General features: G+C 54.6%; 4 protein-coding genes and 1 long non-coding RNA gene across 5 annotated transcripts; 3 read left to right on the top strand and 2 right to left on the bottom strand.

Annotated features, from left to right (window-relative positions):
* The first annotated feature begins 250 nt into the window (after nt 1-250).
* On the top strand, nt 251-6056 carry FAM181A (family with sequence similarity 181 member A). The gene is given in 4 exon segments (XM_058567899.1): nt 251-415; nt 4052-4231; nt 5037-5064; nt 5067-6056. Coding segments are annotated over 4 exon segments (1308 nt in total). The 3' UTR covers nt 6002-6056.
* Nucleotides 6057-11008: 4952 nt separating this feature from the next.
* Nucleotides 11009-41700, bottom strand: ASB2 (ankyrin repeat and SOCS box containing 2). Its single transcript, XM_058567951.1, has 9 exons — nt 41495-41700; nt 33298-33396; nt 29941-30107; nt 28913-29068; nt 26319-26564; nt 23172-23343; nt 14690-15254; nt 13648-13801; nt 11009-11392 (listed from the first exon to the last, which is right to left on the bottom strand). The coding sequence occupies exons 1-9, from the start codon at nt 41698-41700 to the stop codon at nt 11256-11258; spliced, it is 1902 nt and encodes a 633-aa protein (XP_058423934.1). The 3' UTR covers nt 11009-11255.
* Nucleotides 41701-69048: 27348 nt separating this feature from the next.
* On the bottom strand, nt 69049-71943 carry LOC131421277 (uncharacterized). The gene is made up of 3 exons (XR_009223787.1): nt 71874-71943; nt 71257-71379; nt 69049-69155 (listed from the first exon to the last, which is right to left on the bottom strand). It is a non-coding gene; the product is annotated as an uncharacterized LOC131421277 (long non-coding RNA).
* Nucleotides 71944-77901: 5958 nt separating this feature from the next.
* Nucleotides 77902-87877, top strand: CCDC197 (coiled-coil domain containing 197). The gene is given in 11 exon segments (XM_058567900.1): nt 77902-78038; nt 78041-78068; nt 79383-79498; nt 80591-80676; nt 81024-81177; nt 81393-81571; nt 83084-83183; nt 84289-84402; nt 84405-84436; nt 87673-87831; nt 87833-87877. Coding segments are annotated over 11 exon segments (1089 nt in total). The 5' UTR covers nt 77902-77962.
* Nucleotides 87878-103760: 15883 nt separating this feature from the next.
* OTUB2 (OTU deubiquitinase, ubiquitin aldehyde binding 2) lies at nt 103761-125551 on the top strand. Its single transcript, XM_058567608.1, has 6 exons — nt 103761-103944; nt 114871-114966; nt 116345-116463; nt 120700-120784; nt 121387-121581; nt 122513-125551. The coding sequence occupies exons 1-6, from the start codon at nt 103942-103944 to the stop codon at nt 122717-122719; spliced, it is 705 nt and encodes a 234-aa protein (XP_058423591.1). The 5' UTR covers nt 103761-103941; the 3' UTR covers nt 122720-125551.
* Nucleotides 125552-126962: the final 1411 nt, after the last annotated feature.

Consider the following 126962-nt stretch of genomic DNA (forward strand, 5'->3'; position numbering starts at 1 on the left):
TTCTCTGCATAAAAGCGACTTGAAAGCCCACCACCCCGGATGACCTCCCGCTGCCCTCCGGCTGGGCCTGTGCCTGGCATTGTCCACGGCCTCCTCTCGCCGTCAGTTTCAGCCTGCGCCTGTGTTGCCTAAACCCTAGAAGTGGGTTATGCCAGACGGCGTCCGGAGATGCTGGATGGGTGGCTGCTCGTGGTTTGGGACATTAAGCAAGGTAGGGTGTCCTTCTCCCTCACTGAGGGGTGGGCGGAAGATGGCTGTTTCGTTGTCAAGACGAAGTCGACCTCCCCTCCGACAAGTTGCCTTGGGAACAGTGGAGCAAGCCCAGGAAGCCCGGCTCCGCCCCCTGTGGTCCCCGGCAAACGGCAGGTGCCGAACAGCGGTGACAGGAAGCTGGGAGCCCCTGACGCTGAACGGTGTGAGTGGACCTGAGGTCGGCTGAGCACGGCTGGAGTGTCGGCGATCCCCGGCAGCCACGGGAGAAGGTTGGGAAGGGACCCTCAAGTTCAGGTCAACACAGCTCCCTTGCCCTTACCAGAGCTTCTTAGAACCCCTGCTCTGGCGCAGGGGGGTGCAATTGTGAAACGGTGCTTCCTGCTTTCGAGGCATGAAGTCCTGAAGGAGTACAGACACTTCAGCATCAGGTACAACCATCGCAACCACAAGGGTCCTTCATGGAGGCCTGTGCTGTGCCAAGGCCGTTCTCGTCACTGGAGATGCAGAGGAGAACCAGCAGATGAGTTCTCTGCTCTCATGCTGCTCCTGCACGTGGAGCTGGGTGGGTGGGACAAACAACAAACAAAACAACAAGACAGGAAGCAGCTGTTTCCAGTCCACAGGAAGAATTGTATTCAGTGGAATGGGCAAAGTATTTAATTCATGAAACATTTAGTGAGAAGCGACTGTAGGGGTCAGATTACAAAGGGCCTTCTGTGTGAAGCTAAGGAGGTTAGACTTCATCTTTGAATCTATAAGCATAGGGATGGGAGAGGGTGTCATACACAATGCTGGGAGTTGGTGGAAGTCTCCCTGGGTGTTTGAGCTGGGCCTTGAAGAATGCCGAGAGGAGAGAGTTGGCTGAGCAGCCCTGAGTTGGGCCCAAAAAATCAGAGGTTTGAGGCTTGTCTTTGAGTGTGTCACTAACTGTAAACAAGGAAAACAATTCCCTCCCTGCCCAGATGCAGGACTACCTGAGAGAATGACGGTGACAGAGCTCTCTAGAGTGAGGCACGATTATTATTGGTGATGTTTCTCCACCTGTCTATACAGCATATCAGAAAAACATGCAGGAGCCTTCCCCAGCAAGGGTCAAAGGCAGCCCCCAGAGGCCAGGCTTGAGGCTGGGGTGTGGCCAGGTCAGCATGGGGCCCTGGTCCGGTTCCCAGGTCCCAGTCCTTCAAGCCACAGCTGCCTCCTCTCCCTCGACCGCTCTCCCGCAGCTTCAGCTCCTATGTTCCTGAGCCGGAAGCTGGAGTCCTGTCCTGACGGAGGGACTGAAGAGCTGAAGCCATATTTCTGTAGAGAAACTGGTCTGGGAGGTCCTCCACCCGGCCGGAGCTCACGGAAGCAATGTGGGTGGTGGGACCCACACGGGCCGCACGCAGACAGGCCAGCTCCAAGTTCAAGTTCTGCCAGGCATTAGCTGCGAGGCTGTGGGAGAGAACGCGCCCTCCTGGGCCTCATCTGTAAACGCAGCCGTGGCCCCCTCACAGAGCTGTCACGGGATCACCGAGCGCGGCTCCTGGCACACGTCAGGTGTCCAACAGGCATCAGTCTTATTCCTTCCACTGTGTGCTTCCCTTTCTTCCTCTCTTCCTCTTTTCTTTCTTCTTTCCTCGAAAAGTGGGAGGAACACATGGGAAGAACAGCCCATGGTAAGAGCTATGGATGATGTTTTAAGATACGGATTCGACCCCCACGGAGCTCGCCCACCTGTTGGGGGTCATTATTGGCTGAGAAGCTGGAGGATGACGTCATAAGCAGGCAATGCCAGGCCGGGCTGAAACGACTTCAGGTGCCGTGGAACCTCAGAGGAAGCTGAGATCCAGGCGGAGTGGCTCAAGAATGTCTCGACGCTCTTAGAAAGGAGAGGGTATCCCAGAGAGAGGGGCCAGCACAAGCAGACACGGCCTGCGGGAGGCCAGGGTGGAAACGGAGCCGGGATGGTTTGGGCCAGTCTCCCGGCAGAGAATAATGGAGAAGGCGGGAAGTGGGTCCGCGCCGGGTTAGGGAGGGATTCGAACCCACCTGCGGCTGTGCACCCTGGCCCCAGGCAGGAGGCAGCAGGAAGCCGTGACGGGAGTGGTGCAGGAGCCTAACCTGGTGACCTTGGGCATTTTCTCCAGCTGTGTGTGCAGGGTGGTTGAAGCAGAAAGGGCGTTTCCTGCCTGTACCAGTTAGGGTGTGCTGGGTTATGCGGTAGAAACAAATAACCCCCAAATCTCATGGGTTTAAAATGATGATGGTTTAGCTCTCATTTATGCAAAGGCTACTGCAGATAGGGGCCACCCTCCAGGCCATGTGATGGCCAATGATCCAGGATGCTCCAGGCCAAGGTCACCTCCATCTCAGGCCACACTTCCCCGACCCCCTCCGCAGTGGAAGGGGGCACGGAGAACACTGCACCCGCTCCTAAATGCCTAACTTGAGTCACAGCTGGTCCGTGCTGGGCCATCTCCTCCAAACCCTTCGTTTGGCCTGTAGGGACCCTCAGGCCGGGAGGGAGGTGGCTTGGAGCCAGGCCACCGTGGGCAGGTGCCTTGTGCCCGCAGCAGCTGCCTATTGGCCAGCAGGAGGGGGTGGGACCGTCACTCCTGGGTGAGGCCGCCTGCCCAGCCAGTGCTCCCATTTGGGCAGCGAGACCTCAGAGAGGAGTCCTTGGCGTTTCAGATTGTGGTGCAAAGATGTGGGTTGGTGAATAGACCACCAGCCATTTGACCGACGGGGGGACAGGAGGAAAAGGTGGAGAGGAAAGGGGAGACAGCTAGGAAGGAGAAGGAGAGGAGGAGGGCAAAGAAGAGGCAGAGCGTGAGGAGAAAGGCTGGAGGCAGAGGGGCCCCCCGTGCTGGCTGGCACAGGGGCCTCGCCCATCAGCATTTCCCAGGCAGCTGCCCTCCGCCCGTGGCCTCACCTTCCCTCTGGCCAGTCGGTGGGCAGGGCCAACGGCCTGCTCGGGGCTCCCTTGCTCGCTCAGAGCGGCCCTGCTTGCGGCCCTGCCGGCGTTGGCACGGTGACAGTAGCCAAGTGTGCAAACTTGTGCCATTGTCCCCAGGCCAGGGGGAGCCATGGAGACTGGCTAATATGACACAGGAAAATGTTTGCTGATGGCAATTCTATGGGCTTTGTCCACCTCTTTCTCCATCATGACGACTCGATTTAAGTCCCTAACTGTTTGACTACAAATGCAAGGGGACCGTGCACCGCCAACCTTTTGTCCGGCCGTGCTGAATGGGCAATTCAGGCTTTGTGCAGCTCAATTGAGGAAGCAAACATAAAGACAAGATTCCTGAGAGCTCCGGCTCCCTTCCCATGGATATGCCGGCACCTCGTTAGAGTCCTTCCTCCTCCACCTCTCCCGACATCAGTGTGCCGCCCGCCCCCACAGGCCCACCAGGGCCCGGTGCCCCGGGACGGGGGAATGGGGAGACAGAGAGGGAGAGGAGAGCACCACTCAACACTCAAGGACAGCGGGGAAAGCAGCCCGCCCCAGCTTACCCCGTCCGATTGTCTGTCTGCACTGGAGCATGGCAGCTGTAGGCCTGGCGTCTTTGGGGGAGGTTTGCAAGCCCATCTCTTCTGGGCCCAGCCCCTCCTCAATCCTGGACTTTTTAAACACACACACACACACACACACACACACAGACACACACACACATGCACACACGCATACACACTGCCCCCTCCAGAAACCAGGGAACTGAGGTCAAGGGGCGGAGGGGCATGGAGGCTGAGGGAGAGAGTGGGGCTGAAGGGTAGAAATTTACCGGGAAATGATTGCATTTGGGAGCTGTCTTTTTTGTGATGGTCCCCATGGTGACAATTTGTGACGGCAAAGAATGTGGGAACGGGGCGCTGCCGCCTGATTGGGATGCTTTGTATCTGGAGAGGCGCTCCTGATTGGCCTGAGGGGCCCCCCAGCTCCGGGGACTCAGTCTCCATTCAGCCCACTCGAGGGCTGCACCACCGCTTCCAGCCGGACGCACGGAGCTCGCCGGCCGCGCCGGGCCTGGCCCAGGTCTGCGGCAGGGAACCTGCCGGGCCACGTTGGTGGGGCCCGGGGCCCGGGGCCCGCACCCTCGGTCAGTGTGGAGGCCTGAGCGGCTCAGCCTGATGGGTGGGGGTGTGGGGCAGGCTGGGGCCTGGGGGAGGGGCGAGGTGCTGCGGGTGGTGGCGGAGGAGGCATGAAATTGCTGCAGATGCTTCTACAGGGGAGTCCCTGCTGCCCACAGCCTGAGATCAGCCCGCCAGGCAGGCCTGGGCTTGAGTGCCAGACAGGGGTCCTGCCTGTCCTGCGTGAGAGCTGGGGGTGGAGCGTGGGGACCGAGGAGGGGGGTAATGCTAGCAGGGCTGGGGGCGGGGGTGGAGGAGGAGGGCACCACCAGGGAGAGAGGGGGCTTGGCCTTGCTTGAAAGTGGAGCAGTCACTTCAGCTCAGAAAATAAAAACCTTGCTGGCAAGCTGTGCATGTTAGCAGCGTGGCGTGCGGGAGACGGGTGGGCTGGGAGCGCGGGGACTCGCGCGCCAGCCCCAGCAATGACACTTGTAGCTGGGTCACCTTGGGCAAGTCGCGTGACCTCTCTGAGCTTCAGCTGCAAGTGGAGGGCATCAGACCCAAGAAAACTAAAGGAGGTTCTATTGGCGGCTGTCCCATCACAGACGCTCAGGACATGCTTAGCGGCTTGGATGGGAATCCCACTACCCAGGACTCTGTTTAGGGCTGAGGGGTCTGGGGCTGGGGCCACCGTCTGCAGCCATGTGGCCTTTGGGGAGGGCTGGGTGTGGCTTCTCGAAGAGACTTCAACGGCCTGTGTGTCTCCCCAGGTCCGCTCTGTGTCCTTCTCTGGAGCAGCCAGACCCCGCAGAACCCACCCTCTTCATGGAAAGCCCCGTGCAGTGGTCCCCTTGCGATGGCGTCCGACAGTGACGTGAAGATGCTGCTGAACTTTGTGAACCTGGCGTCCAGTGACATCAAGGCGGCCCTGGACAAGTCCGCGCCCTGCCGCCGCTCCGTGGACCACCGCAAGTACCTGCAGAAGCAGCTCAAACGCTTCTCCCAGAAGTACTCCCGGCTCCCGCGGGGCCTCCCCGGCAGAGGGGCCGAGCCTCACCTGAGAAGGGGGCCCGAGGACCGGCCCGGGAGGCTGCCCCTTGATTCTGGCCAGGATTCCAGCCCCAGCGGGGGTGGGGGCTGCAAGGAGAAGGCTCTGGGGAACCCCTACAGGGAAGAATGTCTCTCTAAGGAGCAGAGCCTCCAGGGGCAGAATCCAGAAGCTGCCAGGCCTGGCCAGGTGCCCATGAGGAAAAGACAGCTGCCCGCTTCCTTCTGGGAAGAGCCACGGCCCACCCACAGCTACCCCCTGGGGCTGGAGGGGGGACTGGGCCCCAGGGAGGGAGCTCCCTATGAGGGTAAGAAACCCTGCAAGGGTTTGGAGCCTGTGGGGCCCGAGTTGGCCCCAGTGCCCACGTCCCCAAGGGCACCCGCTGAAAAGGAGCCACTCAAGATGCCTGGGGTCACCCTGGTGGGCCGTGTCAATGCCTGGAACTACTGCCCCCTCCAGTACCACGGACAGCCCATCTACCCGGGCCCTCCAGCCGCCTTGCCTCAGAGCTCGGTCCCCAGCCTGGGCCTGTGGAGGAAAAGCCCGGCTTCCCCGGGGGAGCTGGCCCACTTCTGCAAGGATGTGGACAGCCCAGGGCAGAAGGTGTACAGACCCGTGGTTCTGAAGCCTATCCCCACCAAGCCAGCCATGCCCCCACCCATCTTTAACGTCTTTGGCTACCTCTAGCCGGGCTAGGAGGGCCTTGGCTCCCACCTCCGGCCTGCAGGCGTGTTGGGGGCCCCGGGAGCTCTCCTTGTGTGGAGTGGGCTGGGCGGTGGTGTGGCCTCTTGGGAAGCCTCCCTTTGTGTGTATATGGGAGGTGGAGGGCGGGACTGGGGCAGGGGCTTCTCAGGCAGTCTCCGGGTCAGCCCTTGCAGCCTTGGGAGCTGCGGGACGGGCGCGGCTGGCCCCTCCCCAGCCAGGCCAGGCCCTGACAGATCATCCCTCCATCCCTGCGCAGACCTTGGGCCATAGGGCTTTGCTACCAGCCACCCCAGAAGCCAGAGTTCCTCATCTGTTCATCTGCCACCCACCGTGTAAGCCAATCTCAGTACTGTTTTGTTCTTTGTAAATATAAAGGTTAAAAGAATAAAGATGTTTCTTTTGCAGTTTCCACATCTTGGGTGTCATGAAGTTGAATGGTCCCAGGCCTAAGAAATGCTGGTTGTGCCCAGGCGGAGGGCTGCTTATGGAGGGCACTGGCTGTGGGGGAGACCAGGAGTGGCTCACCGACCTCTGAGCTGTCTGGGAATGGGCACTGGGGGCCAACAGCTAAATTCAAAGGAAGGAGAGTGAGGGTAAGCCGCCAGGGAAGGATGCTCTTGTTCCCCGTGTCAGAGGGCAGAGGCTGGGGGAGGCCTGGATCCCCAGAGAGTCCAAACTGCTCTGGAGAACAGGGAGGCTGGCACCAGGGGAGGTGCAGCTGCAATTCTGGCTCTGCCCTGGGACATGGGACTGGACCTTTCCTCTAGGAGCCTCCTTGCCCCACCTGCAGGATGACGGGTGGAATGAGAATGGTCCCCTCTGTGGTGCCTTCCACTCCAATTATGGCCTCAGAGCAGAGGCTGTGCCAAGGTGGGCACGCCTGACCCTGGTCAGAGGGAAAATCAGGTCAAAGAGGAGCTGAGCCCCTTCTGGACAAAATAACAGGTCGTTGGACCAAATTATTTCTCTTTTAAACACGGTATTTGTTTCTATATCCCTGGCCAAAAAAAAAAGGGGGGAGGAGCAGTAATCCTAGCTAATTCAGGTTCCTGGGTTACCCGCTGCTGGCTCTCTTCCTGGGCCTGGTACAGCGCCTGGCATACACTAGGCGCCCCGTCAAGGGAAGATGAAGGCCTCTGCCTGCGACAGGACACAGAGCGGGCACTGGAGGCAGGGAGAGGCCCTGGGTTTTGCCCTGATAGTGCCCAACTAAGCAAAGCCGCTGGAGGGGCCTCCACCTGCAACCTGGCCCAGGATCTGCTCCGCTGCCTGCGATGTGGCTGCATGGCTGAGAGAGCGCGTGCCTGTCAGGGGTGCTGAGCCACTCACGCCATCAAAGCGCAGTTCTCACAGCTGAGACCGGTGTAGGCGCAGCCCTGGCTGGGGACTATGGTACCCTGATCAGAAGCATGATGTTGAGCAAGTTAATCCCCCCCGTGCCTCAGTTTCCTCCTCTGTAGAGTAGGGGACTAGGTCAAGGTTAGAGACAGATGCACCTTCCACTTCTGCACCCAAGGCAGGTATCATCTCCTGGTCACAGACTCTCCTTTAGGGCCCAGGTATGGCCTCAGAATCCTTCCTAACACAAGGCTCCAGGATCAGCAATTGCTAGGGGCCCTTCCCACCCTGCCCGTTTTTACTCCAGGCCTTCTCTGGAGTGGGGCGTCCACATGGAGGGGCACTCGCTCTCTGGGAAGCTGGTGAGTTTCTGGTGGTTTATGTCTGACGGTCTTGGAGAACTTCAGAGCCACGAAGGCCGCTTGACACAGCCAGAGTTGTTCTGAGTAATTATGCAGCATGTGGGATAGGGAGTCCTCAGCCGGGACCCCTGCCTCAGGCTGCTCTAGTCTTAATGAGCAGGGAGGGGACCAGGAGGAGGTGTGTGCCCTTCTCTCCCTTCAAACCCTGAACATCATCACCAAGGCCCTTCTGGATCCATTCTGATGGGGCTCAGCCCCTCCACACTATACAGCAGGGAGTTAAAAGCTCTAATCCAGGCCCTGCCCTCTACCAGCTGTGTGATCTTGAGCAAGTTACTTGATCTCTCTGTGCCGAAATTTCCTCATCTGAAAAACGTGATTGAAAATAGACCTGCCCCGTGGGTAGTTGTGGGAATGACCTGAGCGCCTGGCACTCTAGTACCACACAAGTGACGAAAAGCTGCACCGACCAGGAGTCACCTCTAATTATCTGGTGGTGTCTGGAGGTCCTGCCACTCCAATATTTCAATGACGGTTATGGACAGGGCAGCCCATGGGAACGGGCGCCTGGGCCATCCAACCACCTGCCCTCCCTGGAGAAGGAGCTGAGCTCCGCGAGGCGTGTTTTTTCGGGGTGCTGCCTTCTTGGGCTCAGCTTTTCCCAGGGGAGACCTGGCAAAGCCTTGAACGCAAAAGCAGGGAGGCTTCGTCTGGAAGCAGAAACCTTCACTGATGCGGCTCAACAGAAGCTCACGGCACCATGACTCCCCGCGTGGAAACAAGTAAGTTGGGGGAAAACACATCCAAGAAAGCTTTAGTATTGAAAAAAAAATCCGCCACAGTAGAGCAGCAGATGGTCCCCTGACCACAAAGTGACTGGTGTCGGTTCAGAGTGAAGCCAGGACCTCACCCACCGCTCCAGCCTCCAATCCCCAGCACCAGGTCAAACGTGCTCCTGCTCACAAAACGGAACCTCTTTCAGGATCTTAAGGGTTTGGTGATGCTGTGCAGACACCTCTGAGGCTGAAATCCTCCCGGAGGCTGGGTGAGCGTGGGGGTTGGCGGGGGGCGGGGGATGAGAGGGTGGCTTCTGCAGAGGGTAAAGGCTGTCAAGTCCTCCTGACAGAAGTGATGGTCAAAAATGTGACAACCCGCATGGCCTGAGCACCGACCAGTCAGAACCGGCCCCTGGGAGCAGCCAGGCATTAACCCTTGAGTGGCTAGGTGGTGGGGAGGTGGGGACCTGAGAAGGTCAAGGCTGGGCGAGGCTCTTGGTGGGGAGGGGCCCTGATCAGCGGCTGTGACCAACTGGCACGGACATACATCAATATTCTAATGCAGCACAGGTGCATCCCAGGCCCCACATCCCACAAATAAATGGTGCTGATGCTGAATGCAGTGACCGAGGCCTCCTTCCCTACATCTCCCACCTCCCGCCTCAGCCTCACCTCCTCCAGAGGGCGCCTCCCTCAGACCAGCATCCCCACCTGCCCAGTTCCTGTGGTCACTGCCTGTTGGGACACTCTAGGACATAAGGTGACCTGAGAAATGCTGTAGTTTAAGAGTTCTCCTGATACCCAGCCCCACCCCAGATGCACCGAACAACATCTCTCTGCTCTGTCCCATCACTGACTGCCACTCCCTATCTGAGATTAAAGTCCATCCCTCTGGCTGCCAGGTCAGCAAAGGCGTTTTTAAGTCAGGGTTTTCCCTGACGATGCACTGAACCCTCCTTGGCCACTTCCCCTGGGCCCCTCTCCTGCCGGCTTCCAGTTGAACATCCCCAGTCGAAGGACACAGGTTTCCTTTGGGATTTCTTCATGATCTCTGCAGCAAGGTAGAATAGACCCCTGGGCAAGTACTGTTGGGCTGGCACCCCGGGGACTTGCTGTGTATGTCCAAGCAAGTCCCTTCCCTCTCTGGGCCTGTTTTCCCATCTGTAGCCAGAGGGAGTGGGCAAGGCATGGCTGAGTCCCCTCTGACCCACGGTCGGAAAGTGCTGCTTGGTGGACTTTTCCTCTTCAGGCAGACACTGGGACTTACTGGTCCCATGGAAACCCAGTGTGTCAGAGCCAGCAAGGCCACCAGGGGCCACAACGATGAGGAACCCGGGGCCTCAGAGAGCGAGCCTGGAATCAGTGCTCCCCCACCGGCCCAGACGCTCACTTTCCAAAGGCCAGAAACTGCGTTTGACCTTGCATAAGACTCTTCCAGGTCCTGGGGCGCGACCCGGGGCATGCTCTGAGCGAGGTGACCTGCTCTGGTGGCCTGCAGAGTGGCCCACGCACCACTGGCTTTAACCACACTTTTGAAGAGACCACTGCAGCTTCAGTGGAAACAGGGTGTGCCAGTGGTCTCAGCGCATGGGACTCAGACCAGGAGAAAGGGCTATGACTGTGCCAAACCTCAGCTCTCTCACCTGTGCCACCCGAAAACGGGTTGGCAGCTCCCGCCCGGCTCAACCACAGAGGCACATGGGGACCGAAGGAGGCAACGGAGGGGACAGGGCTTCACGCCTCTTAAGTCTGGTGCCTTTGCCAGGGTTGACAACAGCCATGACTCCAGCACCTTCATTCAGAGTAGCCAGTATTCAGATTTTTGTTTCCCCTAGTATCTCAACTTTTGTAGCAAAATAGGGGTGAGCAGAACGGGAAGACGGAGCACCAGGGAACACGTGTGTGTAAGACATCCCGGGTATCGGGGGACTTGTAGGCACCGAGACCCTGCCTGTGGTGAAGCTCCTGTTTCCATGGTGACTGAAGGCAGAGAGAAAAGCTACCCCATCACAGGGCAGAAAGCTGCCCCCTCCCCTCGCGCCCTCAGGTCTCTTCCAGTGATTGAAGGACACACTCTCTTGGGTCTTTCAGACGCCCAAACCAAGGTGACACGCTCAGGGGTCTGTGTGCCCTGTCCCCAGCCCTTGCCCCACCCCCACCAAGTGCAGGGCTGAGGACTTCAGGCCCTGGGGAGGGTCTGGTGAGAGGGACTTCACTGGGCAAGGTGTCATCTGTGCAACATTTACTGTACTGGAGGAAGCCCTCTGGGACCAAGGGTCTCCCACCCCCCACCCGGCCACACCTTCGGGAGAAGGCTCAGAAGTCAAGTGGAGAGTTTCACAGAGCGAAGGGGATGGGGCATGTGGACAGCTCTGCAGTGAGGTCGTCCAGGAAAGGCGGACATTCCTGAAAGTTCTGCAGCTGCAGCTTCTCTGCTGGCCGTGCCTTCCCCAGACCACCCCAAGTTCTGCCCTGCCCCCCTCTCCCGGCCCCAGGAATGGAGGTTTCTGCCAATCCCGATGGCAGAGAAGGTCTGGATCTACTCAGTTTGAAAACAAACACGGTTTTTCTCCTGCTTGACACATTCTGTCCTCTGCTCTGGGCAAAGCTCCGGCCCAGAGACCTGGCGAGGTCACGGTGGCTGCCCCAGCAGAGAGGGAGACCGCCCACAGCCTCATCTGTCGCCAGGTCCCCTTGGATTTGGGGACACCACTGTCCTGAGACTTAGTGAAACAGTCTGAGGAGTCACTCCTGCACTGGCTACTGGCTGTAGTCATATTTCAGGTACCGAATCAGCCTGCCCGGGAGCGGCAACGTATCCAGGAGTTTTATACGGTATTTCCCGATGGCCTTTCGAACTTGCAGCCGGCAAAGGTGAGCCAGAGGTCTTGGAAGTTCTGGAAAAAGGAGAGAAAGAGAGATCCTGATTGGTTCTTTGCAACCAGCAAAGGGTTTGCATCCATGAACCCTGAAATGTGAGGGGTGCCCAACCACTGTGTCTGGGTAAGAGAGTGGGGGATGTGTGGACTCCTCCATGCTTTGCAACCCCAGTCCCTGCTGAAAAGGGAAGTGTTTGTTGAATCAAAGAATGCCATTCATTCATTCATTCACTCAGCAGACACACGCTGACCCATCTGCTGTGCCTGGCCCCATGCTCGAGCCAGAGATGCAGAGGTGCCCACCCAGGAGTGCTGGGGAAGGCTTCCACACCAGAGGCCGCATCTGAGCAGGGTGTTGATGGGTGGGTAGGACTTTGCCAGGTGAGGCAGGGGCATAACAAGCCAGGGAAACAGTGGTGTCAAGCCAAGGAGGCCTGGCCACCCAGGTGAGATCCGCCCAGGGAGATGGGCATGCAGACGGAATGTGGGGGGAGGGCAGAGAGGCCAGGCGGCTGTGCGCTGCCTCCCGAGGCGGCCCATCGCTGCATTTCTGACACCTCCCCTTTCTCAGCTGACTGAAGACTGAGCTTGTGGGGAGGAAGGCAAAAGCCCACTGGGGGGCAGAGGACACAGGACCACCAGGGCTGGGCTGGCGTCCTGGCTGGCTTCGGAGTCTTATCGTGGCACCTCTCAGCCTCTGTCTGCCCTCCTCCAGGAATAATGATGTCACCATCACAGCATTAAATGAAAAGCACATGGAGGGTGTTTTGCAGATGCAGCGTGGGCTTTAAAGTTACCAAAATAGGTATTGGTTAAGAACCATTTATTCTACCTGTCAACAAATGTTTAGAACACACTGATGGGTTCTGCAGGTTTTCCCCGGGACATGGGTCTAGTTGTCTGGGATTGCTTTCTCTAGGGAGGGCAGGAGGAAGGGATGGCGAGGAATGGGGCCGACATCCAAGCAAGGACTGCTCCACCCTCTAGTGGCTGAGGATCATGGTGACAGCAACCAATTATTCATGAACTCCAGGAATGTTCATGGTGCATTTAGAGCTGTGCCCCCAGTGAGTGGGCAAGTCAATGCCACCCTCCCCCCGACACTGCCCCACTAACTTTATCAAGGACCCCAGTTCCAGTGCTTCCCTGGCATCTGTGCAAATGAAAAACCCTACAGTAGGTTTGGGTTCAATGGGGCATGGAACACCTGCACAGTCAGTGGGCAGGCAACGAGGCAGCACAGTCTCATCCGGGGACAGCAGCAGCAGCGGTGGGATAATGATGACTTGCTGTTGATTGACACACACTTGGCCAGAGAAGGGACTGGACCCCTCTGAGCCAGGGAAAGCCGTGGGGTAGCGAGAACTCCTCTGGGCCAGCGGCCATTTCTCAGTATCAGTTGCAGCACCCAGTTTGAGTGCTTCTGACGCCTCACCTGCCCAGGTGAGCCCCATAATGCCTAAGCCGGATGCTTGGCCTGACTTAGCCAGGCTGCCCCATCTGCACTGCACACGGCAGGTGGGTCGTGGCCAAACCCCACTTCACTGTGCCAGGCACTCCCACCCGCAAACACTTGTGGCAGGCAGAGCTGGAGGGGCTGGACAAGGAGCCAGCCCACCCTCCTCCATTCAGATGGGGATGCTGAGGCCCAGAGCAGGGACCTTCCCACGGCCACCCAGCAAGCCCCTGGCTCCAGGGCTCCAGGGGTCTGCCTCCTAGACCAGCGGCTGCAGGTGTGGTCTGTGGACTGGCAGCACTTGCACCACCTGGGAAAGTGCTGAAATGCAGACTCTCAGGCCCTGCCCCAGACCCGCTGAGTTAGAATTTGCATTTTTAACAAGGTGCCCAGGTGCTTCGTATGCACTTTACAGTCAGAGACGCCCTAGACCATCATTCTCTCCTCTACGCCACCACACTGCCTCTCAGTGGCGCAAAACATGGGCAGCTTACTCCAAAGGCCCTGATCCCCTTCAGAGGGCTGGAACTGTTTAAAATATCCTGCAAAGATTTAGAGGAGGGACTTCAGTGTTGGCCAAACCTGAGTTTGAATCCAAGCTCTGCCACTAACTGGCAGTGAGAACTTGGCCCAGGTGGCATCACCTCTCTGAAGTTCTGTCTCCTCATTTACAAAGTCATGGAGACACTGTAGGTGACACCCAGCACAGAGCCTGGCATGGAGTAGGTGCCCAATGAATATTACTGACAGTCACAAGCCCCGAGTCCTGGGCCTGAGCCAGGGAGGGGGACCTGCCAGCAGCAGTGACAGCCCCTACCTGCCTTCTCCTTGATGCCGGCCCAGTCCTCGTAGCTGTCGATGTGCTCCTTCAGCCGTGAGCAGAGCTGCACGTTGCCCACATAGTCCAGGAGGACGTCAATGATGGGTCCCGCCCAGCGGCTCACCTCCGGGGCTGACAGGAACTCGCAGAACTGAAAGAGAGCACACACCAGCGCTGGGACGCCTAGCACCAAGGGCTCACCCTCAGCGAGCTCACCTTCAGGAGGGAACCTGAGGCTGGTGAGGGCAGGGCCGTGTCCTAGGAGACAGTGGGCACAGCTAGGCTAGGATGCAGTTGTCTTCTCATCGACACAAGCCTCTGCTGCAAAAAGTGGGAGGTGAGCCACTTGGGCCAGGTGCATCATTAAGCCTCAACCTCCTTGTCCAGAAAATGGGTATACGACACCAGCTTCAAGGGTTTTTTATGAGAGTTAAGGTAATATGAACATAAACTTCTTTGCACACAGTAAGTGGCCCATAAATGATGGCCATTAGCCATTATAATTCTCTCCAGGAGGAGTGTGTTTCTAACTTGGCTTTCATTGTAAGTTCTGACTTGTTAAGTCATCACCATGGACAGGTCCTGCCTCTGGGTCTCTGACTTTCTGCAGCTCACCTGTCCTTATACCAGCCTGCTCGCACCTCCATCCCGATCCTGGTCATTCAGCATCACATTCCAGGTGTAGGTTTGCTGCGGGCGATGAACCCGTCAGTTTTGCCGAGTTCCCCGCCCATCTCCTGCTCCACTGTTGGTTCCTTAAGTTCCCCAGGACAGCAAACCAAAAGGATTTCACTGTTCATGTGAACCACTAAGTTCTGCTGCCTCTAAAACATGCTAACCACGGGTTCCGCTGCCTCCAAAGTGTGCTAAGCACTAGTTTACACGCCCTCCAAAGCGCATTAACCATTAGTCCACAGTGCCTCCAAAGCCCGTTAACCGCTATGCTCTGCTGCCTCCAAAGTGAATGGACCACTAGTCCACACTGCCTCCGAAGCGCGCTGGCCTGGCGGCACTCCGCTCCCCCGGCGCGCCCCCCTACCTGGACCACGCCTGGCGCCTTGTCGGTGGCGGGCGCGTCGTTGAACCTGTTGGAGGGCGGCGGGGGGGGCGGGTGCGGGCCATTGCCGTACAGGCACGAGAAGCAGGGCTCGCCGTCGCAGCCGAGGTCCATGAGGAACTTGAGCACCGACAGGTACTTCATGGCGAACATGATGGTGGCGGGGAAGGCGGTGGGGTGCGTGGCGATGTAGGCGTCGATGTTGGCGCCGTGGTCCAGCAGCAGCTGCATGGTGCGCATGCAGCCTTGGCGGATGGCCACGAGCAGGGGGCTGATGATGTCGCGGTTGGGGTCGGCGCCGGCGAGCAGCAGCAGCTCGGTGGCGTACACGTTGTTGTTGACCACGGCGAAGTAGAGCGCCGAGCTGCGGCGGTCCTCGTAGAGGCGCGCGCGCTCGGGCGCCAGCGGCGCGTTCACGTCGAAGCGCGCGCCCAGCAGCGCCTCGAGCACCGCGTCGTGGTTGCGCTCGGCCGCCAGGTGCAGCGGGCTGATGCCGCTCCGGCGCAGGCGCGTGCGGCTGGTCACCGGCAGCAGCATCTGCACGATCCTGCGGGCGGGGCGGGCATGCGCGGGTCACGGGGCGGCCGGCACGTCGGGGCTCCGCCAGCAGGGGGCGCTGAGGGGCCAGGCCCAGCCACTCACAACTACCGTGCGGGGAGGCACGGGCCCACCAGCAGGGGGTGCTGTGCATCCAGCCATTCTCACAATTACCACTTTGGGGAGGGGGGGGGTCTACGCTGCTCTCCTGACTTTACCGATAAGGAAACAGACTCAGAGAGCTTCGCCCACCTTCCCAAAGCCACACAGCCAATAAGAGGTGGAGCTGGGCTTCAAACCCAGAATCCCTGATCTCCAAAATCTGAGTTCTTAGAAACCTCAGCCAGACTGGACTGTGGTTTCAAGAATCTCTCCCTGCCTTATTTCAGGCTAAGGAGCGTTGCCCATTTCCTCCTCAGTTATCTGGAGGAATTGACTGGAAAGCCCCCAAACCCCGCAAATGTCCAAGCTACTCCCTGCAGGGGGCAGTAGAGCCTAGTGGTGAAGTTTGAAGCCGGACCCTGCCCTGCCTAGGTGGGGTGGGGTTGGGGGGTCACGGACAGTCGTATCCACATAGAGGGCTCACTATGTGCTGAGGGACATCTGAAGGCTTTACAAACACTTCTTGGTTTAATCTTTACAACAACCCGCAAAGTATGTCTCATCATTTCCACGTTGCAGATGAGAAAAATCAAGGCTCAGAGAGGCTGAGGGACTTGTCCAGGACACATCAGGAGAGGCAAACCAGGATTTGTGCCCTCCTCTGACTTCAGGGCTGAGCTGTCCTGCATCCCTGTCTTGCTGCCCTGGGGCCCTGGTGGAGCCGCCTGGCCCTGGGGGACAGGTAGGGACAAATGTGTCTGGCCCCAACCCCTCCTGCCCCAGGTCCCAGGCAGCCCTCAGTGACCATGAGGTCACGTGCTCCCCTCTCTTGTGAGTCTCAGGGCCTCTTCCCCTGAAGGCGGACTCTAGCCTCTCCGGGGCTCTCTGCCCTGCCTGTGGCCTGGAGAGGGTGGATCAGCTGCTGCTGAGGCTGGCGATTCCTTCGAGCCCTGACTCCTCTCTCTCCCGCTGAATCCGGCACCGCTCTCAGCACGTAACCTGCATTAATCTATTACAGTCACGCGTCGCCTAACGACGGGGACACGTTCTGAGAAATGCATTGTCAGGCGATTTTGTCGTTGTTCGAACATCATGGCGTGTACTTACTAACACACACCTAGATAGTACCGGCTACTATACACCTAGGCTGTATGGTACTAATCTTATGGGACCACCGGCGTATATGTGGTCCGTCGCTAGCCAAAACGTCATTATGCACGCGTGACTGTATATCCTCCCAATAGCCCTGTGAGGCGGGTACTGGTGTTACCCTCATTTACAGATGAGGAAACGGAAGCCCAGAAAGGGTATGTGACTTGCCCAAGGACACACAGCCAGTAAGTGATGGACCAGGATTTGAACACAGGCAGTCTGATTCCCCCCCGCCCACATCGTAACCACTGCCCTCTTCTTGTGTAGCAGTCAAGGACACAGCTGAGATGTCATGGAGTTTTGCATTCTTCATCATGCATTAACTTGCCTGCCCCATTTTACCTTCACTGCGGCCCTGTGGGGTAGCCAGAGCAAGTCTGTGGCCTCCCTTTCACAGATGCGGCTGAGAGAGAGGAAGTGACTAATGGAAGGTCCTAAAGCAGGTGGGGGGCTCAGCCCCAGGACTCTTGACCCCTTATCTTTGCTCTCTTCCCCCAGCCTCTGCCACCTGCAAGAACAAGCTCCGGCCACCGTCGTAATTCTACACCCTAATCCATCCAATCCTTGCTGACAGGTGACCTCACGGCCCCGTGAGGGCTCCAAGGAGGTGACCGTGGCTGGGCAAACAGGTGCCACCAGGCCTGTTCCCACGCGTCTCTGCTTCCTGGCACGCTGGCTTCCCGGCTTCCTGGAAATCTGATGCCAGTGACTTCCCGCTAGTATCTCAGTGGAAAGTAGTATTATTGTAAGTGATACTGTGTTTGCCTAAAATCTGCCTCTAAAACCTCAAAAGGAAATTCACACACCCAGGGGGGCTAATTGCCTCCTAATTTCTATTTGTGCAGGCACGGGAGGCCTGACCTTGCTCTGCAGAGGTGCTGGTCAAAGGCAGGGCTGGGGCCTCACCCTGGACCACGGCCATCGCCAACAAATGCTCCCTAACAGCCGTAACATGCCGAGGCACGGGAAAGAACAGCGAGAGGCAGTGAGGCACGGGAAAGAACAGCGAGAGGCACTGCCGGCGCCGCCGGCCAGATGGGGCTGGTGTCTCCAGCGGGTCACAGCTGGTCTCCAGCAATCCCCTGCCGAACCAAGGGAAAGTGGTAGAAATGTGAGGAAGTGACTGGATGCTGCCTAGAGTCCCAGAAGCATCGTCTTAATAACGCAGTAGAATCATCTTGTTGTCATACGCTGCTGTAGGACTCCACCAGTCAGAAAGTGTACAGAGCTGGAGATTCGTGTGTCCAGCCCTCTGTTTCACAGAGGGCGACAGTGAGGCCCGGGCGTGGGGTGGGCAAGAGAGTGAGGTTGGACTAGAGGTGATGGCAAAGCCAGGGCAGAATGTAGGTGACCACATTGCCCAGGGCCAGGCCTTTCCATGATGCCCCAGAACCCCAGCCCTGGGAGTGCTGGCGGCTCCATTGCATATCATTATTTCTCTTCTCCAGCCCATTTTGTGGCACGGAAGACAGGAGGATAAGGGGGCGACCCCAGCAGACAGGCTGGGGCTCTCCCACTTCTCCTGGGACCACAGGTGCTCAAAGCGCACCTTATGAAGATGAACAAGGTGCCCACTGCCGAATAGAAACTTCGCTGTCTGGGAGGCCTGGTTTCCTGCCTCTGCCTTCTCTTTCTCCAGTGTGGGGGCCGCACCTACCAGCTCAGGCCCTGAGACCAGAGCTGACCCAGCCCAGGGCTCTTCCAAGCAGGCCCAGAGTAGCAGCTCAGCAGGTGACCTTGGATCCCAGTCCTGATGACTGAGCCCCTGTCTTGTTCCTGGGACCCACCAGTAACTGAATCCCACTCTCCCTGTCCCAGGCAGCCCCACTCTCCTTGCTCCAGGCCCTGGATCCCCACCCAGGATGCTAGTTTCCTCAAGGCTTCTGTCCTGCCACACTGCCTGTCTCCGGCTCTGGTATCCTGCCTCAACCCCAGCCCAGCAGCAGGGGACAGAGCAGAGAGCTTTGTGCCAAAGCAGGCTGTCCTTAGCAGTGTGGGGTCCCACATAGGGCAGTGGACCTGGGTGCCACACCTGCTCTGCCTCTCAGTGCTGGGCCATCTCAGGCATGTCACTTAACCTCTCTGAACCACATCTATAACAGAGGGGTAATTAATCATAACAACAGAGATGCTGAGGAGGATGCTGAGGTAAAGTGCTTGTGAGCACTTTACCCTCCTAAATAATAATCACCATGATATTGCGGACCACTGCTGTGTGCTTCACACCTGTAGCTCATCCAATCCTGGCAATGACCCTGTGAGCTCATTTACTCTTCCTAACAACCCAGCAAGCTGCAATTGCTATGCCCAGGTTACAAAACACAAGTTAATGATATCTTTCACAGAGGCTGCTTTAGGGGATCAAGTGAGATGTTACACATTAAGCTGATTGGCGTGCAGTAGGCCCTCAGTAAATGGTGGCTGTTGGCGTCTTGGCCACCATGGTGATTGCAGCGCACGGCCCTGCTACACCAAACACGGAGATGTTCCAGGTCACCGGGTCACAGTGGTGTGACCTTCGTCAGTGTTCAGTATAAAACTTGAGGGTGGACTTGACTTTCATAAGGGAACCAGCCGCCCACAGATGCTCCGCTGCAAATACCACTGAGCTGCACTGTCACCTCTGGCGCGTGTGTGTGCGCTTGTGCGTGTGTGTGTTGGGGGGATTACCTCTTCTCTGAGCCCGTGTGTTGCTCATGCTGGGGCCAGAAAAGGCTACACCAGGGGAGAATCTGCCTGAGGGTGTTCCCCAGGGCACAGCGGGACTCCTGCCCCCGCGGGATCCTTCCCGGGGAAAGTCTGCGGCTTTTTCAGGAGATGCCGGGGGCTGGAGCCGGGGAGCAGTTCCTCCGTGAAGGAGGAAGCACAGGCACACAGCAGCTCCTGCAGCCGGCTGCAGTGAATGAGCAGGTCTGGAGGTTTCTGGATCTTCAGAGAGAGAATAGCGCTTGCAGAGGATGCAAACTGCCAGTTCTCAATCATAGTGCAACTCAGAATTGCTCAGGGAATCACTAAAAATGCAGATTCCTGGGCCCCATCCAGGGGCTGATGCCGCAGGTCTGGGGAGGGGCCTAGGAGTCAGATGCAGGTGGCCCATGCACCAGGTCTTGAGAAACTTGGATGCAAACCTTCATCATTTTTCTCCAGAAGACACGGGCAGCAAAGCAGTGTCCTGCAGTGGATGGGGGTGGGCAAAGGGCCCTGTGCCTGAGATCTCCCCTTTTATTTTCCAACAGGCCTTGAGCTCTGAGCCTCAGTTTCCCTTCTAATTAATGGGGATACTAACTTGCTTGTGAATATGCTTTTTAAACTGCATTTTAATTTAATGTATTAACAGTTCTCTATTCTGCCTTATTCCAGAAACAGTTTTAAGTGGCTTGCAAAGGGAGTATAAATTAGAAGTAAAGGAGAAAGAATACTTAAAAATGAAGGAGTCAGAAATGAGGCCCAAAATACAAGTATCTGTTACACACCTGCCACAAAGTAGACTCCATGATCCTGTTTCTCTACTGGGCTGCACCGTGAAATTAGCCAGGCAGCTTTTAGAAATCCCGCAGCCCAGCCGCAGCCCAGACGGCTCATGTTGAAATCTCTGAGGGTGGGGCCCCAGCATCAGGGTTTTTAAAGCACCCCCCACCCGGAGCTTCCAATGTGTAGCCAAGGCTGAGAAATGCTGGTTTTGGTGCTATTCTGCATTCATTTTAAAGGAAACTTGGGGCATCTTGTCTAATACAAACAGTTTCTTAATAAATCTACCTTTGGGGTGGAACTTTCATCTTATAAGGTGCCTTTGCTAAACTGGAAATGAAAAATAAGAAGTGTGCCTTGGAGGTGACTAAGACTTTGGGATCTTGGGGGCTCCTCTCTCAGCCATGCCTGAATGTTGCACCCTCCAGTTAAGTGTGCAGAAGAGAAGGCACCATCTGGCGGACACTGAGACCAGCTGCTGGGAGCTGCTTTCCAGGCTACAGACGGGCAGGGGGTGTTGGCAGGTGGCTGAGTGTGGAACGCCTAAGGAATGTCACATCAAATCCCCGAGCGGCCTATGGGAAGTCAGCGTGGAGCGGACCATTAATGCCACATGCTCAGGGAGTGGCAGAAGCTGCTGGGAACCTGGCTTTAACCCTTTGTTGGGCAGCCCTCAAAAAATGGCCTGGCCCCTCTCAGTCTTGGAGGCAGAAGGAAATGGGGCCTGAGAATAGAGGGTGAGTAACCAGGGGGTTTGCTTTGGGGGCCAGCATGAATCCAAAGCAGGAGTCTTTGGGGGAACATAAACCATTCATGCAGGTGGTTCCAGAGAGGACCGGCCTGGCTCCCTGGCCACCCTTAGGCACACCCAAGGCTCCTTCAAACTGCCCCCCCAGCTGGGGCCAGACTGCCGACATCTGGCTCCAGTAGACGGCATCCGGGTGTGATTGACGGATGCCATGCTACAGTCCCAGCTCTGCCTCTCTCTGGCAAGCCACTTCCCACCTCTGGCCTGGGTTCCCTCCTCTGCAGAATCAGGAGTTGGATTAGATCAGTGGTCCCCCTGAAGGCGTGGCTGGGCTGTATCTGGCTGGCTCAGGGTGTTTTGCAAAGACAGGCTCCTTCTGTCCTGGAGGTTCAGTTGTTCTGTGTCATTTAAAAAACTGCGCAGGGCGCCTATGCTGTACGGGCAAGCATGGGAAGCCAGAGGGCGGGAGATTTCCGAGGGCCAGCCCCTTCCCTCCCTTTCACCCGGATCTCTCTGGGGTCAGGCTAAGATAAACCATGTCAGTTGACTGATGCGGCGTCTTTCCAGAGCGGAAGAGAAAGATGCCGTCTTGCCCATCACCACTGCCCGCCTTGTTGCTTTCTTCCCTCCATTGGCTTAACTGAAAAATGATGGGATGTACTCTCCCTACGTCAGAGAGTGAGTGCAGCCCCACTGAACACCTACTATGCACCGGGCGCTCTGCTGAGTGCTTTATTTCCATTCTGTATCTGCATATGTCCACGTCACCAGTCTCCACAACAGCCCCGAGAGGCAGGTGTAACTACTTCCCATTTTACAGAAGGGGAAACTGAGGCTCAGAATGGTTAAGCGACTTGCCCAATGGCCTCAGCAGAGATTCAAACCCAGGTCTATCTGCCTTGAGAAGGCTGGGTCTCCTCTGTGCATGGATTGCAGGTGGGGCGGGAGGGCATCTTTGGTTGGTCATTTGTGCGGGCAGCCTGCAGAGCAGGAACTGGGGCTCCTTGTGTCTCCATTTTGTTCTCTAGGATGTCACTCTCACCCCCATTTCCCTCTGCCTTAGCAAAGACAGCCAATACCCGCCAACAGGCCCCATCTATATCTCTCCCTCTTCTCCCTGCTGAGGACAGGGCTGAGTTTCCCAAAGTGTGTCATCTGGGGTACACAGATGGGATTTTAGGTGAGAAGTTTTTTTTATTAATTGTAAATTAGTAATTTCAACAAAATAATAGTGTGATAAATGTTTAGTAATTTTAACAAAATGATAGTGTGATAAACATTTCCTTTTAAAAACAAATTCATTTTAAGTAAAAATGTCTTTAAAGGAAAATACTAAGCAATGAGAATATAGATGTTTAAAATTAGGAAGAAAGTCTGTGAACTGTCAAAGTTTGGGGAATGCTGGTCAGGTGGAAATTACTGGGCCCTGTCATCCTTCCCAGGCAGCTAGAGTTCAGCCCCCGGGCGAGTCTTCTCTGACCCCTCCAGCTAGTGGTGGTGCTGGTAGATGTTTAACAACTGACTCTCCAGGGGGAAAAGGGGGCCCTGATTTATATCATTCACCAATTTCCGTGGTGTAAATACTCTCACCAAGGCCAATTTCAGCTATTGATGTGAATAATCGGCTCACGTGAGCTGGTGAGAGGCAGCTCTAGCACAATCCGGCTCTAGCATGAGCCAGCTCTAGCACATCTCTGCTTCCAGCCCACGCCAGTCTGTCTCCTCTAGGACCACCACGGAGCTTACCTTTCATACTCTTTCATTATGCCATGAATTGCTGTGTGTGTGCGCGTGTGTGTGCGGGCGCGTGTGCGTGGGCATCTTCCCTCCTGTCAGATTGCCCCCTGGGAATTGAAGCTTCTCTCATCTCGCTCTAAGTCCCCAGCACATGGTAAGTGCTCAGTAAAGGCTAGCTGTCATCACTGGCACTATTTGTATTATCGTATATATCCCCTGCGTGCTTGCTAATTGCCTGAGAGGTTGGTTATCTTTGCCCCTCCAACAGAAATATCCACTACTCCAGACTCATATCTGGTCCCCTGAGTGGAATTCCTATAGATGTGACATTTGGAGCAGGTGAGTTCCTGCTATCTACAAGCTGTGTGACCTTGGGCAAGTCGCCCAACCTCTCTGCATCTTAGCTTTCTCATTTGAAAAACAAAGATAATCATATCTACCTCAGTAGATTTGTTAAAAGAATTGTGGAAAGTAGAGTTGTTGAAAGGATTAAATAAGTTTATAATGTGAAGTGATGAGCAGGGCTACGTGAGTGTGTGCTATTCTCATTTCTGTTGCTGCTGTTGTAGGCATTCCCTCTAGCTTGCTGACTGTTGAATGGTTTTCCTCTTTTCCACTAGACCTCTCCTGGGCCTTCCTAATCCTGTGGGCTGGGCCTGGGAGCCCCGCTCCGAGTGCGGGCGGGGGAGAGCCGCGTGGGGGGTGGCGGGCGGGGCTGACCTGTAGCTGCCCTTCTTGGAGGCGATGTGCAGTGGGAGCATGCCGTCCTTGTTAGCCTTGTTGGCGTCGGCGCCCTGCGACAGCAGGAACTCCACCACCTCCTCGTGCACGTTCTTGCAGGCCTCGTAGAGGGCGGACGCGTTGTCGCTGGCCTGCGTGTTGATGTCAGCGCCTGGGGGCGGAGAGGCGGTGAGTGATGGGGCGATCACTGTCCTTGATGTGACACCCAGCTGGCGGCCCCTGTGCTAACCACCGTGACACATGGGATCATTTAACAACGACCCTAAGAAAGAAGGGGTCCACCCGGAGGACCCCCTGCTCCCTTCTGCAACATCGAGACCCTGGGGCCTGCCGGCCAGAGCAGAGGCCTCCTAGAGGCTGAAAGCTGCTGCCGTGATGCTGACATTTACTGAGCAGTTACTGTGTGCTGGGCTCTGTGCTTTTCATGAGCTGTCTGAGCGCTGAAGCACAGAGAGCCTAGGCACCTGCCCCAGACCACCCAGCCCGTAAGCGAAGAGTCAACGCTTGAACTCAGGTGGTCTGACAGCAGAGGCCCTGGCCGATGGTCTGATGGCAGAGGCCATGCTCTTAACCCTCACTCCATGTAAAAGGATCCAGACCCTGCCCCGAGGAAGGCCCTCACAGCTGTAGGAGAGTACAGAGCCCCCAGTAAAGAAAACCCCGATAACTTTTTTAATTGGGATTTGTTCTTCTTGCCTTCCATTTCAAGGAATAAGAGAGGAATTACTTCCTGGCTCCTCTGAAGAAAACACTACCCCATGCTGATGAGAAGGAGATTCAAGCCTGGGGACAGTCTCCCTTCAGCCCAATTTCCTACATCTTCTCCATCTCCTGGTGGCAATGGAGAGAACTCATGGGTTTCTCTGCAAAGAGAGGTGCAGCCTGATCACCAGGCGCTCCTTATTCTGGAGGGAAATACAGCTGAGCCAGCAGTGAACTGTCAGTAAGGCTGAAATCAAAAGCATCTGTTAACCACGGCTACTCGCTCTCTGGGCATTCTGCTCATCTCAGGCTTCCTGGTAATTTTTTATTTTTGATGACTGATTTGTGGTCTACAGGAAAGAGCACAGGCTTTTGTGACAGCCAAGAACCAGCTGAAATTTCTGGCTCATGGCTGACAAGCTCTGGGGCCCCGGGCAGCCTTTAGGAGCCTCCTTTTTCTCATCTGTGACCAGGAATCATAGTACCTAATAATCAGGGAGGAGTAAATGAGATCATGTAAGTAAATGTCTGCTATGGACTGAATGTCTGTGTCCCCCAAACTCATATGTTGAAACCTAATCCCCATGTGTATTAGGAGGTAGGGCATTTGGGAGGTGATTCGGTCATGAGGGTGAAGCCCCCAGCAATGGGATTAGTGCCCTAAAGAAAGAGACCCCAGAGAGCTCCCCACCCCTTCCACCACGTGAGGACACAGTAGGAAGATGGCTGTCTGTCAACAGGAACAGGCTCTCACCAGACACCGAATCTGCCACCACCTTGATCTTGGACTTCCCAGCGCCCGACTGTGAGAAATAAACCCCTGCTGTCTATCAGCTCCCCCTGTCTGTGGTGTTCTGTCATGGCAGCCTGAGTGCACTGAGACAGTCTCTTGCACAATGCTTGGCACGGAGAAGGGGCTCAGCAAATGCCGGTTCTCCAGAACCGAGGGGCCGGGCACAGAGGCCTCCACCCCCGAGGGATAGTCGGCGAGCAGCGCTAACCCTGCCGAGCTCTCGGAGTCAGGGCCCCTGGAAGCCCGGACCCCGCCAGCAAAGCCACCTGCTCACACAAGAAAAATATTTGGATTTGAAAATGGACTTGGCTCACAAAGGGAGCAGACCCTGACTCAGAGTGTCGGCAGGAGAGCCGGGCGGAGGTTCAGAGTCAGCCGTTCCCCTCGCCCGCTGAGCACCCTCCCTCCGCCCAGCCTCCTGGCCTGGGCTCCCGGGACCCTGCCTGGGCCTCTTTGTTCTCAAGCTGTCAGTCCAGACCTGTCCCCGGCTGCAAGGAGGTGCCTTGGGTCTATTTTCCCAACGGCTCAGGCACATGCTGAGTAAGTGGATGCTTATCTGGGTGAAGCCCCATGGTGGTAACTCTCGAGGCCTGGGGTGGTGTGGCCGAGCGCAAAGAGCATGCAGTTGAGTCAGATGGACACGGTCAGAATCCAGGCTCCAACTGCGACCAGTCGTTTAACCTCTCTGAACCTCAGTCTCCTCATCTACAAAATGGGATGAGGGCACCACCGACCTTCTACGACTATGGAGAAAACCCCATTGGCCTATTCTGTGTTCATGCTTAGCACAGTGTCTGTCACATAGCAGGTCCTCAACAAATTATTCCAACTCAGCCCCAAGGTCTGGCTTACCTCTGGCCTCCTTGTTGCTAGAGATGGAGGGTCACTTCCGCGGAGAGAGAGAGGAAATCAAAAGTGTTCTTGGGGGAGATCAGAATATAATGCTCTTTAACCAAAAGAACATCTGCCATTGTCTCGGGGTCTTCCGTTACTGGGACATCGTAATGTAGGCAAATCTTTGTCCCGTTAAGAGAACAAAGATTTTTCACAGGCAAAGAGTGCACAGACCAGGGTTCAAATGCCAGCCCTGCCACTAATTTTCTTTGTGACCTTAGACAAACCACTTTCCCATCCTGGTCCTTGGTTTCATCACCTGCAAAATGAGGAGGTGACCCAAACATTGTCTGAGGTTCCTTCTGGCCCTAAAGTGTGACATGATGGGAAGAGAAGTGGTTGGGGTGTCAAGAGACCAAGATCTGGCTAGTTCTACCGCTAATGTGCTATGTGACTATAAATAAGTCACTTCCACTTTCTGGGCCTCAGATTCCTCATTTGTAAAACAAGGATGTTGGGCTAGATTAGAGACGGCAAATATGTGGCACATGTGCCACTCCCCCCAGGTTTGTGCCTAACTGCAGGCATCACTTGTAGATCTCAGCATGTTTCCCACTGAGCCTAGACACAGCCTCAGAATCCTTCTCAACACAGTACTCCAGCAAGATACTATTAACTCAATCAGAGCATGTCCACAAGATGACACCTAAACTTGCCTTCCCTTAGAGCTGATCTCTGAGGTCCTTCCCAGCTGAGCCCCTTGGGGGCTCCAGGACCCAGGGACCCTAAGCACTCACCATGCTTGGCCAGGAACCTCAGGGCCTCCAGCTGCCCACTCTGGGCAGCCACGAACAAAGGGGTGATGCCGTAGGCGTTCTTGGATTCCACCTTGGCGCCTCCGCTCACCAGGATCTCCACGACCGCCAGGTCGTTGCGAGAAACGGACTCGTGCAGCGCCGTCCAGCCTCGGTTGCAGCGGTGGTTGGTGTCCGCTTTGTACTGCACCAGAATCCTCACGGCATCCACGTTCTTGTGCTCGCAGGCTGTGCCCGGGGAGAAGCAAGACGGTCAGCGGGGCCCCTGGCAGGACCCGGCCAGCCAAGACTTCATTGGTCCATTCACCCATTTGTTCATCAGCCATTCATTCAACAAATACCCACTGGGTCTGTACTAAGCTCCAGTCCCTGCATTAAACCTCGGATATATGCTAAAAGGAATAGTAATACCCATATTCACATGCTGTTTGCTGATGTGTATATAGCACTGGTCCTGTGCCGGAGACTCTGTTCTAAGCCCTGTACAGGATTAACTAATTTAATTCTCCCAACTACCCTTAAAGGATGGTGTGTTAGGCACAGAGAAGTTAAGTGACTTGCCCAAGGTCACACAGAAGTAAGTGGCAGAACTGGGATTCAAGCCCAGGTAGTCAGGTCCAGAGTCTCTGTCCCTGGAATGTTCCAGGATGCCCCTAACTCGTCTTCCTTTCCAGTGTTGCCTGCTTCAGTCCTCCCCATTGCCAGGGCTGGAAGAGGAGGACAGGGTCATATTCCCCCTCAACCTCCCTCCTCAAGGCTGCTCCCTTAAATTGGGGTAGAATTTATCTTCTGAGTACAGCTCGTCAAGTCTTTCTCAATCTGCTCAAAGCTTGCTTTTTTTTTTTTTTGTGAGGAAGATCAGCCCTGAGCTAACATCCGTGATAATCCTCCTCTTTTTTTGCTGAGGAAGACGGAATCTGAGCTAACATCTATTGCCAATCCTCCTCCTTTTTCCTTTCCCAAAGCCCCGGTAGATAGCTGTATGTCATAGCTGCACATCCTTCTAGTTGCTGTATGTGGGACGCGGCCTCAGCATGGCCAGAGAAGCGGCGCGTCAGTGTGCGCCTGGGGTTCCGAACCCGGGCCACCAGTAGCGGAGCGCGCGCTCTTAACCGCTAAGCCATGGGGCCGGCCCTCAAACCTCGCTTTTAAGCCTCCTCTCTCTAGACCCTAAATGCACCCTTGGCTCTGGCCAGAGTTTTCACCAGGGAGGCTGGGCACTTGTCCAAATTAATCACCCCTGGAAGCTTCTCCGAGCCAGTTGGGGGCGGGGGGGGTGAGAAGGAAGAGGGGGCTGCCTGTAGGGTTTCAAATAGGACCCCAGGTGAAGCGCCCCACCTCTTGAAGACTTGGTTGCCTAGCCTGTGAAATGGGGGTAATGAAACCCTCCTGAGAGGATACCGTGGGAGGAGAGTGAGGTAGTGCATGGAAGGCTCCAGCACAGGGCTTAGCACACAGTAGGAGCACATACAGGTCCAGGGCCCACGCTTTGGCTGTGAGGCACCCAGCATCCTGGGAACTCTCTCTGGGACAGCCGAGGCTCCAGGTGACGGCTCTGGTGCCCAGGTGGACATGGGTTCTGGGAGACACTTCCACCGTGAGCCTGCAGTGGACCTAGTTACCAGCTACCTGGTTCCTGCTTCCCACGGAATGTTCCAGGTGCTGCATACAGACACATGGGAAATCGGGGATTTCTGTTGTTTTTCATAGTGTAAAGCCCTATCATTTTTGCAAGACCCAAGGCTGGTTGCTTAAGCATGTGGGCATGAACTAGACGCTTTATAATGTGGTGGTCAGAGTGTGGTGCTGGCATCCGGCCACCCCAGAGTTTAAATCCCATCTCTGTCCCTGGCTGGGTGTGTGATCCTGGTACCTCATTCAGTCTCTGTGCCTCAGGCCCTCATCAGTAAAATGGGGGTACTAGCAGGCCTACCTCACATGTAGATGGATATGGGGGTAAACAAAAGAGCAGAGCCTGGCACAGAGTAAGCGCTCAACAAATGCTGTTGTAATTATTCAGATTGTGACTCTGGGCACTGCTAGTGTGGCCAGGGTATGTCCTTGATGACGTATTGAGTAAGCCAGGCATTTTTATTTTTCTTAAACATCCCAGAAGTGCAAATTCTCTCTCATGCCTCTTTGCCTTTGCCTGTGCTGTTCCCCTTGCTTGTCCAGCTGGTAAATTCCTCCTGTTCAGGCTCAGCTCAGGCACCCCATCCTATGGGTACCCTCCCCTACGTCAGGGCCCCTCCGCTGTGCTCCCAGGTGCCTTGGGCCAACCACGAGCTGACTGTCACGTTGTCTGTGAGTTGATGCCCACCGCACTGGGAAAGCACGTGGGCCGGGAACGTATCTTTTCATGTCTGAGTCCCCAGTGCTCCTCAGCATGCCAGGCCCATGGCAGGATTTGGAGGATGTTGACTGAATATGTGCACAAATGAATGATTCAATTACATAAGATACACATTCAAAGAAGGTCGCCCTCTTCAAAGTAGACCCCTTCAGGGTTATGCCCTATGGGAGCAATGCTCCTGATTGCCCACCTAGTTCCCGGACCCCCCCAGCAGGGGCCTCACCTTTGTAGAGCGGTGTCTCTCTAGACTTGTTAGAGATATCGGGCTCAGCCCCAGCCTCAAGCAGGGATTGAAGGCAGTCCAGGTGTCCCCTGCACGTTGCCAGGTAAAGGGCCGTCTCCTCCTGCAGGGTGCGCTGGTCGATGACTGCTGGGTATGCTGGGGAGAACAGACCAGGAAATTCACGAAGGATGAAGATACCCATCTCCCCTCGCAACACAGTGGGGGTCCCCATTTCCTCCCCATCCCAAGGACAGACATGTGTGGCATCCTCCTAAATTTACCATCCAGACTACCTTCATCCTCTTGGCCCTGGACTCAGTCACTTTTACAGGGCTGGTTCAGCTTCCTGGTCATATTAATCCAGCTCAGATGTCACCTCCTCTGGGAAGCCCTCCCTGGATGAGCCCCCTCCTTCTCTGAATGACCCTGTCCTTCTCTTACACTCCCACCAGCCGCTGCTGGGAGCTCAGTGTCATGCAGCTGTGTCTGTCCTGGAGTGATGGTGGGCTGTCTGCGGTCCATGCTGCTTGAGGGCAGAGGTAACTCCTGCCTGTAGGTGGTACCCATCCACTTATGGCTTGGGGGAAAGCCGAGACTCAGAGAGGAAGCGCGATTCGCCCAGGGTCCCACAGCTGTGAGGGATGGCCTTGGCGGGGCACAGGCACAGCTGCAGTATTTTCCACACCAAATCAGCCCCTGGAACATTCTGGAACAAGCTGGCAGTGGCTCTCCCAAAAGTCAGCCCACCCTCATTCCTTTTCTAGGAATTAGGCTCTCCTGTCCTGGGAGGCCTGGAGAGGAGGCAGCAGGGGATGGGGGGTCGGGGTGGGGGTGTTGGGGGTGGGATGGGGACAAGTAATTTCTCCTCTCCCAACTTGGTGACTGTAACGCTGCAAGGAGGGTGACCCCCTCGCCTTGCCCCCTCGCCCAGGTTGTTGTGGGGCGAAGAACATGAAGCTGTAGAAGGAAGGAGCCCTTGCCCCTGAGTCCCGTCCCCACTCTGGCCGCCCCCAGAGCCCGCCCCTCACCTCGCTGCAGGAGCTTCAGACAGCCCAGCTGGCCGTAGTAGGCCGCCTCGTGCAGCGGCAGCCAGCCGTCCTTGTTGGGCTCTGCGAGGTTCTTCCCCTCCTTGATCATAGCCTTCAAGGCCTCGTCATCGCCATCCTTGATGGCCTTCAGCACGGGGTCCACGGGCCTGTGAGAGCAAGGGCCGGGTCAGTCCCCAGGCAGGGCAGAGGCAGAGAGGCAGAGCCCTGCAGCCTCTCTCCCAGAGGGAATGAATTCAGGGCCTGCCCGGGGCCAGGAGAGGGGCGGGCTGTGGGCTCGCTCGGTCCTGCTCGTCCCTGCTGGTCTGGGGCCGGTGCTCAGCCCCTGCAGCCGGCGTCCTCCTCAACCAGGAGAATAATCCTTCCTAACCCTCATGGGGGTGCCCGGGAACTCTGCCCCAACCTCAGCCCTGACCTTGGCCCCCCCAGCTCCCAGCTCCATCATGGCTTCCTCAGCCTGCCTGCCCAGGTCAGCCTCTCCCTGCCTCCGGCCACACGCCCTCACACAACCACAGCCCTTTATGTCTTTGGATGATTATTTCACCCTCTCTGTCTCCCCCACCGGACTAGGAGCTCCAAGAAGACGGGACGGTGTCTTTTTTGCCCCTCATGATTTGATTCCCAGGGCCCAGCTCAGTGGCTGGTCCATAATAGGTGCTTAATAAATATTTACTGCATGAAAGAAAGAGAGAGAGAGAGAAAGAAAGGGAGGGAGAGGGAGGAAGGAAGGAGGAAAGGAAGGAAGGAAGGAGGGAGGGAGGAAGGAAAGAAGGACTCAGAACCGAGGAACCCCAACAATTATTTCACTCCTTTATCTCTTCTATTTACAAAAGACAGCCTCTTCCCTATAAGAATTTTGCTTGTTCCTTTGGGAATTTTATCTATATGTTGTTCGAAACACTCTTTGCAATGGCCTCCTTTGAGCGTTTGGAGCATGTATTGGCCCATAAGGTAAGTGTAGGGGCTCTGGATCAAGCCTTGCCAGTGCTCCACCCCCCTGTGAGCCCCCCGGACCTGGGGCATTTCCACGTCTTTATCCCCAAGTCCAGCACCATGTAGGGAAACTCGACAAGAAACAGGTTGAAACATGGCAAGCTCATTCACTTCCGTAGGTGGAAACTGAGGGTCTCTTTTAGACAGAGCTTCTTGGTGGCTGAAAGAGAATTAGAGGACCCCTCCATCCCTGTGGCGTTCAGTGGCTGCATCAAATGTTACACCAAGACCATTTCTACCAAGAGGAGTCGGGCATACAGTGCCAGCCTCCGAAGGGATGGATAACCAACCCATGGGAGGTTTCAGCGATAATTAACACCTTCCCTGAGCACGGTGCCCCCAGCATTTACAAAGTCCTCCACCCTCGGGCCCTCTGGCACTTCGGGCAGCTCTGAGACGAAGGCACAGACCTCAGAGGGGACTCTTTACAGTGAGCATCTCTCTGGGCTCCTCCCAACCCCCATCCTTGCTCCTGACCCTTGTCCTCACCCCCAGAACTTTTAGCTGCTGAAAGACTGAAGTACTTGAAGGACTAATAAATTTGAAGCCATTACAATTTAAAACTTCTGAATTTCAAAAAGACTTCAGGGCTAATGGGAATGCTAACCTCTTCTCCTGGCTCATTAAAGCCATTCCTTTGCTCATTCATTCATTCATTCATTCCCTGAGCCCTCTTCCCTCCATCCCTGGAGAGTCAGTGAGGACCAGGACTGCTGTGACTCCAGATCCACTCCTGGGGATGGTTCTGCGTAAATGGTCCCATTTCCCAGATGGAGAAGGTGGGACTGGAGGCAGGCCTTGTCCCCAGGGCCCTCACCTGTGTCAGGGGCCAGGATAGGCCCTGAGGGTGTACAGAGCCAGCCCCTTTACCCTCCTGCTGCTTCCTCCAGCGTGAGCGGCACTTCCTCCTGACTTGCAGCCTCCCTGGTTATTAATAGCTGCAGAGTGCAAATGCCGGTTAAGTTAACAGACCCGGCAAGCACGATGGGTAACTGACCAGATAAGCCCTGAGGTGCCCATCAACGCCATCACTGCCACCTGATGCGTTCCTCTTATGAGCGGCCAGAGCAGCCCCCATTGGCGTCAGGAAAAGCCCCAGCGGGGTATGTGTCCCGTCTTTCCTGGAAGGTCTCCCGCGGGGCCCCAGCTGAAGTGGAAGGGAGGAGGGCTTGGGGGAGAAACACAGGGAGGGCTCCTGTGGCCGTGGGGGGTGGGCAGTGTCATGAGAACACTCGCAGGACCCGCCGCCCAGCGTGGGTCTCATCCAGCTGCAGCGTAAAGACCCTGGGGCTCTCAGGCGCACACTCTGACGGCTTCTTCAGGGGCTCAGCCAAAGTCCCCACCCCGAGGGTAGGGGAGGTTGCTAGGGGTGTCAGGCCATCGGAGACTAAGGAGCTGGACAGGACCCTGGAAGCCACTCTGTTTTCTCTCCAACCTCCTCTCACAGAGAAGGGAGACTCAGAGAGGGACAGCGACTCACAAGCAGTCACACAGGAAGAGGCAGTGGTGCCCAGACCAGAACCTGGGGCTTTCTTTTCCAGGCTGTCAAAAGCCCCCCCCACAGCACCAAGGAAATGAGGGCAGCAGGGTCTGAAAAGGGCTGGAGGGAGAAACAAAACGTTGCCCAGTTGCCTCCTCCCCTCTCTGCCACATAACTGAGCAAGGAATAGGGGTTCCAGCGATGGGGCCCCTCTTTTGCCTTTAGCTGCTTCTAGGGTCAGTACAGTGGAGCAGAGAAGAGAACAGCATAGAGCAATTTTCCAAGGACGCACCCATCCCAGCACCCTGGTGCCAGGCAAACAGAACCCCCCCTGCCACTCGGATTATTTCAGGATTTAGCACCTGGCACTGAACAAATAAAGGCAACAAAGCAAAACGAAACCTGTGGGTGTGGGCGGTGTGGATGTGCTCAGATATACCCCCGGTGATGGCGTGGGGGAAACTGAGACAAACAGAGGTGTGGCTGAGTCCTCGGCTTTGGCTCTGAGCCCCTCGGGGCTTCTGAGGTCTTAGGGCTGTCTCCCCGATCTCCCTCTTGCTGGGTCCCCAGATTCTGAGCCCCTCGGGGATCCTCCAGCACACAGCATTCTGGGGGCATTGACGGGTTAATCGCCAGCACAGCCTGGCTGGTAGTTCCTTGGGGACCAGAGTCTGTGACCACCAAGCCCAGTTCAGCAGGAGCGGCTGGGCTCAGGGAGACACACCTGAGAGGGGCGTGCCTGGGAGGTCCCTCCAGAGTGTCCTCCCTCCTGGGGGCTGTGGGTCTGCTTCCCACTCCCCACCCCCACCAACCAGTTGGGAAAGTGAGCTTGGATGGTCTCAGGGGCCAGGCTGGGGGTCACTTACGCCAGCTGGGAGGCCTTGCCGCGGTTGTATTTCTTCATGACCTCTTGGAACAGGCCCCTGGGGGCCGAGGCCGGCGGGCTCTCCGGCGGCACAGTGGACCTGGAGGGTGCAGGGCAGGAGTGAAAGAGGGAAAAATACTCTGCATATGAGAAGCGGGTCATGGCCAGAGGCAGAAAAGAGGATGGAGGGAGAGCCAGAGGGCGAGACTGACAGACAGACACAGGGCTCTGAACCAAAGCAGATGGCTGGGTCCTCTCTGTGTGCTGGACACAGCTGCTGTGTCTCCGGATTATTTTTGGCCCTTGGAGGAAGCCCTGGGAGATTTAAATGACCATATAAGACAACAATGAGGTTAACCTCACCCCCACTCCTGCGGGCCCCCGTCCCCAGCCAACCACGCGGGAGGCAGATATGAAGCAAGGTGACATTCTTCACCCAGGAGGATGTGAGAAGTGGTCAGGTTCCAGGATGAAAGGGGTTCATTCTCGGGGCTCCCACAGGGATGGAGAAGAGATTCGTGGGGGTGGGGGGACAGGGCAGCACAGCTGGGAAGCCAAGCCAGGTCTGTGCCCCCACCCCCACCTCGCTGGCTCCTCATTAGAGAGTCCTTCCACCCCAGGGTCAAAGAGTATAGAGTTTACAGCAAAAGGATGCGTGAGGAAGGTCGCTGGGGCCAGGGCTTGGAGTTAGACCGACGCGGGTTCAAATCCAGGCTCAGACACTTCCTGGCTGTGTGACCTTGGGTAGGTTGAACTTCTCTGGGCTTTAGTTTTCCGAACAGCCCAGTATCAGAGGGCTGGTGAGGCCTGAGTGAGTGAACGGTGTGAAATGCTTAGTGGAGGGCCAGGCACAGGGAGGGCTTGACACGTGTCCACCGTTTATTTTACCACTATTCCGCCTCTCTGAGCCTCAGTTTCCCTACCTCGTTGGGCTGTTATGAGGATGAGAGGGGTGAAAGGGGGTGTAGTGGCCACTCCACAAGTCTGGATTGGTTGGGGTCGTAGTGAGAGCGGGACATGGGGTTCATGCCAGCCCCACAGGTCAGGCCCTGGTGCCATGGACACCCCAGCAGGCCAGGTCTGGTCTCCTGTGCCCCTCTGGGGCGTGCCCAGCGGGATTGGGGAGGACATTGCTACTGATTCCCAGCACCCCGTGGGGCATGGAAGTGATGGAACTGTGACCCTGGGAAGGACCCACCCTCTCCAGGACAGGCCAGAAGCTACAGGTCCGTAGATACCCGCAGCAAGGCCAGGGCCTGGTGGGAGGGGCAAGTGGGCAGAGAGAGAAGGGAAGGACAGCTGACATCTCGAGGGGGCTCCAGGCCAGCCCCCTTCCTCCTTCTCTTCTTTGTCAGCATCTTCCACCTTCCTTCGCTCCCTCCCACTTGTCACTGCCTACCTTCTGAGCGCCCACTAGGTCGAGCTCGGCGCCACAACAAGCCCCATTCGTCAGTCCTCATTCATTAACCCTAGAGCGGGTGTCTACATTGCTGGGTTTTAGAGACGAGGACACTGAGGCTCTGAGAGGTGGCTCACTGCCCCCGGGTCACACGTGGCCGCGGCAGGTAAGCGAGCGGAGCAGAGTCGGACTCGGTCTGTCTGCGGAGCTCCTGACAGGCACTCCCTCCTCCAGAGGCTTGGTCTCCTCCCGCATCTTCATCCTCTCCCCAGCTCCAAGGCCTCCATCCTGACAGGTCCTGCCGCTTCCAAGAAGCCCCTGCCCCTCCTTGTGCCTCAGTTTCCTCATTTGCAGCGTGAGCAGGCAGGACCAGAGGGGGATTTCCTCACTGCTGCTGTAGCCGTGGGGCCTCCGCTGAAGTGAACTCACGTGGAGACTCAGCGTGTCAAGCAGACCTGAGAGACCACATCCTGGGAGGAGGGCAGAGCCTGGCCCTGCCAAGGCCCCTCTCCTCGGCCCGGACAGCTGCTGGTTCAGTGTCATTATCTGCGCTTGCTCCTGGCCCTGGAAAGGGGAGAGTGCTGGGCAGGGTGGGCAGCAGCCTGGGGCCTCGGCGGTCCACTGCCCTGGGGTCTTGACAAAGCCTTGGGCTTCTGTCTCCCCACGGTCCTGGGGTCCTGGGCACCCTCATCATTGGTCCATATGCGACCTCTCATCGCTTACTGTTGTTAGAATGTTTTTAGCGAGGTAATAAGCGCCGGTAAAATCCCACACACCACCCTAAAACTAGGACCTGTCTCTGATGGCATAATCATACCAGCGACAAGGGGACAGTGGGGCTGGTGGGGTGGCAGCGAGATGGCGACGATGACATCCCCTCACAACTGTGCAGGGCATTGCTCATGTCCATCCTCCCCGCCACCTGGATGGAGGCAGGGGATGTGTGGTTCGCACTTTGCAGAGGACGAAACAGACAGACGAGTTCCACGCAACGAGAACTTCCCAGCTCCTGCTCGCTGCCGCACCCTGAACGAGAGCCTGGGGATGCGGATCAGTAGGACACTTCTCTTTGTTGATCCTCAAGATGTTCAGAGGCCAACGGGGTGGGAGACAAGGACACACACAACCACAGAGCCGCAGGGGAGAGGCTGAAAGAGAGGCGGGAGGACTCGTTCTGGGAGCCCCGAAATCGGGTGTGTTATCTTGGTTTTAGGGGCGGGCAGGGTGGGTGCTCAGAGCTGCGGGGTTGTGAGTCTCAAGCTGGAGGGGGAGCCAGGCCCCTGCCTGGATTCTGTGCTCTTGCGATCAGGCTGTAGGCCCCACTTCCCCTCGGGCCCAGAGCGGGGGAATTACCAGCAGAGAAAACCGCCAGGCCTGAGTCATCAGAAGTGAGAGGAGCCTGGCGGGATGTGGGCGCAGGTCATGCCCTGGAGGAGGCCCAGGTAGGGCCCCTGTCCTTTGTGTGGGCGGGCAGGTGGGGGTCAGGAGAGCATCCTTGTCACCCAGCTCCCGACAGCCCTCTCCTGGAGTCCAGCTGGTCCTGGCTTCAGACACGGGTCAGGCTGGGTGAGAGCGGGGAGCAGGGCTATGATGACAATACCTCCTAACTTCTCGGTGAGGCCTGTCTGAGTTAATAAGAAGCCCGGGCCAGCCCCAGGAAGGGTGTTAAATTGGGCTGGACCTGGCTGAACGCAGGTGGCAAGCGGACATCTTACTAGGGGAGGGAGCTAACAAATCAAGAGGCTCCCCCATGCCCACTGCCGGGCCTGGGTCCTGTATGTGCTCTCTCGTCTGGTCCTCACACCAACCCCACGTCAAGCACAGGTGTCATGAGTACAGGGCCTGGCACACAGTAGGCGCTGGGTAAATTTAAATGAATGAAACAAATGAAACAAAACAAAACAAACAAATGAAGGAGTGATATCCCGTATGGTATTCTTGGTGTTGTGTGGTTTCACACCAAGACCTCAGATTCCTGGAGAACCAGCCCCCTCCCTCTTGGGTGGAGAGAGGAGGGGCTCATACGGTACAGCCACCCCCACCCTCGTTCCCGCGGGGCTCCGGAGTCAGCCTCCCGCCCTGCGAGCTCTGTGTCTCCCTCACCCGCTGGCCAGTCCATCCTTTCTGGGCTGGCCAGAGAGGAATCACACGTGGAGGAGAACACGAACTCCAAGCTGCAGCAACTTCTGCCTTCTCCTCCATCGCTGAGAAGTGTTGGGCGCCAGCTATGTGCCAAGACTTGTGTTAGGCACGTGGCACAAAGCATCTCATCTCAGCCTCTAGTCCACTTTGTGAAGGAGATGTAATCAGCTCCCTTTTGCAGATGAGGAAACTGCAAAGAGGTTCGCTTCCTCTAGCCTGCTTGGTGAACTCCTATTCATCCTGCAAAGCCCACTCCTTGACTAAGTAAATCGATACTTTTTGTGTCCCTCTGAAACTAAGCAGGTCTCTTTGCTGTGCCCTTCCTATTGGGCCATTATGTACCTGGGCCTTTACCCACATTAGACTTCGAGCTTGGGGAGAGCAAAGACCAGGCCTGATTGACATCATAAATGCACAGTAAGTGTGGGTAGGTTGATTTGAATTGTTTGCTGCTGTGCACACATCGGCCCAAGCAAGTTCCTGCTTCATGCTTTCTTCCTTTGTCTTCTTAGAAATGTAACCTTAAATAGAATGCAGAAGTTCAAAGACTGTGAAGACCCAGCTTCCTGGATCCACTCCAGCTGGCCATCACATAACCTTGGGGCCCCTGTTGCATGAGTGCATGGACGCTACTTCTCCGTGGGCCGGGAAGTTGGATCTGCGTTTTAGGGAGCCCTCAGTGGGCCAACGCTTGGCAGAGGATCCTCAGGCATGTTTCAAACATCATCCCTTACGTTGTGGTGGGAGAGAAGCCAATGGGAAAATGGCTTTAAGAGGGAACACTATCTTTTCTGTGGGATGCTGATCTGGCTTTCGTTTCGAGGATCCCAAAGACTCAATTGACCTGTATGTCCACAGTCACCATTTTGGTCACAAGATGATAACAATAAATTATGTTCCTAGAGAATGTTATTGGTTTTGAAGTGCATTTATTTGCCTAAAAACATTCGCTGGGCACCTACAATTGCCGGGCCCTGAGGATACAAAGGTGAGCAATATCTGCTCCCTGACCCCAAGGAGGTCACACAGTGCAGTTGGGGACTCTCTCAGGAGGCCAGGTAATGCCTTTCTAGGGTGACAAGACAGCTTGGCTATGAGGCAGAGGCAGTCGTGACGTGGGCACTCAGGGAGGAGGTGGGGGAGGTCAATTCACGCTGCAGGATGTGGGTGGGGAAGGCTCCAACACCTACCTCATCTCATCTGCTTTTCATAAGAACACCGCACGGTGGGCTGGGCACGTTTCTGTTATTGCCATTTTAGGGATAAGGCTCTTGGGGCTCAGAAAGGTTAAGTAACTTGCCTAAGGTCACACAGCCAGTAAGTGACAGAGGAAGGATTCGAACCTCCAAACCCACTTCTCTTTCCACTCTCCTCTGCTGCCTCTTCGCTCATTCCTTTATTCACCCATTCATTCGCTCACAGACAGCTACTGGGTGTTGCCATGGGTCAGGCACTGTGTGCTAGACACGAGGCTTCACAGGAGGGAAGATGGTGAGGCCCCTGCCCTCAAGGAGGTCACAGGTTAATGGCAGAAACAAATACATAGAAATTGTAAGTCGTAGTCAGGGTGGTGAAGCAAACAGCCCAGAGAGGGATAAGAGGGGCGACCTACTTGACCTGGGAGGGTGGTCAGGCAGGGTTTGCTGCAGAGGTGACAGTTCATCTGAGACCTGAAGGATGAGAAGGAGCCAACCATGTGGGACCTCTGGGGACATGTGTGACATCCTGTTCCTACACCTGCTCTGAGTCTATTTGGATGGAAACTGTGACATTCAGGGATAGAAGCAAACAAGGACTCTGTCGGGTCCTGCACGTACTGTGATGCCCTGTCTGGTGTCAGGCACAAGCCTGTGTGTCTCATGTCTCTGGGGACCCTGAGTCTCTGTGGGTGGGAGGCGGGTGTAGTGAGACCGACCCCACTTCAAGGTGGAGGAGGGAGAGGAAACAGAAGAGGCTTTTGCAGAATCGGCAGAGCTGGTGACACGTCTGAACTTCAGATCAGGCCAGACTGTGGTTCAGTTCCTGGTCCTACTGTGCGCATGTTTTGTCATATGTAAAGCGGGCACAGAAATATCCAGCTTGTGTGGCTTTCGTAAGGATCACTGAATGGCTGTGTGCCAGGCACGTGGGAAGCACTCAGTGTGCATTCAGGGCAGGAGGAGGAGAATTACGTTAAAAGTCAGAGTAATGGGGGCCCGCCCGGTGGTGCACCGGTTAAGTGTGTGCACTCTGCTTTGGAGGCCCGGGGTTCGCAGGTTTGGATCCCAGGTGCGCACCAACGCACCACCTGTCAAGCCATGCTGTGGCGGCGTCTCACATAAAGTAGAGGAAGATGGGCACAGGTGTTAGCCCAGGGCCAATCTTCCTCAGCAAAAAGAGGAGGACTGGCATCAGATGTTAGCTCAGGGCTAGTCCTCCTCACACAAGCACACACAAAAATCAGAGTAAAGGGATTTACTTCCCCAGCAGGGCCCAAGCCCAGCCTCCTTCCAGAGACAAAGGGGCAGAACCAAACCTAGGAGGTTTGAGGTCACATCAAGGGTGAGATGAAGGCCGAATCCTTCTCCCCTACATTACTTGTGCCTGGATCTTAGGTGAGGGCCACTTGACCTTGGCTAAGTCATTTCACTTCTCTGTGAGAGGTTTTTTTCCTCCCCAAAGCCCCTAGTACATAGTTGTATATCCTAGTTGTACGTCCTTCTAGTTCTTCTATGTGGGACACCGCCTCAGCCTGGCTCGATGAGCGGTGAGTAGGCCCACACCCAGGATCTGAACCCGCAAGCCCCAGGCCACCAAAGCGGAAAGTGTGAACTTAACCGCTGCGCCACCGGGCCAGCCCCTCTGTGAGAGCTTTTTTTTTAGGAGACTGGGTGAACGTTTATGTCCCACAGTGGGTCTCTGCTTCCCTACCCTCTAGAGGAAGGAGGGGGTCAGGACCCAACCTCAAGAGCCCCTTCAGTTCTAAGGATGTTAAGTGTCCCTGGGACACCTGGGTGGGGCCCCCATGCTGGGGAGAAGGCTGCAGACGCCCCGGGACGTGCCGGCTTGTGCTGCAGGCCCAGTAGGTGGGAGGGTGCTCTCTCTCTATCTGATGCCCTACTGAGAAAGGGGAACCTGTGGTCTGACTCTGGCTGAACTGGCCAGAACAGGAACCAAGGCCTCCGAGAGCACCCCCATGAGGAGTCCTCGGCTCTGGGCTCCTGTTTTTCTGGTTGGGTCGCAGAATGGGGCGTCCTCTGGGGCAGCTCAGTAACCTGGAGCCTCACACTCCCTCCAGCTGCCCGAGGAGGCTGCCTGCCTTCCCCTTTAGAAGGAGCTCCTCAGGGCTGGGCCTCCCAGGCCTTTGCCCAGCCTGCCCGGCAGAGGTGGTCCAGCCTCAGTAAGGGCCAAAGTCACCTGGGAAGCGCCCTGGTAGGTTTCATCAGGGCTGAGACGGACTGTCACCCACCTTCATCCCTGTCAACTGGGACTGGACATTGGAAAAAGTCTATTTATTGTTGCTGCTGTTGTTACTATTATTATTATTAGAGAAGGAAGCTGAGATTCAGAGAGGTTAAGTGACTTGCCCAAGGTCACACAGGGAGTCAGCTGGCTGCTGGAGACAATGAGATTTGAGGCCCATGCCCCAAGGTAACACCAACACAACTGTCACAGCAATTCCCAAGCCCCTTCCACCAACCCCAAAATACACACTTGACTTGGACTCACTGGTGAGCAGAAACATTTTTAAAATGTGTATATTTCTTTTCTAAAAGCATTTTAAGATCCAAGACCTAATTACCTCTCTGGCTCCACCTCCTACAGAGAAGGTGTCCTCTAGGTCTGTGCTGTCCAGTACGGCAGCCACTGGCCACATATGGCTAGTGAGCCCTTGAGATGTGGCTAGTCTGAATGGAGAGGCGCTGTGAGTGCAAAATACACAGTGGATTCCAAAGCCTTGACATGTAAAAAAGAATGTGAAAATCTCCTTCACAATTTTTATATCGGTGATGTGTGGAAATGATAATATTTTAGACACAAATTAATTTCCCCTCTTCCTCTTTACTTTGTAATGTGGCTACTAGGATGTTCACAGCTGCATAAGTGTCGCCGCAGTTGTGGCTCACGCCGTATTTCTATTGGCGCGACGTGGTGCTGCTCTAGATGGTCCTGCATCTGGGATGGTCATGCTGAGATGGGGGAGCCAGAACAAGGAGGCAGGATGGCTCTGCTGGGTAGCTGTCGTTTGCTTCTCAGATGTGTTGTCCCAGAGAGGCTGCATAGACGGGGTTGGAAGCTCTGGTCAGACTCAGAACATTGGTTTTACTGTATTCAAACATTGAGTCAGCTGTGCAGGCCAAGCCACGGGCTTTGGACCCAGATAGTTCCAATCTCTGCAACACCATCTACTAGCTGTGTGACCTTGAACTAGTTACTCAGCCCTGAGCTTCAGTTTCCTCATCTGTAAAATGGGAATATAGCATAGAGCCTCCTAGAAGGTCCTTAACAGGATTAGCACACAGCACTTGGCACCATCAGAGCTCAGTACGTTCAGATAACAAATGTAAGTCATTAAGGTGTTAAAGTGCAGCCTAGAGATCACGATAATTTGGCCTTGGATTAACAGTGTTTGGGATCTGCACCTGATGGATGACCCAGCTGGTTTCTCCTCGCTCACCTGGTCCATGGGTAGAAATGGGCAGGTTGGCGATTGGCACGTGTGGACACAGTGGCTTCAGCAGTGGCAGGGCCCCGAGTCTTGTCATCCAGGCTCTGCTCGATGGCCATCTGGACCAGCTCATCCTCACTCAGGCTGCTGTACAGGCTGTACTCCTCGTGCCCAATGGTACGCTGTCCGCCCCGAGCACGGATCTCAGTGGCCATCCTCCTCCACTTCTCAGCCCAGCCTCCAGGAGAGACACTCAGAGGGGAGGAGGAAACTGCAAATCAGAAAACCCTGTGAGGAGACCAAAACCATCCTGGTCACTAACAGTTTTGCAACATAGCTATGTTTACCCACGGGGAAGGCTGTGCTCTCTTCTGGCAATCACGCAATCATTTTTTATCCATTTATTTTGTCATATGATCAAGTCAACCACCCATTCATCTACATATCCATCCACCCATCCACTCATCTATTCACCAGTCCACCCACCTATCTAACCATCCATCCAACCAGCCACCCATCTGTCCATTTATTCATCCTCCCATGCATCCGTCTGTCTATCCAGCCACTCATATATCCATCCACCCTCCCATCTGTCCACTTATCCATCCATTTATCCAACTATCTAATCATCCATCCATTCAACCATCCACGCTCCTAGCCAGCCACTCACGTATCTATCATCTAACCATCCACCCATTCCTCCATTATCCATCCTCTGATCTATCTGCCCATCTATGCTTCCATTTATCCACCCATCCTCCCATCCATCCATCTATACATTTATCTATCCAACAAACCATCCACAATTCATTTTTCCAATCCACACGGCCTATCTATACGTGTATGCATGCATCATTAAATGAGAGATTATTTATTGAGCACCTATTTTGTGTCAGGCACTCTTCCAAGCGCTATGATACAACAATGATCCCAACAGACAAAAATCTCTGCCCTCCTGGAGCTTACACAATGGTGCTTACATTCCTCCCTTCTAATTATCCGACAACATCCCATCTGTCCCGGCACTTCTCCATTTCTCTGCACTGTCCTAGGGCTGAGAATACTAGAGATGAATCGGACACAGGCCCGCTACTTAAGATTGCATGACCTAGTTAAAATCAATTATTAAAATAATTTGCCATGTTAATTCCAGGGACTCTCTTCTGGAAAAAAAAAAAAAATGCCTCAAGGAGAAACGGACTTTGGTTGAATCAACTGCTCTTAGGAAATCAACTAAGCCTGATTTTCTTTTCCTCAACTAAGCTGACACATGATGTGACTATAGGTCAATGGTTCTTAGCCCTGGCTGAACATTACAATCATATGAGGTCTTTTTAAAAATATCCAAAATGTGGGTCTGGCCCAGTGGTGTAGTGGTCAAGTTTGCATGCTCCACTTTGGTGGCCCAGGGTTTGCAGGTTCGGATCCTGGGTGCGGACCTATGCACCACTCATCAAGCCATGCTGTGGCGGCGTCCCATATACAGTAGAGGAAGATGGGCACGGATGTTAGCCCAGGGTCAGTCTTCCTCAGCAAAAAGAGGAGGATTGGCAACAGATGTTAGCTTAGGGCTAATCTTCCTCACCAAAAAATATATATATATATCCAAAATGTCAGTGCTATAATTTGGTTTGTTCGGCAAATATTCACCCCTTCCCCCTGGAGGCAGAGTGCCCCGCCCCCTTACTCACTGAGATTAGACTTGGCCTTGTGACTTGCTCCGGCCGGTAACTGTTGGTGGACATGACAAAGCAGCCACTTGACATGGGCTTGTGCAGTGGGGCTGGCTTTCCCGTCATCGCCAGAGCAGAGCTCCTCCTGCAGCCACTGCCCTTTAGCTGCACCCCGGAGTAAACCCCCCTGGGGCAGTTCACAGAGTCCAGCTTGCACAGAGGAGCCCCACCCGGCAGGGCCTGCAGCCCGAAGCTGAGCAGAGCAGCCTGGGCTGGCCTCGATTAGCCTGTCTGCAGTCTTGCAGACCCAAAGCACAAGAGTAGATGGTTATTTGGGGTGCTTTTTATGTAGCATTCCTGTGGCTCTAGTTAACTGATACCCCAAAGATTCGGCCAAGTACTTCACAAAGAGGACATCCAAATGGCCAATAACCAAATGGAAGGGCGCTTAACTTCGTAAGTGTCCGGGGGAAATTCAAATTAAGACCCCCACGCAATACCACTATACACCCACCAGAACGGCTCAAGTGAAAAAGACGGGAACTAGAAAGAGCTGGGGAGGATGCGAGCGATCAGACTGCTCAGCACCGTTGGTAGGAGTGTGAAACGGTAAAACCGCTTTGGAAAATGAATGGCATTCGCTAAAGCTAACATGCACATGCCCTGTGACCCAAGCGCCCACCCTTAGCTCTACGCCCAAAAGAATTGTGTACATATGCTCACCAAAGGGTAAGTTCAAGAATCATAACGGCGCCATTCATGGTAAACCCAAACGGACACTCCTCAATGTCTCTCGTGGATGACTACGTTGTGGTGTATTCACGGGATGATTAGCATGCTCTAGTGAAAGTGACAAACAGCCACTACACACAACAGGATGCATGTCACCAACCACAGTGAGCAGGTCAGATAATGAGGAACATGTATACTCAATTCCATTTATACAAAGTTCAAGAACAGGCAAAACTAAACTGTGCTGATAGAAGTCAGAACAGTGGTTCCCTTTGAGGGGAGACAGGAGGGAGATTCCAGGGAGCCGGTCATGCTGTGCTTCTCTTTTTGGTGAGGAAGCTTGGCCCTGAGCTAACATCCGTTGCCAATCTTCCTCTTTTTGCTCAGCAAGATTGGTCCTGAGCTAACATCTGTGCCCACCTTCCTCTATTTTGTATATGGGATGCCTCCACAGCGTGGCTTGATAAGCAGTGCGTCGGTCTGTGCCCAGGATCCGAACCGGCAAACCCTGGGCCAGCAAAGCGGAGCATGCGATCTTAACCGCCACACCACTGGGCTGGTCCCCATGCTGTGTTTCTTGAACTAAGTCGTTACACGGCTGGTTGGTTCCCTTTGTGAGACTCCCAGGAGCTGCTCAAGTTTGGCTTGTAGACTTCTCTGTGAGCACCTATACTGCAAACATAGCTACTTAAAAAGTGTATAAAATCAGCTCTAAACAGTATCAGTGTTTGGGCCCCACCTCTGACCAATTAAGTCAGGATCTCTGGGAGTGGGGCCGGTATCATACTTCTCTGAAGAGCCCCCCAGGTGGTCGGGAACCACCACTTTGGAGAATGACCAGCCATAAAGTACAAATAGAGGCGGGACAGCCATGGGGGGAGGGGATGAGGGGTGGCACCTGACACCGAGCTCTTGGTAGATATTCTTTTTTCCAATTCCTGTTACCACCCTAAGAGTAACAACTGTTGCTCTATGAAGCCCTAGCAAATAGCAAAGGAGAGTTGTTACCATTAAACAAATGTGTATGTTTTCCTTTAGCAAATACCATCAATTTACCAAATACCACAGTGGTTTTGCCCTTCGAAATCTAGTCTTCGCCCTCCCTTCACCCTCTTCCTTTACACACCTGACTTCCAGGTAAGGCGGGGACACACGTTTCCCCCAACCCGCCTGCGGTTCCCACTCCAGTGCCCTTGCTTGGGCTGTGCCTGACACATCTCCCTCCCTCCTGCACTCTTAGAACTCCTTCTCATCCCTCAAGGCCCAGAGCAAGTGCTTCCTCTTCCGGGAAGCCTACCCAGATTCTTCTAAGAAGTGTTTCGATGCTAGAACTTCTCCCTCTGGGCTGTGGTCAGTAGTCCATGTGTGGACATGACCCAAGATCCTCTTCACCAAGGCCAGTGTCTTATGCAAAGAGAATGCCCAGTTAAAGTCAACTGCACTGGTGGCCAAATGTCTCCATATGGTAGGGTGTGGCAGACCCTCTTGATGGCCCACCCAACAGCCATTTCCCCCATCTTCTCTGCCAGCAGAACCTGGCTTTGTTCAGGCAACAGTGTGCTCTCTCCCATGGTCAGTTGGGACAATCTTATCCCTTGGCCAGTGACTAGTTTAGGAGTGGACATATAGCGTAGTTTTGTCCGAAGAGACATAAAGGAAATTCTGCTGGGGTCTCCTAAGAAGGACTTTCCCTTTCCTAATAAAAGAGAAAGCAGTGAAGAAGTGACTCTGTGCCCACACTCCTGCTTTGTGCTTGGAGGACTTGATGCTTGGAGCAGCAGCAGCCATCTTGTAACCATGAGGGGGACAGTGTTGATACAATGAGTTTGACAGAGTGAATGATAGGTCTTCTGGGTCCTTCATTATATTGTTGAGCGGCCGAACCAATGCTGGGTCTGCCCACCAGGGCCTGCTTGTTAAGTAAAGACTGAAGATCCTTATGGTTTGAGTCATTGTTAGTGGGGTTTTCTGTTATATGCAGTCAAAATCATATTAACACATGGTTCTCAGGCCTGGCAGAGAGTCTTGAAAACATGTCCCCCCAAGACCATGAGCTCACAGTCTCCAGGGGTGAGGCCCAGGCACTGCTGTGTTGAAGGCTTCCCCGGCGATGTGAGTGTGTAGCCGGGTTGAGAACCACTGCCCTAGATCAGTACTCTGGCGGCTGCTCTGTGTTCCACTTTAGGGAGGGGAAAGGGGCACTGTGACCTCAAAGTCATTTTGTGCCTGATGTTTGGGGTGTTATCATTATTATTATTTTTGCAGCAGCAGCAGTAGCACCAACCTCAGTTTTGTTTATTATGAAAAGAGCCCAAGGCTGGAAATCAAGAGACTTGGGTTCATGTCCCAACTCAGCCACAGCACCTCTTCTCCTCTCTTGGGCCCTGGGTTTTCCATCTGTTAAATGGCAGGATGGTCTAGAGCCCATCCCCTGGCCCTCCCGTCCTGGCAGGGGGTGCTGTGCAGCCGGTTGGTCCCCACCCAGCTGGCCCAGCCTGGCTTCCTGCCCCGTCCCTGCTTCCCTGTGGCTGAGGTCCCTGCAGGGTCTGGTGGGCCCAGGTCGGCCTTCGGGAGTGTGGGGGAAGGGCTCTGCCCAGTGAGGAGTGACCCCCTCCGCTTCTCCAGGGCCAAGATCTGACTCTACCCCCAACCTGGCACAAGGCAGGGCTCAGTGTATGTGGTGCTACGCTGACCGGAGTGCTGGTGCCCAGTGCCTGGCCCAGCATCGAGCTGCTGCTGTTTGAGGGCATCTGCTCCAGGCCAGCGGGTAAGGGGGAAGAGCACTGGACTGAGAGTCAGAGACCTGGATTATAGTCTCCATGCTGATGCTAGAGTGCTGTGTGACCTCAGCCAAGTCCCTATCCCTCTCTGCGCCTTAGTTTTCCCATTGCAAAAGGAGAGTTTTGGCTAGAAGATTTCCAAGGCTCTTTCAGTTCTAAAGCTTCCACAGCTCAATGAGACGTTTGATTTAGCTCTGTGCTATTGAAACTCAAACTCTCTGTCCCTGGGGGTCCCCTATGGCCACCTCAACAGGTCAGCCATATGTAAAAAGCTTAGCATTGGTCACAGGGGAATAGGGAACCAGGTGAAGTGGAAGGATCTCAGATCCGGATGTCAGGAACTCGAGGGTCTAATTTCAATTCTGCAACTTACTAGCTGTGTGACCTTGGTCAAGTCACTTCCCCTTCTGGGGCCTCGGTTCCTTTATCAGTAAAAATAGGAAGGAGACAACCCACTTCAACATTTGTAGGAGCAACACACTAGCTGGGGCACGTGTGGGCGGCTTGTAAGGGGTGGAGTAAGCTTTTGACGGGGATCCCTCCAGCCCCTCACCCCAAGGCAGCTGTTGGCCCCGCAGCCTGGCACGGGCGATCAGAGACGTGTGGACAGCTCCTGGCCACTGTGCCCCTTCCCTGCCCAGGCGCCTATGGGAGGCGAGGGCAGCCAGGTGACGGTTGCCTGGAACTGCCCCTCTCCTGCGGCTAACTCCACTCACCAGCCCTTCCCCACAGCTTGGACAGTGTCCAGAGACTTTTCCATTTGTCCCTTATGTCATGGCATTGCCCTGACAACCGCCCTCGAAGGTCAGAATGTTTTTTGTTGAATTAACTTATTAATTCTTCAACACCCTTGCTCCTTTGAAAAGGGCTTGATGCCCCTACGTGATTCTCCCATTTCACAGATGAGAAAGTTAGGGTTCAGGGAGGGAAAGGGGAGGGTTTGCTTCACACTCATGGGTTCTGAGCAGGCAGGGGCAATATTGCCGTCCCTGTCCAGCCCGGGCACCTGGCCAGCCCCTGCGCAGTGGGCACCACACCAGGCCCTAGGCCCACGCAGAGGAGGGTACACACAGATGGGCGAGGTGGGGGTTGACCTGGAAGGGACCTTGAGGGAGAGGGTCCCTGCCTTTGAGAGGGCGAGCTCCCACCACACACTGTGAGCCCGGACATCTCTTGCTTTTCCCACTGAGATCCACAGCCTTGGAGGGTCCTTGGGTAAGTTACTTGGCTCTAGAATCCTCACGTGAAAAATGGAGACTCTAGTAAGTACTGTTATTAAGGGCGTGGTGGTGGAATCGAGAGGGCTCAAGCGTGGACACCTCAGCACTGGGCCTGGCCGTTAGCAAGCGTGTGATCCCGGGCTGCCTCAGGAAAGGGTTCTCTGTCCCGGGGCCTAGGCAGTTATAGGCTGGGATGCCTGCCGGGACACTGGGGGCGTCTCCCCGGGGGCGGTCGGGGCTGCTCAGCCGTAGTGTAGGGGGCAGTTACGAAGAAGCCAGTGGGGTTGGCTTGACCAGGTTCAAACCACAGCTTTGCCAGCTGTTAGCTGTGTGACTTCCTAGAATCTCAATTTCTCCACCTATAAAACGGACAGAAAATGAATACGTATTTCATGGCAGAGTGAGGGTGGGGTTGGGGGGAGATTCTGGGCGATGCCCTGCCCCCTTTTCACTTCGGTTTCCCCTCATCGTCCTGCCGCCCAGTTTGATTTCTGAGGCCTCTGCCTGGGGCTGGGCCACCTCCCAGGCCTGAGTCCTGGAGAAAGGCCAGCAGTCTCCAGGGACCCTCTGGGAGGCTGATTGGGACAAAACATAGCCCTTTCCCAGGGAAGGTGGGAGTGCAGTGGGCCTTGCCTGGTCAAGCCAGGGGCCTGCAGAGGGAGCGGTGTTCGAGGGTGGCCAAGCCAAGGCCAGCTTGGAATAGGGGAGACAGGGCCACCCCTGGGGCCTCCAGGGGCTCCTCTTTTGCCTCCTTTGCAGTGCCCCAAATATTGGCTCCAGGGGAGCCGCCACCTCTCCCAGGCAGCATCTGTGAAATGCGGGTAACTGGCTGTGACATGGTTCCTTGAGTTAACACACGCAAAGCACTGAGAACAGTGCCTGGCCCACCATAGCCAGTGTTCTTCTAAAGTGGGCCTCAGTTTCTACATCTGTGAAATGGGCACAGAAACGTGGGCCCTTGCAGGCCTGTGGTGAGGATTAAATAACAGCATTTGGAAAGTGGTCCTTCTTCCTCCCGGTTCTTTCCCCTCCCCACAAATCCAGGCTCTCTGACAGCTAGGGTCTGCCTGGGAGCCAGCAGTGGGGGCGGGCTCCTGTGGATGGGGGAGATCTCTGAGGCTGTTCGGGGGGCTGAGGTCGGGGGGGGGTGGCTCCCTGATTGTCTTATCAGAAAACCAGGAGTGGGGGGGCAGGGCTGGGAAGGTCGGGGGCAAGAAGGAGGACTGGCAGCTGGCCTCCAGCACACCAGGCTCCCTTCAGCCGGGGACTTGGGTGGGGAGTGTGAGCCTGGACAAGCCGCTTCATCCTCCGATGAGTCAACACGGCCGCTCATCTGCCTTGCCTTCTCTGCCCCGTCACCTGGCTACTCATCCTTCCAGACACCGTTCATGCGTCTCCTCTACCGGGAAGCCTGCTGATCTGATGGCTGCAGCATCCTGAGCTGCCTCCAACGGCACCCCTCATCTCCCGTTGCTCTGACTGCCTGCTGTGGGCCTGTCTCCCTGTACAGTGCGGAAACTTCTGAAGAGCAGGACTGTGTCTTAACCCCAGGATAAACCCGAGGCCCGGTACACAGTAGATGTTTAACAAGTGCTGGATGGACAGGTGAATGAATGATAGGGTCAAACCTTGGAAGCACAGCTGTTACTGAGAAGATAACTGTGCGTGGTAGGTGGCGCAGCCGCTGGTCTCCGGCTGCCTGGGTTCAACCCCGGCTCTGCCACCTGCTGGCCGTGTGATGGGGAGCAGGCTACTGCCGCCCTTGGTGCCTCACTGCCCATCTGTAAAATGGAGGTAACAACGGCATCAGGCCCGTGGAGGTGCTGGCTGATGAAATGAGGTTATGCATATAAACGTGGAGAGGGCACCCGGCACATAGCCAGTGGCCCGTGAAAATCTGCTCACATTGTTCTATGGCCCCCAAGGTGCTGCAGTTCTCTGCTCTGACCCATTCCTGCCAGGACGCTGTGCACCTCGACCTTGTCCCCACTTGGTGGTTTCCAGGGAGCCCAGTCCGAGGGATGTGGATCCTCCCACACTCTCCTCCATTTAAAAAGAGCGAGTGTGGGGCCGGCCCCGTGGCTTAGTGGTTAAGTGAGCGTGCTCCACTGCTGGCGACCCGGGTTCGGATCCCGGGCTCGCACCGACACGCTGCTTCTCTGGCCATGCTGAGGCCGCATCCCACATACAGCAACTAGAAGGATGTGCAGCTATGACACACAACTATCTACTGGGGCTTTGGGGGGAAAAATAAATAAATAAAATCTTTAAAAAAAAAAAGAGCGAGTGTGAAAGTGACAGTGAGCTGGCCTGGTCTGGACAGCTGTGGTCAAGAGGTGAGGCTGTGCCATCAGCAGCCCAGAGGCCCCGTGGAGCTTCATGGGACCCTACGGAGCCCCATTGGTCGGGCCCATGGGTCGGTCATGGGGCCACAGCTTGGGAAGGAAGAAGATCTCCACGCCCTCCCCCAACCCAGCCTGGTGCAGGATGCGTTCTGCCCACTCATCCTCAATCCTCCATCCCCAGGGCCCCTCCTGCCCCCTCCTCCTCTCCTGTTCACACGACCTGCTGTCCTGGTGGTGTTGGATGGACCCACAGCCCATTCCACTGCACTCCTCTTACTCCTGGGTCTGAATTTATGTAGACTACATAAATGACAATGACAACCGTGGATGTTCAGTGAGCACTCGGTTCATTTAACAGTGCCGGGCACGTAGTGAGTGCCATATAAGTGTTCCAGCTAAGGTCTACTTGTGTCTTTTAGGTGTGACCGTGGAGCATGGACTGTTTAATTTAGCTGTGATGCAGAGCGCTACGGGTCAGGTCCCCCTGTCACTCAGGTCACTACAACAGGTGCTCGGAGAACCACCACCATGACATCCCCCTTTGCAGTTAATGCACGCTCTCACACACCTTGTCACTTTGAGCTACACGATAAATCCATGATAAGGTATTGTTATTCCCATTCTACAGATGAGGAAACTGAGGCACATGGGGAGAACCCAACGTGGAAGAGACTGGAGGCTGCATCTTCTGACTTCACACCTAGTCCTCATCCCATGTAACCAGCAGCAGCCTCCAGCCGTTTGTAAGCTTTGAGTAAAGGCCCGAGTTAAACTGAAGACTGTACGTGTATATGTAAAAAGACTACGTATATGTGTGTATATATGTACCTATATTATATACGTATATCTGTACGTATATAATACACTCTCTACCTCTCTGTTTCAGAAGTTTCAGGTTCTCCCAAATGTCACATGACCCTTCGCCTGAGGTCACGGCTACTTGGGCTAGACTGGGGCCATGCAAGGAAGTAGGGAATTGACCTGGGCTGTTCCTTGGCCCCCAGGGTCCTCAACCCCATTCCTTGCAATGCCCGATAAGTTTATGTCAAAGCTTATCTTTCTGATCTGCCATTCCTCCTGGATGCATATGGGTCCCGGGAAATCTGAGGAAGCACTTCCAGCTGGAGGGCTCGTGGCTGTGAACCACTGGAATGTTCTCTCCCCTTCTTGGGTCCTGTTGCTTTCAAACCTAACCATAAAAACAGCTGGAGCTTGTGGGTCCCTGTCCTGTCTCCCAGCTGCATTCATGCGCTGAGCCTTTCGACCTTCTCAATACCCGGGGGGAGTAGGATTGTCCCCATTGTGCAGACGGGGAGACTGAGGCTCAGATTGTAACTTGCAGAGGGGACTGGGACCAGGCCAGCCTGCCCTGCTTTTCGTCAGATCCTCTGATCCTGAATATTTAGGGCAGCAGCCTGGGGTTAATTACTCTGGAAGTTTCTCCTCTGGCTAAGGGGTGAGCCGGCCTTGGGGAGCAGGGGAGTGGGATCCAGGCCTCCTCACTTGGTCCCCCAGGAGGGGCCCAGGTCAGAGTCCCAGGGGGGGCCTTTGCACCGGGCAGTGCTGACAGGCCTCTGGCTGCTGGTGTCCAGGGCCTCACAGCTGCTGGGGGTTTGAGCCTTTTGTTCAGACTCTAAAGATCCTGAAAAGCTCCTCCCAGCTCCACTAATCCCGGCTCCTTTGATGCTGGTTACAAGCTCCTGGCTTCCCTCAGGCGCAGGGTGGGACTTTAGGCTTCTGAGGTTGGACCAGGGTTGCTGGGGGTTACTGAGGGGATCTGCTCAGAGCTGCAGGCCTCCACTGACCCCACAATATGGGCTCCTCTCCCCGTTGTATGGAGAGGAAGCCGAGGACTGGGCGGGGGTGACTGGCCCAAGGTCACCCAGGTAGGAAGTGATGATTGGGCATTTGAAACTGTCCAAAGCCTGCTCTGCTCCCGCTCTACTATGCCCCCAGACACTGTGTGCCCATTGCACGGAGGGGCAGACTGAGGCTCCATCTGAAATGGAGGTGAGAGCCCTTGCCGACCTGAATTTGAGTGACTGTCTCCCAAGTGGTCTGGGACCCTGACGGCCAGTCTTGGTAGTTTATTTATTTATTGGTGTACACTGAGGAAGCCACCCAAACCATGAGGGGAGAAAGAGAGTGTGAGGAAGAGGGGGGAAAAAACAAGGGGAAAAAAATCGCTTTCCTGTTTTTTGGTTGGAAACGTTCTGTATTCCGAGGAGAAGCGTAAATTCCACGCAGGCCCGAAGGCCCGCGGTCTGAGGCGGTGCCACGAGCACGAGCTAAGAAAAGCGTCAACGAATGCCAAGTTTCCATTTTATTTCTTTGGGTCCCAAAGCTATTGAGTCTCCAGGCCTGTGGGTCACCTTCACCTCAGCCTCCCAAGTGGAGGGCCCTTCTCTCGCCTCCAGGCCCTGCAGGGGGCTGGCCCCAGCACAGTTAGCCCCCTCCCACACCCCTCTTGGCCCATGTCCCTTTCCTTCTCCTGCTGCAGCCAGACCCATCAGTGAGGCTCGGCCACATACAGGTCTGGACATAGGATTCCAGGCCCCTGACCCAGTTTCTGCCCAGGGCTCAGTGAACGCTCGGCTCTGCCATCTGTGCCAGCAGCCTGGGGTGGGGGTGAGGCCGGCAGGGCTACAGATCCAGGTCTGAGCCTCCAACAGCTGCTGCCCCTGCCCCTCTGCAGCCTTGCCCAGCCCAGTTCTGGGCACCTGGAGAACGTGGACCCTCCCCTTGGCCCCTGGGTGACAGGGGGTTCTGGAAGCTCTAGCTCCAGGCTGCAGATGAGGAGGGCTCAGGAGGGACAGGGGTGCCCTCCCGGAACCCCCTTCTCACCCCAGCCCCCCTGCAGGCTGGCTGGAAATCTTTTAGTCAAGATCACACCAAATGAGCTAAGATCTTTCTCCTTTCTGTTTTTTTCCCTCTCCTGCCTTTATTTAAATCTTTTTCTTTTCCTCTCGCTGCTTTCCCCCGTTTCCTCTCTTTTCCACCCCTCTCTTCTGTGTCCTTTTCTTTAAAAAATTCAGGCAGGTTAGGAATCACTTGACTTTTACATCACCAACACCTTCCCAAAACACTTCCCTTAACCACAAAGCCTTTGACGACTTCATTTGTATTCCTGGGCATTAATTTGTCCCAAAGAAGGTGCTAAGGATGAGAAGTAAAGATACAAACCAGTCTTGTGACAGCCGCCGCCTCCGGGCAGCCTGGCCCTCCGCAGCTCAGAAATGGAGGGAACGTTGGGCGGGTCCAGAGATATTTTTGTGCCTCCTTCGGGAAGATTCTCTTGGATCTAGCCTGTCCACAATATACGGGCAACTTATGATGCCTTGGCTGTGCCAGGACGGGTCTATTTACCGCTGTGCCGCTCCCCTGGGAGGCCACGGGAGGCTGCGGCTTTGACTGTGGGCGCTGGAGGCCGATAGGCCAAGAGGCCAGGGTTTGATTCCTCCACCACCTCCTAGCTGTCTGGTTTAGGCAAGACCCTTAACCTCTAGAACCTCAGTTTCCACATCTGGAAAATGGGAGTAACGATCACCTCTTACAATGCCCTCGAGAAGAGGCAATGAGAGACATCGTCCCAAGCATCCAGCCGGTGGCTGGATAGTAAGCGCTCAGTGAACGCCCATGGATATTCATTGTGTTATTGTTAATTGTAAGGTCATCATGAGTGGATTATATGGGGCCCCCACCCCAGGGAGGAGGAGGAGGAGGGTGCCCCCCCTCTCCCATGAGGCACTCGTGCCTGGCCTATTTGTGCAAGAATGGATGATGCAAACTAGAATGGTGCCAAGTGGAGGCCCCTGCCAGCTCCTCGAGGAGGCTGTGCCGTAAACAGGCCTGCCACCAGCTGTCAGGACCCATCCAACTGTTTTGGAAGTGACCGGAGCGTCTGCCACCGGCTGCCTCCCTGTGCTCTGCCCCAGGCCTCCGATGGCAGAAGTCGGGGGCTGTGGCTGGTGTGCTGGCCCCAGCTGGCTCTGCCTGGGCCCCACGAACTCCCTCAACTGCCTGCCTCACGCACGAGCCTCCCCTTGGCGAGGGGAGCTCTTTGGTCCTGTGCAGGGGACTCCGCCTCTGCCCTGCCTCGGCTCCACCCTGTACCTGTCCTCCGTAAGAGTCCCTGCCTCCCAACCTCCTCCTTCCAGGCCATTCCCCTGACCTCCTGAGGAGCTGCCTGTGCTCAGATCCCACTTGCCCCTCCTCTGCTCAAAAAAAAAAAAAAATTTGATGGAATGATCAGAAACTGTTCCATTGTCTTGCCTGGCCTGGCGGGAGCTGCATCTCCCTCCCGCTTCCCCTCCCAGCTTCCCCCCACTTCTAATCTTCAGGACGCCTTGTGGTAGCCACACTGCCCTTCCCACCCACACACCCCACACCCACCCTGACTGCCTGCCTTTGCCCGAGCTGCCCCTCCACCTGGAGGTCCCTGTCCCCCACCCCTTTGCTTGATGACATCCCATCCATCCTTTCAAAGACCATCGCCTCCTTGAATGTGTCCCCTGCTTACACACACACACACACACACACACACACACACGAGGTATGTTCTTCCAGCTCTGCATGCCCACAGCGTTAAATCTCACATAACATTTGTCATTCTTTACGTTGAATCATACTTTTTGCTTGCAAATTCTATTTCCTCTCCTAAACTCCAAGCCTTGCAGGTACAACCCACAGCACCTCGACGGCTGTCGCCCCCCACAGTACTGCGCCCACATAGGCACTCCATAAATGTCCCATGAAATTGACGCCCCCGTGCATGAAAATCTCCGTCTATTCATTCAACCTAAAAGCATTTCTGAAAGGCACTTGTCTGACACAGATATTGCTCGAGGCCTATGGAACCAACAATAGCATCATTGATAACTGCTTTTCATTTCCATTTTTAGAAGTGCATAGCAGAGTGATATTCTGAGCAAGAGTCCTCCGGAAGGAAGGATAAGTACACGCAAACGGCTGATTCTGTGTCCCCCAAATCCAAAATGAAAGTCACAAGCATGCAGAGAGAATAGCAGAGACAGGGAGACGCACGAAAGTAGTTTGACTATAAGAGATTACGAATAAGCCCGGTAGTGGGTTAAGTCCCAGCCAGACAACCTTCCTCCAGGTCTGTATAAGAAAATTGAAAGCATGCATTACCTGTCAGGCTCTGAAACAAGGGTACAATTCAGGGGTAATAGAAAAGATTTTCTTCAGAGTGTCTTAATTCAGAACATGCTCCCTGAGTTTTCCTTCTGCCCTGGCCCTGAGCTTCTGGTTGCTCTGCTAGGCAGTTCTGAAACACTCTCCTTTGAAGCAGGGAGTTTATTTCGGGCCCACCGCATGACCAGCGATGGCGAGCCAAACTATAAGATGTTATGAGTCTCAGATTTCCCGTTTGAAGGTTGCACCGAGGAAGCTGCGATCCTGCCTTTAGTTCCTCCGGGGTGCATCAATTCTAGACCTCACTTCAGAGAGCATCTCAGAGCTTGGGCCCTCACGTGATGTCATCATTTGTGATCCTTGACATGGAGGCCATATATGGGTATGTTTCTGGAACTACCCAGGAGGGAGCAAGAGAGGAGAGAGATGCAGAGGGTGAGAGACAGAGAGATGGTGAAAGAGAGTGGAGAGACACAGAGCTGGGAGATAAAGAGACAAGAACGAGGGAGAAAGAAAGTGTGGGAGAGATGAGAGGGGAAAGAGAATGAAGGAAAAAGAGGAAAAATGGAAAGAGGTGATGGAGAGAAAGAAGGAAAAAGAACAGAGTGGAGAGGAGAGAGAGGATAAAGCATAAATGCAGAGAAGAAAGGAAAGAAGAAAAGAAAATTGGAAAAAACCAGAGAAGACAAGGGGGAGAGACACTGAGATAAACTAAGAGATGAAACGGGGAGAGACAATGAAGTGGGAGAGAGAGAGAGCACAGACTGGGAGAGAGAGAGAGGGAGGCTAATGAGAGAGGAGAGACGGAGGGACAGGGACGAGAAGTAAAGGGAAGGAGGGGAGACAGGGTGGGTGGGAAAGAGGAGAGAAGGAAGGGAGACTGAGAGCCCTCTGGAGAGAAAGGGAGAAAAGGAGGGAAGGTAGGAAGGAGGATGGAGTGAATGAGAGAGAAGGGAGGGGGGAGGGAGAGCGGGAGGAAGGGATTCCGTGGGAAGGCCTTTGCAGGAGCCACAGGGCACGCAGCAGGTGGCAGAGCCTGATGTTTGGAGGTACCAGGGATCCAGCTGCTGGATGCTGTGGGTGGGGCTGGAGCTACAAAGGGCAGGGGAACAAACAAACAAGTAGGCATGTGGGCAAGCCCTGGGTAGAGGCACACGGCAGGAGGGAGCCTTCCTCCAGGGCCAGGGAAGAACATCCCCTGTTCCTGGACTAGATAGAATGGCACAAAATGTCAGCATCAGGTGGCAAAGACAGCACACACAGAGCCATGTGCATTGAGCATCCAGGATGCTCCTGGCACGTTGCCAGATGCTTACGTGCCCACATATGTGTTCAGATCTCAGGCTGCAGGGGTTGGGAAGGTCTCTTGGTCTATTCCTCTAAAGGGAAAAAAATGTCAATTTCAAGGGCCCATTTCCCTTGGAGGACATTGAATTTATGACCCCATTGCATGATTTTCTCCCTCCCCAGACGCGGCCTGGGAGGGGTGGGCCATGACGGGCACGTGGCTTCTTCCTGGGTGGCCCTCTGCCTTGCCTCTCCCTCCTAGTCCAGACAAACCTCTTGCAGTCGAGAAAGCCGGAGAAACTCACTCCAAATCCTGCTGCCTTATGCCTGCACTCAGCTTTTGACAATCAACAGCCCAAATTGCGGGTGAAGAGTCACAGGGAACAGAAAGCAGACTGGGGGTGGACAGCAGGGGAGGGGCTGGCCAGGCACACACGGACTAAGATGGGACAGCAGCCTACTGCACTCACACCACCGTCCCAGCCAGTGCTCTCATCACCCCGTCTCACAGAGGAGGAAACCGAGGCTCAGAGAGGTCGAGAGACTGTCCATAATCCCACAATTTACAAGGGATGGTTTAGCAGTCTGAACCAGATCTGCCTGGCACAAAAGTCAATGCTTTTAGCCACAACTCTGGCCCCCATGTAATGGGGAATCCAAATGTTGGGGCAGAACAAGGAGCCCCACAAGGCTACCAATATGAACTGAGGAATATTTGTTTTTCCCCTGGTCCTTAGCTCATCCCAATTGGGAGACTGCTGCCGCTGGTAAAGGTCCGCGAAGCCCGAGACAGACAGGTCGGCCTGTCTGTTGACATCATAGTTCGCTCATGTCCAAACTGAACAAGTTGGGCTAACTCAGCAGGTCCCAACCCCAGCTGCACAATAGAAACCTATGAAACTTATCTATGCCTGCCTCTACCCCAGAGAGGACAGAACAGCACTGATATTTAAAACTTTTTATTAAAGTATAATATACCCACAGAAAAGTGCACATAAGTGTACAGCTCCATCGCATTTCACAAACTGAACACACCCAGCATTGACATCAAAGAGAGAATATCAGAAGCACCCTAGAAGCCTCTTTGCTCCCCACCCTCGTCTCTACACCACCACCCACCTCCTCCAGCCAAGGGTGGCCGCTCTCCTGACCTCTAGCGGCACAGGTTGTTCTGAATTCATGTGCATGGAGCCAGACCCGTTTCTTCCTTCATTCAACAGTATCTTGTGAGGTTCTTCCATATTGTTTCATGTAGTTATAGACTGTTCCTTCTCATTGCTGCATAGTATTCCACGCTATGAATACATCACAATTCATCCATTCTACTGTTGCTGGACATTTGGGTGGTTCCCAGTTTGGAGCAATTCTGTAGTGTAGCTATGAACATTCTAGTACTTGTCTTTTGGTGAATCTATGCACTCATTTCTGCTGGATATATACCTGAGATGGGAATCGCTGGGTCACAAGACAGGCGTATGCTCAACTGTAGTAAAACTGCCAAACAGTTCTCCAAAGGCGTTGTTGCAGTTTACAATCCCATCAGCCGTGGACAAGTTCCGGATGCTCCACATCCTCCCAGCACTTGGTGCATTCCATCTTTTTTCATATTATCCGTTCTGATGGGCATTAATGGTACCTCCTGAAGTTTTAATTTGCATGTCCCTGATGACAAATTATGTTAAGCATCTGAGAAGCCCTGGCCTCAGTGATCTCTGGAGCCCTTGTATAAGGCCCAGAGGTGGTCCTGAGGAATAGTCCTCCAGGGAGGCTTTTTATGGGGACAGAAAAGGGTAAGGGAGGGAAAGATGCAGAGGCAGAACCAAACAACTGTTCACCCTGGAGGGGAGCAGGAAGCAGGATGTGGCCACCCAGAGATAGCCCTCAGGGCTCACACAGGGCGCCAGGGGCGTTCTACTCTCCCAGTCCTAAATAGACCCTCCCCTCCTCACTCTCTAGCCCCTCACCCTGCTTTATTTTTCTCCCTAACCCTTCTCATCCCCTTGCCTGTTATATATTTGTTATTTGTTTATTACCTGTCTCTCCCATCTAGAATAGTCTTTCTGTTCACTGTTGTGTGTCAGTGCCTACAACAGTGCCTGGCACATAGTAGATGCTCATTAAATAGCTGTTGAATGTATGTGCTCACAGCTCCTGGGTCTGAATTGGGGAGGGCCATGGCACTGCCTGCCAGCCTCAGCCTGGCTCTTGGCCACACACACACACACACACATACACACACACACACACACACACGCACCAGGCCTCTCCCTTCCAAGCTTCCCTCCATGTTTATTTTAATCTGAATTCCCATGAATAAAGGTGTGTGTTTATGCGCGTGTGTGTGTGTGTGTGTGTGCGCGCGCGCTGGGGAGGCATTCATGGTGCCCCACACTTCGTAAGGGCCAATACTAGCACATTTTCCTTATGACAATGACACCTCTTCCAGGAAGGAGAGAAAGAGAGAGGAGAGGAAGAGGCAGCCGAGAGAGGGAGGAGCTGGGATGTGGGCCAGCGCCAAGTCCTGGGATGGCTCCGACCGGGCGCTGGACCGGCACCTGCTAAAATCAGCGCCCGCTGCCTCGGCATCCCTGCCTCGGCATCCCGGCCCCCCGCCTGGCTGCCTCCTGATATCAGTTTATTTTGGTTTCAAGAGATGAAGAGGAACAGGTAAGAGTCCCATCTTCACCCAGGGCAGCGTTCTGGAGGGAGGTGGGCAGAGGGCTGATGGCAGGGGTGGGGAGGGCCCACAGATGCCCCAAGTCCCCAAAGGGAGGGAGGCGCATCTCCGGAAGGGAAAGAAGGAGCGAGGAGAGGGCAGAGAAGTTCCAGCCTCCCCTCCTCTCTTTAAAATGGGCGCTGTGCCCTGGAGGCTGGGCTGACTGACAGCGCCTTTCCTTGGAGCAATCCAGATCCCCCTCAACCTCCCAGCTCAAGGGGCCAAGGCAAACCCCAGGGAGAGAAGACAGACAGTCTTCCCCATTCACAGGGAGCAGAGTGAGGGCATTACCCTCACCCCCAGATGGGAGAGAAGGGCAAGTCAGCCCCACGACCTAGCAACAACTAGATGTGGGGCTGACACCCACTAGGGTGAGGCTCACGACCCAGCAGGGGCCCTAGGGACTGGCGAAGGGCTGCCTGGTCCTGGTCCTGTTCTCTCCAACACCCCACATGCGTGTAAAGGGAGGAACAGTGGGATCTTATAAGGGTTTCCATCAAAATCAGCAGATCTGAGGTGCAAACTCAATTGTGGGACATTGGGCTGTCTGCAGCCACCTGGGGCCTTCCTGGGCCATGACTGACCCTTCAGACAAAAGTGGCCAGGACAGACCAGCAGGACAGCAAGAAATGGCAGAGCCATGGCCTCAGCCAGACTCACAGCTCTAAACCCCACGCCCCCCTCATACAAATCGTCAGTTGCTGAGTTATTCCCGCCCCAAGGCGGGGCATAGTAAGGTCGTCTCGCTCCGCTCCTGGATTTCAGCCCTTGGGGAAGGAGCCATCTGCAGCAGAAACCCTGTAGCCCCGGTGCCATCTGTCTGTGAGCTTTGACTTTCTCCAATGGGAGTCTTGTCCCTGGAGGGTGTTCTGGGCGTGGTGGGGACATGCCTGGGGCATGCTGGGTCAGCCCTGTGCAGATGGTGTCTTCCTTGCTGGGAGATGCCATTCACGTGCTATCCCAGTTAGCATGGCCTCCTGGTTCCAGCATGGGCGCTGGTGTCAGATAATCCCAGCCCATTCCTCATTTGCTGCGGGACCCTGGCTGTGGCCCTGCTCCTTACTGCCTCTCAGTTTCATCTCCTGAGGATAGGGCAGCGACAGCTCCTCTCTCCCACGGCTGTAGGGGTTAAATGAGATCCCAGGGCTCCAACAGCCCCCCAGGGCCCCCACTCTCAGGAGATGGTCATCCATGGGCCTTCTTCCTCCGCCTGCCACCTGCAGGTGGGGCGGCATCTCCCATGGGCCAGGCGGGCTCTGGCTGCCGGTGAAACTTGGGCTGATCCGTGCTGGAGGCTGCTGGCTCTGTTGGCTGCCCAGGTCACTCGGCCTCTCCAGGGCTTGATCTCACTGTGCCTGGGTCACACTTGGGAACCTGGGAGCAAAGTTCAACCCAAGTTAGCTGCTGTCAACAGGTTTTCCACGAACAAAAATATGTTCAGAGCAGAGCTGGGAGCTTTCTAAGGCCCTGAGCCGGGGGGAAAGCCCTCTCCCAAGCAAGACTAGCACGCAGCAGGCCCGCTCTCCTTCCTGGGGACAGCCACTGGCTGTGTCGGACACTGCACGTCCTGCTGGATGCAGCAGCTCCTGCCGGCCCCTCGCCATCCGGGTGGAGCTGGGACCAGGTCGGGGGCCCATTCCCTCCATTGCTGCGGTGGAGACGGGAAGCAGATGCCTCTCCAATGCAGGCCCTGGCCCAGCACTCCAGAGGCCCAGCTCGCAGGGAGCAAAGTGGCTACTCCAGATACGCAGCTTTACCCATTTGGCAGCTCTGCAGGGGCAGCCAGTGAAGCGCAGCTGTCTGCTCTCAGGTTTCAGCTCTCACCTCGGCCTTGCTCTTGGGGGAATCCAAAGTGGCCAGTGATGTGACATCGCAGAGGTGTCAGCCAGCCCTGGCACTCTGGGGAAGCCCCTGGGCTTGCTCTGTGAAGAGGGCCCAGGTTCTGAGTGTGGGACAGGCCTGAGGACATAGGTGAGGGGACCAGGGATCCCGACATCCTGGGTGAGGGAGGGATGGGCAGACACTCCGACTTACCAGCCCCTCCTGGGGCCTGGACACTTGCACGGCCGTCCTGTGAGGGAGGCGTTATCATCCTGCTGTGACAGATGGAGGAACTGAGGCCCTCCTGGGACTCGCCTGGGCTGGTGGTGGTGACACCTCCACCACAGCCTCTGTCCCACAGAGAACTGAAGGAGCAGACGAGCAAAGGACGTCAGAACTGAAGGTCCTCCAGGTTCCTCTGCGCCAGCATCCTTTTCCTGAGGTGGGGAAGCGGAGCCTGGAGAGTGAGAGGAGCTGTCAGGCTTTGCAGAAGCCGTGGCTTCCAGAAATCCATTCAGGGCTTTTCCGCAGCTCCTTCCCAAACTTACAGCGTGATCGGAGCAGTTGAAAATCACACCATGACCTAGACCCTAAAACCCAACTTACTGGGGTAACTGGCAGGAACCCCACCACACCAGAGGGGGACGAGCCCAGAGGGCAGGCCGGATTTCCTCAGGGGCACATTTAAGATGCCTGCTGGTCCCTGGAGACTCCCAGAAATGCGTGGGGGTGGGGCCCCTGTGGTTTGCCACAGACCACAAGCCCCGGTGAGCAGCTACAGGCTTCAAGCACCGGCAATTTGAGTGTCCATGTCATTGTGCCTCCTTGTTCCTGCTCCAGGAGGTCAGGCTGGGGTCCCTCCCAGCACAGAATCGCTTGTAAAGTGTCTGCCCCAGATCTCCCTGCGGAGCCCAGTGGCTAAGCGCCCAGATTCTGGAGTCATCTGCCAGCTCCAATACTTGCTAGCTGTGTGACCCTGGACAACTGACTTAACTTCTCTGACCATTGGCTTCCTGATCTATAAAATGGAGGAAAAATGATTGTACCCATAACTCATAGGAAGGTAGCAAGGATTAAATTATATATATATCTTCCTTAGAATAAAAACTTATAAACGTTAGAGGTTGTTATCAGCTTAAACTTCCTGGTGGAGACAGAGGGGATGGTGGTTGGTTGGAAACAGTGGTTCTTGACTTGGGACACTTTCCCCCGGGGACTTTTGACGATTCCTGGAGACATTTTTGGTAGCCACAACTAAGGGTGGGGGGTTGCTACTGGCATCTAGTGGGCAGAGGGCAGGGATGCTTCTAAACACCCCACAATGCACAGGACAGCCTCCCCAACATAGAATTAATGGTCCAGATGTCCACGGTGCCGTGGTAGAGAAAGCCTGGCTGGAGGGGCAGCGCAGGGTGGGAAGGGGGCGTGTGGCGTAGAATGAGGTCTGCACTGAGGGGAGGAGGGGAAGGGGCAGGGGCCTCTCCCTTGATCCCTGAGGATGGCTTTGGATTTCAGGAACAGCTGCCGTCAGGAGGGCCAGGCGTTTGGATTTCGAATGGCTTGTGACTGTTGTAGGGATGGCTCACTGAACGGGGCTCGTAAACCAGCCCTGAAGGTCACCGGCAGAGGGAAATGCAGCCTTTGTCTGAGTAATGCAGAAGGCAGGTGATCGCCATGAAGGTTGGGGTTTCTCCATTAAGCAGGAAAGGGGGCGGGGGCCTAGGTGGGTCTCAGCCCTGCTAGGGCCAACCCCCCGTGCTGGTGGCTGGTGCACTCAGACACACTCACACACGTGCACTGACCATGCTTAGCTCTCACACTGCACACACAGCTCACGTTCTTTAAGTGAAAACAAGAGGCGAATTTAATCCACCAGTTGGCAGGACAGTTGGCCAATGAAATAGTTATAAAAATATTAAGTAACAGGGAGGCCGGCCTGGTGGCATAGCAGTTAAGTTCACATGCTCCACTTCGGCAGCCCAGGGTTCGCAGGTTCGGATCCCGGGCGTGCACTGATGCACCACTTGTCAAGGCATGCTGTGGCGGCGTCCCATATAAAGCGGAGGAAGATGGGCACGGATGTTAGCCCAGAGCCAGTCTTCCTCAGCGAAAAGAGGAGAATTGGGGACGGATGTTAGTTCAGGGCTGATCTTCCTCACAAAAAGAAAACAACAAAACAAAACCAAAAAAAATACTAAGTAACTGTTGAAGTCTCTTGTTTTCTAAAAACACAGCTCTCCATCTCTTTCTTGGTGCACAGGTGTGTGTGCACATGTGGTGCAAGGCATCCGACACATTAGAAAGAGCTTGGGCCTAGCCACCAGAGTGCTGGTCTTGGCCTTTCTAGAAAGTTCTGCATGACTCTCTGCAAATCTTTCCCCTCTCTGAGAAGTGGAGGAAGAAGCTGCACTGTGGAGCGGTGAAGAATACAGGCCCCGCCACGGGGCCGGTCCAGTGGCGCAGCGGTTAAGTGCGCCTGCTCTGCTTCGGCTGCCCGGGGTTCGCCAGTTCGGATCCCGGGCGTGCACTGACGCCCCGATTGTCAAGCCATGCTGTGGCGGCGTCCCATATAATATAGAGGAAGATGGGCACAGATTGTTAGCCCAGGGCCAATCTTCCTTAGCAAAAAAGAGGAGGATTGGCATCAGATGTTAGCTCAGGGCTAATCTTCCTCACAAAAAAAAAAAAAAAAGAATACAGGCCCCTCCAAACTCTGAGTGCCTCTGAAACCAGAAGGAGCAGCTATAAGTTGTGCACCCACATACCTTTCTTTGTTCTCTGAGTATAAAAATTCTAATTGAAAGTCAGTTGGAATTCAAATCAAGCCTACCTAAATATTTTCAAAATCAGAAATAAAAGGAGCCGGTCTTGTGGCCTACCAGTTAAGTTCAGCGCGCTCTGCTTTGGCAGCCCAGATTCGACTCCTACACAGCGCAGACCTACACCACTCATTGGTGGCCATGCTGTGGTGGCAACCCACATACAAAACAAAGGAAGATTGGCACGGATGTCAGCTCAGGGTGAATCTTCTTCAGCAAAAAAAAAAAAAAAAATTTCAGACATGAAAAATGGGATAACAATGATTTTACAAGAGTTTCTGAATCCTGGGATTCAACCTTCTATCAAACGTAGTTTCAAAATAACTGGCTGTTGGGCAGAATTCAGTGAGTGTATATATTTGCTGCTAATCTTTGTGCACAAGGACTCTCTCCTCACTCATGTGCACACATGTGGTCTTGTATGTGTCCCAGTGAGGCTGACCGTCCAGGAAGCCCTCAGGGACCCCTGGGGTGGGCTGACCCTGGAGTGAAGTAGACAAGATACTGTCCTGTGGGGTGGCTGTGGCTGTCTCCATTTCACAGCCCAGGAGATGGAGGCTCAGAGACTTTAAGACATATTTCCAAGTTCACTTGATTAATACAGGGTCCAGATTTTAAATTTTCTTCATCTCTCTCTGTTCTTGCCCTTCTTCCCTTCCTTCCCAATTTTCCTGGTGCCACTGAAGCCGGCAGCATCCGCTACGAACTGCACTGTCATAGTGCCTGGCCTGGTCCCCGACGAGCGTGTGACCCAGGCACACACGGCGCCTGCCAACCGCCCGGGCCATGCTCTGGGGGCAGATGTCCTGCTGCTCCTGGGCACTGCCAGCCTGGGCTCCGGGATGAGAGCTGAATGCGTGTGGGTGCAGGGCTTGTTTCGTGGCCCTTCCTGTCTGGCCAGCTGGCCTCTCAGTCTTTGCCCTTCTCTCAGGGCCTCTGGGCCTATATTTAGCAGCAATGCCTGGCCCAACGGTATCAGGTGTCTGTGGTGCCACACATCCCCAGAGTGGGACTGTTGGGGCCGAGAGGTAATCTCCAGGCTGCGGTGCCCGGTGGCCTGGTGTCTGACCCAGGCGGTCTGGTGCCTGTCGGGCTGAGGGCTCTGCGTCCCCTGGGGGAAGGTGGATCCCGGGAGAATCAACACAGGCTGCATGAGGCGTGTTGCCCAGTGGTCTTGGTAGGAGCTCCAAGTTTCTGTGGTCAGCCTCACACGCCTTCCACAGCCTCACTTCCACTCGGGGCCCGACCCTCACTCGCCTGTCTGCACGTTCGAGCCATTGGACCCCCTGGGACCTGGAATGCCCTTTCCCTCCGCCCACTGGGCAGGTTCTGCGGAGCAGTGGGTGTGGGGTTGGAGTGGGTCCTGGCAGCCACTGGGCAGGTTACTTGGCCCATCTCCGCACCCCGGTTTCTCACCTGTAAGTCAGGAGACATAGCCAGCGCCTTCCTCACGGGGCCAGTATAAGGCTTAAATGAGGTAACACACCAGGAAAGTCTAGGGCGGCGGCTGCTTGAGGCAAGTGCTCAATAAATGTAACTATTACTATTTTTATCCTCAAGGCACAAATTAAATGCCACGAGCCCAAGAGCCAGAAGCGGGGTCAGCTGCTGGGGTGTACAACCTCTACCCATGGGGAGGCACAGCCTCAGGGGCTGGGGAGGGAGTCAAGGGCCAGGGAGGAGGAGTGGGAGGAGGTGGGGGTCAGGGAGGAGGAATGAGGTCAGAGAGGAGTGGGCAGAGGGGTGGGGTCAGGGAGGAGGGGTGGGGTCCGGAAGGAGGCGTGGAGTCCGGGAGGAGGGCGGAGGGAGGGTGGGGTCAGGGAGGAGGAGTAGAGGGAGGGTGGGGTCAGGGAGGAGGAGTAGAGGGAGGGTGGGGTCAGGGAGGAGGAGTAGAGGGAGGGTGGGGTCAGGGAGGAGGAGTAGAGGGAGGATGGGGTCAGGGAAGAGGGGAGGAGGGGGGGTGGGCTCAGGGACGAGGGCCGCAGGGAGGCTGGGGTCACGGAGGAGGGGCGGAGGGAGGTGTGGGGTCAAGGAGAGGCATGGGGTCAGGGTGGGGTTGGGTAGGCCTTCCAACGGAGGAGGTACAGGCCGCCCAGAGTTTGGCAGATGCAGGTTGTCGAGGTGCACAGGTGGGTGCAGGGCATCCTGGGCAGAGGGTACAGCAGGAGCCAAGCCCTGCGACATTGAAGCCTGTGGCCCTGAAGCCTGGGGCCTTGAAGCCTGTGGCCAGTGGGCGACCCCAGGAGATGGGCGTGGCCAGACCGCAGGGTGTGGGGAAGGGCAAAGTGGGGCTGGAGGAGTTGGCAGGCGCTGGATCAGGAGAGCTTTGCAGGTCATGCTAAGGCTTGGACTGTATGAGGTCGGCAATGGGGAGGGTTTTTTTTTGCCTACAAAAGATTGACCTTTATTTCTCTCGTATATCACTCCAAGATCAGCATCCAGGTCGGAGGGCAGCTCTGCTTGTCAGTCGTGACCCGGGTTCCCAGGTTGTGCTGTGGATCCCTAAAGCCTTGTCGTCCTCTGTTGGTTTGAGGCAGGGTTGCCACAGGTCCCAGGGTTCTGGAGGCTGGGAAGACCAGGCTCAAGGTGCCAGCAGACCCGGTGTCTGGGAGGGCCCCTTCCTGGCTTGTGGATGGCTGCCTTCTCACTGCGTCCTCACATGGCAAAGAGCAGCCTGGGAGGTTTTCAAGCAGTTCAGAGGCACTCGGGGTGGGGTGGGGGGGAGGAAAGAGGGAGGGGGAGGGATAGAGGGAGTGAGGGAGGAAAAGAGAGAGAGAGACACAGCTGTCTTCGTTGGGAAATACTTGGCTAAACGTTGGGGGTGGCCGTGATTCCCACCTCATCCTGGGCCTTGAGAGGAGGGAGGCAGTTCTGCACAGCAGAGGGAGAGGAGCTTGAACCCAGGAGGGAGGGCAGTGGGAGTGGCCATTGTGGGGGCCAGCCCTGCACTCAGGTGGCCCTCCCACCCCGCCTGCACTTCCCAGGAAGCTCGGGCTCCTGAATTGTAGACAGCGAGCCTACCTTGGCAGGTGTCCAGCCTGAGAGCCAGCCCGGAGCAGGGCCCTGGGGGCGAGAGAACTGGGTAGAAATCTTGGGAGAGGCTTTGGACGCAGAAGGGCCAGAGAACCCGACCAGGTTAGAGCCAATCAGAGCCACGTCTTGAGGGATGAGAGGCCCCGTGGCCATCTGGCCACATCTGCTTGGCCTCCACTCTGTGCCTCTTCCTGGAGGACTCTTAATGGAGCCTCTTAATGAAGACTAGGCCTGTGTATGGCGTCGATGACAGCCCTCCATCCCCGCCTGCCTGGCAGGGAGAGTCCTCTGTATCATCAAGGGGAGTAAGAAAGCCTGGTTTCCTTTTTGACTGTGCTGGCTGCCCCATTTTCTGTCAGATCCCTGCTCTGCCCTTCTGTGCCGGGCTCTGTGCCTGGCAGACTGACCAGGACATCACCTAAGGTGTTTGCCCTCTGACTTTTGACTGGGTCCAGCCAAGGGGAGGCGCTGGTGGGTGAGACAAGAGAGAGAAGTCAGGATACTTATTTCTCCAGCTCCTCCTCTGCTTTGGGCCACGGTTCTGACTGTGACTCCATCCTCTGTCGCTACAGCTCCTGTCAGGCTCCAGGGTCATCATCCCCTCCCCTTGCCCCCTCGGCCCTGGGCGCTAACAGCCTCCCGTTGTTGCTGGATCTGGGTGCTTCGCTCTGTCTCGGTGCCCTTGACCGTGCCCACACCTCTGTCCCTTTATTGACTTCTCTTCAACCTTTCATATGTGCCTGCTGTGTCTTGCTAGGGTCATCAGATAAAATACAGGATGCCCAGTTAAATTTGAGTTTCGGATAAACAACAAATGCCCTTTACTATAAGTATGTCCCAAATATTGCAGGGGACATACTTATACTAAAGAGTTACTTGCTGTTTATCTGAAATTCACATCTAACTGGGAGTCCTGTATTTTCATTTCTAAATCCGGCAATCCCACTGCAGCCCCCTGATTGATATGCCAATGTGTCCCTCGGGTCATGGGGCACGTCCAGCCACCCCTGCCCAGGGGAGTAGGTGGATTTGAAAGCCCTGCACGCTTTCAAATGAGAGATGGAGCAGGGGCTGCTGCTTCCTCCCGCTGGGGGCAGTGGGGGGCTTCCCTGGGGACAGGAGCCGTAGCCCAAAGATGAGGCGATGAGGGGACTGACCCAGACATCTCCCCAGGCGACTGGCATCATCCCCTAAAATGCCCCCAGGGCCACGGGCAGAGACATTCCTTGTCCCTGCTCCCATAAGCAGGTCCTGGCCATTGGCAGTGATGTGTCGAAATCTCAGCATCAACTTTGAGATCACAGCAGAGCCCTGGGGGTTGGTAACCAGGAGAAGGACATTTGGAGAAAGGGGGCATTAGAAGCATCAGAGACGTTCTGTGGACTGTACGCTGGGTTTGGGGTGAGATTGAATTCCCTTTCTATCACCTCCTAGCCATGTAACTCTGGGCCTCAGTTTCCTCACCCATACAATGGGCACAGTGGTTCCTATAGGACAGTCTGCAGTGAGGTTAATTAATGACCCGCTCATGGCACTCAGACAGTAAGGAACAGGGTCAGGACTGAACTGAGGTCTGCCCACCTCCAAGGCCCGGTCTCTTATCCTCTGAATTGGTAAAGATTTGCTGCTGTAACAAACCCCACAGCATACAACGGCTCAAACACAATAGTTTATTCCTCTCTCTTGAAAATCTACACACAGCCGGTATTCTTTTTTTTTTTTTTTTTTTTTTTTGTGAGGAGATCAGCCCTGTGCTAACATCCGCCAATCCTCCTCTTTTTTTTTTTGCTGAGGAAGATGGCCCTGGGCTAACATCTGTGCCCATCTTCCTCCACTTTATATGGGATGCCGCCACAGCATGGCCTGCCAAGCAGTGCGTCGGTGCGCGCCCGGGATCCGAACCAGCGAACCCTGGGCCGCCGCAGCGGAGCGCGCGCACTTAACCGCTTGCGCCACCGGGCCAGCCCCACAGCCGGTATTCTTAATCAAGAAATGGCTCTCCTCCCAGTGGTGACTCAGGGACCCGGACTGCTTCCATGGGTGGCTCCACCATCTTATAAACGTGCGACTTCTGAGGTCTCCGTGTTCATCTGCGTTAAGGTGGAAGAGGAAAGAACAGGGAAATGACACATGGCAAGTTCTATCGGCTGTGCCTGGAAGTGGTGGATATTACTGACTCGCACATCATACTGGCTGGCACTCAGTCACCTGGCTACTTCCAACTTCAGACATGCTGAGAAATGTTTTCCAGCTCTGTTCCCGGGAAGAAGGGGAAGCCAGCAGCCTCAGCCACACTTCCTTGCCCCGAGAAATGAACCACTGATGACTCTCAGGAGAGCTTGCAAGGACGCCCCAGGAGAAGGGAGCTCTTGGTGGTCCCAAAGAAATGAGGCCATGATGCTTGGTTTGGGGCCCCAGGAGCAGACCCTGAGACCAGGGTTGGAGTTTACACTGCGTATGTGGGAGGAGCTCCCATCATACACAGCAGAGGAGGAGGGAGGTGAGGCAGAAGAGGGAAGTCAGCTAATAAAGGATGTGCTCTCAGGCCAGTTACCACTGTGGGCAGCTGAAGCTTAACCTTGCAGGGAACTCTGGGAGCCAGTGTGGAGCCACAGCCTCAGAGTTGTTCTATTAAAGGAGTGGGGGAGCTGGGGTATTTATACACCCCCATCAGTTGGTGGTTGAGGGCTGCTCCCGGGAGGTGTTAATTCCCTGGTAATATGGCCTCCATTGTTGCAAAAGGACATGCAGGTGGAAGCCTGGAGGTGTGCACCAAGTGGTCAGGGTAGGGACGTGAGCAGAGTCCCAGTGTCTGCTACGCTCAGTGAATGCACAAGGGATGCTCAATTCCTTCTTGATTGGCCCCCTGAAGGGACAGGACAGGGGTCAACTCCCAGCCTGCAGCTGTGTCCATCACCTTCACCCCTGGTCCAAAGGCTCCCAGAAGCAGGGCCACAGAGCTTGGAGGCAGCTGCAGGGCCAAGGGGTGAGCACTTGACTCGGAGTCCACTGACCTGAGTTGGAGCCCAGGTCTCCCGCTTATTGGCTCGAGACCTTGGGCAAGTCAGTCATCTTCTCTTCCAAGCTCAGTCCATTCTCTGTTCATTTAACAACACTGACTGGGCACCCACTGAACACGTGGCTTGCACTGTGCCGGGCCCTGAGGATACAGCTGAGGACACAGTCACTGCTCAGCCCTCCTGGGCTCACAGGCAGTTCCAGCTCTGTGCCAGGGCTGCTTTGTGGGGAAAATAGTTGGGATGGGGACTCCCAATCCAGTCTCGGGGGGCAAATTCAGTTCCTTTGCTGAGCATCTCTCCAGACCTCATGCCTGGTGCAGGGGTTCCTACACTGGAGGCGCCCACAGGTTCCTATCTGTAAAATGGGTGTGCTCACTACACCCTGCTGAGATTGTGGTGTGGGGGAGATGATATTGGAACTGCCTACATGGCTTGCAGGGCCCCGTACAAAATGAAAATGCAAACCCCTGTCCAAAAATTATCAAGAGTTTCATGACAACAGCAGAGCATGAGAACAAGCGTTTCTGAGTACAGACCCGTGTGCCTGCACCTCCATGAGATCTTGCTGCGGAAAGGGTTTTATAAACTGTAAAGTGCAGAGCCCACATGAGAGATGGTGATTAGCTGAGGGCAGCGGGAGTCCGAATGAGCACGTGGGTAAATGGCACCCACTCTGTGTAAGGCCAGGCCCATCCTCTGGCCAGAGGCACTGAGTCAGACAGACTGTCCTCAAAAAAGGCCGACCGGTCCCCTGACTTTGGCCGAGGCCCAGACACCCTGCTCCCAGGTCAGAGTGGGTGGCAGCTTCAGGACCCAGGATTGGAGGCACAGACTGTACGAGAACTGCAGGCTGTGCTGGGTGACGCACAATGATACCTGGTACCGGGAAGCCTGTCAGGGCCAGGGTACTGGCTGCCTGGTCCCACACCTCCCTCTGCTCAGGGCAAATGCTACTCAGAGTGTGGTGCCCCCAGCATGCTCAGCTGTGCCCCTGGGTGGCCCTCCTAGGAAGCCCTCAGGACTTCATCTGGATGCAAACACTCTCCTTAGAATAGGACTGGTGGAGTGATGGCCGTGAAAAGCACATTGACCTTGCTCCTCATGTCCATCCAGGTCCCTGGACCCCCCACGATCTAGCCCCGAATGCTTAGCCTGTCTCGTAAGGTCTTACCTGGCGCAGCCCAGAAGTTCTGTAGGTCAGAGGTCTGGGGGGGCTCGACTGGGTTCTCCTCTTAGGGTCTCCCGGGGCTGAAACCGAGGCCTGGGCTCTTCTCTGGGGCCCCTGGGGCAGACTCTGCTTCCAGACATGTCCAGGTTGTTGGTGGAGTTCAGCAACTTGCAGCCGCAGGACTGAGGTCCCCGTTTTCCTGCTGTTGGCTAGGGACCAATCTCAGCTCCCAGAGGCCCCTCAGGTCTTTGCCCCAAGACCCCTCCATCTCAGCCAGCGGGAACTGCCCTCACCTTGACTCCCTCTCACACTGCGAGGCTCTCAGACTCACTCTTCTGCTACCGGCCGGGGAAGACGCTCTGCTTTCCGGGACCCGCGTGATCAGATCAGACCCACCACGTCATCTCCCTGTCTCGTGGTCCGCTGATCCGTAACCTTAGTTATAGCTGCAAAATCCCTTTTACCGTGAAAGGTGACATAATCACAGGTGTGACTGCTGCTCGTATTCACATTTCCGGGGCCCGGGGGACTCTGGGGCAGGTTAGGATTTGGTGCGCCTCCTGACCCCGTCTCCCTGGCTTTCAGGACACCACACTCCCTGGCTTCTCTTCCTTCCTCACCTCCGCTCCTGCTCGGCCTCCTTCGCCGCGTTCGCCCACCACCGCCAGCATTTTTAAGCACATCAGGACTCCCTGAAAAAAATGACAATAAAAAGACGGCTGGGTCCAGGCCGCCCAGGGAGCTGGCAGAAGCCACTCCAGCTGGGGACTCTCAGGCCCCCACTCAGGGCAGCTCGTGTCCCAGGGGCTGGGGCCTCGCCCTCCAAGCTCAGTGGATGGAGTGATTGCCCAGGGTCAGGTAACCCCCCGGGAGATTTTGGAAAGCGCTGAGTTGCCCTCTTGTCCACTATGGGGGGGCCCCTCTGACAGCTGGGGGTGAAGGGGGGGTGAGTGACTTAGACAGAACTGGCCCATTTTCCAGCTTGGTGGGAGTGTTCAGGAGGGGGCCTGGCCTTAACTAGAAACGGCTGTGGACCCAAAAATGGCACAAATGCTGGATCGGGAGTGGACCCGCACCAGGCAGAGTTACAGTGATAATAGCGGCTTTTTTTTTGAGCTCCTTCTATGTGCCAGGTGCTAAACTTGTGCATCAGCTAATTCAATCCCACAGCTACTTTTGAGGTGGGTACTATTGCTAACCCCATTTCACAGAGGAAGAAACTGAGGTTTACCGAGATTAAGGGACTTGCCCAAGGCCAGGCAGCTCATGGCTGGAGAGCAGCTGCCGAGGGACGTCACATCTGCCTTTGGCGTTCCTGCCGTGCTGAAAAATGACTATCCATCTGTGCTCCAGCGTTAATAAGGTGGTTATTACAGCAACAGACTTTCTCTGGGGGGGTGGGGAGCAGTTGAAATAGGACTAAAGGAGGGACACTACAGGGAGACATATTTGGATTCAGGGTGAGGAAGGGCAGATGTTCTGGAGTCAGAGTGGTCCAGAGGTGGACAAGGCTACTTGGGAGGGAGGAAGCTACCTGTCGCTGAATATATGCAGGTGAAGAGGCCATTCACACTTTCTGAGGCCCTAGTAATAACAGACCCTGTACCGAGCACCTTACGTAGGTCGTCTTTAGGTCCTCACAGCTCCATCACATAGGCACTGTTGGACCCAATTTACAGATGAGGAAACTAAGCCTCAAAGAGATTAAGTGACTCATTGATGGTGTGCCAGTGGTTAGTGGGGGAGCCGTGACTCGAGCCCAAAGCTGTGTATCTGCTGGTACCACGCCTCTCCTGAGCTCCCACTGTGTGTTCAGTTCTGTTCTTCTAGATGCTGAGACTCTAGCAGGGACAATGCAGTCCCAGTCCTTGCCCTCACGAGATCACATTCCAGGTGGGAGGAAGACAATCCAGGTTGATGAGGACTAAGTAATGAGTGCAGAAACGGTGGCTTTGCCCCTGCGCAGCAGGTGGGTGAACAGTGACCTGCACGGCACTGGTTTTAGGCAGGGAGATGGGGAGATTGGGTCTGCACTTTAAGGAGTGCTCTCTCCAGCTGCTGGGTGGAGAAGGGCCTGCAGGGGACGGAGAAGCAGGATGACCAGTGGGGAAGGCTGTTGCGTTGGTCCACGCTGGAGAGATGGGTGTGGACCAGGGTGGGCCAGAGGATGGATTTGAGAGACTCTGGAGGCAGAACCAAGGGGCCTTGCTGAGACGAGCCCTATGACTGAAGCTCAGAGTGGGGAGGTGACATGGCCAATGCCACACAGCTGAAACACAGAGGAGGTGTGATTTGAGCCCAGGTCTCTAGGCCCCTAAACCCATTCTATTCCCTACATCTCAATGCTTCCCCAAGTTGCCATGAAGATTCTTCCTGGGGACCGAGAGGAAACAGTTAATGGCTGCCCCTCAGCCCTGCGGTCAGAGCAGCCTCTTCCCACCTCTTCTCAGGAGGGCAGTTCCTCCAAGATACTGCAGGATGGGAGTTGGGGGGAGCTGAGATGTCACCATCATAGACATTGGAAGCCCCAGCCCCCAGTGGGTGGACCCCGGAGCCATGGCTAATGCCTCTGTCCTCCCTTCTAGGAGGGCCCGAGGGCCCTACCTCTGGAGGGCTGCCCCAGAGATGGCTTCAGAGGGTCCCAGGACCTGCTTGGGCATATCCCCAGCTCTGGGACCTGGAACGTTCTCTGGTGCAGGGCAAATGAGGGTAAGAACAAGGGGCAGCTGATACTGGGGGCCTCAGAGGAGCAGCGGCCACAGCACAGCCTCCCGGGCCCTGGGCTGCTGTGGGTTGTGCGTCCTCTGTACCCAGGATGGGAAGGAGGGGATAGAGATAGCTCTCTGAGATTCTAGCTCAGTCGGGGAGGGAGGATGCAGTGCCAGGTTTCAGCACAGTTCCGGCAGATTCCACAGGGCTTGCTTGTCTTCCTGCACCCATTCGGCCCCCACCCCACCTCCGGACTTCACAGGGTCCCCATCCTTCCCTGAAGCCACCTTCGCCAGCCAACCAAGAACCAAGGCTCCTCTGCTTCAGCCTCTCCCTCTGTCAAAACTCGCTCTCAGAAAAGGGTTCTGTGCTAGGGGATCACAGCCATTGCCATCTTCTGGAGGGAATGAGAAGGGAGGAGCAGGAAATAAAACTAAGGCTGACTGTGTGTCAGGCACTGTGCTGCCTGCTCTTCTCAAAGGGTTACGATCGTATACAAGTTTCCCCTCATCCTCTGCCCCTAAGATAAAGCCTACAAAATTTGTTCATACCCACCTAGACTTTCTTTTATGCACACAGACACACAGGTTAATTTTAAAAAATGAGATGATGCTAAGTGTTCTACATGGATTATCTCATTTAATCCTAGGTGCTGTAATCTCCACTTGCGTTTCAGGAAACGGAGGCTCAGAGAGCTTATGTACTCCTCCGAAGGTCACACAGCTGGTAGCCCAGCCTGGCCCCTCAGCCTCGCTCTGCATTCTGAGCATCACCTATGGCTGGGGAAGGCTGGCCTTGTTCCTGGTGGGGGCATTTGGGGCTGCAAGGCAGGCGGGGTTGGAATTCTGGGCAGGAAGCCTGATCTGGCTCTCCTTTCTGCTGTGCTGTGTGACTCAAGCTCTGGGGTCAAATTCCAGCCCCACGAGTCCTTATTAAGGCTTAAAAAAAAGGGGCTCTATTGCCATTTAATTGTGGCTCTGCCCTTGAAGTAGGCTCCCAGCTCCCAAGGCTCCCAGCGGTCTGCAACAGCCTTGCCTTAGAGTTCTCGCGCCCAAAGCCAGGGGCTAGAGGCGGGCTGGGGGTCTGAGACCTGGGCCCCTCACCAGCTGCGTGACCTTGGCAGTTCCCTCCTCTCTCTCAGCCTTGGTCTTCTCCTCTCTTCTGAAGTTCCTTTCAGCCCCAGTGTAAACCCACGATTCTTCCCCTAATGGGGGAAGGGTGGGGCTGCAGCTTCCTGGGTGACACTGGGGGTGGGAGAGGAGGAAGAGGAAGCACCAGAGCAGCCAAGAGGGCTCTGAGGCAGGTCGGTGGGTTTGGAAGGGAGGGGAGTTAAACAACATGTTCTGGAATCCCTAGATGTGGGTTCAAACCCCAGCTCAGGACCTATGCAGTTGTGTGGGGCCACGCTCAGAAGACCCCATATTTTATGAGCCCACAAATTACGTAGCCAGCCCTGCAACCGGTTATCAGCCGTGTGCCGTGGCAAGTTACTTCACCTCATAGATCCTCAGTTTTCTCATCTGCAAAATGGAGCAATGCTTCCACCACTCTGAGGATTGTTCTGAGAATTAAATGAGAGATGTCAGGCAAAGAGCCAGGCAGCGGTAAAGCCATGGTGTCAATCCTGGTAATTATGGTGATTGCTCTACAGGGAGAAATACCTCAGGAGCAGCCGGTGTCTCCCCCAGCTTTGTCCCAGTGCTTTCTGGGCACTTCACAGGACGCTTCAGGACAAAAATAAAATCCTCATCGGGAAGCAAATCTTTCCACCATTGCACAGCCCCACTGCCTGTGGCGACACTGGGTCAAGTGGTTTAGGGCCCACACTACTGGGAGATTAGGTTGCGGGGATTTTGAGCCTGGGAAGAGAAGAGGGTCTGGCGAGGCTGCTCCAGCGTCCGCTTTCAGCCAGGGGAGGGTCGGTCGTCTGCCCTTCACAAATGAAGTCCCGACGCCAGAGGTGCTAACGGAGCACCTCCCGGTTCTACCTTACGTCTTGTAGGACCCCCACTGGATCTGTTTCTAAGTGCCGGCAACCCACCCTCCCAGATGGTTCTGGAGTCCTGACCTCCCAGATTAACATCTCAGCTCAGCAACTTCCCCACAGTGAGACCTTGGGCAAGTTACTAAACCTCTCTGGGCCTCGGTTTCCCCATCTGTAAAATAACAGCTTTGACCTGGTGGGCGTGTCATAGTTAATTAACCCCTGCGTGGGAAGCGCCTAGCACTGTGCTGACGAACGTCAGCCACAACTGCTGGGCCTCCCTGCCTGACCTCCGCTCCCCGAGAGCACGCTCTCGCTGGCCTGGCTTACCTGAGCCTCCGCACGGTGAGCTCCTGCTCAGCACCCCTTTCCCCTTCTCCAGCCCACGGCCTCGGGATTTGCTCTGGGAAACCGCCAGGCCCCACTGCAGCCCCTGTCATGTGGCTGTCAGTCAAGCCCAGGGGCGGGCCCATGACCCGGACTCAGCCAATTGGGCACCCTCTCTAAGGACCTTGATTCTTGAGGGTGCAGAGGCAGGTGGAAAGGGGCTGGGGAGGGGTCTTTTGGGGGTATCCCCCTGCGTTCTTGCTGGCTGGACCCCCTGAGCTGCCCCGGGCCCCTGTCCTCTCTGAGCCTGGGTCTTTAGCTTTTCTTGGGATCCTGTGCCCCGCCTCATAGCCTTCCACTGACGCCCTCTTTGCCCAGAGTAGCCTGGTGGTTTCTGAAGCAGGCAACCAGAAAGCCTGGGCGGTACACTCTGGCTTCTGCTGACAGCTTCTCCTGAGTGCCTGAGCTGCAGACACCCAAAATCAGGTAGAAGGAGGTAAAAGGGGGAGTCCCAGGACACGCCAGTGGGATTTGGGCAGCCCACGAAGTGGGAGCATCAAGAATGACCCCCACCTCAACTACAGATGACCAGCCTTGAAAGAGGACACAAACAGCCCAAGTCTCCGCTGGGGTTGCCAACGCCTCTCCACCCTTCTCCTTGGGAGCTGAACCAGGGAGGCAGGGGTGGGGAGGGCCACTGGACCACGCAGAATCTGGCCCTCCACCCACAGGTGGCTCCTGCAGTGGACACGTCACGAGGACGGAAGCCAGCATTGTGATGTCGCAGCCCGGCTGTGGCTTTGTGCTCCTGGAGCTGTGAGTGAGTCAGCCGGGCCCCTTCCTCCTCCTCAGGCTCATGGACCCATGTCCGATGCTTGGGGCTGGAAAGGCTGACCATGTAGCCCCTCATCTTCTCTCCCTGCTCCTCACATGTGCTGGGGTTGGCCCAGAAGATGGCCAATGAATGGCATGCCTAGGGAGACTTCCTTCTCCTTTTGGCCATAACTGGGAACCAGACTTAGGCGAGTGGCCCAGGAACTCTTTGCAAGGCTGTGTTGAAACTACCTGTTAACTAGGCCACCTTCCCAGTTTCACCATGAGCTCATTCGAAGCGTCTGTTTCGGTCTCCACTCTAGTGTGATAAGCTCGATATATGCTCGGAGGACATGATGTGGGTTCACTGCATAAAAGGGTGGAGGATGGGGGGTAGAGATGGATGACAAAGGTGCCCCTCCCCGTATGGGCTGCTTTCTGAACCAGCCCCAGCTCTGACCCTGGGACTCCTTCCTGAGTGCTGTTGGAAGCCAGCACCTGTTGGAATTCCCAGGCATCTTGGTGCCCGTGGGACTTGGTGGTGATGGGCCATCCCAGTTATGGGGTGGCAAGGGCAATAATGCTGCTACAGAACATCACATTTGTTCCCTCCAGAGCAAAGGGTGCAGTTCAAAGACCCTAGACTTTGGACTTAATGAGCCCCAAGTCCAAATCCAGTCCTGCTGAATGTCCTTGAGCTGGTCGCAGACCCCTCTGAGCCTCTGTTTCCTTTTCTAAGAAGTGAGAATGTAACCTGGCTTCTGAGGACTGTCAGAGGATCAGAAGAGACAGCTGCGGCCCTGATAGTGACTGTTGCCACCCATCTTCTTCCTGCCTCATCACGTGGCCCTCGTCCTTCTGGGGTTCTGAGGGACAATGCCTGTGGCCGTGGTCACAGACCAGGCGGCTGGCCCAAGCAATATTGGTGACAAGGATGGGGACCTGCAGGTGCTGTTAAGGAACTCTGGCAGCTCCAGGCCAAGTATGAATTGTCTCAGGCCCTTCTATGCCCCTTGCCCCAGCCTCAGTGCCACCTGCAGTGGGCTAAGTGGCTGGGACTGAGCAAAAATGCCCGAGGAGGCCAGGCCAGGGAATGGACGAGGAGGAGAGTGATGCCTGGAAGTAAATTGGGAGGGGCAGCTGTGGTGAGGGGGATGGGGGCTGGGCTTCCACCCTTTGACCTCAGCCCCTGGGCCAGTCCCGGCCCTCTGCAGGCTGTCTCCCATCACGAAGGCAGGGGGTGGGTGGCCATCTCTACGCACTGTCTGCTCAGCCCCTCTAAAATCAACCTGTGAGGCTGCCAACCTGGCTCTGGGTGGAGATCCTGGGTCCTTGCCTTTTGGGTGGCCCTTCGATTTCTAGCTCCGCACAAAAGTCTGAATTAGATGCAAAAGGATGTGTCTGTGAGCAATTTTATGGAGAAAAGGGCCAATTCTTCCATCAGATTCTGTAAGGGCTTCTGATCCCAATAAGGTTTAGCACCACTGTGGCTCATAGGGCCCCACGTGGTATTCGTGTGGAAAGACAATCTTTGTCCACATTTTTCAAGATTGTATGGATGATAAAATGGGGCCCGAGAGGCAGAGTGGCTTGCTCTGCGTCACTCAGTGGTCACTCAGAGATACCCACCACAGCCCCAGCCTCAGCCAGCTGGCCAGCGCAGGCCCACTCTCCCCTCTGCCCTTGACCGCAGACCTTGACTGGGCCCAGAGCAGGCGACCTATTGGAGACTCATCCTGCTTGGGGGTTCCCCCAGGAGTCAGGCACGGCGGGGCAGCAGCACGCAGCCATCTTCCCTCTGGGGCCTGCTGGGGCTCCGACCTCAGACTGAGTGCTCCCAATGTGCTGGGCACCCCAGGCGTGGTCCCGGCCAGCCTGTGAGGGAGGGTCTCTCATTACCCCTGTTACAGGTGGGCTACCCAGGCACAGAGAGGTGAAGCACCTGGCCAGGTCACCAGCTAGCAGGGGCTCACGCCACCCACCACCTGCTCAGCCTCAGGAGAGGCTCCACAGACCCCCACGCCAGCAAGGCCTGGCTTCACTCTCCCCCGTGCCCCTTCCTCACGGCCCGACACTGGCATCTCTGTGACCTGTTTGTGGCTCAGTTTGCTGAGCAGTAACATGGGGGCGGGAGGCTGAAGTCAGTGGCCCACTGATGGGGGGGTCGGACCCACTGGCCCGGCGCAGGTCTGAGTAGGAGACCCACAGAGAGTGGCCTCATGAGGGGTCATGACCTGGGAGCCTCCAAACCACGTTCTCACGTCTGGCTCTCGCCGTCTCTGAACTGTCCCTACAGGCAGAGGAAGCTGAAGAGACAGGTCAAGGAGCACAAGCATTTTGAAGACTACCTGATCAAGGTCCTCGAGGAAACCCCCAAGGTTCGTATGCAGCTTCCTCAGAAAGCCTGTCGCCGTAGCCCCGTCCCGGCCTGGGCCTGGGGCCTGGTGGTGACCTCACTGAGCCTCAAGCATATCTACTATTATTTTGTCTTTACCTTTGGTTTTTGTTTTGCTATTTTTTCCAGTTTTATTGAGATATAGTTGACATACAGCACCGTGTGAGTTAAGGTGTACAGCATAATGACTTGACTTGCATATGTTGTGAAATGGTTACAATAAGTTTGGTTAACATCCATCATCTCATATAGAGACAGAAAAAGAGAAAAAAATTTTTTTTCCTTGTAGTGAGAACTCTTAGGATCTACTCTTTTAACAACTTTCAAATACACCACACAGCAGTGTTAGCTGTAGTTCTCAGGTTGTACGTTACATCCCCAGTACTTCTTTATCTTATAACTGGAAATTTGTACCTTTTCCTCCAATTCCCCCTCCCCCAACCCCCTGCCCCCAGTGACCACAAATCTGATCTCTTTTTCTATGAGTTTGGTGGTTTGTTTATTTTTAGATTCCACATATAAGTGAGATCATACAGTATTTGTCTTTCTCCATCTGACTTATTTCAATGAGCATAATGCCCTTCAGGTTCGTCTGTGGTGTCACAAATGCAAGATTTCCTTCTTTTTATGGCCAAATGATATTCCAGTATATAATACACCACAACTTCTTTATCCCTTCATCTGTCGATGGACACTTAGGTTGTTTCCACGTCTTGGTGTTTTGCTGTTATTAACTGAGATTATGCCAACATCTGAAATGGGTTTTTGTGTTTTATTTTGTTTTGTCATGATTTGTACCAGAGTCCACTTTTATAAGTGCTGGAAGGAAACTTGTTAGGAAAGGGAGAGGGAGACACACGTATGTATTTTTATCATCATCATCATCATTATCTCAACATCATCAATAATAACAATAACTATTACCATTTACTAAATATTGACTCTGTGCTAAGCTCTTTAGTAAATCTTTTCTACCCCTCCTTATGAACTTCTGAGAAATGTTTTACGCAGGCTCAGAGAGGTTGAGGAACTTGCTCAAGGTCGCCCAGCCGGGAAGCGGTGGGGCTGGGTCTCAGACTCTGGTCTGACTTCATTGCCTCTGCTCTAAGTGCTATGGAGCCGTGGGAGCCCCGAGAACTCTGCCCTGGAGGTCAGGGAAGGCTTCACGGAGGAGGCGGCCTCTCGTGGGGCTCAAGTGAGTTCAGCAGAGGGGGACGGCATTGCAGGCAGAGGGAACAGGCTGGAGCCACGGCCTTGCATGGTGGGGTTGGGGATGGTGCCTTCCAGTGTGCTCGAGCGCCAGAACCTGGCAGGGGCTGCTGGGAGATGTGGCTGGAAGGTTGAGCAGCACCGAAGAGCCCTGAGCACTGAGCCAAGAGGGCTGCAGGGCTCCGGGCCAAGCATGGGGCTTGAAGCAGACCCCACACCCAGTGCTGCTTCTGACAGCTGCCTGGCTTGGGGCCCTCCCAGTTCAGCACCTCACCCTGTTCATCCCATCCGGAATGAGTCTCCCCAGATCTGGGGCCCCCTCACTCCGGACAGCAACAATTCCTGTCCCCTCTTGCAGCCTCCCCCAGTCAGCCGTTTGTCCCCAGGGGCAGTCTCCTGCCCCACTGGGCAGTCTCCATCCAGAATCCGTGTTCTCAGCTGATAGGCAGCCTTTGGCGCGTAGAGGCTTCTCCTGAAGAGGCGAGAGGTGGGTGACGGGGCCGGACGCGGCCGGACCCGTCCCACTGTCTTGGAGTGAGCCCTGCGTGGATCGTCGGGCCCCTCTCAACTTTGGGGCTCCGGCCAGAATTCTGGGGCAGCAGCAGTAGCCGCATCCACCTTGTTAGCGTCACCCGCTGCAGGGGGCAGGTGAGGGCCGGGCTCTGTCTGCCCACCGCCCCCGCCACGGCTCTGTCTCCACAGGCTACAACAAAGAGGAGGAGCAGGAGGAGGCCCTGGTGGAGGCTGTGGTGGAGCACTCCGGGAAGCTCTTCACGGTCAGCCAGGACGTCCAGAAGCATCTGGAGGCCTTCTCCAGGACGAACCAGGCTGTCCACCAGAGCCTGGAGTCTCTAGAGGAGGGCCACAGGGCTCTCATCCCGGTAACAACTGCCTGCAGCCTGGCCGATTCCCCTTGGCCCAGAGAATCGGGGGCATAGGGGTCCCCTTCCCTCCATACCCTGGGGGAGGCCTGGAGCAGTGGGGGGCCGCTGAGAGGGTCTGCATGGGGCTGTCACTCCAGAGTGGAGTGTGCTGTATCCCTTTCTCTCCCTTCTGCTGGCTGACTCAGGGCTTCCCCTGAGTGAGGCTCAGCTTATGCTTAAAAGGTGTTCTTCATGGCAGAAAAGACATGAGTTCTGGATTCAGACAGACTGGGCTTCAAATTCCAGCTCAGACCCTGACTAGCTGCATGACCCTGGGCGAGTCTGTACCCTCTCTGAGCCTCAGTTTCTTCATCTATCAAATGGAGGCAATGCAACCATGCTAGTAGGTTGTTGTGAGACACCGAACACAAGCTATCTCAACGTACGTGTCCCAAGAAAACATCTCTCTCTCTTTCCTTTTCGGTTAATTTGTAATTAGAACTTTCGCCAGGAGGAATGGGCACCCTGTGCAGAAGAAAGTGCCCCTGCAAAGGCCTGGCATGATGAATTTGAGTGCTACAGCTGGGGTCTGGGGACATGGAGGGGAAGGGGAGACGGAGGAGAAGGGGACGCAGAAGAAGGCTGACTGGTGGGTTGATTCTTGCAAAGGACCGTTGTGTGGCTTTTGCAGCCAGTCTCTGCCCCCTAGTGGCAGCACTGAGAACTACACATTTCGTACTTTTTTTCCTTTGGAGAACAGGGATCCTTTATGGTTGGGGCACGTGAGAAGTGTTTTACACGCTTTACCTCATTTAAATCTCACCCCAGCACCTCGAGGTAGGTGCTTTTATTCCTAAGTCTGAGACTAGGGGAGGTAAGTGAGGTGAACATACAAGTGCAGGGTTGGATGTCATCTTTATTCAAAATTTTAATATTTTGTCCATCATGGATATTTTTTGGTGTTAACTTTGATTTTAAAAACACATTACATTAAAATATTATTTATCTTAATTCCTGAATTTTTTGACTTCCTCTTAAATTTTGCAGCTTAGTCCCAGCCATGCTATTCTTCCCATTTTCCAGGTGAGGGAACTAAGACTCAGCGAAGTGGAGACAGGACACTGTGTATGTCCTGTCTCCAGACACATCCCCCAGGGCCTGGCGGGGAGTGTGCCCAGCGCAGCCCTGTGCCTTGCCCGCCTGGGCCATAGAGGGCCTCTCACAGCCTTGCTCCCCAGTGTCCTCCCAGCAGCCCCCGGGGCCGGAATGGCACAGACTGGAGGCTGTGGTTATGGTGAGGAACACGGAGCTCCGGGGGCTGAGCTGGGATTCAAACCCCAGGCAGCCTGGACATGCCCTTTCCTGGGTCTCCTGGTGCCTTGAATAGCCCCGACCACCCAGAACTTTCCCCTCCTCCCACCCCCATTACCGCTCAGACCACCCTGAGCAGTGAGCTCCTCGGGACAAGGCCCAGTGCAGATGCCTGGGAGGGTTTGCGGCACTGAGGTGACCCAGCCCCTGTCCCCGCAGAGCCTCAAGACCCAGCTGTGTCCACTGCAGAGGAGGTGTTACCGCAAGCAGGAGCAGTGGTGGCGGTTGGAACACGGTGTCACCAACCAGAAGGACACGGGCAGCTGTAATGTGAGTCCAGTCGGCTGGCCAGGGGGTGGGGGTTGGGGCAGGGGCTCAGGCTACTGTCTCCTCAATAATCATCAGCCCCCAACACACACACACACACACACACACACACACACACACACACACACATACACACACACATGCCCCACTTACCTACTCACCTCTCCTTGGCGGTGGTTAGCTTTCCAAGGGCTTCTCTAAGATGGGGCAGATGTTACTATTCTATTCAGATGGGAAACTGAAGCCACAGATAGTTGAGGACCGAGCTTACCAAGAACCAGAGCTGGGATCCCCGGGCCCAGTCCCAGGGCCTGACACGTGCACTCTTGAATATTGGTTGATTCTTACCCATACCTATTTCACAGATGAGAAAAGTGATGCTCAGAAAGAGAAGTCATGGCCGAAGTCCATGACCAGGGGCCAGGATTTCTGGGCTTACTCTCTTGAGCTGCTCCTCACTGGCCTTGGTGATGTGGACTAGTTACACTTTGGACCCCTGAGTCCTCCCCATAACCAGAGTCTGTGCCCTCCTGGCCTCAGGGGCTGCTGGGAGAACACTGGGAGCAAGGCCTGGGGCACAGGGCTGTGCCGGGCACACTCCACCTGGGCAGGGTGCGGTCAGTGAGTGTGGGACCTTCTCAGGCCCGGTGGGATCCTAGTTGGAGGACATGAGCGTTGGAGTCTGTAGGCTGCAGACCTCCCACCAAGAAACTTAGAGGAGGAGCTGGACTGGAGTTTATAGAGCCCCTTCTGGGCCTTTCTCTTTAAGGTGGGAAGCAAGGCTGCTGAAGCTGACCACAGCCCTTGAGGCCTGAAATCCAGGACTCGGGCACTGCCCCAAATGAGCAGCACTGAGTTCCTCTGTGCCCCTTCCTGGCCCCCACCCCAGGTGTGGACCACAGATGTCTCCAGCCAGGAAGTTAGTCTGTCCAGCGTCCCTCTTTGCAGGGGAAGACGCTCAGGCCCTGAGGTGGGGAGGGACTCGCCCAAGCCCCTGTGGGAGTGGAGCACAGACCAGGATGAGAAGGTGGCTCCTGGCTCCAGTACGCTTCTCTGGCCTGAGTGAGCTAGGGGCGGGGGCTGGGGGATGCTGGGAGAGGGCCTGAGCCTCCCCCTCCCTCTCTTGCGGAACCAGCTGCTCAGCTACATGCAAACAGCCATCAACAACATGGCCCAGCAGTGCCGCTCCTCTGCCCACGGCATGCCCGAGAGCTGGGCCTCGTCGCCAAGCTCGACCTGATCCAGGTGAAGACTCCCCGCTCCCCAGGCCGGCCTCCAACCTGAGCCTGTCCTGGGCCTCAGCTCAGGGTGCATTCATGGCTAGCCGCCCCCATTAGCCTCTCCCTCCGTGGCTCCACAGGCCCCTTGTGCAGTAGGTCTCGGGGTCTCTATTAGTCTCTCGACAGACTTATAATGAGCACCCATTAGGTGCAGGGTCAGAGGGGGTTGTAAAGGAACTTCTTCCCAGCCTGGTCTTCATGTGTAGCCCCACCCTGGCACATCACACACACAAACACACACACACACACACACACGGTGTGCACACTCATACAGACATACAGACATTCACATGTGCTCTCTGCACACCTAACAATACACACGAAACATACAAGATACACTTGACAACAAACACGCCAAGATGCACACAGTTGTAGTCACACATTTACACACACATGCGCGTGCTGGGCGGGGGCGTTTCAGTGACGGAGGGAGCCTCTGCACAGGGTCCTCCGTTTACACTTCAGAGTCTCCGTCAAGTCCACCGAGCTTCCCCTTCTCACGGCCCCCACCAGGACCAAACCCCATCAGTCCTGATGCTGGTGCTGCGGTGACAGAGAACGCGCGAGCAGATTGGCTTCCAGCAACAACAGATCACGTCTTTTTAATTTTTAACAATAGCTTTATTGAGATATAATTCACATGCCATAACATTTACCCTTGTAAAGCAGACACTGCAGTGTTTTCAGTAAAGTCAGAATTGCACAACCCTCGTTAGTATCTAACTCCTGCACATTTTCATCACCCCCAAAAATACATTTTGCATCTGGCTCTTTCACTTAGCATGTCTCCAAGGTTCATACATGTTGTAGCATGAATCAGTACTTCATCCTTTTTATGACTGACTAGTATTCCATTGTGTGGATGGAGCCCATTTTATTTATCCGTTCGTCAATTTTATTTATCTGTTCGTCAATTGATGGACATTTAGGTTGTTTACATTTTTTGGCTATTATGAATAATGCTGCTATGAACATTTATGCACATGTTTTTGCATGGACATATCTTTTCAATTATCTTGAGTGTATACTTAAGAGTGGAATTTCTAAATCACGTGGTAACTTGATGTTTAACATTTTGAGGAACTGCCAAACTGTTTTCCAAAGTGGCTGCATAATTTTACACTCCCATGTTCAGCGTATGAGGGTTCTAATTTCTCCATAACCCTGTTAACACTTGATATGTCTATCTTTTGTAATTTAGCCATCCTAGTGGGTGTGAACTGGTATCTCATTGTGGTTTTGATTTGCATTTCCCTGATGATTAGTGATGTTGAGCATCTTTTCATGTGCTTATTGCTATTTGTGTATATTCTTTTTTTTTTTTTTGAGGAAGATCAGCCCTGAGCTAACATCCATGCTAATCCTCCTCTTCTTTTTGCAGAGGAAGATTGGCCCTGGGCTAACATCTGTGCCCATCTTCCTCTACTTTATATGGGACGCCACCACACATGGCTTGACAAGCAGCGTGTCGGTGTGTGCCCGGGATCCGAACCTGCAAACCCTCGGGCCACCGAAGCAGAGCGTGCGCACTTAACTGCTGTGCCACCGGGCCGCCCCCATTTGTGCATATTCTTTGGGAAAATGTCTATGCAGCTCCTTTGCCCATTTTTTAATTGAATTGTTTGTCTTTTTACTGTTGAGTTGTAAGATTTCTATATATACTCTCAATTCAAGTCTCTTATCAAATATATGATTTGAAAATATTTTCGCCCATTCTGTGGGTTGTCTTTTCACTTTCTTGATGGTGTCCTTTGAAGTATAAAAGTTTTTAATTTCGATGAAATCCAATTTAGCTATTTTTTCTTTGGCTATTTGTGCTTTAGGTGTCATATTTAATCCAGGGTCATGAAGATTTACACCTAAATTTTCTTGCAAGAACTGTATAGTTTTTGCTCTAATATTTAGGTTTATGATTCATTTTTGCTTAATTTTTGTATATAGTACGAGATCCTTTTGCATAAGGATCTTCAGTTGTCCCAGTATCAGTTGTTGAAAAAATGATTCTTTCCCCATGGAATTGTCTCCTCACCCTTGTCAAAAATCAATTGGCTGCAAATGTGAAGGTCTATTACTGGACTTGTGGTTCTCTTCCATTGATCTGTATGTCTGTCCTTATGCCAGGACCACACTGTCTTGATTACTATAGCTTTGTAGTATATTTTGAAATTGGGGAGTGTGTCCTCCAACCTTGTTCTTTTTTGAGGTGGTTTGCCTCTTCTAACAGGCGTATCTTGCATCATGAGTGAAAGTTCAGTCGCTGGGTGGGTTTCAGGCATGGTGTGACTCAAGGCTCAGTGGCACCACCAAGGATCTGTCCTTTCCACCCACTCCTGTCTGCCGTCTTCAGTACTGGCTTCATCATAGGACGTAACTTCCTTCCTCACTTGAGGCAGGTTCAGTGGAGATGGTCAAAGCCAGGATTCTTGGCTCCTCTGGAATACTGAGGAGGAGGCCCCTTCTCCAAAGTTGTCCAGTAGCAACAGTCAACAGCGAGTGAGCCTGCGTCTTAGCTGAGAAGGACTTCTCACAAGAATCTCACAGGCAGTATCAGGGCTGCACCGTGGCACAGCTCCAGGGGCACCATTCACGTTGAAGGCCATAAAATTGACATCCCTGGGGCATATCCTTCACGTTGTGATATGAGTGATGTAATTTTGAATAAGAGCACATTTGTCTAAATAGTCACAGGGTATTAATTTCATCTTCTTCCCCAGAGAAAGGAAGAAATTACACAGTGATGTCAGGGGGTCCCAAGGGTCCCCCGCAACAATCACTCACCCGAGACTCACTGAGTCACCTGCCTGTGCTGGGCACTGTGCTAGCTAAAGAGTTGGAGATGGGAGGAGGTCACCTGGTCCTTAAGAAATGAATGCCTCTCAGAGAGAGAGGCTGGGGGCAGTCGGGGTGGGCTTCCTGGAGGAAGCAGTGAGAAGAGGCAGGCAACCACATTCAGGAAACCACACAAGGACCTGGACTCTGAGTCGTCCAGCTCTGCTGCCACTGGGCTGTGCAGCTTGAGGCAAGTCACTTAATCTCTCTGAGCCTCGGTTTGATCATTTGCCAATTGGCATTGATACCACATCCTTAGCAGGGCCCTTGTGAGAGGAGATGTCAATACCTTTGATGGTGCTTCGGTACCTGGGAAGTGGTATCCAGGAGCCAAAGCCCTGTCAAGTAAGAGAGATTTCTTTTTCCTCCCAGGACTTTATGTTGGACAAAACGGAGACTGTGAGATTTATCTCACTGCTCATGGAACCCAGAGTGTGCTGGTCAGGGGACAGCCTTGGGGACCAGGGGCTCAGAAGGTACCCCAGACCCTTCAGGAAATGTCCAAGGAGTCCAGCTTCGACCTCCAGGACCCCCCTTTCCCAGCACCCAAACGTCACAGTGCTCCAGCCTGTACTGACCCCTCTGTGGCCACGCAGGCCCTGCCAGCATCACGACCATCTCCTTACCTGCTCAGCCTCCTTTTCTTACCACCACCCCCGAGTGGGTGGGAGCCGGCCTGGGGGCAGTGAGAGGGTGGGCAGGGTCCTGGGGCCAGTGGGGGGTAGGGAGTTGCTGTTCCCCATATTGGGGGATTGGCAGGCATCACGGAGAGGCCTGCCTGGGACCGTGGGAGAGAGAGACGGAGGTTCCCGAGGTGGAGGCAGCAGCCGGGTGGGAAGTCCAGGTTGGGGATCTGCACCCGGGAGCTGGGGCTGCATTTCTCACTGTCAGCGGTGGGTTCGTCTGAGACGGAGGAGTGTTGGGTAGATGCCTGGCTATTGGAAATGTCCAAGTCATAGGAACTCTCGTAAAGAGCGACCCAGAGCCAAAGGATGCACGAGAGCTTGCCTGGCCCACAGCAGACTGGTGGCACAGCAGACGGGGAGTACTGCATTTGTAGGGTGGCATCTCATCACTGGTTCCCAGAAGCTGAATGCCACTCAGTGCCTTCTGCCCACCCCAAGGGTCCCCAGAGTTACCTGGAATGAATGCTGCTGTCAGGGAGACCTTGGCAAGGCAAAGCCCCTCCCTGGGCTGGTTTCCCCCTTATAAAGTTGGGTGAGAGGCTGTCTAAGGGAGTCCCCTCTCCAGTCTGACGTTCTTAGGTCAAGGTTGGAAAACCTTGGTCTGCATGGAAGGCACTGGCTTGGTTTTATTGTACCACTCAGGTAAAATCATCCTAGTAACCCCCAAAAAGAATTCACCTCTGGAGGTCACTGATGTTAACTGATTTACGAAAAAGTTAAGAGCAAATGATGAGCTGTGAATAGTGGTGAGTCACCAAATTAACTTTCAAAGAGGAGTTTCAGAAAAGATACTACTATTCAGTCAACAAATGTGGAGGGTCTGCTGTATTCTAGGTGCTGTTGGGAGAGGGCGATAGGAGGCTCAGAGGGAGGGAGGGTGGGGGCTGAGTAAGACTTGGCCACTGAGTTAATTAGGGAAGCTAAATATAATAAAGAAGGCTGAGTGTGGTCAGGTCTTAAGAGCAGTTTGAACAAAGGGGAGCTGAGGAGGGGCATCTCAGGTAAGGCTTGAGTCAGACTTCAGGAGAGAGAGGTTGGGAGAGGCTGAAGAAAGGGAAGGAAACACAAGGGTAGGAAGGACTTCCAGTTTGGCTGGAGCATGAAGAATCTGATGGGCACTATGAGAAGGTGGGCTGGGGAGCCATTATGGGTCCCACAGGCCAGCCAGAGGCCACACATGGGGGTGTCTTAGACCATTCGGGCTGCTGTGACAAAATACCGTAGACTGGGGGGCTTAAACAGCAGTTTATTTCTCACAGTTCTGGAGGCTGGAAGTCCAAGATCATGGCACCAGCACGTTCGGCGTCTGGTGAGAGCTCGCTTCCTGGTTCATAGACGGCCGTCCTCTCTCTGTGTCCTCATGTGGTAGAGGGGGCGAGGGAGCTCTCTGGGGTCTCTTTCATAAGGACACTAATCCCATTCCTGAGGCTCCACCCTCATGACGTAATCACCTCCCAGAGGCTCCACCTCTAAAAACCATCACATTGGGGGTTAGGTTTCAACATATGAATTTTGGGGGGAGACAGACATTCCATTGCAGAGAGCCTCTCACAGTCACACGTCTCAGTTCTCTTTCTCTCCCCACAACATCCACTTTCCAGAGAGATCTAAAGCATCCCATTACTCTCCCTGTAATGCGGGCACACGTCAGGCGACTGAGCCTTAGACTTGAACGTTCATCAGGAAGGTTTGTTACAACACAGACTGTGGGCTCGACCCCCAGAGCATCTGATCCAGCAGGTCTGGGGTGGAGAGACCTTAGAATCTGCATATCTAACTAGTTCCCGGGAGATGCTGATGCTGCTGGTCCCAGGACCACACTCTGAGAGTAATGTCAAACCCTAAACGTCTAAGCTGGCTCTGCTCCACCTGCCTGGACTCAAGTTTCCCATCTGCATGATGGGCCAGGCATGATGGGGACCTGGCATTCTGGGAGGGCCACCCCCACCCCGTCTAGCCTCCTGGGTGGTTCTGGACATAACACCCTCTTATGGGCCCCGGGCATGGTCCCCTGGCTTTGTGGCTTTGCCTGCTAGGGCTTTGTGGTGAGCCGCTGTCTCTGTGCCCTGCCATCTGCCTGCTGTGCACCTGGTGTGCATTTGTGGGTCTAGTTCAGATGTTTTGTCACACTCCTTGGGGAAGAGGATGATCAGAACAGATGCCTGGTGTGCCATGGCCTGGCCATCAGTCTAACTTTGCAGCCGGCATCCGAGTCCTTTAGGAGCTCCCAGCCTGCCCTGGGTCATGGGTCATGAAATCGACGAGGGGCACTGCGCGTAGGGGCGCTGCTCTCTCAGCCTGCTGGCGTTACTAGAATGCTGGCATTTATCCTTTCTGACTTTTTTTTTTTGTCAGACAGAGAGCTCTCTCAGCCCTGCTCCTGCACTTTTAAAGCACTTTCCTCTTGGGTTCCATATGAGCTGGCGAAAGTCCTTCAAGTGCATTTGGAGAAAAAAGCAGTGGTTCAGGTACCTTATGGAACATCATTTCGTCTGACCGCCCATCCAGACCCTGAGACCCAGGACATCAGGCAGCCCAGGGCTTGGACAGTTTCTGAAACTGAGAGCTCATTACCTGCCAACCGATTCCAGCTTTAAGCAACTTCAAGTGTGAGAAAATTCTTCCTATAGATCATCCTAAAAGAGTTGGGTTATTAGCAAATGGCTGATGCTCAGAAAATTGGCTGTTTGACAGGAAAATCAAATTATGTCCTTTTTTTACACCATACACGGTAGTATATTCTAATTCCTTTGAGTGGTGATTTTCCAACTTTATTGTTCATGAAAACCGCCTGTGACACTTACTAAACAGGGAGATACCTAGGGCTTATTCTCAGAGGTTCTGATTCTGGGGTGGGGCCTCCAAATCTGAATTTTTAACAAGCTTCCAGGTGGTTCTGATGGAGATGGCTCTCCAATCACAGAGTGAGAAACACTGGGTATCTACATGTCAAAAAGAAGAAAATCTGGTCCACATTTAGCTGCTTGTCAGTCGGGAAGGACTTTGGAAGCATAAAAGCAAGAGAAGTGACGCAAAATAATTTGACCACATAAAAGTTAAAAATACATCTACCTCAGAACACATCAAAATATTTGCAGACAATAAAATGGGGGAAAATGTTGAGAAATTTGAAAAAGGATCAATGTTTTTGATATTTAAAGAATGCTTACAAAGTGAAAAAAAAATTGACACGGATTGTTCATATTCAGAAAATCACAAAATAAATAAAAATGGCCTATAAACATGAAAAATATTTCACCTTACTAAAAATAAATAAAAATAAAGTAAAACCATGTAATTTCTGCCCATCAAAAAATTTTAAGCTAGGGGCTGGCCCGGTGGTGTAGCAGTTTAAGTTCACGTGTTCCGCTTCGGTGGCCCGGGGTTCACCGGTTTGGATCCTGGGCCCAGACCTACTCACTGCTCATCAAGCCATGCTGAGGTGGCGTCCCACATAGAAAAGCTACAACTCTACAACTATGACACACAACTACGTACTGGGGCTTTGAGGAGGAAAAAGAAAAAGAGGAAGATTGGCAACAGAAGTTAGCTCAGGGCCAGTCTCCTCAAAAAAAAAAATTTTTTTTTAAGCTAATACACTTTGGTAAGCTAGGCTCTCCAGCACTGCCATACTGTTTACACAAACTCTCTGGAAAGCAATTTGATAAAAGCTCTCAAGAGACTTAAAAAATGTTTATGTCCTTTGGCTTGGTAGTTCCAGGTCAAGAAATTTAAGTTAATAAAACCAGAGTTATTTGGTTTAAAGTGACAGGAAACCCAATTCAACTTGGCTGAAGCCAAAAAGAGAATGCATTGGCCAATAAAACCAAAAGACTGAGGACTCCAGCTTCAGGCACAGCTTAATCAGAAACTCAATGTCAACAGAATCCAGTCTCTCTGTCTCTGGGCTCTGCTCTCCTACATGCTGGCTTCATTCTCAGGCTCAGTGTAAACAAGATGGCTGCCAACAACCCTGGCCCAGCATCCTCTAAAGGTGAAGTCAGAGGAAAAGAGAGAATGTCTCTTCCCAGTCACTCCAATTGGTTCACTCTGATTGCATCACCTTGGGTCATGTGCCTCTCTTTAAACAAATCCCTGATTGGCGAGGCCCAGGCCATGTGTCCATCCTGAACTAATCTCTGTAATGAGGGGGGATTCCATACTTTGATTGGCCAGGCCTGGGTCAAATTTTTGTTTGAGTTTTAGTGAGGTGGAGTCTCTTTCGTAGCTAGAGGCCATTCCCCTGGACTCAGCCACATGAACTGAAAGAAGGGGACAGGTGGATTCCCAAAGGAAATCAGGTGACTGTCATCACAGGGACCTGGCACTGGGCAAGCAAAAGCCAGCAATGCCCATTACAGGTGCCAACAAAGCGTCTGTACAAAGATGTTCACCGCAGTGTTATTTATAGTAGCCAAATTGGAAACAGTGTAACTATCCCACATAAATGATGCCAAAACTTTATGATTTTATAATTCTGCAGTCATCGAATTACATGGTTTCAAAAATATCTAATGTAAGGAAAAATACCTATGGGGTGTAAAGTTAAGTGAAAAAAGCAGGGATAAAAAAAGTAGAATATAAACCCAATTTAGTAAAAATGATAGATAAAAAAGAAGGAAATAGACTCAAGTAGTGGTCCTGAGTGGTAGGATCCTGATCGTGGGGAGAGTGGGAGATTGAATTAGTGGTCCCAAGTCTCCCCACTCCCAGTGGTGGTGTCTACACCCACACTCTTGTTGAGGCTCATGGCAGCAGAGTATTCATCTCTACCTCTTGACCTTGGCTTGACCATATGACTTGCTTCGGCCAATAGGATGTCAGTGGATTATGACACGAGCAAAGGCTTAAAACATGATTGTGCAATGGGGCTTACCACCCTGAAGCTTTGCCATGAAGAGATCGTGTCTTGGGCGGCCCTCTGGTTCCAGGGGGATGAGAGCCATGTGGAGCAGATGTAGACCCAACCCACAGCTTGGATCTACCAAAATCATTCAATCCTCAGCCAACCCATAGACCCCTGAGTGAGAAATAAATGCTTATGATGGTAAGCCAGTGAAGTTTGAGGTTTGTTACACAGGATTATAGCAATAGCTGTCTGATACACTTACACACTTCAAATTCCATGCTCCCTCTTACCCAAGAATCACTCCAGTGGGGGCCACCTGATGGGCATGAATTGTGTCCTGGAGGAACGCTGGGACATAGAAAAGTGGTGAAGAACTTTGTTCTGCCATGTTAACAGTGGTTAGCTTTGGATCGTGGGATTCTAATTTTTAATTTTCTTCTTTATACTTTTGTATATATTCCAAAGTTTCTGCAAGGAGCATGGTTAACCTTTATAATGAGAAAAAAAATGCTTTATTCAAAAATTGTAAAAATTAATTGGAAACCCACTCTTCTTGGCATCTCATTGATCCTAACTATTGGTGTCCCCAAAAACAAGGCTAATTGTCAAGTCCTTTGCCACAGGATTTTCTTCAAGGCTCTGAAGATGGGGTTCTTAGCCCCCTGCATATTGTTTTTTCTCCATTTTATCAACTCTGGTTTCTTGAATGTGGCTCTGCTCTCTGAATGGGTTCCCCTTGGTCTCTAGCCTTAAAATGTGGTGTCCCAATCTGAGTTCCACTCTCCAAGTAAGGAAGTTGGGCAGATGGGGATGACAGGAAACATCTGAAAGAGACTTCCTTCCCAGCTGTCAAGGGGCTGGGCACTCCAGCCTTCACTCTCAGCCCTTCCCCCTGGGGGCTGCCCTGCCCAGCCCTGCTCTTGGCTCAGGAACGGCAAGCTACTTCGAGGCTTGTGCTCCGAGGCTGTTAGTGCCAGCCAGCCCATGAGAACGTCTCAAACATCTTAAAACCCAGCTGCCTGACCCCAGCACGTCCCCATTGCTCTTACTAGGCATCTCCAGAAGACGCCGCACTGTTTCTTGCCTTTTGGTGCTGAAGCTCACTGTCTCTGGCTGCCAGCTGCTCGGGTTCCCTGCATGATTTAGGACTGTGTGAGTCGCTGCATTCAGGTCCAGAGGGAGGGAGCCGTGGACCCTCCACTGCTCTCTAGCGCTGTGGAAGGGGGGATGTGACGGCTGGGGCTGCGTCTCCTTCACCTCTAACTCTCCGTGCCGTGCAGGGCCTGCAGCAGAGCAGGTGTTCAGTGTTGGACGAGCAGGTGTGTGTGAGTGAATCGAGAGGGGCTCCTGATAGCTCTCCCCACGGTGAGCACTTCCCAATGGGGTTCCAGAATGCTGCTTACAGGCTGCTGTGGCTCACTGAGTCATCCCCACAACCCGTGAGCTAGAAATCGTCGGTTTCCTAGCTCCATTTTACAGGGGGGAAGCTGCAGCTCAGCGTGGTTATGTGGCTTGTCCAAGGTCTCACAGCCGCTCAGTGGTTGAGCCGGGACATTAACTCGTCCATCAGGTCCAAAGAGAACAACTGTCACTGTCACTGGAAACAGTTTTGTATTAAAAAGAACTATAAGAACAAAAGCTAACATGCACGTTACGAAGCTCATCATCACTCATGCAGCCCTCATACTAACCCTGCGAGAGAGACTATCCCCATTTTACAGATGAGAAATAGAGGCTTAGAGAGGTTGAAGAGGCTCCAGGTTGCACAGCCCAGGGGATGGGCGCTGTGTCTGTCTCCTTTCAGAGTTGGTGCTACTGGCTGAAGGGAGCACAGGCATGAATCATGAACTAGAGGCAAGAGTCGATGGGTCGAGTTCAAATCTGGGTACCAGTTCCCAGATGGGATCAAGGGAGAGTGCTACTGCAGATCACTGCTACTCAGAGTGTGGTCCAGGGGCCTGCATCGTGGGTGTCACCTGGGAGCTTGTGAGAGGCAGAGTCTGCATTGTAACAAGATCCCCAGGGATCCGTGTGCACAATGAAGCGCCGGTCTCATGTGCTCTGCGGTAAGCCTGGTATTGCCCTCAGGTGACAGTGTGACTCCTGAGGATGCCACCAGCTCTCAGCATCCGGGGTGCTGCTGGGAGGGGCTGGGAACTGGGTGCAGCGATGTCTCCGACAGCCACTCAGCCACTGAGCTCCCACTGAGCACTGTGCCTGGGCCTGTGTGTGCTTCAAGGGAGGTTCTTCCCGCCCGGACTGCCCCCTCCCAGCACCCCCCTTCCGAGGCCACTTCCAGCCTCACCTCCTCCGTGAAGCTTCCCCAGCTGGCCCTGCCCCAGGCAGAGAGAGTACAGCCCACTCTGGGCTGCCAGCCCCTTTTACAAGGCTCTCGGGAGCACCTGCCTCCTCATAGGTGTGACTTGGTTGTTCACATTTCTATCTCCCCCACTGGAAGGAGAAGTTCTCAAGAGGAAAGGCTGTGTGTTAACCACATGTCCAGCACCCAGTGTGGAGCCCAGTATGGAACAGGCCCTCAGAAAATATGTGCTGGGTGAATGCATCCTTATATCCTCAGAGTAAATGAAGAATGAATGAACGAATGAACAAATGAACGAAAGTCTTGAGCAAAGGAGTGAATCTCTAAGTGGAAATTCTAAGGAACATATAGAGGCCCAAAGTGAGGGATATTTGGGGAGCAGAGTAATCTTGGTTACCACTTGGCCCTCCAGGTCATCTGTGTCCCATGCACAGGTGCCAATGGATTCCTGGGGCCATGCCACCTCCCAGGATGAGCTGTCTCCCAGCGGTCACCCAGGGTGAGCCTTACTAAACCAGGCAAGGGTTTATGAGTTCTCCTGGGGAATTACTAGGGGAAGAACTCCTTCTCTCCACAACATCATAAATCATAGGAATGCTGTAACCAGTCACCCTGGGTTGTTCCAAGGAATGAGGGAGGAGGGGCTTCAGGGCAGCCAGTGCCCCACCCAAGCCAGGGACAGCACCCACCTCTCCAGAGCCAGCAGAGCCCTGCTCTGGGGTGAGCGAAGCCACGCAGGGCCACGGGCCCTTCCACGCCTCTCAGTCCTCGCTGGTCTTCAACTTGTGGAGTTGGGATGGGTGGGATGGGAAGGGAATAGAAAAACAGGACGGGCTGTGTGTGTGTGTACATTTCTGTCTGTTTCTACTTTACTCACAAGTGGCTGGATAGATTATCACCAACTCTGGAGGATGGATTTGGGAAGATCCGACTAAAAATAAGATCTCATGATATGTATAGAATTGGCTGATGGGGCAGTCGGGGGCTCTCAAATTTTCTTCTTTTCCTTTCATACAAGATAGAGTAGCACATCACTTAAAAGGTTTTAAAGAGTTGATCTAAGACCTTTATACAATTTGAATTTTACTATCAAGTCCTGCATAAGATATGGTGGGGGCAGTGGGGACCACCCATGGTTATTTATTCCTGCAACGACTGATTTTCATTTTTCTATTTCCTGTGATCTCACGTAAGAAAGTGTTCTAGGCAAGATGCTGCCATCTAGAAGATGAACAAATTTTAATTCTCCTTTAGCAAGTGGTAAAAGGTGAGAATTGTGAGAATCCAAAAGCCAATCTGAGAGGAACGACTGCTCAGAGTCCTCCTGGGAGTGGCAGGGTCTTTCAAGGGCAACCAAGACTGATGCCTCAGCTCAGAGAGGGGCAATAACTCCCTCAGGGTCACACAGCAAACAGGTGGCAGAGCCCAAGTCTGGCTGACCTCAAAGCAAGGGCACTTTTCCTAAGCTTCTAGAACTTTCCTCAAATGCCTCTAATGGCAGAGGAGAGTGAACTCAGACTTTCAGGGGCATGGTGCTCAGGCCTGAGGGAAACTGAATATCTTTGGACTTTTGTGTTTCATCTGAAAACGTTATATAGGCGAATTCACATTCTATTTCACAATACATTGTTCTCGTACGAAAAAAATCATGTTTTCTCCCTGTAAAAATCTTTGAGGAAAATAGATGATCCAGGAAGCCACTCTGTGTTTATGTGCCTGGGGCGGGGATCTAGCACTTACCGTACACCACCTCCATTATCTGTGAATACAGGCTCGAGTTTCCAGAAGCTTTCACCAACCCCCCCAATGCCAGGCTTCTGCGCACTGGGCTCTCTGGGGGCCTAGCAAGTTCCCGGGGATCACAGAGCTCTGAGCTTTCCCATTTCTCGGGTCCTGGGGGATGGGGAGTGGTATCTGGGGGATTCACTCCGGCACTGAGCTCTGCTCCATCTAATCGAGGCTGTGCTGGCCTGCTGCCGGCTCAACCATCACCCGGCCGGGCGGGCGGAACCTCAGCCTCATCCTGGACCCTCCCTCTCCCGCCGCCCCATATCCAGCCCACCGCCAGGCCCTGGCCACGTCACCCTCTGCTCTTGGATACCGTCCGCCTCCCCGATCTCTGCGCCCACCCTAGTCCCCGGCCCTCACCCCTCTGGCCTGTGTGACTACAGCAGCCTCCTTCGGGTATTCTGCTTCCACCTTGCCCTCTCAGGCCCATTCTTCTCACAGCAGCCACAGGGATCTCTCAGAAACGAGATCGCAGGGGCCGGCCCGGTGGCGCAAGCTGTTAAGTGCGCGTGCTCCGCTGTGGCAGCCCGGGATTCACAGGTTCGGAACCCCGGGCACGCACCGACACACCACTTGTCAAGCCATGCTGTGGCGGCGTCCCATATAAAGTCGAGGAAGATGGGCACGGATGTTAGCCCAAGGCCAGTCTTCCTCAGCGAGGAAAAAAAAAAAAAAGAGGAGTATTGGCAGATGTTAGCTCAGGGCTGATCTTCCTCACACAGAAACGAGATCGCATCTGCCCTCCCTCCTGCCCTCCTGCCCCATCCTAGGCTCCCTATTGCCCTTAAGATAAACCTCTCCCCAAGGCTTCAAGGCCTGCATGTCCTGGCCCTGGCCCTGGCCCTGGCCCCTCTCCACCCTGATCTTGAACCACTCTCCCTTCTTTCCTGGCTCCAGCCAGCCTGGGCCCTCCCAGCTCCGAGAACTCACTAGCTCCTCCTGGGCCCTCCCAGCTCCGAGAACTCACTCCTCTTTCAGAATCTTCACCAATGCCATCCCCTCTAACTCTAAAGCTTTGCCCCCTCAGTCTTTGCTTACACCTACTCATTCATTTGGTGCATTTTTCTTGAGTACCTACTATATGCCAGGTACCAGTATACTGGGGTGACCCAGTCCCCGCCCTCTCAGAGCTCACCCAAGGCAGGTACACATAAATAGTTATGAGCTGTGATAAATGCTGGGACGGGAAATCACAGAGTGCTGAGAAAGACTGACAGGGTGGGGACAGGGGCCAGAAGGACAAATGAAACCTCCTCCAACTCGTCCTTCAGACCTCAGCTCAAAGTTCACCTCCTCTGAGAAGCCTTCTCCCCAGACAAGGCCGGGGCCCTTGGTTACCTGTTCCCACAATGTCCTGTTCTCTTTCTTCCCAGCACTTGCCATAGTTTGCAGTTAGGCATTAATTTGTGTGACTAAAGCAGTAGTAAGGAACAGTGCTGTGGAACATCCACTCTGCTTCTAGTGGGAGCTTGAGGAGGTGACCCCCAGAGCTGGGTTCACCCAAACAATTACCCAGAGATGTGAGTATCATTCACCCCCGTTTACAGAGGAGCAGACCGAGGCTGAGAGCAGGAGTTACTAGTCATCTAATGCTGTGTAGCACTCACCCCAAACCTTGGCAGCTTGAAACAATGAACATCTATTATCTCCTTACTATTCCTGTGGGTCAGGAGTCTGGGCCTGGCTTTGCTGGCGCCCCTGGCTCAGGGTCTCTCCACAGGGCTTCAATCCAGCCATCCATCAGGGCAGGGGTTTCATCTGAAGGCTCGACTGGAGGAGAATCAGCTTCCAAGCTCACTCAGGCGGCTGTGGACAGAGGAAGTTCCTCACAGGCTGTCAGGCTGAGGACCTTGGTTCTTCGTTGGCTCTTGGCTGAGGGTCTCTCTCAGCTCCTGGACCTATGGGGCAGCTCATAATGTGGCAAGTGAGAGAGAAGAGAGAGCAAGCAAGACAGTAGCCACCATCTTTGGGTCTTTGGGTAACCTAATCTCAGAAAGGGCATCCCATCGCTCTTTTTTTTTTTTTTCTTTTTCTTTTTGTGAGGAAGACTGGCCCTGAGCTAATATCCATTGCCAATCCTCCTTTTTTTGCTGAGGAAGATTAGCCCTGAGCTAACATCCATGCCCATCTTCCTCTGTTTTGTATGCGGGACGCCGCCACAGCACGGCCTGACAAGTGGTGCCTTGGTCTGCGCCCGGGATCCAAACCTGAGAACCCAGGGCTGCCGAAGTGGAGTGCGTGAACTTAACCACTACGCCACCAGGCCGGCCTATCCCATCACTCTTGTGCTTTGTCACAAGTAAGTCACTAGGTCCAGCCCACACTCAAGGGAAGGGGAATACACAAGGGCTTGAACACAGGCGACAGGGTCATTGGGGGCCCTTAGGGGCTGCCTATCACAGAGGTCATGTAACCTGCCCCCGGTCTCATAGCCAGGACACCCTCCAGCCTCCTTCAGGAGCTGGGCTCTCTGCCCCACCTCAGGGAGGTAAGGCCGGGGCTGGGACAGGCAGGCCCCCAACCACCACTGGCCTCGGCTTTCTGTAAACCCCACCCAGTGCTTCCTCCTCCCATGAAAGCCTCAGAGTGTTCCCTGCTCAGCCCAGGAGGCTGCATGGGGTACAGCACTTGCTGTCTGAGCTGCAGCAATGTTAGCTTTCAAACCCCAGGCCCAGGGGAGCCCACAGATGGGCAGTTGGCTGGAAAATCAGCCCATCTGTTACCCTCCTGGGGCTGTGGGTCATGTTTACACCAAAAAGTGAGCTGTGACATGGTAGAACTGAGCCTTGTAAAATGATTTCTCTCCCAGATTTTCTTGTCTCACATTTGAAAAGCTGGAGCAGCCTGTCGTGCGACTGGCTCTCCGGGGCCCTCTCTGAGGGTACAAGAAATACCACATTCCTTTTGTTTTTCTGCTAAAATGATTTCTCACTGTGTCCCATCTCCCTGGGCTGGCAGAAAATTGAATCATTTGGAGGGCTCCCTCCCTGTCCTTCCCCTGCCCTATGGGGGTTGTGTGGTCCTAGGCAACCCATCTAGTGCAGAGTACCGGGGTTACTTCCCCGCCAGAACAGAAGCTGAGCGAGGGCAGCAGTTTTTGCCAGGCTCGTGCACAGATGTGCATGGTCAGCGCCCGTCACACAGTAGGCGTGCAGGACATCTTTGTCGCATGTTGAATGAACCGTCTTTGGTCCTATTGCTACACTCCTCACCCAAACATATATGGAGTCTTGAAGGGAGGGACAAAAGGGGTCTTCGCCAGCCAGGCCAGGGTCCTGATTCCCTCCAGCAGTACAGGCCTTTCCTTTCAGGTTCAACAGGTGATGCTCTAGTGAGAAGGAACACTAGGAGTGCCCCCTGTTCTGGGACACTTGCTTCCACCCCTTCTCCGCTCCAGAAAGTTCTCCCCATTCAGCCAGATTCACCTCCCCATTCTCCAATCCCCCAAGTTCCATTGTTCTTCCTGGAAAGATCTTTTCTCAAAAATAAAAGCCTCTTTCTCAACTTTGCCCCTGGGGGTGGGAGCCAGGGCAGCCCATTGACTCCAGGGCTGGCCCACAGCTCTGCTCCCTGGGGAGGTGGGGGGGGTGGGCTCACTCTAATTCTTTCTGATCTTCCCCAGCAGTGAAACAAACACGAATTTGTATCTCAACAAGTTTTCCAGCTCAAGGCTGCAGGCTCTGATGCGCGGGGTGGGGGCAGCCAGGAGGACGGTGTTAGCATCCTGCAGGAAGGTGCACAATGTAAAGAGAACCAGGAAAACAGGCCGGCATTAAACCGCTCCTGCCAACATGGGTATGGCTGCATGAGATCCCTCCATCACAGCTTTCTGTTATTGATTAGGGAGAGGGCAGACGACCCCCCTTTCAGGCATGCAGATGCAAACCTCCTTGGGGTTCCTCCCTGCCACGTGCAAATCCCCACCTGTCCTCTTTAGGCTTAGTCACAAGGATGAACAAGACTCAGGGCCCAGTAACCACCATGCAAAGTGCACATGTATTGGGCACTTGACAGACACCAAGTACAGTGTCAAGTGCTTTTCATGATCATTTCATTTAGTCTTCCCAACTGCCCTTTGAGGTAAGTATGAATATCCCCACCTTCCAGATGAGGAAACTGAGGCTCAGAGAGGGATGACTTGCTTGAGGAGTGATGCCATGGGAATCCTGACATGACTATACTTGATGCCATTGCCCACCCTGGTAATTACCATGTCCTGCCACCTCCTCCAAATCACAGTCGCAAGGGATCAGCACCATGGAAAGACAGATGGTATGGTGGAAATTCAGAGGAATTCATGACCTGCCCAGCCATCTGGGGAGGCTTCATAGAGGAGGAGCCAGAATGGGAAGGATGGGTGGGATGTGACAAGTGGAGCCTGTGAAACGGGCCTTCCAGGAGGAGCAAAGGCCGAGAGGAGGGGCAGCATGGGAAGGGCGCTTGAAGCCATCCTCTTAGGCTCATGTATTGTGGATGTTGGGAAGTGAGGGAGAGAGAGTACGAGAAAAGTGGGCTGGGGCCACATGGTAGAGAGTGAGGTGGGGTCCACCTGGGCCAGCTCTGGGTCTGACCAGCCTGAAAAAGACCAGACCACGAGTCACATGGGCCACAAAGCTGGGTGTCCATCACCCAGGTGCGCAGATCCTTTGCTGGAGGACAAGATATTGTTCTCTGAACCTGTGAGGCCACAGCAGCCGTGCCCTGACCCCTCTACCCAGACACCTGGACGCCAGGTAGAGGCAGTGCAGGAAGAGGAGAGCCAATGCATTCCAGACAGAACACGTTTACCCCCAGCCATGGGGCGGCCCCTAAAGGGACCGCTCACATTTTCAACTTTGACCCAGCTTGAAAACCAGCTGGCCTTTCTGTAAACATCTTTTCTCTTCTAACCAGCCTCTTGAGAGCTCAAGAAGAAGCCTGATGAGTTACAGACTAAAGAGATTACGTTTTCCCCACTCAGACGAGTTGCTGTTGAGGACAGATTCCGTTACACATATACTGAGATGCTGGGTGAGATTGTGTTTTTGTTTAAAGGCTTCACTACTAAAAATATTTTTAAAATATCTTTTTTTAATGGCCCAGATTGTCCAACTCTCTCATTGAGTGAGGAATCAGAGGCCCAGAGAGGGCCTGGAAGTCACCTGAGGCCACACAGCAGTGAGTGGCAGAGTCTAGAGCCAGCCTGGGGCCCAGGATTCCTCGTGAACTCCAGTCCAGTGCTCCTTCCACACGCCAGTGCTGGCTCAGTTTGGAGCTGCCATGGCCTGGGGAGGGGAGGGGAGTGGGCCAAGGGCTCAGGGTTTATTGCAGCCCAGAACGACGGCTGCTAGAAACCTCAGTTTGCTCAAGGTCTTCCTCCTGAAGGCCCCAAATGCCCCGGATGTGGGCTTGACCAGGGCTGAGCCTGAGACCCGCAGGCCCCTCCCTCCTCTCCTCAGCAAGACTCCTCACCGCATGGAGCGCACCCCGCTCAATCATTCCTCTGTTGAGTGAAGCCTAACACAGCCTGGAATGAGCACTGGAGGAGGAGTCAGAAGTCTGGGGATCCAGACCAGCTGTGCCACTTCCTAGCTGAGAAGCACTGGGCTGCTCCTGTCACCTCTCTGGCTTCCTTGGCTGTAAAAAACAAAGAACAGAAACCACCCAGAAAGCAAATAGGGGCATGGGAGTACACGGCTGGCAATCACGCACAGTTCCTGAGCAGAGTGAATTCAAAACCGGCTCTGGAGTCAGGCTGCCTGGGATTGAACCCCACTGTGTGGTCTGTGAATTTGCGCAAGTAGCTTAATTTCCCTGTGCCTCAGTTTCCTCATCTGTAAAATAGGGATAATAGGACCTAGCCCCATAAACTAGTTGTGAGAAGATTAAGATAACATAGGTTGAGAGTTTAGGACAGTGCCCGATAGATACACAGTAAGTGTTCAGTAAAAATTCGTAATTATTGTTACTGCTCCTTGAGCCTTTACTGACCCCACACTCCCCTCCTAGTAAATGATACGCACTTGGAAGACAGATGTTTGTTTCCCCGAGAGCCTAGCCCGGTGCCAGGGGCAGGGGAGTGCGAGTGCGGTGGGGAATTGCTTAATACATGCACCTGGAAGTATCAATACTTGTAAAACCGGCGCACGCAATGCTTTGCAGCCCCCTTCCCCACAAACCCTCACCCACCCAAAGCACCTTCCCCAGGGGTCGAGGGCTGGTGAATGAATCTCTGAATGATACATATTCCTCTGTTTGATGTTCAGTAATAATGAGCTTGTATACAGAGTGAGTCACGAAACCTGGTTCACCGTCTGTGCCTCATACATAGCCATACAATTCCAGAGGCACAGCATCAACGATCCTGGAAATTCATTCATTCAACAAAACATTAATTGGGTAGCTGGCAATCTACTGATTCATGAGTTGGAAGGGGGTAAATTATTATTTAGAAGCTACACAAGGGCAGGCGGGTAACAATGTTATTGGACGTGTATTTCCCTAAGCGCCTGTCCTCTGATCTTGAGCAAACTACATTTATGCCATCTTGTTTAGGAATTAATGAGGGCCAGCTAATCTTTCAGAAGACCTCAATTTGCAGTTTTGGTCAAAAGCCCTTCAGCCTTTACAAATGAAGACCTGTCTTTCTGGGTTGGGCTAACTCCTTTGCTAGTTAAAAGCTTTCTTTGTCTTTAAAAGGGGGCGGTATCCTGTCAAACGGACCCTAAAGCATAGGCTGAAGGCAAGTGAAGTCCCACCTACTTTCTGTGACGTCCTGTGTCCCGGCTTCTGATTGCCCGCTTCAGACGTCAATCGCGGGGCGTGTGTCTTGCTGGGACACAGTGGTCGTCTAACCTCTGGTTTGCGGAGCGGTCGGGTGTATTCTGCGCTCGCCCCCACGCCCTCGAGGCCCCCGCCGCCCAACCCAACAGCGGAGCCAGCCAGTGGCTCCCGCGGCGCCCTCCCGCACCGGATCGCTCCTCGCTGGGGCGGGACCTGGCCCGACAGCTCGGGTCACTATGGTCAGTGGTCGTGGGGGGAAGGAGGAGGGGGAGTGGGAAGGGGAACGCGGTGGGCGGGGGTCGCCGCCGGCGCGCATGTGCACTCGCGGGACGGGGCTCGGGCGCAAGGCACAGCCCCCAGCGCCCGGCCCGCGGCGTTCGGACCACTGGGAGTACTGAGTCCGGACGCATGCTGGGGTCCCGGTCTTTCCTCGGAATGCCTTGCAGCGCCCGGGGCGCGCCCCGCCGTCCCCCGAGGACGCACAGCGAAGAGGACCCAGCCCAGCCCCCCGCCCCGGGCGCGCTCGTCCCCGGTGTCCCCGACGGTGCCGCCCCGACGGCTCAAGGTAGGCGCTCTCGACGGGAGCGGGGACAGGGAGGCTCCAGGGCTTAAGGTTGCCCCCTCTTTGTTAAGTAGCCTTCCACTCGGCAGCTCACGGGCCCACCTACCCGAGGGCTCAGCCATCAGAGACCCCCTCCAAGCCCCACCAGTGGACCTAGGCGGTGGCGGGGTGGCCGGGTCGCTGGACATTCTCTCTGTCCCGCACGGCAACAGAAGGTGTTTGGAGTTAGGTCCCACATGGAGAGGCTGTCTCAAGTTGTGAGGCACGTAAATTAGGGGTACAGGCAAAGCAAAGACTAGAAGAACCCCTGATTCAGAGTCCTGTCTGAGCAGAAAGGGCCCCAGAGACCCCCTGAGCCAGGCCAAACCCTGGGCGTGGCCAAGTGGGGAAACTGAGGCCCAGACAGGGAAGGGACTGGGACTGGTTGTGGTGGACCTGGGACTTGAACTCGAGGCTCTGGACTCCCAGTCCAGTGCTCTTTGTGTTGGGTCAGTCTACCTTCCAGGTTGCGGGGGAGGGGGTCAGGCAATCTGCAGGAAACTGGAGTGATGACCGCCTAAAACCCTTCACCCTAAAAGCCCCGTGCTCCGGGGAGTCTAGAGAGTGTAAGGGGTGGGGCCTGGCTTGTGGTCTCACCCCCTTGAGTTTAAATCTCACCTCCGCCCCATGGACAGCTGAGAGGCTTTGGGTGGTCCCTTCCCCTCCCCACCTGTTTTGCACATCTGCACAGTGGGCTGCTGTGAGGACCACATGAGATGATGTGTGTGGAGTGCTTGGCCGTGGCTTTTCCTGTGATAACAGAGCCCTGGGAATGGGTGTGCACAGGGGCCTGGTTCTTCACGCTTGGCCTCCTCCCTCCCATGTCTAGGCCGGGAAATGGGTCACCACTGCAGGGTGCTGCTGGCCTGGGGTGTGGGTCAAAGCCTGCTCATGGCCTGGCACATTGTGAGGGTGACGTGGGCAGCCAGGTCATCCGAGCCGAGCTGTCCTGGACAAACCAGCCTGCTGCTGGGGCGTGGCTGAGGGCCTCCGAGGCATCTGGAAGCTCCAGCTTCCTGCTTCTTCCTAGTGCCCAAGGGTTTACCTGGCTCTGCTGCTCCTGGAAGGGGGCCCAGGTGTTTCTGCATCGCTCACTAGGGAGTGGCAGGAGCTGGGCTAATAATGTGTTTAGCTGCCCTGAGCTGAGGCTGTCATGCCTTCCCGCCACCGCTGGGTCACTGAGAGCATGGCAGGGGCGGTGGGGGCTGGGACCTGAACTTCCAGCCTCTGTGCTGCCCAGTGAGGCCTCTGGCTCCACCTTCCCGTCTTCCCTGAATACTCATGAGACTGGAAGTTAGGGGGCAGATGGGGTCAAAACACCAAGCCCTCACCCCGTCAGGGGAGGCTGGCGTGCCTAGGAGAGGGTGAAGGGGTTAACCCACTAAAGAGGATGTCTGCCTGGGAATCATGGGGGAGGCGGGGGCTGTGCAGCGTCTGTTCTCTTCCAGTCACCCAGCATTTATTGAGCACCTACTGTTTGCCATGGAACCGTGCTGGGCCCCGGGCTGTGTGGTGGTTTCTTGTGTTGAGTCTGCGTGGTGTGGATGGTGGTGACTGGGTGTGTGGCGGGCAGAAGAGAGTGTCCACAGAAAATACAGCGTCTCCTTTCCTTTCCCATTTTAAAGTCGCTGGGCTAAGCGTGGGGAAGGGTCCCAGGTAGCAGACACAGAGCCCCATGGGAAGCAGAGGCCAGGACGAGGACCGGGCCTGGGGCCCCCACTGGCGGGGGCCGTGGGTAGGGAGTGGTCTCGTGCTCACTCAAAGTGCGTTTAACATTCGGTGAATGAATGAGTGTCAGGTGTGAACAGGAAAACCGCAGGACCCTTCTGGGGTGGCTCTTTTATTTGTCAGACAAGCCCCCAGTAGGCACCCTTGTCGGCCCTGTACAGGACGCTGATGAGAAAGACAAGAAGCTGTCCTCTTTTAGGAGCTCACTGCCTGTTGTCAAGACAGAGCTGGACACAAGCAATTCCTGAGCTACTGGTCAGGGCCTAAGAGGCCTGCCCAAGGGCTTTGGAAGCACAGCAGGAAGTCAGTGTACTCTGAGGGTGTAGGGAATGTCAGGAAGGCTTCCCAAGGGAGTTTTTTGAATGGGATGTTGAAGGATATATAAGAGTGGTCAGGGAGGATATGGGGAAGAGTACATTCCAGGCAGGGTGGGACAGCATGCTTAAAGCCATGGAAACATGGTTAAGAATGGGATATTCTGGGAAAGGAGAGCATCTGTGTGGATGCAGGGAGCTTGAGGGAGGGAGGAGACAAGTCTAGTAGGTGAGGTCAGAATGTGCTGTGAAGGGCTTCACGTGCTGCGCTGTGGGGTTTGAGTTTTATTCTGCCAGTGGGGGGAACCATAACATTTTTTTGACAAGTAAGATGGTTGGCTTGGATGATCTCTCTGTTGATGGAGTGGACACAGGGCTGGAGGTAGCAGGCTGGAGTCCGAGACCCGCTCATCCATTTTTCCACTCATCCACTCAGGATGCATTTTTGAAGCATTACTGTGTGCTAGGCACTGGGGAACTGGTTGTGACAGGCAGGCAAGGTCCCTGTGCTCATGGCATTGACATTCTAGTGGAGGGAAGCAGACAGAATGCAAGTAAATGAGTGAACCTACATGTCAGAGAATGTGCTGGAGAAATAAAACAAGTCAAGGCAATAGGGTGGGGGAGGGGCAGCTTTAGACATGGTGGTCAGGGAACGCTTCTCTGAGGAGGTGACATCATGTGAGTCATGTGAAGAGCCAGAGGAGCATTCCAGACAGCAGGAACAGCATGTGCAAAGGCCCTGAGGTAGAAATGGCTGTGTCTTGTTGGAGGAAGACAGAGAGGGTCATTGTGGCTGGAGCTCAGAGAGAGTGAGGTGAGCAAGGCTGGACAGCATAGGACCTGGGAGGTTGTCATCAAAGGTTGGGTCTTTTCCTAAGTGAGGGCAGCCACTGGAAGGAATTGAGGGAGGGCGTGCCCTGGTCTGGTTTACATGTTAACCAGCCTGCCCTGGTTGCTGGGGAGGAGGGTGCGGTTGGGGGCAGGAGGTCAGTTGGGCAGACACTGTTGCAGCCTCCCTGGGGGCAGATGGTGGTGGCTCAGGTTGGACCCAGGAACAGAGCCGTTGGGGGAAGAGAGCAGTGGAAGAGGACTCCCGGGGCTTTGTCGTGATCTCTGGCTGGATGGAGGGGCCTTTTGGGGGGGCTGGGGACGCCTGGGCAGGTGGAGCGAGAGAGCAGTTAGGGGCAGTAATTCGGGGATGCTGGTCAGACATCCTGGTGGCTGGTGGCTGCTTGAGGCCAGAGCTCCAGGGGAGGTCAGGGCCTGAAAGGAGCTGAGGGTCCATTAGGAGGATGTTGTGTGGGTCCAGGTGTCAGTGGGAGGGGCCGGCGTCTGAGTTCAGGGTCTCTACAAGGCCAGCCAACAACAGGGACGCAAGGAGGGGGTGGGGGCCCAGATGCAGGTTCTTCCGCATTTCCTGAGCTGAGCAGCAGAGAAGGGGCATGTGGGTGGCTGAGTGATGGCCCCCAACGATGTCCACGTCCTAATCCCCAGAACCTGTGACTGGAGTTCCTCACATGGCAACAGGGACTTTGCAGGTGTGACAAAGTTCAGGGATGTGAGAAGGGAGATTCCCCAGGTGAGCTAATGATGTGATCACAAGGGTCCTTATAAGGGGGAGGCAGGAGGGTCAGAGAGACGAGGAGACGTGACAGTGGAAGGAAGGGATCCTGAGCCTAGGAATGCAGGTAGCTTCTAGAAACTGAAAAAGGTACTGAGATGGGTTTTCCCCTTGGGCCTCCAGAAACGCATGGTAATAGATCTGTGTTGTTTGAAGTCACTGAGTTTGTTATGGCAACAGTAGGAAACTGATTCAGGGCACTAGGTCTCCCCTAGATCTTTGGCCTCCAGACATTTTCAATCAGTCATCAATAAAACATTTTTGATCGTTCCACATATTCGTATATTTTACATCATACCCTAGGGTAGACATTTAAAAGGGCATTTCCCTCCAGCCCCTGCAACAGCCCGCTGTGGGGGCCTCCGGAAGGGACGAGGACCTTCTGAGAGGGGAGGTTGGCCGGGTTCTGGACCCTGTGCTGCTGGCGGGTGAGCCTCTGCTGTGAAGGAGTCCAGCCAGCGGGGAGTTGTGGCTTCGGGGGGCTGGGCCTGGTTAACAAGGCTGACTCAGCCGGGGTCAGCCCTGTCAGGAGAGGGAGCTCGGGCTGGCCGAGGGCCGGCATTGCCCGCTGGGGCCCGGGGGGCCCGTGAGAGGCCCGTCAGCACCTCAGAGCCCGGCCCAGGGGGTGTGCACAGATGCGCTGAGGGGTACGTTGAAGCGGGGTTTGCAGGCAGAGCCATGAGCCCGAGGCCTGGCTGTTGAGGAGTCATCAGGAAGTGACAGTAGGGCACAGGCGAGGGCCGGGTGGATTCTCTTCCTGGAGGGTGAGTGGGTGCAGAATACCTTTGATGTGCTGGGTGACCAGGGTCCAAGCCCCTGCCTGAGACTGCCTCACTGTGTGACCTCGGGCAAGTGGCTTGACCTCTCTGCGCCTCAGTTTCCATTGGTAAAGCAGAAATATTGCGAGGCTGAAGTGAGATGGTCCGCAGCACCTGGCCTCCAGGACGTGCCCAGCAGAGGGGCCTGCGTTCAGTCGACGAGCGAGTACTGAGCGCCTGCTGGGCGCCAGCTGCTGTTCCCGGCGCTGGGGGTGCCCCCGTGGACAGAAGTGACAAGGGACCTGTGCTTGCGGAGCTTCATCCTCCTGATATTTCTCGTCGCATGAAAGCCCGGAGAGGCTGGGTTCACGCCCCGAGCGGTCCCTGTGAGGAGGGCCCACCGAGAGCTCACGGGAGGGGCAGGGATCTGGCTTGGGGTCCCACGTCGTGTGATGGGACAGGCCTTGAGCCGCCAGAGCCCACTGCGTTCAGCTTGGCCCCTCCCCGTCCTGCAGCTCCTTGTCACCCCCCCGGCCCCGTCTCCTGGGGGTACCTGGAGATCCTTGCACGGTGCTGGCACGTGGGGTTCCCACGGGCGGGGGCGCAGCAGCCGTGGGACAGGAGCTCCTGTGTCGCCCTGGCGTGGCACCGCTCCCCGGCTCCGCTTGGAGACATCCTTACCGGAAGCTTCAGGGCTTCGAACCAATGTGGCTGGACCTCTGTGGACCAGTGTGGCTGCCAGCGAGGACTCAGACCTGGTCTGAACCCCGAGTCCACTAGTTAGTGCATCGGGCCAGTCCCCAGGGTGGCTGAGGAAGAGCCAGTGATGGAAGAAATGTCCTTTTCTCACCTTGAAATATATTCCTCCACTGAACCTGCTAGAAGCTGTTTCCAAACAGAGGTGCTACCTGCCTGACTTAATTAATTAGCATCTATTTGCAAACCAGCAATTAAAGGCTAAAATCCTTTCAGGTGGCTTGAGTAGGGCTGACAGGGCATTGTCAAACGTGGCCTGTCTGTCCTTTCCCCATAATATCCTGGAAATTTTCAGCCATAATTTAAAAAACAAACCACCGGTTAGAGTCAGCAAGATCAAACCCAGAGCATTGTTCCTGATTTGTGGCTGGTAAATTGAGGCCGTGCCCAGGTTCTCCCCGGAGCTGGAGACTCTAGTATTTCCCCAGGGTGTGACCAGGGCCCTGCTGGTGGGGAGGGGGGTGGGGACCACCTCGGGCTGACTTGGGTCACTCTGGAGGCGGGTCAGCAAGGGACTTGAAGGGGCCAAGGTAGAAACCCACTTGGCTCCCAGGTGCCTGATAAACACACCTGCGACCACTGGGGGGCGCTGGAGCCGACCCAAGGCTCCATCACCTGGGGGTGGAGGAAGCCGACCCCGATCCATATGTCAGGAGGGGTAGATCTTAAAGAGTCGTGAGTAAAGGGAAAAAAAACCTTGATATCTATAGAATAGCCAGTGTGCGCATTTAAAACACATGCAGATGTAAAATAACTGTATTTTTAGAAAGACAAATACGTTGCACTTAGATGAGGTCCCTAGGATAGGCAAATTCTTAGAGACAGAAAGTAGAAGCCTGATTGCCCCTGGCTGGGCGGGGGAGAGGAAATGGGGAGTTAGTGTTCACTGGGGAGTTTCCGTTGGGGATGATGAAACAGTTCTGGGGTGGATGGTGGTGATGGTTGCACAACAATGTGAATGTACTTAATGCCACTGAACTCACTGAACTTACACTTAAAACGGTTAAGTTGGTATATTTTGTTATGTATATTTTACCACAATAAAAAAAAAAGATACATATGGAAAGCCATACTATGGGCACTACCTGTAGATGGTGGGGGATGGAGGGGTGGGAACAGGGATGGAGGGAAAAAGTGGACGGAATACCTTGCAGAGGCTGCTGCTGGCAGCGGGTCCCGTGAACCACCCTCACCAGCTGAGAGGCCCCTTGAGTGCTGTTTAGTATATTTCCTTTAAATTGACTGTTTTAAATAGCATAAGTAAATTCATCCAAAATGCCAAGTTTGGGCCGGCCTGGTGGCACAGCGGTTAAGTGCGCGTGCTCCGCTGCGGCGGCCCTGGGTTCGCAGGTTCGGATCCCGGGTGTGCACGGATTCACTGCTTGTCAAGCCATGCTGTGGCGGCGTCCCATATAAAGTGGAGGAAGATGGGCATGGATGTTAGCCCAGGGCCAGTCTTCCTCAAGGAAAAAAAGGGGAGGATTGGCATTGGATGTTAGCTCAGGGCTAGTCCTCCTCACAAAAAAAAAAAAAAAAAAGGCCAAGTTGGTCTTCCGAGGGCTCGTGGAGAACTGAGACAGGCTTCCCTGACAAATGACGCGTTCCCCCTTCCTCATCCCCCTTTAATATTCTCTCTGTGGCTGTGGATGGTGGTCTTCTGCACTGAAGAACTTATCTCTGCGTATTGAAGATTAATTCCTTAAACTCCCTTCTACTCCTCCACTGACATCATCTCAGAAACTGCTCATTAAATGAAACTGACTTTCTGCCCTTCTCTGGGCCGCACCCTCCCCCCCCACCCCGCCCCGTGGCATCCCCCATTTTCTTGTTTTCTGCTTGGGGCCGTCCAAGCACGAGCAGCATTAAATACAATTGTACTACTACTGAGTCCATCGTTTAAAAAGACCCGAGCCATCATTTTAAGTCAGCTGTCTGTGAAAACAAGACTTTTTGTTAGTGAGCTGAATGATGGGACTTGGGAATGAGATGAGACCGGGAGTGAAGGAGTGAGAAGGATGTCGTAGGGCGGGTACACCTGCTGTTTTTAAATATTATCTGTTTGTCATCTTGCCGTCCCCTCAAGGCAGAGAGGAGGATTTTTAATTCTGAAACATGGGGGGGGGTCCTTGGATATCTGCTTTATTAGCACGCAGTATGAGTGCAAAATGAACCGTACACCAGCAATTGTTACTTATGTCAATGATGTAAATCTCCCATGATTTAGAATAGATCAAAACGTGTTAACTTTTTATAAGTATGCCACTGAAGTGAATAAAGCTGGCTCGTTTGAAGTTAAAAAACATGCAAATGAAAATGGATCACTTGTAGTCTCCAAGTCCGAGGCCTGTTCACTGCTCAAAAGAGACCAGCGAAGTGGAAAGGAGTCAGAGGTACACGCGAAGCCGACTCTGTCCTTGGCACGATTAGTAGGCTTGAAGGAAATTGAAAAGAGAATAACTTTCCCTCCAGCTGTTCCTGATGTCTTTTAACCATGTCCGGACATCACCTATAAATCGTCTCTCGTTCCACGTGTGACGAGCGTCTCTCAGACTGGGGCACTGCTGTGGGCACTGAGCCCCGAGCTGGATGGGGGCCCGCTGTCTGCTGGCTGGGGGGAGCTGCAGGGTGGGAGGCTGGGACCCAGCCTGATGGTGAGAAGGCCCCAGACTGCCCTGCACACAGTGTTCCTGTGAGGTCTAGCGGCCTTGGTCCCTCGAGAGCTCCTGGACTCTGAGCCCTGTCTGCCTAGCAGTTTGGCTTGATAGAATTTCCACAGGCTTCAGAGTCGGACAGACCAGCATTAAATCACTTCCTGGCACGAGGGACCTGACCTTGTCAGTAGAATGGGTATGATAGTTGTTAGTGAGGACTAAATGAGGTCATGGGGATATGTAAGCCTCTGTCCAGAGCTGGCACATAGTAGGTGCACAGTAATGACCCTTGCTGTTATTTCACACTTCTTGGGCTTAGGGTTGCAGCAGATCGTCAACCGTCGTCATTGTGTTGGCTTTCAACCTCATAGTCACAGGATGGCTGCTGTAATGTAGACACTGCATCTGCATTAAAGGCAGGAAGAGGGAGGAAGGAATAGGACATGCCATCTCTGTTAGTTTTATCCAAAACCAAAATCCAAAACCAAAAGCCTTCCCAGAAGTTCCCAGCAGACTTTTCATGGATCTGGTTGGCCAGCCCTGGTCAGTTGGCTGCCCATAGCTGCAAGGGAGGCTAGGAAAATCATGGAGGAAGAGGTTAGGCTTGTCATGACTTAACCAGGGCATTTTTCATCGTGTTGCCCAGAGTACAGTAGGAACTCCTTAAGTAGGGAAGACATGGGTAGTGGTTGATGGGAAAGCAGCCCACAGCGTCTGCCCCAGAACGGTTGTTTGAGTCCTCCTGATGGTTTCCCACTGTTCTGCCAGCCTGCCACTGTAGTGTCAGATTGGGAGTGGGGAAGGAACCTGAGGCTGACTTAATTTTGCAAAGGAAGAAGGGTAGGTATAGGATGGAAGCTTCCAGAAGCAAACCTTGGAATCCTTTCCCCCACCCCCAAGCATTTGCATGCTCTGTTCCCTCTTTTAGAAACACTTTTCCTCCTGTTCTTTGGAACAACAAATTCATCCTTCTTCACTCCTAGGCTTTCCTCTGAGAAGTTGCCCTGATCCCTCAAATCCAGGGAGGGCATGATTGGGACCACCAGGCAGGGAGAAAAGAAATAAAGTATGAGTTCAAGAGAGAGCCCAAGCCTGACTCAGATGGGGTGAGGAAACCAAGGAGGCTTCATGGAGGAGGTGGCTTTTATTCATTCATTTAACAAACATCTCATTGCTTGTTCTGTTCTAGGCCCTGTGATGGGCCTGGGGGAATCAGACTGGTGAATGGAAGGTCTCGGATGGTTAGACAAGCTGTCCTGTGCCAAGGGAGGCCTTTGTGGCTTTGGAGACTTTGATGGGTAGGGGCATCCAGACTCCCCAGAAATGCCCCTTCCCAGTCGCAGTGCCTGTCCTCTGTGCTGGATGCTGGGTGTGGGAATCGGGGCCAGAGAGGCTCACTGTCAGAAGTTTGGAGTCTGTCCCATGTGGAGCTGCTTCCACCTCATCGTGTGATCTCGTGGCCCCGTGCTCTCCCTCTGGCGCTGGGCTTTGGAGAAATCTAATCATTAAAATCCAGACGTTTCTCCAGATGGAAGGGAGTTTGTGACATCAGAGGCTCCTCTGCGAGCATGATGGCATTGGGTCGAGGTCATTATCTAGTCAGTGCAGAGGCTGAGAGGCCCCTGGGAGAGGCCCTGCGGTCGCAGGCATAAAGTGAAAGTGGCGAGCTCTGGTGACAGCTTTGTCAAAGGTGACAGCAGTAAACTCATGGAAAATTAGGTTTCCATTTACGAAAACCCCAGTTACTGTCACCTTTCAGCTGTGCACTCTTGCATAAAAACTGTCTCCTTGGGTTGTATGCAGGTACCCGGGCCACTTATTTTAGACTATAAACTCCGAGTGGCTTTAACACCGATTTCTCTTACACTATTTTCCTGCTGAAATCAGAGCTGCTCCGGGGGCAAGCTGGAGGCAGGGGTCCGTCCCCCAGTTGTCTGAGCCCTGAGTCTGGCAGGAAAAGCACAGGGCAGAGACGGGGCCGCAGGGAGCTGGCTGTCGGAGCAGAGCTGGCTCCTGTGCCTTCCTGGAGCTTCCCCTGCCACTCCTCCTCCCTGCCAGATGATTCCTCTTCAGCCCCCCCAGAGGCCCTGACTCGGGGTCAGAACTGACCTGGGCTGGAGCTGGGCTGCGGCGTGAACTTGCACCGGTAGGCGGGGCGCGAAGGCGCCGCCCCACCCTGCCTGCTCCATGACCTCGGGTCGTGAGACCTTCCCTGGCACCCCCGGACCACTGTAGGGGGCCTCACCCCATGTCCCGCACGGTGTGGCCTCTTCTGATGACCCCGCGTCATTACGGTCTCCCCCCAGACTGTGAGCCCTGCTGGGGGGCAGATGTTCTGGCCTCTGTTTCCAGCACGTAACAGTGCTTGGCGCGCGTGGGACGTTTGGTAATTGTTGGATGAATAAAAGAAGGAACGATGGGTGAGATGGGAAGGACAGACGGAGACAAAGGGACATATCGTACCCCAGCAGAAGGTCCACTAAGTGTGAGGTATATTCTATAAAACGAATCTGTTCGGAAGTTACAAGATGACACCCCCACAGGACGGGGCCGGCCCTGACCCCCTGTGCGGGGAACCTGGCACCCAGGACGCCGGTAACGTACTGCCACATGCCTTTGGGGGAAGGTGACATTCACTGTGTCGTGTAGCTAGCAGTTCAGAGGCTTTCTACGTGGTGAAACCCGTCAGTTGCTTTTGAAATTGTCACAGCTTTGCTTCTTTCTATCTTTTAGAGTGAAACATCTTTCAATCTAATATCAGAAAAATGTGACATTCTCTCAATTCTCCGGGATCATCCTGAAAACAGGATTTACCAGAGGAAAATCCAGGTGAGGCGGGGGGCAGGGAGGAGAGGACCCTCGATTTAACGAGCTAGAGCTGGGAGCGGAGAAGACGGTGCCGTGTTGAAGGCACAAAAATGGCTTAGGGCTTGGACCAGGTTCCTGGGCAAGTTGAAGGGCTCCCCGAATGTTTTGATGTTAGGCATTTGCTTTAGTGAGAAATCCTTTAGATGCAAAAAAAAAAAAATAGCAATTTTTTTTAAAGCTAGGCACTAAGGGCTTTATTGATTCACAGACACCTCATTACAACACGGCAAGGTCGGTACTTTTATTACCCACATTTTATGCCTGAGGAAACCGAGGCGCGGAAATGAAACGGCAGGCCCACGGTCCTACAGCTGGTGCAGGGCCGAGCTGGGGTTTGGACCGGCAGCGTGATCCCGTGAGCTGCCTGTGTGACCACGCTGCCAGGGCGCCTCTCAGGAGGCAAGGCCGCTCCCGCTGGGCTCCGGAAAGGGGATTTTGCCGGCAGGAGGCAGGAGGAGCCCGGGCACGCCCCCTCTCCGGGGCAGCACGCCTCTGCCTCTCTGCTCCTTGGCAGGACTGCCTGTCCCCCGTGGCTGCAGGGAGCGCTTCCTGGGGCAGGAGCCGCGGCTGGGCGGCACGGTGACCCTCGTGTCCCCTGAGCCCTCTCGGGAGATGAGAGCAGGGTTTCCGAGGAGCACGTCCTTTCCTGCCGCGCTGGGCTGGGCCCGGTCAGCTCCGAGCCTTTTGTTGCTGGTGGTGGGAGCGGGGACTCCCGACCCCGTGAAAACCAGGTTCTGCCGTCAAAACCCTGACTGGAACCCCATGAGGCAGCAGAGGCGACTCCAGGCCGTTTCAGAGGGAAATCGACAGCTAGGAGCCGAGCCTGAGGGCCACTGTGGGGAGGGCCACGCCTTTTGAGAAACGTGTGAAGGACTGGCCAGACTGCGTGGTGGTGCCCCTTCCCAACTCTGCAGCCCCTGGCCCTCCGCCCAGCCACACCCCCTCACACGCCGCTTCTCCTCTCAGCACTGTTCCTCCAGGAAGCCTTCCCGGGCTTCTGAAGCCTGGTGTGAACAGCCTTGCTCCGCGGCACCACAGCTTCCCCGTCCTCCTGTCCCCGTCGCCCCACTGTCTATCTGCCCCCCAGACTGTAGGCTGCTTGAGGGCAGGGCCGTGGTCCCATCACCACTGACCCTCAGTGCCGGACACACAGGTCACACTCGGCGTATTTTTATTTTTGTGGGACAAATGAGAGTCAGGAGACTGTGAAGGGGCAGCCAGTCTGAGAGGAGGGAGGAGTGTTACCTGGGGGAGGTGGGCCCGGCCCTGACAGGACACGACACGACACAGAGGGGGCGTTGCTGTCACAGACGTCCACGTTCCCTTCTCTCCCCCGCAGGAACTCAGCAAAAGGTTCACTGCCATCCGCAAGACCAAGGGGGACGGGAACTGCTTCTACCGGGCCCTGGGCTACGCCTACCTGGAGTCGCTGCTGGGGAAGAGCAGAGAGATCCTCAGGTGAGTGGGGCTGCGGGCCGAGGGCCGCCGGGCGGGCTCCCTGGCTCCGAGGCTGTGTTCTCTGCTGCGGTGGCCCTGGCTCTCCCTGGGGTCTTTCCTCGGCATGGCCTGCGTAACCCGGGGAGGGGGCTGGAGAGCTGCCCGGCCGCAGCACTGATGTGGGGGATGCCAGCTGCCTGCTGTGGTGGAGTTGGGGGCAGCCAAGGGGCCGGGGGTGGAACCAGTGCCCTTCCAGGCTTTCCAGCCCCCTGGTCTGCGTTAGCCTGGGCGGGGCACAGTGGGTGCATTCGTGAAGACTCGCTCCAAAAAGAAAACAGACGAAGGAAGAAGCTCTGCCCGCTTGTTCTGAGTCATTTCAGCCGGCCTTGGTTTTGAGTGTGAGTAACCCAGGTGTGTGCCTGGTCAGGCCTGGATCTCAGGGTCAGTGCCGGAGAAGATCTCGTCCAGCAGCTGCTCCCCATGGTGATCCTCCGTTAGGCCTTCGTGTTTGGGCTTGGTTCAGGGTTTCTCGTACTTTACCATTTGTGCAAAGCATCTGGGATCTTGTTAAGATGCACATCCCGACTCAGTGGGTCTAGGCGGGGCCTGAGATTCTGCATTTCTCTCAAGCTCCCAGGAGATGCCCCCGCTGCTGCTGGGCCTCAGCGCACACTTTGAGTAGCAAGGAGCTGAGAGACCTGCTTCTTAACTTGGGGGTCTCACAGCCCTTAGAGGATTTGATGAAGGCCATGGGCTTCCTCGTCAGAGACACACGCCCCACGCACACTCCGAGAATGGTGCAGAGTGGCCACGGGTCACAGGGCACTTGGGGTTGATCATGGTCCCTGGGCCAGAAACCCTTTGCCAAGGCAGATTTCTCAACAGCGGCACTGCTGACCTTCTGGGCTGCGTCTTCTCGTTGGGGGGCTGTCCTGTGCATTGCAGGTGTTTAGCAGCATCCCTGCCTCCACTCCCTAGATGCCAGTAGCACCCCCTCCCCAAGTCATGACCGTCAAAAGTGTCTCCAGACACTGCCAAGTGTCTCCTTGGGGTAAAAACGTCAGCCCTGCTTGAGAACCGCTGGGTGGGGGCCATCATCTCCTCTCAAAATTAGCCTCCCTCAGAGCAGGTAGAGATTATGCCACCTGTTCCTGATTTTGAATGAGCCATTTGTATCATTTCCTGAGTGACAAACTGGCTGAGCCCCTTTTGACCGAGACTCAGTATCTCAAGTCACTCTCCTCCCCACAGCCCTTGGGGATCGAGACAGTACGGTGCAGTTGCCCGCCACCGTTGTCCCCCAGAGTTGTGCCACACAGAGGCCCTGGGCTCTGAGGTCAGACCTCACTCTCTTGCTTATTTGCTGTGTGACCTTGGGCAAGTGACTAGACCTCTCTGAGCCTCAGTTTCCACGTCTGTGGAAGGTGGATAATTTTGCATGGCTCAGGGGGTTGTCATGCGGACTCAGCAACGTGATGCTAGCAAAGCCCAGACCCTGTCTCTGTACCAGCCCAGCAAGCTCTGTTCTCACCTTCACCCCCACCCTTTGTCCCTCCATCCAGCCCTCACCCAGCCCGGTGCCACACGCAGACCATGTTGTAGGCCCTGAGAATGCAGCAGTGAATAAGAGACAAATCTCCGCCCGGGGAGCCTGCATCCTGACGGGAGAAATGGACAGGACATATGAACAGTGTTTGATGTGCCCGATGGTACCAAGTGTTGTGGGGAACAACCAGGCAGGGCGGAGGCCAGGCTGTGCAGGGGTCGGGGGGGTGCGGTTTTAAGTAAGGGCTGGAGAGGTAAGGGGGCAGGTCATGTAGGGCCTCGTAGGCCTTTATAGGGACCTTGAATTTCATCCCGAATGAGATGGAGCCACAGAGGGTGTGAGCAGAGCAAGGGGCCTGACCTGCTGGCTGCCACGTGGGGGATGGGCCGGGCGGGAGCAGCAGGGACGCGCTCGGAAGAGACCCAGGGGAGAGAAACGATGATGGTGGCCTGAGCAGGTGGAGGGACGTGGTCGGATTCCAGACACCTGGGGCGGTGGCGTGGACAGGATTGGCACGCTCGGGTGTGGTGCGCGGTGCACAAGCGTGAGCGAGAGAGGAGGCCAGGATGACTGCCGGGTGTTGGCCTGAGTTCTCAGGACGGAGAAGCCACTCGCTGCAGAGCGGGGCAGGGAAGATCGGGAGCTCCATTTGGCGATGCTGAGTCTGAAATGTCTGGGAGCATCCGAGCAGGGGTGTCTGGTGGGCATGGGATGTACGAGGCTGGTGTTACCCCCATTTTACAGTTGGGCAAACTGAGCCCCGAGAAGGTTATACGACCTGCCCGAGGTCGCACTAAAACTGGTGTGCAGCCGAGAGAGCCTGCGCTCCGAGTCCCGATGCCGCCCTCCTTCCTTCCCTCGCCTCGTGGGGTGTGAGTCCTGGGTGTTTGCCCCCACTTGGCTGGGCCTGTGGTCACTCTTTCTGTGTCCCCGGTGCCGGGCACAGTGGGGTCAGCAGTCACTGGGGAGGAGTGAATGTGGGAATGCGGTGGAGGTTCAGGGGCGGGTGGCGGGGGAGGAAGAGGGGTAGGGGCAGGAGAGCCAGGGGCAGAGCTGTGCACATCACAGCCTCGCACGGAGAAAGTGAGCAGAGGGGCCCTCACGGCACCCCCTTGGAGGTGCGTTACCATCACCCACACTGCGTAGACAGGGGCCAGCGGCCCAAAGCCGGAAACGACTTAACAGCAGGGCTGCGACTCCCAGCACAGTGCTCATTCCCACACCTGCCCTAGCCAGGTCGGACTGAGATACAGCTGGGCCCAGCCAGAGGGCAGGTTGCCCTCCAGCAAAAAACGCCCCACCTTCTGGTTTAGGAGATGTTTCCACTCCACAGACCCTCCCCGCCCACCTCTCTTGTCTTCCACAAGGTCTCTAAGCCTCCTCAGGCCTCTCGTGGGGCCATAGTCCCTTGTGAAAACCCCCTCGTGTGTCCTTGGAGTCTGGTCTCCCTTCCCTGGGGAGGGGCTGCAGTTCTGCCCATGCCGGCTGGTCCCCCAGAGCCTCTCCACCTGGTCCTTCTCGTGTGGGTGCATCCCTTCCTCCATGGACCAGTCACTTGGTCTGTGTCTGGTCTCTGCTCCTAAATTGTACCCTGGGGCCGGGGGCCGCGTGGGGCTCCTCACTGTGCCCCCTAAGAGTACCAGGACAGGCCCCAGAATGGGGCCGTGCCATTAGGGGGCCTGCAGTGGGCGCAGAGAGGGGCGATCCAGCACTGACCAGGCAAGGGCACTGGACGAGGTCTTGAAGGGTGTCAGGCCAGCAAAGGTTTAACGGCCGCGGGGTGGGAGGCCTGGTGTGTGGTGTTAGCCGATTTCTGTGAGATAAATACTCCCGTCGTGACTGATTTTCAAGCTACATCCTGGGGTCACTGAGCAGGGAGCTGGGAACAGACACAACACACGCTGTAGTCCAGATCGTATTTCCTCCATCCACACACAGTAGACACAGATAATCTCAAGAGCGTGGATACAAGTAATTAGGAAATGATGAGTTTTGAATATTCATTATCTTTGTTTTTAGTAAATTTATGTAGTTGTAAATTTACATAACTTGTTTTTTAAATAATGGCTGTGTCGAACACCTGGCTGGCAAAATTCTTGAGAATTTAACAATTAAGTAGCTCTTGTGAGCGGGTACAGACTGGCACCAGCACACTACAGAGAAGAGCATCCCTGGCCGAGGGGATGTTGGGTGCTAATGGATGGAATGGCTGTGGGGCAGGAGGGGGCTGTGAGACTGGACTAGAGATGAGGTTGGTGAGCTCAGCAGGGACCCCCTCCGCCCCGGGCGTCTGTGCTGAGGAGCTGTATCCTGAGAAAGAAGGCTGTGGTAGGTCACTCCGGACGACCCTGTGGAGAAGGGACCAGAAGCGAGGGCAGGCCAGAACCCTGGGGACAGGAAGGAGGGACAGAGTCAAGAGACCTTTGAAAGTCAGAATCAACATGTCTGGGAGTGGGTGGTGATTACCTCTGTTTCCTCGTTTGTGAAATGGGTGTAATACCCGCCTGCTGGGATTATGCACAATAGGGAGGACAGAACAAGTCAGGTGTGGTCCAGGCGGCAGTGCTTTGAAAGGTAGGCAAGTCCTTCACCTGTTAGTGACACCCACCGTCTCAGGTGTGTAGGGGGCAGTGGGTGAGAGTAGGGTGACAGCTGACAGTCGCTGTGGCGCCCCCTGTATTTCCCTGTAAGCATCAGTCTACTCTCCTTAGGTTCAAAGAGCGTGTACTGCAGACCCCAAATGACCTCCTGGCTGCTGGCTTTGAGGAGCACAAGTTCCGAAACTTCTTTAACGCTGTGAGTTGGCCGGGGCACGATGGCTGAGGGAGGGACCAGGTCCTTTGCTGCTGGCAGGGCGGACAGGAGTGGGCGCTGGCCGGAGCCCCCTCCCAGCCCGCTGCTCTGGGGTTGTGCCCCTCTTGCTCCCTCCAGCTGCGGAAGGACTGAGGGTTGCTTCCTGCTTGTGGGGACCTGAGGGCACAGGGAGCCCAGGGCCCTGCCCTCCCTCTGGGAGGAGGCACCTCCTTTGGGGCAGCTGCTCTCAGGCTGGGAACTTCCCCAGCCTCCTTCCCCCCATTCCCTCTCCACCCCTGTCCCCTGGATCCCATTAGTGAAGGGGGTGGGGTTGGAGGACGCTCAGTTCTAAATCTGTAAGTAAGAATCCCAGCCACGCCAGTGAGGGAGGGAGGCCCCAGCTGCGTTTCCCTAGACAGGACTCCAGGCTGAGGTACTCATTACAGAGTACTTCTAACCCTGTTCCTTAGCTTTGGTGGATGGCAGATTGATAGATTCTGGTGTCTCAACTTGAGGATTTAAAAGTGAGCGTGCAGGTGGCGGGACTCCCGTGGCGGGCGGGCGGGTCTGGCCTGCGCCTGGCCTGGCTGACGCCGGCGGCCCAGTTTTACAGTGTGGTGGAGCTGGTGGAGAAGGACGGCTCGGTGTCCAGCCTGCTGAAGGTGTTCAACGACCAGAGCTCCTCGGACCGAATCGTGCAGTTCTTGCGCCTGCTCGCCTCGGCCTTCATCAGGAACCGTGCAGACTTCTTCCGCCACTTCATCGACGAGGAGATGGACCTCAAAGACTTCTGCACTCACGTAGGTCCTCGGGGTCTGAGGTTGTGGGGACTCAGCCCCAGTCCAGGGCTCTGTTCTCATCCCTCTCTCCTTAGGAGACTTGAGCACCAGCAACCCCAGCGGGGGGCACTTGGGTGTCGTGTCCGCATTTGCAATTCAAAGAGCACTAGATTAGCAAGCCAGAAACAGATCCTCCTGCAGCTGCCTGAACTGTGTGGCTTTGGGCAAGTCTGTTTCCCTCTCTGGGCCTCAGATTTCCCATCTGAGAAATAACGGCTTTGGACTGGACTGTTGACAGAATTGCAGAGAAGCAGCCCGGGAGTCACATTTGCCTCAGACGTGTTTTGTGTATGATGTATGGTATTTACCCGGAAGAGCTGCCAACGTTTACACTTTGGGCAATTCGCATGTGAATGTCTGGATTTCTCTGGAACAGTCAGAAGATCCAGCTCCCCAGGCCTTATACCTGCAGGGCAACGATCAGCAGGAGCTAAGTGGCGGCTGCCCTAGTTGGATGGGACACACTTGTCAGCTTGCCACCATCGCTGTCTCTTCAGCATCCTGCCTCACTCACTCACTCGCCTGGCCCCCTGTACGCACTGAAGCTGGAAATCCCTTGATGACCGAGTCCTTTTCTGTTTGGAGATTCTTGGATTATGTGCATTAGGAAGCCCAAGCTGAAAAATTCCTGCCCCACTTTCCAGACTCCTCAAAGTAGTGTCTTCTTCTTAGATATAGCTAAAGGATCTGGAATCAGTAAGATCTAGATTTAAGCCTTGCAGTTCTAGCGATTTCCAGCTGTTCCTTCCTTACTGCACCCCCCTTCCTCCTCTGTAGTGGGTTGTTGTGAGGCTCTGACTGGGACCCTGGAAGCCAGGGTTGGCCGTCTCACTTGTCCTCTGCCAGGCCTCTTTCCTAAACTGGGTCTGTTTTTTCACTTTGGCCTTTGCAGGAAGTGGAGCCCATGGCCATGGAGTGCGACCACATCCAGATCACAGCCCTGTCGCAGGCACTGAACATCGCCCTGCAGGTGGAGTACGTGGACGAGATGGACACGGCCCTGAACCACCACGTGTTCCCCGAGGCGGCCATCCCTTCCGTTTACCTGCTCTATAAAACATCCCACTACAACATCCTTTATGCAGCCGATAAACATTGATTAATTTTAGGCCATGCAGTGGAGCCTGTCACCTAACGAGACTGCATCCTGAACGGACCATTCCGGCTTTTCAATTTTTTAAGCGATTTAGACTGTAGTTAAAAAAATGTACAGCCTTTTGGGCAAAGTCACTGGAAATGAGGCCTACCCATTATGGACTGTGGTAACTTGGCGATATTTTTAGTATTTATTTTCATGGAGGATCAAATGCTTTCTAACTCGGGACTAGGAAGTCAGGACCCCTGGCTCTGCTCCCCGTTCCCTGTGACCTTGGGTAGGTCACCTCTCCTCTCTGGGCCTGTTTCTTCATCTGGAGGAGGTTCCTGCCAGTGTTGACACTCTATTGTATAACAGTGAGGTCCTCTGGTTTCTTTTCACAGGGGCAGTGCCTCTCTGTAGGGGAGGAAAAGCTCAAGGTCAACTGTCTTGGACTGAGCAGCGCTATAAAACAGAATCAAGTCCAGCCAGCTGTTGGACTGGACTCTGGGGGATGCAGACTGAAGTGTGGGCCAGTTGAGACCCACTTGAATGTGAGGGCTTCAGTGTGGTTCCAAAGATTCACGATGGGAGTGTTTTCTTACCCTTAACTTGAGGAAAAAGGCTTTTATGCCAAAGTCTGGAAAGGGGCCTTCAGCCTTCAGCATGAAGCTCAAGTTGTTGGGGCTCCCTCTACCTCTCTCAGGGCCAGGACTGCCTGCCTTTTGGAGGGCAGGCCCTTCAGGGTTCTGCCACCAGCCCCACCTGGACAGAGGCTCGAGAAGGACTAGGCTCTGGGACCAGGAAGCTGTCTCTTAATCTCCAACACTTCCTGGAAGTGGAATTTAGATATTCAGCCATAGACTCCAGCTGAGCAAAGCAGACAAGTTTTGCACGGCTGTCTTCGGCTTCTTTCCCCTTCTGCTCGGTTTCTGGGCCGGCGAGAGGTTAGGTGGGAAAGAATAGACGCAAGCCGAGGAAATTGGCAGTGGGGGAGATTTCCGTTGTGGAAACTGCCTGGTGGCCAAGAGCCCTGGCTGGCAGCTTTCGTGCATCCACCTGGGCATGCCCCTTAATACCTTCCTCACCTTGCTGCCTCAGGACCTCGGGGCCCTGGTTGGGCCAGGGCACTGCTAGCAAGCTCTCTCCCTCTGCGGGAGGAAATGGAGAATGCAGGGGTGAGCAGTTGCCCTTTGGGGTACGTCCTTAATTGAAGGCCTTCTTGTCATCACAGTTCCATTCTGCAGGGACTTATTAGAATCTGTTGGTGTTGCAACGTGAGTCTGCTGACAGCCAGACTGTGCACGGGGAGGACTGGGTGCAGATTGCTCGAGTCCTTGTACACAAACACTGGATTTGTATCCCTCTTCTGCCTTTGTGAAGACAGATGTCAGGGTGCTCTAATTCCAGGCAGGGACCCAGGTTCCCATACTGCCCTCAGCTGGAATTTGGACCCAAGGGATCAAGCTAAGTGATTGTCACTTTTCCACAGGAATGTCAACCTGACCCTGATCTCTGAATTGGTTCAGTGTCCCTGCTCAGGGTAGGAGTGCTGGGGTTGTGACAAGTGCACTGGAAGAGTGGGGGGACCGTGTTAACGTCATTTGTGAATATCACGATCTCCATTTCCAAACTGAAGGGCGTGAACACAGCGCCGGGCTAACCAGAACATGGGTCCTGGGCCTCCGGCAGGGCTCTCGAGCACAATATCAGCAGCACTGGCTGCCATCACACTACATTTGTGGCTTGTGTGGTGTTCACAAAAGCAGAGCTTTCTCTTGGGCAGACTGGCTGGAGAAATTCCCTGAGACTTGCCTGTGCTGTGCGTCCAGGCCTGAGAGCCCACCCGTGCTCACATGGGACCCTCTTCCCAGGAGAGGTCCTATCAGTTTAGCATCAGGATGCCCAAGAGAGGCAAGCCAAGTTATTTTCGTGGTCTTACCCTCTGCTTTCCCTTTTCACAAAGCCATTGGCCAAATCCAAACCATCGCTCTCTTCCCTTCACACCTGCCCTCAGATCTTGCCTGAGGGAGAGCACTGTGGAGAAAAAGGAGTGGCAGAATCAGTGCAATTAACTTGTTAAAATCCAGTCATCTGTGGAAGTCACCTTGCTTGTCTATAGCAACTGGTGGTGCTGGCAATCACACTTCCTGGATAATTCTCCCCCCCGACCCCCAGCCATCTCTTTCTAGACCAAAAGCTGGAAGGAAAGTTGCTTTGAGAGTTTGTCTTTATAACTGCACATTTGTTACTTTCTTTCCAAAGGAAACTTTATAAATCAATGGGAATATTTAGCAACGAAAAGAGCAAACTGTCGTTACTTTTGACTGGGTTGTATTTTAAGCACCAAGGGCTCTGGAGCCACACTGCCTGGGTTTGAATCTCAACTTTGTCACTTACTAGCTATGTGACCTTAGCCAAGTCACTTCATCTCTCTGAGCCCCAATTCCCATATTAGTGAAATGGAGACAGTACCTATGCATCACAGGATTATGGGTTAAAGTGGAATGGGACTGTGTGTGTGAAAACAACTGCGAGACCTGACACACAGTGCTCAGAAATGGGTTGCTCCCCACCCTACCCTTCCCAATGGGGAGCAGAACACTGCCAGATGGGGAACATCCCACCTTGGCAGTGGCGCTGTGGCTTCCGAAACAGAAGTTTGGGAACCATTAGACCAGTCTAAGAACCATCCCAAACACATTCCCACACTGAGCAGAAATGGGGGCGTGGGCTGTGGCTCAGTGAGTGGCTGCCCAGGGGCCCCAGGTCCTGTAGGAGGTGGGCCAGGCCCTACAGCTCCCCTGGACAGTGGGTGAAAACATTTTCCTAGCATTAAAATGGTTTCCATAGCAACTGTTTTCCTGGCTTCTTAGTATTTGGTACCTGGCATGCACCGAACATCAACACTACTCTCCCATGGGGCCTATGTGTGTGAGGGAGTGGATTTGTGGGGGAGGTGAGGGTGCTTCTTGTTTAGCGGAAGATCCAGACGCTCAGGAAGTTCTGCCCTCGGGCTGGAGGCACCAAAGGAACCACAGACCTCACCAAAGCTTTACCTCATCAGGTCAGAGAGAACTGCCTGCGAGGCTGGCCTTATCTTTTAAAACCTACTCTCTTAACACATTACCCCACCAAAAACAGAGGGCAAGGGCAAGATGTCACCAGACATCAGTGGATCTGTTTGGCCTGTGACAAGTGGCCTCATGCCTCTCATGGCTCAGATACTAAGGGACCTTGAGCCTGCTTAAAGCTCCACTGCATCATTTGGGAAATGGAGAGTCCCCCTGCCATCCTCTGATAGCTGTCACTCAGGCGCTGACCTCACAGATGAGGGCTGTTCTCTTCGGCATTCTCCTTTCCAGGTCACTGGTGACACTGGGGTGACTTTCCTTGGCAACACTGCTGTCTTTTAAGACCAAAGCAGTTTTCTGAACTTGCCCTGGGCCCAAAGGAAATACTCAGGGTTCTAATCCCAGCTCTGCCACTTGGCTTTGTGTGATCCTAAACAAGTCTTAACCACTGTCAGCTTTCTCAACTATAAAAAGGTACTAAGGTTTATGTCTTAGGGCCTTCATGGAAATGAAATAATTAAAGTGCTTGACAGTGCCTGGGACTTGGTCAACACTCAGTGATACCTGAATCTGAGTTTAGGCAAACTCTCCTCTTGCTGAGAGAATACTGCTGCTATCCTGCCAACCTTGCCAACCGTGAGGCTGAAGGAACATCTGTTTAGAAGTCCATATTTAGCTGTGCAGATATCTGTGCTTCTCCCATGACTGTGGCAATTGTGGCTACTCACCCCGACCAACCCAGAGACAGCTGGGCTGGCACCAGGAGGTCACTGGTTCCCTCAGCACATATGTACACCATGCCCTCACCGAAGCCCAAAGGCTGCAAGGGATAATAAAGCAGCCTCTGCTCTCATGGATCTCAGCAAAGGTAATACAGTGTGCCAAGTGCTGTGAAGAGGGTAAGCACGGGCACTACAGGAGCCCAGAGGAGGAACACTTCACTCTCCTGGGGGTTCAGGGACCTAGAGAACATGCAGCAGTGCTCTAGGACTGGAAAGGCAATCAGGGCAAGGGGAAAGCTTGAGCAAAGGCTCAGGACAAGAGGGCACATGGGACTGGGACTGTGAGCAGCAACCAGTTCTATCACACAGAGGAGGGGAGAGGAGAAACGAGGCTGGGGAAATTGGCTAGGGCCAGATTCCAATTCCCCCCCACGCCAGACTTGGCATACTGGCTTCCCCACAAGCGGTTCT

This window comes from Diceros bicornis, chromosome 24 (assembly GCF_020826845.1).
Source record: "Diceros bicornis minor isolate mBicDic1 chromosome 24, mDicBic1.mat.cur, whole genome shotgun sequence".
Classification (NCBI taxonomy): Eukaryota; Metazoa; Chordata; class Mammalia; order Perissodactyla; family Rhinocerotidae; genus Diceros; species Diceros bicornis.

Bases quoted from the DNA above. Each gene is read 5' to 3' on its own strand.
- ASB2 (XM_058567951.1), bottom strand. From the start codon at position 41,700: ATGGCCACTGAGATCCGTGCTCGGGGCGGACAGCGTACCATTGGGCAC. The intron at 29,069-29,940 runs GTGAGGGGCGGG...TGTTCTCCCCAG, and splicing joins TCTGAAGCTCCTGCAGCGAG to CATACCCAGCAGTCATCGAC. The intron at 26,565-28,912 runs GTGAGGCCCCTG...CCCCGGGCACAG, and splicing joins AGAGACACCGCTCTACAAAG to CCTGCGAGCACAAGAACGTG.
- OTUB2 (XM_058567608.1), top strand. The intron at 116,464-120,699 runs GTGAGTGGGGCT...TACTCTCCTTAG, and splicing joins AAGAGCAGAGAGATCCTCAG to GTTCAAAGAGCGTGTACTGC. The intron at 121,582-122,512 runs GTAGGTCCTCGG...TGGCCTTTGCAG, and splicing joins TCAAAGACTTCTGCACTCAC to GAAGTGGAGCCCATGGCCAT.